The following is a 144,179-nucleotide window of genomic DNA, read 5'->3' on the forward strand; positions in this document are numbered from 1 at the left end:
GGTTGGACTTTTCTATATTGGACTGACTAGTACTGCTTAAGCGTCCAATTATAATTGTAGCTATATCTAGGTCTCTGTAGGAAGACTCAATTTGTTTGTTTTTTTGCAGTTCTGTTGTTTGGGGCATACACATTTAAGAATGGTATGCTTTCGTGGTAAGTTGATTCTTCGTGAATTAATGTTTTCTCTGTATCTACTAAGCTTTTAAAAATTGTTTTGAAATTTTTCTATTAATATAGCCAGTCCAGTGCCCGCCTTATTTTATACATCGTGTTATCTGTCATTTTAAACTCCACCTACACGTGTGGTAATGCAATGGTGGTGTAGTGGTTATGAATTGGACTGCAAAAGCACCAGCAACTCCCCGGGAAAAAGCCTGGGTTTTCTATTCCCATAGTCAGTCTCAGAAACCCACAGGAGGCTGCGATTAGTCAGCATTGACCAGACTGATGGAAGCTTTTTAATACTGTAATCTACAAAGTGACTTTCTTATAGGCAGCAAATACTTAGGCCATGTCTCTGCTTAAAACTCTGTCAATGTCTGTATTTGATTAAAATTAGATGCTTTTCATGTAATAATTGATACATTATTGTTTAAGTCTGACAGTTTAGGTTTGCTTTCCCTTCTCCATTCGGTTTCTTTCTCCTGCCTTCCTGTGGGCATCACTGTTTTATTGCATTTTAGACAGTCTCTGCATGACTCTTGGCATATAGCCTTTCAGTGGTCTAGACATCAAATAACGTATCACGATCTATCAGTGTAAAGTTTTACCAGTTCAAGCAAAGTGTAGAAACCTCCTCTGCAGGTTGTCATTTAATAATCATCTTATTTATTTCCTCTGTGTCTGACTGGTTCTGTAGAGTTGATTTTTAACTGAGAGCAACCCCGTGAGACAGAGCAGAACTGTCCCGTAGGGTTTTCTTGGCTGTGATCTTGATGGAAGCAGATTGCTACATTTTTTTGCTTCTCCCTAGAGGAGCTGAGGGGTTCCAACCACACAGTTCAGGTCAGCAGCTGAAAGCTTAACTATTTCACTCCTGGAGAGACTTTTAACTTTCTCGACATGCACAGAAACCATATAAATTTTGCACTAACTACTAACACAGTTTAAGGAAATTTAAAGAAGCAGGAAAACCTACTGCAATGAGCCAGATTTTTGTTGCTGGATTTTGCCGTTACAGCCCCCCCCCCCCCTCCATCTCTCTGAGGTTCTGTTCACATATTGGCCAATTTGCATTGCTCACTATCTTCAAGCTGTCTGTATCATTCTTTGTCCTCTTCATTCTGCTGTTTAATGCATCCACAGATTTATTTCCATTTAATTCACTTTTATTTTTTTAAAGAAGATTTTGGTTTTCCTGTTTCCAGGGTATTTGTAAATTGCCAACTGGAGCATTTTTGTGATGGCTCTTAAAAATCCTTCTCAGATAATTGTGTCACCTTGGTGCTGGCATCTGTTGACTGACTTCTCGCATTTTGAGTCTTGATTCTTGGAATGTGAGTGAATTTTCAGCAAGTCCTGATCATTTTGGGTGATCACCCTTAAATTCTGTGTTAGCAGGCTTCCTCTAAAACCACTGTAGTTTGCGAGGGAGGTGGGGGTGGAGCCTGCCTCATTCTAAACCCACTGCCATCAAGTCCATTCCAGCTCAAAGTGACCCCACATACCAGGTTTCTGAGACTCAATCTTCACACGAACTGACACCCTTTTCTTTCTCCTGGGGAATGGCTGGTGGGTTTGAACTGCTGACCTTTATGTTAGCAGCCAATCCAGAGCACTACCAAGGTTGGGATAAAAGTCCAGGATCCCTGTTGGACCTTGACTGTTAAAACACTCTGACTGGTAGTAGTAGGAATACTATTTCATTAATGTCCCCTGTGGCCTCCAGGGGGTTGACCTTGTTAACACTGAGCAGTGAAAACCAAGTTGAAAGTTTCCAACGGGCCTTCTCTTATACCACCCTGGCAGGGAGGTTGAAGGGGCCTCATTGCTAGTGCACACAGATGAAAGTCAAGGCTGCTCTCCTGGTCTCTACCAGCACCAGGAAGGCGAGGTTACCACCCCGCAGAGATCAAAGCTCCTCTGGGCCTGCTTGGGCCACCCCAGTAGGTGGCTTGGGTCAACTGCCTGGCACATTTTTCTGTGGTATCTGGCTTGACTAGAGAGCTGTTTAAGAATTTCGTCTTGTTAAGCTCTCTCTCCTGGTACTCAGACTTGAAAGAACAGAAAGTTCTGTTAGGCTGTTTGGGTCTGAATGGACTTGATGGTTTTTTGTTTCACCCATCGGTGTTTGCTGACTGTTGGCTTCTCAAACAGCCAGTCTGGAATGCAGGAGGAAGAACATGAAAGCCCACGTTATTCCTTGGGCTCCACGGTCCCTAAACGGATCTCTGTGCCACCTTTCTGAAGCCTCGTTGGCTTTGGGTCATGTCCAGGTTACTAGCTGTACTGCGCTGTGACTGTCCATTGCCCGGCACCCCCATGCTTGTAGTGGAGGGCAGCCTCACAGGGTTCTCAAGGCGGTGACCTCCGGGAAGTAGATCCCTAGGCCGGTCTCCTTGTGGGTTCCAAGAGCCCCCCTTCCAGTCAGTAGTCAAGTAACCATGTGCACAATCTTACTCTTGTTCTTTCGTTTCCTTAAAACAGACTTCACATTACTTGGTTTAAGGGTTAAGTCCTACATCCTGGGTCTATTACCTGGCATTTGGTTTACTTTACATAAAATGTAAATCAAGTACAGGCACATAAAACTAAATAATATATCAACACAGCAACCTTTTAAAAAAAATGTTAAGGCTCGGTTTTTCCAGGTAACACAGCCTGAGAGAAAAGTAACCCTTGTTCCCCAACATGGCGGAGTTTCAAATCGGACACTCGATTTCCAAGAGAGAAGATCCTTGTATGCCAGAGAGGGGCGAGGCACGGCGGCTAACTTTCAAGGCACAGCCGTCACTGCCCTTGAGCGTGGTGGTTACTTTCAAGGGTAACGATCCCACAGAGGCAATGTAGGCCAAGTCCAGACACCACTTGCACACACGCTAGTCGAAACATGTAACACTGACACTGCTTCTTCCCCAGGAAGAAGCTGAGGATCTTCCTGATTTTCCAGTCTCTCTTCGGAGATCGAATTGAAACTCACATTGGTGGTCCAGGCAGCATTTCACCCCATGTAATTTCTGGGTTGAGAACAGAGGTCAAGCTAATGCATAGCTTAAAATCCATGAACCAGAAATGACAGCTCATTCTGTGCCAGGGCCCAGATCAAAGACACTGCCAGGGCACAAGAGGCAGCCACAATGCCACAGGCTGCTCCTTGGGGTCAGTGGGCAGGGCTCCGCATGCACATTCAGACTCGGCTCTGTAATGGATGCCTTGCATGCTATCACTGTGACTGTAACTGACACGAGAGTAGGTCTTATCCCTGCAACTGTGAACCAGTCCTTCAGTGCAGACGGCCATCATCTACCCACCCCCACCCCCGGTTCCTCTGCCAAACTCCAACCAACCAAAGTCACTGCCATCAAGTCGATGCCAACTCATAGCAACCCTATAGGACAGGGTAGAACCACCCGGTGAGTTTGAGACGCTAACTCTTTATGGGAATAGCAAGACCAGCATTCTCCCGAGGTGTGGCTGGTGGTTTCAAACTGCTGATCTTTTGGATTGCAGCCCAACATATAACCACTATGCCACCAGGGCTCCTTGTCAGACCCGCTCAATATCATTTGCCTCTAGTCCTGGGCTTCAATGTGTTTAAAGTTCACCATTTCCCTGGATGCATCCCTCCTTTATGTAGCATGAACTAGCCCCCTTCTCTTGTTCACCACTCAACAGGCAAATATTTTATAAAAGCCATGGAAGTCAAAGCAATGAAGCCCACGGTAAAATCTGATCATTAGGAAGTCCCTGTTGCTGCTTGTTGCCAGAGTTGTCTGGACTCACGGTGACTACTATACGACACAGTAAGACACTGCCCCATCCTGTGCCATGCCGAACTCTGGTGAAGAGTGGACCAATGTGATTCTGATGGTTCTCAATCTACTCTAGCAAGTAGACCGAGCACCAGGCCTTTCTTCCAACCCGACTTAGTGTGGAAGCTCAGCTGAAATCTGTTCAACAGCACAGCAACCTGCAAGCCTCCGCCAGCAGATGGGCGGTAGCTATGCACACGAGGGCACTGACTGGGAATTGAACTCGTTTCCCTCATGGAAAGCAAGAACACTTGCATGGAACCAGCATTGCCTCAGCTAGGAATTGACGTGAGAGGTGTGGAGTGGCTAGATATTCTCAAACTGCATGGGGCAAAGCCCCCAGCTCCGAATGCTTATGTCCCTGCTTCAGTGTTGGGGTCTCCTTTGTTGTTAGGTGTCATCCAGTCCGTTCCAACTCACAGTGACGCCTTGTACAACAGACGGAAACCCCGCCGGGCCTGCGCCAGCCACCGTCATCTGTGTTCAGGCCCACCATGGCAGCCACGATGGCAATCCATCTCGCCAAGAGTCTTCCTCTTCTGGACTGCCCCTCTGCTTTCCCAAGCATGATGTCCTGCTCCTGGCTCTGGTCTCTCCTGATAACGTGTCCTAAGGATGTGAGACAAAGTATTGGCCGTGCTTGCCTCTAAGGGGGATTCTGGTGGTACTTCTCCCAAGGCAGGTGTGTTGACTGTTCTGGCAGTCCACGGTCCTCACAGATAAAGGGTCTCTATCAGTAGTTCAGAAACGAACCCTTGGGTTTGTCCATGATGCTTCGTCTCCACCTCAGCAAACAGTTTGCCATTTGTGGCTTAGGCCAAAGCAATAGAAAAAAAATTAGGTGGCAACCTCGGGGGGTGGGGAGGGAGAGGCCTCTTTGGCCCAACTTCTAGAGATCCCGATTTGAAAACATGTCACATTCACTAACAACCCTAAGGTAATGTTCTGGGCCAATCTCATTTATATTGCAAAAGGTAACCAATCATTGATTACCATCCTGGAACATAGTCCTCACTGGGTCTTCCACTTCGAAACACCTCCAACATACAGACAGAACAACGGGCACCTCCTACCTTCCCATCGCCTTTCTCTCAACGTTTTCATCTACTTCACACCGAGCCAGGCTACGTGGACCACGTGCCGCCTGCACTAGTGTGCCACCCTCCCATGTACCGGGGAAAGGCAAACAGCTAAATGAACACCCACGTAACTCTCATTTAAAATGCAAGCTCTGAAGTGTCACTTAAGAGTCTGGTTCACAAATTGTTCTATGTAAGTCACACCGTACTTCTCTTTCTCCGGCCACTCTACACTGCTAGGGAAGAAACCAACCCGTTTCCAAGCCCGAGGATCTTAGATCGGAAAAGGTTTCCGTGCCACAATGAGTACCTTATGTACAGGTCCGCGCCATGTAACTTGTAAGCATGTTAAACGGCCACACATCAAATTATATTATTATATGAACTTGCTTTCAGAAAATTTTTTGCCAACTAAAGTCTCCAGGATTTCGCCCCCCCTCCGCAATCCAATGCCCCCAGCAAAGCAGAAAACCGATCTTTCAACCAACAGTCCGTAACTGGTTAAGTTTCCATATTTTATTAAAATAGCATATTCACCCACTGTTAACCGGGAATAGGTTAACCTTGTTTTCTCCCAGAACTCGCAGCACGACACAGTAGTGATTCCGACGTCCGTAACCATGACAACCAAACAGAAGTATCTGAAAAGTCAAGTGTGCGACCGAAGACTAGACCCCGGACAAGGTCTGGATCGAAAGAAACATAAAGCTCTCAAACAGGATTCTTTTATCGGCCTGAACGGTAAACGTCAGAGCACCACCCACCTGGCAACCCCGCTAAGTCTTCTCTTTCCTTTATGCATAGTATAGCGTCTCCTTTTAAGTACCCACGTTTATAAATAAAATTGGCATTTTCACCCCACTTAATGTTCCTTTTCAGCTTCACAAAGAAACTAGTAAATAAAACTGTCAGCGACAGTCACAACATATGCTCTCACGGCAAGATAAAAAACGTGAAAATATGCAAAGATGCATCTACCCTATTTTACACGTAAAAAGAGATTTAAAAAGTGCAAGGCAAAATCTGCAGTTTGTTTTTGTTTTGTTTTTTCTTTGAGGGGAGGTTTTAGGCACATCCATTTCGTTAAAGCAAGCTTCAGAATGAAATTCCAGTTTTGTTCTTCATGACACCTGTTTTCAGTTTTTCTTCGAAAAATAAAAATAGTAAAAAGGAAAAGAAACAAAAACACATCCCATCAAGTGTGAAACAGAAGGCTCCTGCCCGCGGAAGTGAGGCGCCCTCAGTCATGGTGTGGCCGTCCTTTTTTGATTCTGGCCGGCTTGGGTTTGGGGATGTACTGGTTATTTGCCTGGTACTCGAGTTCTTTGCGGAAGTAGTGGATGGCTTTATTTAGGCCTTCTTCCAGGGGCACCTGTTTAACGAGGAAAGCAAGAGTGAGAGATCGGGTCACAATAACCTAAAGTCTTCTCGAAAGGAGCTGGCAGATTATCTCCGGAACATCATGGCAAAAGGAAATGGTTACAGATTCAACGTGTCCCTAAACTATAGGTGTTGTTAACCCTCACCCCACTGGGAACAGGGCTTTCGCTGCTCTGGCAAGAGGCCTCTCAGTGCAGGGCGGGCTCTAAAGCAGTCCCTTTAGAGAGCTATGGGGCAAGTTTGGCGGAGAAGCAAGCAGACACAGCGGGGAAGCCAGGCTACCTGAAGAACTTCATTCACAGGCTGGAGGAGGGAGGGGGCAGGATGGGGATGAAGCAGGAAGCCGGTCAAGAGGGCAGGACCAATCCTGGCTGAGGAGCAGAGGGCTCAGCAGTCACATCTCAGTGTCTTACAGGCCGCTGGCACCGCGTTCGATTCAACAGCCACAGGAGGGCATGAAGAACAGGTCACATTTCTGTCAGCCCCTCCCTCACGTTTAAGATGGCGTGCCAATTGCATGACTCAAAGCACAGTTATCAGTGGCTCTGAGGAACTTGCCCCAATCACTCCACCTCGCCTAGCCGAAGTCTTGCTGGGTTAACGGCAGACAGACAGGTCCAACAGATGCAGTGAGCCATGCCATGCGGGGGGTCGCTGCATGAAGACAGGGCCCTCTGTGGGCCGGAGCCACCTCCCCAAAGAAATGAGAACAAGTGGCAAATGATACACTGAAACTCGGATGCCTGGGCCCAAGTCCCTTCACAGTGGTTACCCCACAAGGGGCCACGACATGATTTCACAGAGCCGCACGTACCACGGGCTCCCATCCCAGCATCAGCTTCGCTTTCTTGATGTCTGGCTTTCTTTTCTGGGGGTCATCCTGGGCTTCGGAGAGAAACTGGATTTCGCTCCCACTACCTGAGTTGATTAATACAACAAAAACAAAAATGTTAAGCGACAGCACATGCCATTTGGGATTTAAAATTTCCCCACCTCCTAGGAAAATGGAAATTGTTGTCCGGGAGTGAGAGAGGGTGTAGATGTCACATGTGCACCACCTCTCAGGAGGCCACTTAACCGCCCACGGGGTCACTCACCAGAGAAGGGCATTGGTCATGACAGTGCTGAGTCTCACTGACGAGCAGGAACCTAAGCTTACATGTACCCCCTGAGAGTTTGGCAAAAGGGTTGCTCCTTCTGCTTCTAGAAGTCTGAGTTTACCTGGTTGTAAAATGAGAAGACCTGCCCGGCACCGTGGCCTTGGTGAGAGGGGCAACTACAGTCAGCTAACCGATACAGGAGAGCCAGCCGGGTCCAATCCCAAAGGAAAGGAAAATGGCTATGTGCAGCAGTCACACCGATAGCCCCCAGTATCCGCACCTCCGGTGGGGCTGCTCTTGTGAAGTGCCCTCCCGGAGTCTGGGCTGACCTGTAACTGGGTTAACCAGCAGAATGTGTGTTGGGGGGAACCACCCCAGGGTCAGTCCTGGGCCTCCATTGTGTACACCCCAGGCACTTAGGCTTCAGTGCCCGTGCGAGATTTGAGTCAAAGGGTCATATGTCCCGCTCCCCTGCTGGAAAGACCACGTGGACACTGAGGGACAAGTTTGCTTGTCCCATATCCTAGCTGAGCTCAGACCCTGGATGGCCAGCCAGCCGAATGAAGTCATCACCAGTGACCGACAGTAAGACCTGCAGAGAGTTGACGTCTCGAGCAAATGCAATGATTTTAAGTCAGTGGTTCAAAGACGGGTCCCAGTGGTGGAGGCTACGTGTTGGGCTGCTAACCACAAGGTCCGCAGTTCAAAACCACCATTCGCTTGGTGGGAGAATGTCATGGCTTTCAGTGCCCATAAAGAGTTCCGGTCTCAGAAACTCTCAGGAGCAGTTCTACCCTGTCTCAGAGGGTCGCCACGAGTCGGCATCGTCTCGGAGGCTGTGAGTTTGGTTTGGTGGTCTGAGGAGGTTTGTTGTGTAGCCTAAGCAGAAACATTCTGATTATCTTGTGTTCCATTTAGTGTCGCACATTCCTCACCCACAGCCATCGAGTCCAGCTGCTCGCTGGGTTGTGTCCGAAGCTGTAAATCTTTCAGGAAGCGACAGTTTCGTCTTTCTCCCATGGAGTAAGGGATAGATTCGAACAGCTGACATTGCTAGCAGCCCAACCCTTAACCAACCCTGGCACCAGGGCTCCTTGAATTTTTGATTACCCCAAATCGATTGCCACTGAATCAATGCCAACTTAGAAAGAGCCCACAAAGGGTTTCTGAGGCTGTCCATCTTTACAGGAGCAGACAGGCTCATCTTTCTCCTGGGGAGCAGCTGGTTTGAATGACGGACCTTGCACCAGGGATTCCTAAAACGAAACTCACTGCCAGAGTCGGTTCTGTGAGTGACCCTACAGGACAAGTAGAAATGCCCCTGTAGGTTTCGGAGACTGCAGACTCTTCAGGGGCAAAGCGTCTCATCTTTCTTGCATGGAGTGACAACCACTTAGTGGTTTTAAACGGCTGACCTGGTGGTTAGCAGTCCGATTCGTAATCACACTGCCACCTGGGCTCCTGTATTTTGGATTCCCATTTCACAAATGGATCCTTTAGATGTGGTACATATGGACCACCCGAGGAGCTGGACAACTGGCAGATTCTAAGTCCAGAGGTCTGAGGTGGGTCCAAGACCTGCCTTTCTAACCGGCTGCCCACAGTGATGCTGTCAGTCCTCGGGCTTCATTCTGGGGAAAGCCAGGTGGTGCCGCCCCGCCCCGTCCCCCTGAAATTCTATGCTCTGTACTCACACACCAAGCAAGGCAGTGGCCGGAGTTCAAACGAGCTCACCCAGTCCCATCTCACACACCAGGAGTGTATCCACTCCTTGTCACTCGCTGGAGACCTATAATTATCACCACGAACAAAACCGACCCCCCCCCCACCCCTCCCGGTGCCATTATCTCGCTATTACTTAATTAAAGAATCAGAAAACAATTAAATGTCCCTGATAGAAAGTTCTGCTTTCCTACGATTCAATTAGCTTATATTAATTACACGTCTCCTAGTCCAGGTGCTGTCAGCTGACAGGGTGCGAGCAGGCTGACCTCACTCAGGAAGTGATGCATTCCACTTACCCACAAGGTTTTTAATTAACTGAGCAAATTCTAGGATCGTGTGTTCTTCAGGGTTCCCCTAAGGAAGAAAGGTTTCTGGTTATCAGTGTGATGAGAACAACCGCCGCACCACCCACGGCCGTGCCCAACGATGCCTGTGGGCGGAGGCCCCCCCCCTCCCCCCTCCTCCCCCCCCAGCGCCCTGGTCCTTGCGCTACAGACTCTCTCTGAGCTCCGACTTCTTCAGGAGGGTACTCGCTCAACCTGCGCCTTTACCTTCGGCCTTTTAGACTGCATTTGACATCTGGCAAGCCCCCCTTTCTGATACGGTGATATCTAAGGGGCACATGTATATTCACTGGTCTCGCCGCCTGATGATTGCTCTGTGTAACGGTTACTCCAGTGGCACTTTACATAAAAGTGTGGGTGTGCAAAATCAGCTCTCCGAAGAAACGCACCGCGCTAATCATGTGATTGCATGCAAGCGTGCCAACCCTGTACATGGAAGGGAGTCACCGCAGGAATGAAGCGCAGTTCCCAACGGCTGCGAGATGGACAACTCAGACCAATGAGGAAGGTGGACAGAGTAAGATTTTAGTTCAACAGAAGGGAGGAGATTCTCTTGATCGGAACTGACCACAGTTTGAGGCGAGTGGTCTGAGGAGATGCAAGTTCATCAGCACTGAGGGTGGTCAGCGCTGAAGGAGACTGGGCCCACCCACTCGAAGGTCCCCTCCAGCATGCAGGGAGGTGCTCTGTGACACGCCGGTGGTCAGGAAGGCAATCTGTACATTTGAATTACAGCTGTGGTCACTAAGCAGAAAGCTTTCTTCTGAACGATGTCCATCTGCTAAAAACTCCTTGACTCAGCTCCTGAGAAGCTTATCCGCTCTATGGCTGTCACGTGAAAGGCTCACAAGAAACGTCCGCCCACTACCACAGATGGACTTAGGACTTTTTGGATGTGGATCCTTTAGGAGGAGACTCACAGCTATCGAGTTGATGCCGAATCACAGTGACCCTGGGGGACAGGGTCCAACTGCCCCTGCGGGTTTCTAAGGCTGTAACTCTTGATGGGAGTAGACAGCCTCATCTTTCTCCCGCGGAGTGGCTGGTGGTTTCGAACGGCTGGCCTTGTGGTCAGCAGCCCAACTCATAACCCACTGCACCACAGGGCTCCTCTAGGCGGAGGGCGGAAGCTCCGTGTTCCCAAGGTTTTGCAGACGTTTTGTTATTTTCCTGTAGCAGCCCTGTGCTTTCTTTCCCTCCAGCATCCAGCAAAGCAGCAGATGCGCACGTGCTGACGGTGCTGAGGCGGACGAAGAAGAGCCTGGTGTTCACCGCGTGAGGGTATAAAAGGGCCACAGGGGCTGCCGGGGTCCGGGGAGGGTGAGCGGAGAGAAGGTACTCACCAGGTTGACGGGGCTGCTGACGTTGCTGTTCATCAGCGCCACAAGCCCGTTCACGAGATCACTGGAGAAAGGAGGAAAGGACCGCTCTAGCGCCGTCTGCTCTGCTTGTGGACACGTGAGGGCCGAGGGCCAAACGCCCATGGTCAGTCACCCACTCTCCCAGGATGCAACAGAGGAGAACCCAAACCCAATGGCCACACGCAGCCCTATGCACTCAGGGGGCGCATGTTCAGCTGAAGCCTCTACGGATGACATGGTCTGATGGCTGGATTTGCTTTCAGGGAGCGGGGAGATGGGTGTCCATAGAGCCAGGTTGATCTCTCATCTTTGTATATTTCTGAAATTAACAACCCAAATGGGAAAAGCCCACTAAAGTATGCATTCACCCAAAGAGATGGGAGTCCATATGAGGGGCCGATGAAAATCTCTGGTTTGATGTGCAGCCAGGCATCTGGCCTAGATGAGAGCAGGTGATTAAAACAAGACCCACCGCGATGAAAGAACTCAGGCTGTAATCCGCAAACTGGCACACCACAAACACAGCCCACTCCCAAGCTGGTGGAAATAAACTGGAGCATCTCTCTACTCCCCTAACCGGCCCAGGACCCCCCTCCCACGAAGCGCTCTGGGGTATCTGAATGCTTCAGATGGACCGTGACTGGGCCTCCAGGTGAGGATAGGTAAGCAAATGTTCGCGTACCAAAAGGTTGGTTCTTATTTTCAGAAGCCTTAAAGTGTGGCTCTGTTAAGGAAAAGTTACTCTAAAAATGACACCTCACGGCGACTCACACACTTGCTCTTAAGACTATTATAACTTGGCTCTATTTTATTAAAAAAAAAAAAAAGGACTCTTTTACGTTTCTGTCCTGGTAATCCTACTGGAATCTGTTTCCAAATGTCTCCTTCCTCTTCCGATCACTGTTACCAGAGAGGTCCTTATGGGTTAGTTAGCGTCAACGTTCAAATCGTAACCGGGTGGGGGCTTCTGCTTTCGTTTCCACGAAAACACACAAAACCAAACCAATTGGGGAGAGGGAAGCTTGAGGGGGGAGGGGTAGATGTGATCAAGTATTTCTGCCTCGTTATGGAGACCACGGGAGAACCGTAAGCACACATTCCCAGCATGCTCTGCTCGCGGGGCAAGCAGATGCACAGGACCGCTGGCCTCTGAGGAATCTTCTGGACTAGAAACTGGCAAAAAGTCACTTCATCACGATGGCAGTGATCATGACGTCACCAACATGCCTTGGTGACACGTGGTGGGTGACACGTGTCTGAGCATTGTTCATCAAGCAGACATTAAAAGCTGCCACTCAGTAGCATTCATTTTTTAAATATTGAAACACGGGGGGCGGGTGGGAGGGGGAATGAACATTTAAACTTCAAGATGGCTAGACTCGTAGGCAGTCTGTCGTCACCGGGAGGGAAGAAGAGTGGGCAGGCCAGCCTTTTAAAAAAATAAAGAAAAAGCTGGCAACTTTTAAGATCAAAAATTGTATCGAGCACTCATTTAACCTGAAGCTCTTGAAAAGTGTCATTTTGACAAAGTGACTTTTTAAGGAAACAAAAACGGCATGCCTTTCTTAAATGTGAATGAGGGCGTAGGAGGGCCACAAAAACGTCAGTCAAGCTGAAATGTCCACGCAGCCCCAGAAACCCAGCAGTGCCTGCCCCAGGTGAGCGTGGATTTGGGGAATATTTCACTGTGCAGTCGGGGAGCCACAAACTCAGATGTATGTGTGCATTTTTATATGGAGCAAGCAAATCGGTTTCTCTTAAAATATGTAAATAAAGGGTTATTTAAACACACACACACACACACCCCCAAAACTGTGGTGATTAAGACAGTTAACTCTGACTAATTCTCCCAGCATAAGCTGTATGCTGGGAAACTCAATGCCTGGAGTTTGGCTAAAGATTGAAGCCTCTCAATCTATTCATTGTGGGGGGCGGGGTGGGAATAGAACATACTTCCGCAGCATTTATGAATAAAATGTTAATTAATACCTCTAGTGACTCAGGCTCTCGCCCCACATGGGTCAGTGTGTGTGTGTGTGCGTGCTAGAGAGAGAGCTGTCCCTGTGAGAGAGAGAGAGAGAGAGGGAGCGGCTGTCCCTGTTACCTGTGTCCACAGACCCAGGCCCTTTTGTACTGTGGGTGTCTCTGGTCCTGAGCTGCAAGAGCACTGGGCAAATGCATCAGTGAAGTTTTAAAATATTTTATTCTCTAGCGATTAAAAAAAAAGAGTTTGTATGTGATGCCTTTGGAATAGGAGTAGTAAGAATTAGTTTGCACCAGCCCCATTGTATTGCCCAAAATCTCACTCGCACGTTGGAGGGGTTAAAGCTGGGGAGGGGGTGGGGTGGACAAGATAAGGAAGGGGAAAGCAACTCAACAGAACTGAAGAACATGTGAAGCAGCTTCTCAGAACAGCAGTTTGCAGATGGGTGGAGTTGGGCGGGCGGCAAGATACTATCATGAGCAGACGGTACTGCAGTCCACAGAGGTGCAACGAACGCGGCCCCAGTACAGAGATGCACCGCAACCGTCACTCTCTCAGCTGCGCTAAGAACTCCGAAGGGAAAGTGAGGTCTCCCTCACAGACACCAAACCCCCGAGGGGCCGGTGACCGTGTCCTGGTTCCACGGTTCTTTGAACACGGTTCACCTCCTTGGGCAGCAGTGTGGATGGGTCATTTTACACTGGGGGGCTTTTTCCTCCCTTCACAAACACTGGACGTTTTATAGGTCATATCACACCTTTCTTTGGGACGGACAGTGAAGTTTCGGGACATGCCAACAACTGTCATTTTAAGGCTTCTTCGTGATTAATTTCCACCCAGAGTCCTCGCACATCAGGGGGGAGGATCGATGGCTGCTCTGGTGGAAGGGGCTTTGCAAAGGGAAGCAGAGGGTCGTCCTAGACCCGCCCGCCTACCCACCCCCTCACCCTTGCTCCAGGCACCCTGCAGTCCCGGAGGCAACAGCTTCCAGTTCCTTCCCAGTGGACGGGGCTCCCAGGCCATCCGCACTGCGGGGTGAAAATCGGGCGTGGAAGCGCAGGCGCACTGTGCAACGATAGAGCATCCTCAACACAGTCACACGGTTTACAGCGACCAGGGATGCTAGAAAGCACATTAGCCTGGGCAACTCCTTATCTGCCACCTTTCTCGGGACCCAAACCCATCTTTCCAAACTAGTTCCCAACAAAACACTAGAGTGGTAAGTATTTCTAAGAAAATAACAAAAACCGTACAACTCTAAAATCACTCAAGTATATCCTTTACCTGCGCTTAGTTCCACCCCGAAGTTTTACAACTACAAACAGTCTAACTTATCCTGTGTCCTTCATGAGGGTAATCTCACCCACCCGGAAAGCCACATTTAAAGTGGATGGGGTTCAGCAATGTGGAGGCTTGTTGGATAATTCTGGTCATTCTCTTTGGTCTGCTTGTATGGAAATCACGTAAGTCACTCTCAAAGCTGAGCATGCTGACCTGACAAACACTCAACCTGACTGCCATCCAGTCCCTCCTGACGCATAAGGAGCGCTACAGGACAAGGTAGCATTCCTGAGGGCGCCCAGGACTGCAGCACTTTACGCACCTCATCGTTCTCCCCTAACGAAGCACTAGGTGGCAGTAAAAGCTTAGACTACAAGTCACTGGATGCGGGCCCATGAACTGCTTGCTACAGCAAACCAAACTTTAGTATATGGATACGCATGTAATGCTGCATGGTTACGCAGATAATTGCCAAGGGTTTTCCCACTGTAGGACTCAAATGAACTTTTAAGCAGCCACGATAATGGATTGAAACTGATCCTGGGCTACTTGGTCTGCAGACTTCTGACTCCCAATCAGCACTCAGGTTAAGCTAGCCTCCAGTAAGCCCGTGCTTCCTGCCATGCAGAGCGAGCGTGTCTTACCTCACGTACTGGAATGCCCTCGTCTGAGATCCAGATCCATACACCTACAAGAAACGGAAAGTCAGTCTTCCTGGAAAAACAAAAACAAACTGAGCTCCACCAAGGCCCTGATGCTGACCTTGATCTGTTCACTCAGACTCCCGACTTCAGAAAGTATGTTCCCAGTGACGAGAAGGTGGTAGACCTCCCTAGCAAATGTGTACACACAAGGTTAAGTCATCCCTGGGGGCCGGGGTTCAGAATAGAATCTTATCAAGTGTCAGGCACTGCATTAGTTCCTGGGGACTCTGGTTTCAGTCTCCTTAGGGTGACAGCCCCATATATACACAGCACCCATGAAGACACGAACCAGTAGTTCTCAACTCTCGCTGCCCAGAACCAGCTGGGTCCTCAGCTCTCGACAATTCCACACAACCTCTGTGCAGGTGGGCCAGGCATCCCTATGCTTCAATCTAGCAAGCCGAGTGGTTCTACCAGCCAAGGCTAAGAGCTACCACGGGAGCCTCTAGCGCTAACAGAAAGAGGGCTAGCCACACGGGCCATTCTGTGCCCACTCTGTGTCCATACCTCCGTGCTCACCACACTAATTTAAGATCAGGCTTCCGCACGGCAGCCCGGGGCTTAGAGCTAACTTGTCAGGCTATGTTCTCCGGGGGAGGGGGAGGGGCAAGGCCACACAGTGAGAAAAGAAAAGCTGGGCAACAGATGCACGGTGGTTTCTGTCAACAAGACAGAGACGTCGACCCGCCTCTCCTTCCACATTCTGCGTTACGGACCTGTCATTCTTGAGTTTGTTCGGTCAGCGGTGATGGGGTGCAGACACACTTCCACCTACTTCCTTTGCATCTTCCAACCACCTTACGTCAGGGCCTGCTGGCAACAGTGGGCTCCGCGGGTCTTCTGGCGTGTTCCGCAACAGTCACAGAAAACTCACTGCGTGTGCAGTCTCGGGGGTGGGGGGGTGGGCGCGGGGCCGTGGTTGGGATGGCTTGCACAGGCATCAGCCCCGTGGTTGGGATGGCTTGCACAGGCATCAGCCCCGTGGTTGGGATGGCTTGCATAGGCATCGTTCAGAGCCGAGTCCACACACAGAAAGCCAAGGTCAGCTCTCAGGCCCATCCAGAGCTGCCTCTCTCCGAGTGCTGGAAGGACAGGAAGCAGGGCACTGCCAGGGGTTTGCTGCACTGGTCAAACGTCACTGCCAAGAATCATGGCGAACACGGCTCCATGACAGGAAAAGGGGAATTGGAACGGAGACCCTGCTCTTCATTTCACAGGATGGGAGAGATGCAGGGAGATGTAGGTGGAGGAGTGGAAGTTGGTCCAGAGTCCTGAGTAACTGCGGGCTCTCCGCAGGCCACAGCGGCTAGGTGACTGACACGCTTCCGCTGGAGGAGGGAGCGAGGCAGGCCGGGGAAGGGGTGCGCAGGCGGCAGCAGGATCAGACAGGCCGGGGACCTCCTCCCAAGTGAACAGCATGCTCACTCCTGGCTCGGAGTAGCTACGGCCCTAGCCCTCTTCTCCATGAATAAAGGCCCAATGCCAGGAAGCACGTAAGACACAACAAGGCTGCTAAGAACACTGTCGCGCTGGTGTTGAATCGGTGTCCAAAGAATGGTTTCTTGAAAATCCCCCCTTGGAAGACAGCACGGGTTCCGAGAGGAGAGCGAGACCAGGACTGGGCCCAGTGGGGCTGCCTCTGGCCGGTCCCTGGCGCCTTTGCCACCTCGTCTCGCAACTGGAGGTAAATCACAGTCACGTGGCACGCCGATCTCAAACTCCACAGGGAATGCACGTGTGTGTGTGCGTGTGTTCCCCGAATGTGTCTCCCCCAAAGGGAAGTCGGTACCAAGCTGGCTTCTCCTGAACCGTACGCATCTGCTTTCCACACCTACTAAACGGCGACAAGACCTTTCTGCAGTTTCCCTTTCAGACATTGAGCGACACTTCGGAGTACGAGCTACTGAGCTCCGGAGCCACGAGCTCCATCCCCCGTGGGTGATCCTAACAGGAACCTGGATGGCAGGGACTCAGGACTCGAAGCTGCGCCAAACGAGCGACTTCTGCCAACGGGCTCCTACAGGGAGCAGAGGGAAGGGAAGCGGCAAGGGCCCGCTTTGGAGGAGGGGGATCACATGCCGAAGGGCCCACCACGAAGAGCTCTTCAGAGTTTGAAACCATGTTGGAAAGGCGGCAGAGCCAAGAGGAAAGACAAGACAGGGCCCCTCCTCTCCCCCGCTGCCCTCGGCCTTGTACGATAAACAGTCTTCTGCGAGGTGGGCAGGGCGGCGAGTCACGAGGCACGTGATCCTTCCCAGAACCGTCTGGCAAAATGCTTGGAAAAGCCAGCAAGGGTCATTCCACGGGGAGGGCAGAAAAGGACGGGACGGCTAGTGCTTTCATCAACTTACTCACGGGCAATAGTCCTCGTGACAGAAGCAAAAGGAACACACTTTCTGCGTGGTCCTCCCCAGGGACTCGAGCCTCCTTCCACCAGAGGGGTGGGTTTCCGAGCAAACGAACAGGCTCCGCCACAGCACGCTCCGGAACGTCTCGAGGGCACCAGCCAGCTCCTTTTCTTCCATCACTGGCATAGAAGCTCGCTTGGCACGAGGACAACCCATAAATTACGACCGTCTGCCAACAATGCATTTATTCTTGTGGCAGGCCCGGAGACTTGCTCTCCTACTTAGCACAGGGGCCCTGGCGGCTGCCAGGACTGCGATAAATCAAGAAGTTGTTTCTTGGAAGGCTTCGAGGCGGTTACTCTACAAACACCGCAGCTCTGATCTCATGATGTAAGGAAGCGCTGCGGAGTGCCGCGGCTGGTCGGCAAAGATGAGAAATCATTTACATGGGAACCGGCCTGAGGGGGATCGCGCTCTCTAGAACCTGCTGCCAAGCCCCGCTCCCAGCACCCCGGAGGATAGAGTGGAACTGCTCCCCACTAAGGGTTTCTCCGAGACTTAACACCTTACCAGCCGATACCTTTCTTCTTCTTCTGTAGGGTGACTGATGGATTTGAACTGCTGACTTTGTGGGCACTATGCTACCAGTGGTCTCTGGAACTCCAAAAAGCAGGTAAAAGGGAAACATGGAAATGAGAACCAACTTCCCCTGAGAAGCAATCAGTGCTTTTCTGAGCAAACATCGTGGAGTCGATTGTGCAGGGGAACGTGGCCACCCAGAACCCAAGGATGAGTTCATCCAACATTTACTGCAGGCCTCGAGGCTGGGCACGCTTCTGGAGAGCGTGGGCAGATCACTGACATCAAACCCTTGCATCACAGGAGCAGGGATGATTCCTCCTTTTGCTGTGAGAAGCCTCAGTCATGTGGGTGGCAGCTCTGAGGGCGTTCTGAATCCTTCTCACCTTTTAGTGAACCTAAGGATGGCCTTGGGGACTCCCCAACTTGCAACTAGAGCCAGAAGTGAGGGAAACTTTGCGGGCAGCTCCCTCTACTTTCACAGAAGACCATGGCAATTAACCGAGAGGGGCTGGGATCCAGGTAGAAGGATGAGCAGGGGCCGGGTCCTGGAACTACTGAGAGTGCAGGTCCATTTGGAGGATCGGACATGTGTTGTGTATGTGGAAAAGTAGGGAGCCACATTTGATAAGGCATGGGTCTTAAGGCGCTGAAGGAAGAGAGTTACCATTTACTGAGGGGTGAAGGACAAAAGGTGCTGGTTTAAGGAACAGACCAAGCTGTGCGCCAGGAGAGCCAGAGCAGCCTGGGACTAAGCTTTGGTTCTAACTGGTTATGGCTGCACATACAAGAACCGGTAACAGTGGGCACTGTGGGGAGCCCTTTCAGAACTGAAAGGTGTTTGCTGATTTTTGGCTGGTGTCACGAGTCTTCAGTAACAGAAGGCATGCTACTTTTTTAAGGGAATAGGAACTCTGGCACCGTATGGGCGGTGGTACATGGATCGCAGGTAAAGTCTGGTGCTAAGGCTGGTGGGTGGGTGCCGTCTGTTTCCTCGGATTGACACAGTTACACAGCAGCAGCAGCATGTTCTACACGTGGGACGGCACCTGTGCCAGGAGCTGAAGAGACTGCAAGTACTGGTGGCTGATATGTGTCTCGTGGGTCATAGGGGGATTCTAAGACTGTGGGCTCTGGGGCCATCCTCCAGGGTTCAAAATGCGTGGGCAATTTATTTATGTTCTTTGTGCTTCAGTGTTCTTATGTGGGAAACAAAAACAACACCACCTCCCTGGGTTTAGAGGTCATGTCAAGACCATACTGATCCGCTGAACACCAGTGATAGAAGACTTGACCGGTTGATAATACCAAGAACATAAAGAAAGCAAAAGGCCCTTAAAAAGGCAGGAAAGGGACAAAAGAAAGGACGCGGATGCCAGGAGAGACTGCAATTCGCTCTTGAGGGTAGAGAAGCCCAAGTGAGTGGAAGGAATGAGGAGGGCAAAGAGCTGCAGGGGAAATCCCAGAGGGAGCTTGCGGAGACAGAGCACCACCAGGATCTGCACGAAGATTCACTCGGAGAGAACAAACTCAGCGGGTTACGCGATGTAGGGCGCATCGCAAGAAAATGGAAATAATACCATCTAAATATACATATAAAAAACTGGTCAGTATGCAATGATTTCAAAAGGCACTGTGTTATCCATAAACGATGGCTTTGAAGGAAGGAAGAAGTCCAGGCGGCACTGAGAGCGCGTTAGAGAAAACCAAGGCTCTAGGAAAGGACGCAAGACCAACTGAAGTGCTTTAGCACGACAGAGCAGCACTCACTCGTCTATATGCCAAGACATTTGGAAGACAGCTACCAGGCCACCCGACGGAAAGATCCATCTGTGTCCACGCCAAAGAAAAGCGCCCCCAGAGCGTGGGAATTAGCCTAACGAACGACAGCAGTAGTACCGCACGCAAGTAGAACTCTGCTGAATATAATTCAACAGCAGTACAGCACACGGGGAGCTGCCAGCAACTCAAGCTGGATTCAGAAGTGAACAAGGGACGAGAATGGGGGGACAGTGGAGTGTGTCACTCTCTAGTACCCGGGTCGCTATGAGTCAGAATCTACTCGCTGGCACCACCACGACCTACACTCCACAGGTCCGTTAAAGGATTAAATGAGCTAATAAATGTAAAGGGTCTAGAGCGGTCCCGGGTACTTAGGAAATGCATCTTTGTCTAGATGGATGATGGACGGGTCAATGAAAGAGGGGACAAGAAAGAAAACAGTCGCTCTCATTGATTTCCACTCATGGGGAAGCCACGTGTCAGAGCAGAACTGGGAGCTGCAGAGATTTCAGGGGTTGTTTGGGACAGAGAGCTGCAGGCCTTGCTTCTGAGGAGTATGTGGGTAGATCTGCATCTCCAACCTTTCTGTTAACAGCTGGGCGTGTGCACCATTTGTACCACGCTGGAACTACAAAGAGATGCGCCGATAAAGACCAACGGACAGCCGAGTCAACAGAGAGGAGCAGATGTGATTTCCAGCATCCCTGGAATAATCTTGGCTGCCAAGCAACCCTTCTGCAGAAACCCCGAGTGCTTTCCCACTCAGGGTACCCACCAACAACGAGTGTATGGTAGAAGACTTCAGGAGCTATAGATGGAGAGAGCAGAGATGCCCAGGCAGACAGGCAGGAGCAGAGAATGAGCACGCGGTGAAAGCCGAGAAAACCAGTCACAGTTTATCAGGAACCCCACCCTGGAGGCACTCATCCCAGAGGGAGTTCAAAGAGGACTGGTCTGTCCCACAGGCACAGGGGGAGGTGGGCACACGTGTGGGGCAGACAGCCCCGCCTATGGCCCCACAGACAGTAGAGGGCCCGTCAGGTACTGTGAGGCTCTAAAGGCAAGTGTTAAGCACTGGTTACATGTCCTCACTGCTTACCCTGTATTTGAACCACTGACCCCAGACCACCAGCATTAAAATCTCCATTTGGGGGTCCAGCAGCTTCCCTGGATTGAGACACACTGGCCAGAGAAGGTGAGCTTGGCCCAGGTAAGTGTCAAGAACCGACCCCCAATCATCTCTATTTCTCCTGACGTGGTAATACTGCTCAGCAATGTGAGCAACAGAGTACACACACGGCCCTGGGCCTGGCAAGACAGAGCGTAGGAACCGATGACACGGATGAAGCCTGCAGCCCACTCCCTCGGGGCATCACTGGGCTCTGCAGAGCACAGGTGGCCCAGGATCTCCTCTGGAGGACATCGGTACACCTGTTCTGGAGCAGCCCACATCCCCCGCTTCCTCCCCTCTGTTCAAGAAGCTAATCAAAGGTGGCTGCATACATATGACTACATCTGCCCAAAGTGGCGGGCACCCATCAGAAACGCTGCGGGCCGAGCCGGATGTTCTCGTCTTTCATCCTGTGCCAGGCTGAGCCTGCACGTGGTTGCCCTGCAGACGTAGGTGAAGGGTGCCAGTGAGGCAGGCACAGGTACACACCGTGAGTGGCTCCCCCTGGAGGGCCTGCAGGATGAAGTTGCTGACCACCCGCCCGTCGTTCATGTGCATGCGCGGCCCGAAGGTGTTGAATATTCTCGCCACCCGCACTTCCACTCCTTCCTGCAGTGAGAGGGGGAGAGAGAGGGAAACGTGCTTCGTTATACCATCTGCACCCGTCCTTGGTCCGGTGCCCTGCAGGTAAAATGCTCTTTCATGTCAAAATAACAAACTTTATTATTTCGGTTCTCGTTTGGATTCTGTGAACAGCTCAGTGCAAACCAGTTTAGACACTCAACTTGACCCCCAGCTGGCGGGCGGATTCTGGCTCGCGGAGACCAGTGTGCTTTAGAGAAGTGCACCCACTGACTTTCTGCAGCAGTGAGCTTACTTAAAGGAGCCTCGCCCTAGTGGCAGAGGGGATCAAGTAAGTGCTTGGCTGCTAACCGAAAGGTTTCATGGTTCCAGCCACCAGTTGCTCCATGGGAGATGTGTGCTCCAGTAAAGATTCCACACAGCTTGTAGACCCGGGGGCGGGGGTGGGGGGAACAGACCTATTTTGCCCTAAAGGGTCACCAGGAGTGGGAGTGGATTCAGCAGCAAGGGGTTTGGTTACAAAAGTGAACGCCAGGCCTTTTCTCCTGCATCGCCACTGGCTGGGTGTGAATCATTGGTAGCTCAGTGTAGACGTTTGCCCCACCACCGCAAGCTATCCCAAAGAAAGCACGACGCGTCCCATCTCAACCCTGAGAGGTTCCCACCATGAACACTCCCACAGGAAACTCTGGAGGTGCTGAAATGGGACAAGGGAAAAAAGCCACGCGGCATGCATACCATTCCATCATCTTTTTAACATATTAGGGTGTGCAAACTTGCCACTCAAAAGAGATTTTTACACATCAACGAATGTATTACAGGTGACCAGGAAAAAACAAAGTGTGATGGACATAAAACAAAGGTTATTCCCCTACCCAGACAGTCTTATTGGCACGTAATTCACACATCATACAATCCAGGAGATGAATCGCACCCAGAAGAGTTGTACAATCACCCCCACAATCCGTTTGGAATAGTTTCTTCATTCTTGTCCTCCTCGTGATTAGCCCCCCATTTCCCCTCCACCCCACCACCACCCTCGCCATACCCGCAGAGCCACAACTGAAGCTTCTTGTACGTGGCCATCAAATCAGTCCCCAAATCAAAGAGAGCGCACACACAATGAAGTGTGGCACTGCGTGGTTCTGAGCCACAACCCCCCCACACCCCCCACAATTGATTATGGATTGGGTCTCGTGAGCCAAGGCGGTTTTCACTGGCAGATGCTCAGATGTCAATCCCCGCGCCGCGCTGCCTAGTCTGAGTCTGTGAGTCTGGAAGCTCAACTGAACCCTGTTCCATATCATGGCAACCCAGGAGCCTCCACTGACAAACTGAGATTACTGTGCTAGAGGACATTGGCTCCACTTACACCAGTTTCCTGCATAGAGAGCAAGACGTGTGCCATTCTTACTGAACCCACTGCTGTGCCCTCTCTCCTGACTGCACAGCCTGGCAGGGCACAGGTGCAGTGCCTCAGAAGGCTTCCAACGCTATTTATCTTGTGACACAAGCAGATGGTCACATCGTTTTTTTCTCTCCGGAAGCTATCGTGTTACAGTTACTGTTACTAATTGTGGTTAAAAGTAGCAGCAATGTTTGTAAACAACTTGAGAGAGAGAACAGATTCGAGGACTTCCTGTACTTCACCCCCTCTAAGCTGTATGTTAAGTCAAAACCACACCGGAGGGCGTGGCCCCAACACATGAGCCCTGGGAGGGTTGGGACCTGTAGCTTTCCCAGCCCTGTCTGATCTTCTCCAGGTTCCGGTTCGGTAATCAACAGGTGCTGTGGACACAAAAGATGTCATGTCTACAATATATCCTGTTTGAAAATTTTTTAAAAGCCTCATTTTAGAAATCCACTCCATAAAAAGTACTCAAAATAAGAATGAAGTTTACAGCAAATCTATGCTCATTCAGCACAATATGTATTGGTGAAAATGGTAAGACTTAAGAACGGAGTACAGACAATTCATTATCTAGCCTGGAAAATAGAGACACTAATAGCCCTCTCTTTACGTCATGGGATTCAGATAACTCATTTTTTTTAATCTTATGTTTTCACTTTTCTTCTTCTTTTTGTAAACCAACACACCTGTCTCATTGTTTTGAATAGGCAGGGGAAAGCCCATTTTTTAATACAGAATCGGAGCAGTGAATGTGTGTTGTAAATTCACTTCTTCGAGCAATCCTATGCAACTAATTTCACAGGCTACTTTTTGTGGATAAAGATGCTGACTCACTCTTCTGAAATGGTGAGCTTTTCTTAGGCATGGGTCTGCGCTGTCTGTTCTGCCATTCGCTCAGAGAATCTGGCCAGGTAGGAAGGTGTGCTGTGAGAGCCTTGGGTCCTTGCATCTCACTACCGTGAGGTACCCTCCAGATCCACACCACTTACCCTGTTTGGTTCTCAAGTAAAGTCGAGAGAGGACTAGCATATACTTTGTAACAGGCTGCATGCACAGGCCTGATAAAAAACTGCGGTGTGCGCGGTGAATTTGAGTTTTTTGAGGACTGCTGTCAGAAGGAGCCATGGTGGTGCTCACCTTAACCTTGGTGAAGGTGCTCGGCTGCCAACAGGTTCAAGTCCAACCTGAGGAAGGGGTGGTGTTCAATTTCTGAAAAGCCACTCGCTGGCACCGCTACAGAGCTGAGTCTCTGCCACATGCTGGTTTACCGCGAGTCAGGAGTCCATGAGACAGCCCCTTGCGGTCCTCTTAGTCTAAAGATGGATCATTTCTAAAATATTTGCTGAGTCCTGCCCTCCCTCTCGTCAGTGGAATGGCAATGGGTAAAACATACATGACACACATGTGCACAGTAAAACCTCTCCATTGATAATTTGTAATAAAGGCTTAGCTGTTAAAAAATTAATGAAAAAAAGTGTGAAATTAATCATAGACTTGATTATAAATAAATAGTTTGTAGAAGGTACTAATTTTTTTAGATTGCTATTACGTATAGTCAAACAGTTACTCTTTTCTAACTCTACCACCTTGGATCTGGCAAGGGTTAGGAGTCAACAGGACTCTCCCTAAGCTAGTGGGCTTATGCAACACAGTATTTTTCAAACAGCATAGTGATTACATGATGGGCTGCTAACTGAAAGGTTAGCAATCCGAGGCCACTAGTGCCTTATGGGAGAAAGACGAGGCTTTCTACTCCCACAAAGTTAGTCTCGGAAACCCACGGTTCTACTCGGTCCTATAATGTGGCTAGGAGTCAGAAACGGCTGGATGTTGGGGAGTTTGGGTTACAGTGAGTTAAAGGGGGCTAGCGCTAGTGGCACCCGGGGTAAGCCTGCTCAGCTAGCTGGAAGGTGGGCAGTTTGCACTACAGCACAAAGACGTGGCTGGCTGCTTCGCTACACGGCAGTCTTGGGGACTGCCCGGGGCCGCAGTTCTACTTTGCCCAACAGGGTTGCCCCAGTCAGAATCAGCTTGACAGGGATGGGCTTATAGAGTTGAAAGGAATGAGCTGCACATGCCCCCAGGTCCCCACACTGGCTCTCCCTGCGACTGGAGCCTCCCAGCTGGCCACCCCTGGCCGCAGCAGCCTCCTCGACTTCCAGCACGCAGCTCTCTCTGGGCGCCGTGATACGAGAAGGGTCTAGTGGGAGCTCGCGGCTAGAAACTTGTAGCTGCTTCCTCCCAGAAATCTAGTATAATGCTCGCATTTCTTAGGACAAAGACGTAAGCTATTGACTCAAAGTCCAGGAATAAATCGATCCCTTTCTTTACTGAGAATATTCATGGTGGGGGCACAGGGGAGGCTAAAAACATTGATCTCAGATAGAAAGTAACTCAGATGTCCAAGCCAGGAGAGACTACCAAGGAGAAGAATATAGTTTTATTTTAAGGAAAAGATTAGAAAACCACCAGCAAACTTAACAATAACTGAACCGTGGAGCCTGGGGAGGGGGAAGCTCATTCATTGGGCCTATATGTTTGCAACAAAGTAAATACTTACTAATCTCCATGACCACCTTTCCTCCCAACAACGCCCCAGCACAGCACCTCACTCAAAACTGAGGTGTGCAGGCAGGGATCAGCCAACACCTAAAGGAGGTGCTTTCGGTTTTATTCCTATTTGGATCTGGAACCCAAACCCACTGTCGTCCAGTTGAATTCCAACTGTCCAGTATGAAGCCACGGCACCCCCTCGTCTGACGTCTGAGTTCCCCGAGGGGACGTGCTGGAGGAGAACGCAGAGGCCTGCATAGGGAGAGGCTGCACCCGTCAGAGAAAGGAGACAGGCGGCTCAGAAGGGACACCCTGTTCACCACTGTGCGCGTACAGGTGCTGAAGGAGCTAAGCAAGAAATAAAAATGCCACCGAAGCATTTCTGACCCTGTGTTCCACCATCTCCCACACCCCAGAAAGGGGCAGTCACACCCCCTTCACTTCTGCCAGTTCGAAACCACCAACCGCTCCGTGGGAGAAAGAGGAGACCTTCTACACTTGGACATTGAGTCTTCAGTTGTACTCTTTCTGCAGGGTCGCGGTGAGTCGGAATTCACTCCAGGGCAGTGTGTTTGGTTTCTGAATCACTTCCGAGAAAGGCTGAAGCAATCTGATCAGGACAAGAAGGCTGAGCCACTTAATTCCCCTGCGGCCACTAATAAAGGCCTCTGGTCCGGTTCTGGTCCCTGCCCCCAGATCAGGCACAGCATGCTTTGTTGAAGCAGGGGTCTCGGGAGCTCCTGGGTGATGACTGCACAGGGAGAAGGTCACAGAAGGTCAGGAGACGGAATACCTGGAGGAGTCCCGCCTCAGCTCTGTCACTCCCCAGCTCTCCGAGAAAGCTTCGGACATTTTCTTGGTAAACGGCTTCTTCAAGATAAGCTCCTAATCTGAAACATGGGAGCAAGGGCTACTCTATCTCCATCACGAGACCCAAGAATGTACATGAAATGCCTTTGATAACAGGTATGTATTTTCTTGGCAATCTCTTGAGAAAGTTTTGCCTTAATTTTAACCATTAAGACAACACCCCTCCTGCCATAAGGACTCGGGAATGCAACGGCAGTGCAAACGTTTACCCTTGCGTGTCCGGGAAGTGTTATTCTGATTCGGCATTTGACTGTGTTTCAGGTGACTTGGCACAGCCAACTAGGTGCCTAATTACCAATTTTAATTACAAATGGTGAACATTTGGTTGCAGTCTGCACCATGTGTCAACACTCCTGCTATTTCCATTTTCCACTGGCCTACTGCCCCCTTCCCTGCCCTTCCCCGCGTGCCTTCCATTCTTCGTAAATGCTGACTCTGGTCAGTGGACGGATTTAAAGGAGCACGGTTCTCAGGAGTTGGTTTGATTTTTTGTTGTTGTTGTTGTTGTTATCGAAGGAATTTGTCTTTAGTCATTCTTTTTTAAAATCATTTTACTGGGGGCTCATACCACTCATCACAATCCATGCATACAATTGTGTAAAGCACATTTGTACATTCATTGACCTCATCATTTTCAAACATTTGTTTTCCACCTAAGCCCTTGGTATCAGCTCATTTTTCCTCCTCCCTCCCCCTTCCCTCATGAACCCTTGATAATTTATAAATTGTTATTTTGTCATATCTTGCACTGTCTGATGTCTCCCTTCACCCACTTTACTGTTGTCCATCCCCCAGGGAAGAGGTTACATGTAAATCCTTGCAATCAGTTCCCCCTTTCTACCCCACCTTCCCTCCACCCTCCCGGTATCGCTACTCTCACCACTGGTCCTGAAGGGATCATCCGCCCTGGATTCCCTGTGTTTCCAGTTCCTATTTGTGCCAGTGTACATCCTCTGGTCTAGCCCGATTTGTAAGGTAGAACTGGGATCATGATAGTGAGTGGGTGGGGAGGGGGTAAGCATTTAGGAACTAGAGGAAAGTTGTATGTTTCATCGTTGCTACACTGCCCTCTGACTGGCTCGTCTTCTCCCCATGACCCTTCTGTAAGGGGATGTCAAGTTGCCTACAGATGGGTCCTGGGTCCCCACTCCGCACTCCCTCTCATTCACGATGATTTGACTTTTTGTTCTTTGATGCCTGATAACTGATCCCTTCAGCACCGCATGATCACGCGGGCTGGTGTGCTTCTTCCAGGTGGGCTTTGTTGCTGCTGAGCTAGCTGGCCGCTTGTTTACCTTCAAGCCTTTAAGTCAGTTTGATTTTTGTTACCTCACCAATGGGCTAACATCCCTGAGTGTTGGTCACACAGTATGTAGCTAAGCTTGTCCCTCACAGTTAGGCTAGAGCACAAAACCCAAACCCAAGTTGGTTTTGAGGCACAGTCACCCGACAGACTGAGCAGAACTGCCCATGTGGGTTCCTCAGACTGTACATTTTCAAAAACTTCATCTTTCTTCCTCGGAGCAGTTGGTGATCTCGAACCGCTGACTGTGAGGTTAGCAGCCGAATGTTTAATCCATTCCCTCGCTGGGAGGGAGGCCAGGAGGGAGCATATACTACTCTCACCAACTTGTGGCCGGGAGAGAGGACAAAGGGGGGGAGCGGCAGAGGCAGGACACAGCCAGGGCCGAGCCACAGCCTGCAATCTCTTGAGATAGTGACTCACACCCACCGGACTCGCTGTTATCCAAAGGTCAGCAGATCAAACCAAACCAGTGGCTTCGCTGCAGAAAAGACCCGGCTCTCTGCTCCCATGCCCACTGCCACAGAGCTGATTCCGAGGCTGTCAATCGTCAGGAGAGCAGACAGGCTCATCGTTCCCTCGTGCGCAGCAACGCGTGGGTCTGAACCACTCGCTGTGAGGTTAGCAGCCCAACTCCTAATCTACCTCTTGGGCCACCAGGGTCTTATCAAAACAGATGCTGAGTATTTTAGTTGTACACCACCCCCCCCCCACCCCCCGAAACTCCCTGTCCCTGAGCAGATTCCAACTCAGAGCTGCAATCTATCAGTCAGGGTGGAACTGCCCTTTGGGTTTCTGAGACCACCGGTGCTTTGCGGGAACATAAAACCCCGTGTTTGTCCGAGGAGCGGCTGTTTTCAAATGGCATACCTTGTGGTTAACAGCCCAACGGGTAACCCTTGAGTCCACCAGGGCTCTATTATTTAGATACAGCACATTAAAAAAAAAAAGTGCCGTTTCAACCAGTCTTGAGTGCACAACGCAGTGAAATTGAGCATATTGCTGAATTTTTCAAAAGCTAAATTATAGATCAACTATTATAAAAATGATGTTGATTCCGAAAAATAAAATACAAGTATACCTTTAAAACCGCCACATGAAACGACCTCTGAGTTATTCTTTCCCTTCTGCTGCGCCACGCTGTGGTTTTATGGATTGTGGTCTGTTCTGCAGACCCAACCCAGTGAGCGGGTCCCTGGGCCTGGTGAGTCACTTCTCAAGACGGGGCCGTGAACGCAACGCACACCAAGTGCAGACCAGAGGGCTCCACACTCCCCAAACCACCGTGTCCAGATGCATGGCAAGCAGCCGTTAGTTCAGCTCTGAAAAGTTCAAGCTATTCACGAAACACACTTTGCTCTTTGATCCTAATACCAATCTCATCCTATCCATTGGAAGGACATGTAAGAGGGCTTTTTAAAAAATGTAAGGAACGTTGGGTTTGTTTATGTACTTAAAACAGATTTTCCTAGGTTATCAAATTCTCCATATGTGGTTTCATTTGTTAAAGAAAAACAGAAAGGAGGGAGAGGAGACTTTTATAAACAGATTATTCACATTAAACTGAGTTGTGGATCTGTTCAATTTTTAGATGTTGCTTCATGTAGAATATGGTAATGTTGTGGTTCTGCGTTGGGCTGCTAGCCGCAGGGTCAGCAGTTCTCAACCACCAGCTGCTCCACCAGAGGAAAACGAGGCTCCTTCCACGTGAGGAGTTATGGGCTCGGAAGCCCACGAGGGTAGTTCTACTCCATCCTACAGAGTCACTGTGTATCAACTCGATAGTTGTGAGTTTGAGACAGGGTCCGGACAATAAAATGTGGATTTACACTTAGGAGGTAGGTGTCACTATATAATAAAAATATGAATTCTTTACTAAATCAACACCTTAAAACTAGACCAAAGGCATACAGACTCTTCTTTCTGATAATTTCTCCCCCTTTTTTGCCTCCAGAGATCATAAGTAGAAGCACCTCAAGTTTGGATGTTCTCCTAAAACACGTAATGCTGAAAAAGCCGGGCACTCAGAACTCTTAGATCAGTGATGACTCTCACTGCTCTAGGTGCAACTGATAGTTCCAGAGCATCTCCACCAAGGACGGCACGTGCACAAGAAAACAAGCACCACCGACACACGCAGGCAAACACACACACACACACACACACGTGTCCACTAAACACCATTCACAATAAAAAAAGTGGAAACACCATCCATAGATGTACAGAAAGAGTAACTATGGTGTACACACACACACACACACACACACACACACACATACACACAGAATACTCTGTACAGGCATAAAGAATGATAATGAGCCCTGGTGTCACAGCCCAAGGTCAGCAGTTCAAAACCACCAGTATGTCCGGCAGGAGAAAGAGCCAGGTTTTCCACTCGCATAAACAGTTACAGTCTTGGAAAACGCACAGGGCAGCCGTCCCTGTGAGCCGGAATGTCACTGTGGGTTGGAATCCACAGGATGGCAATGGGTTTGGTGTTTTGGTGTTCTCAAAATCTAATCTGAATCTAGAGGGCATCAGACTGTGCGACATCAGTCAGGGACAAGGGGACAATTACAGTATGATCCGACCATAATAAAGAGACCAGACATAAGTTTACAAATGGCAAGAGACACTCTCTGCTGGTCCCCAATGGGAGAGGGGGAATCACTTTCCAAATAGTGGACACTTGGTAGTGCTGGTGATGGGTCAGGCAGTTCTGGACAGAGGTAATGTCAGCCCAATTTGACCAAGGACAAAGCTGGCACTAAGAAGTGCACAACAGTGAGGGCCTTTGTGTCCAAAGCCACGTGTACAGCTTGGCAACAGCTTTAATAACAACCAAAAAGCAAGTGTGTGGGTATGTAGGAAGATACGCATGCTTGCGCAGGTAAGCACTTATGAATAAACAGGTATGTGTGCACAGGTGTTTCTGTTTGCAAATGTAGATATCCATGTTTGTGTGTGTGTTGCATATTTTTTCTTAGGTACTATAACATATTTTGAAAAGCACATTATGGACACTTCCTACATTTCACCAGGCACATTGCAGGATTGGGTTACTGGTGTAAGGGCTTAGGACAATCGTGTCAGGTGCGGGGAACAACTTGGTCCGCTGGCCTAACGTAGCTCATTCAGATAATGCTCTGTGGATCTTAGTTGGTGAGCAGCAACCCCCGAGGTTGCGAACACTTCTGAACGCCATCTAAGCCACAGAGCTACCAGTCTCTAGGCTTCAGCGGCAAAAGAGCAAAGAAAAACAAACACCAGACTCGAAAGCAAAAACTGCTCTAGCAGGACTGAGTCCACACAAACGATGACCTCACCCACATGGAGACTAGGGAGGATGGGTCAAAAAACAAAGAATAAAACCCAAATTTCAAGAGAGGGCAGACTTAGTGGACTGGTAGAACACAGACGAAAGAGGCTATCCAAGATTTTCACTGAGATAGGGTTGAAGCTTGGGACCCAAACCCCTCGCAGAGATCACCCACCAGCCAAAGGCAAGTGGCTCCTAAAATGTATGCCATCACCCTAAGGACCGTCCTCTCCCTCATCCCCCTCTTCCTCCTCCTTTTTCTCCTCCTCCCCGTCCTCGCAACACCACCCCGAGTCCTTAGGGCCAACTTTTCCTCTCCCAGCGTGCTCAACCTGTGGGCCGCGACCCCTTTGGAGGTCAAACGACCCTTTCACAGGGGTCGCCCAATTCATGACAGTAGCAAAATAAGTTATGAAGTAGCAAGGAAAATAATTTTATGGTTGGGGGGGTGGGGTCACCACAACATGAGGAACTGCATGAGCAAGGTTGAGAAGCGCTACTAAACCAAACACAGAAGGTCGGGGAGAACAAGGGCACTAGCTGAACCGCACCCACCACAATGCTACCACACTGAGAAAGGAACCACGCCCTTGAGCGAGAGATGTAGAAACTACTCAAATGAGAACCTAGTTTCCCACCAAAGTTTCTCCTAAAACTCAAGGACATGTTTAGAAAAACAACAAAGTAGCAGTCGTGAATTCTATTACTCCTGAAACTTTGTATGAAACCAACACAACTGTTTGTCCCTTGTGCCTTCCCGCCTGTGCTTTTGTAAGCAAGTGCAAGGGTGCACAACGCTGGTTCTCCGCACCACCGGGGACACCACCTCGAACTGTGGGCGACGCTCTCCTGGACTCAAAACTCAACCAACAGTTCTTTGAAACAAGAGCCGATCTATGCCAGGTTTCTACAGTAGCCTAGTACGAGCTTTGTTTCTGGCCAAGAAATAGAGCAAAAGGGTTTAGACGCTTTCACCACCACAGGGCTCTTTTAAATGTTGGTATTTCATTAAGAATTAGAGAGAGTCTCCACAATCTTCTTCAAGAGAAAGGGGGTGGGGGTGGGGGGCCCTGTGCGTGGGTTGATGCGGCCTATTATTTCCTGTGCTATGGAAATGCCTGGAGCAGGACTACTTGGCATCCTGGTGGCCAAGCAGTACCGGGCTCCTTTAGGATTCAAGACAGACACACTCCGGGGACGATGCCGCCGGCCCCAGCCATACACTACTCAGGGATCAACCCACAGGAACCACCCTCCCCATGCGCATAGCCATCAACTGTCTGACACCAGAACCAGGCGCATGCGCTGAGTTTATCAACAAGAAGCCCCCCACGCCCACCCCCTGAACCCTGGAAGTACCTGCTTCATATAGGCATAGCACATGGTCTCTGCCACACGTTTGCCTTCATCGTAACAGGCTCGGGGTCCTATTGGATTCACGTGGCCCCAGTAGTCCTCACTTTGAGGGTGGACTTCAGGATCTATTGATGAGAGGGAAAATGAGACTTGGCTTTCTCGCTCTGCGAGGGCGCTGATGACAGGCAGATCTGTGCTGTGACAATGAGCACGGTCGGTGTTTACAAATGGTGAGACATATATGGAAAGGGGACATTCAACGCTTTAAAACCAAGTCTACGTTCCAGCCAGACATGGCGGTTTTACATCTGGCGGTAAGGAATAACAGTAGCTGTGTATGTGACAGAAAACAAAGATTAATTGGAAGATCGGGTCTGTCAATTTCAAATCTTCTGCTTGCTCCCATAAATTGGGATTAACTTTTATGCTGTCTGGAAAATCAATAAAAACAGACTTACTGCCATCGAGTCAAATCCAACTCATAGCATCCCTATATGATGAGGGTTTCCAAAGCTCTCAATCTTCATGGGAGTAGACAGCCAGCCTCATCTTTCTTTTGAGGAGTGACTGGTAGGTTCAAACTGCTGGCCTTGTGGTTAGTAGTCCAACACAAAGCCCAGGACTCCTTTTAGATAGTCTATACACAGTTGTTAACAATCATCTCCACAAAGAGGCAGATGGTTTACATCTTATACTTACAAAGAACAGAAGAAAAAATACAAAAACATGTACTTTGAATTAACTAGGAATTTCAAAATGAAAATCTCTGTGGAACACCAGGACTTTCAGATATGCCACCACCAAAACAAATCTGGGGACACCAGCAGGCCAGGCCTGGTGCGGGCAGAGGCACAGAACGGTCCAATGGCCGATGAACACTTCTTCCTTTCACACTTATTTTATAGTTCCCAGTTCCTGTGTTTTTAGTGCACAAAATCAGGTCTCATTTTAAAATGTTCCAGGGGAACAGCCTATTTAAGGAAACTTAGCCATAAATTCTTTTTTAACACAAGTGTATTTTTGGAATGTGAGTTAATACCCAATTTCCCTGATAGACTAGGAATGTATCCACACTCGGAATATGGCTATGCTGTACAGTATACACATCTTTGCCAAGAAATCTAGGAAAACAAGACACAAGAAATCTACTCCCTTCATTCTTGCTCTTGTCCCTGAAGTTGGACTACTGGCTCATTTGTGAAGTGGCAACGTGAGGGCGGGGCCTGGGTCGACAGACAACCTCTCAGGTCAAGTGGTTTTGCATCTTTTTGTAAGTGCGGTTGAGCACAGGTCTCTATCTGCTGCCATGATGTAAAATCCCCCGCGATGAGAAAACACCCAAGGCAACTACTGTGTGGGAGAAGAAAAGCAAGGGCTTGAATGGGCACGGATGTAACAGATGATGGATAGCAGACCTTACTCTGGGGGTTTCTGACCAGGGCCGGGCAAGTTAGACCCAAGTACACAGACGGTCACAGATGAGACAAAGGATGAGAGAAAAAATCTCGTACAACCAAACGCTTCCCGTTCACTGGTCACTGTTGAACTGAAATGCCCACAGTACTATTGCTTGTGACAGAGTTCCCTTACAGAATCATGCCATTACTTCACAAAACCATTAATTTAGAATTTAAAAAATGACCTCTTATCAGTCTTCCCTTTCCAGCATTTTGCCAGGCCAATACACAGCTGTATATATCAATATAGAGCAAGCACGTCCAGACTTGAGCTTTGTATTTCATTGATCAAATTCAGACTAAAGCAATGGGTGAATGCTACGGATTTCCCTGAAAGGAATGCACAACCCTAAGGAAAACACACTCATCTGTCTTTTCAGAAGTTTTCATCCCCGTTGTTTCTCCACTCCTCAGTCCCTTTGCCACACTGGTACAATGCTAGAAGCTAAGCCACCAGTATTTCAAATTCCAGCCAGCCTGACTGGTCTCTCCTGATACCACGTTCAATGTCATGTAAGATGAAGTCTTGCTGTCCTGGCCTCGAAGGAGCACTCTGGCCATGCTTCTTCCAACACAGGTTTGTTTGTCCTTTTACCAGACCACAGACTTTTGATCTTCATCTAAAGCACCCCAATTCAAATGCAATGATTCTTTAGCATTCCTAATTCAATGTCCAGCTTCCATAAGCATATAAGGCAATGGAGAATACCATAGCTTGGGTCGGGCGCACTTTAGACCTCAAAGTAACATCCTTGCTCTTCAATACTTTAAAGGGGTCCTGTGCGGTAGATTTCCCTGCTCCCAGGAGCATTGATTGTGGATCCAAGAAAGACAAAATCCTTGACAACAGCCACCTTCTCTCCGTTTATCATGTTGTCTATTGGTCCAGTTTTGAGGATTTGGGTCTTGTTTACATTGAGTCATAATTCATCCTGAAGCTGAAAGCCTTTTCATCAGCAATGTGCTTCAAATCTCCCTTATTTTCAACACGCAAGGTTGTGTCTACTGCGTATCGCAGGTTGCTAATATGCCTGTCTTCAATCCCGATGCCACACTCTTTCATATAAGCCAACTTCTCTGATCATTTGCACACAAATTGAGCAAGTATGTTAAGAGGACACAACCTTGAAGCACACCTCTCTTGACTGTAAACCACGCAGTGGGCCCCTTGTACGACATTCACATGACCGCCTCTTGATCCATGTACAAGTTTCGAACGAGCACAATGAAATGGTCTGGACATTCCCGTTCTTGTCAAGGGTAGGCACAGGGTATTAGGGTCCGCACGGTCAAATGCCTTTGTGCAGTCAATAAAGCACAAGTCGTCATCTTTCTGCTAGTCTGATCCATCTGACAGCAGCACTGAAATCCCTTGTTCCAAGTCCTCTTCTGAATTTGGCCTGAACCTCTGGCAGTTCTCTGTCGATGCAGTGCCGTAACCGTTCCTGGATGATCTTCAGCAAAAATTTGCTTGCATGTGATTTCAATGACACTCTTCTATCATTTGAGCATTTGTGTGCCACCTTTCTTTGGAAGGGGCACAGCTATGGATGTCTTCCAGTCAGTCGGCCAAGTGGCTGTCCTGGCCCAGACAAGTCAGTGGATCAGTGGGGCTGGAGAGAAAGAAGACCTCGAGGTGCTGGGCTGACACACGGCCGTAACAATGGACCCCAGCAGCAGTCTCTGAGGGTGGCAGAGGACCAGGCAACGTTTCCTTCAGCTGGATGAGTCAGCGCTAACTCGAAGCCACCCAACAACCACAAAGAAACATGCTGGACAGATAGTAAAATCAGGTGCACGGAGGAAGGTGCATAAAGAAGAGATGTCGTGTCTCTTTGGACATGTGACACAGATACCTTCATATTTTAAATATTGTAAAAGACTCCGCCCTTTGTACTACGCCAAAACCCTTCCTCTGGTGGTATGTGAAGCCACTCAAAGGTACTGAAAGGATTCCACACAGGGCCGTGGGCACTGCCCCCTGTAAGAAGTGTTTTGTTGAAGAACTCTTCCCCTACGACGCACAGGGAGTGGGAAAGGCAGGAGCGCACTCACCTGCTTATTCCCAAAGGAACCGAGGCAGGGCAGGCAGCCCCCTCCTAATTCCCAAAGGTTTCAAAAGAGAAGCGGAGACTACTCTTCTGCTTTACAGGACTTACAAAGACCTAACTGTATTGTGCAGTAAATCCGTTTTGCTCATCCCTGTCTATTTGGCTCCTTCAATGTCAATTCCATTGAGAGCAACAACAGCAACAAAGGCTCTCCTGAGGTTACCTATTTCCTTATTGATTTTCTGTCCCCATGATAAGGTGAAGTCCCCACTGCCACCTGGGCTTCCGGGGTATCAACCAAGCCTGCACTCACACTGGGGTGGGGTCTGAACCGAGCTCCACGGGCCCCTGTCGTGCTTACTCCTCACACCCACTGAGGTGCATCTGGGCAGGGTGGTGAGATGGCTGCGGTTGGGAACACAGGTTCATTTTTCCGGCATAACTCGTTTGTGCTGTTTCCTGAAATCACCATAGGTTTAGAGCGAGTTTATCTCAGGCTCTGAATGCAAGTGTCTTCACCAACTGCAAGTCCTCAGGAAGTCAGACGTGCACTGTTTCCACGGAAGAGTAAGGAAGACTTGCTACACCATTTTAAAACATGAATTCGGGGATACTTTCAGTGCAGGTTAAAAAAAAAAAAAACCTTTCGTAGCCTCCTAAGTGGCAATCCTGAATTTTCAAAGCTATTGACAATACTCTTCAGGAGCGCTTCAGCAGCAGTCATAATAATACACCTTTGTTGCCATTATTCAAGGGACGGGAAGCTCAGGCTTGCCCTTCCTGGAAATGAAATAATCCTTTCCGGGAGACAGAATGACAAGGGGGTACGGAGGCCCACTGCCCAGGGGGAGCCGCGCCGCGCCCCTCACTCACCTCCGTACACCTCCGAGGTGGAGGCCAGGAGAAGGCGAGCCCCGACCCGCTTCGCCAGCCCTGCAGAAAGCAAACGCACGGTGAGGAGCGGTGGGTGCCGGGAGAGACACGGTCCTGCACACATGTTGGCGAGCTGATGAAATCGTTTGGTATTAAAGAATTCTGCTTGTCCATACATCTTCAATTACCCACACTTATCGTGACTGCTTTGAAACCAAAATAAACTCTCAACAGATACGAATCCCCGAGGCAGTAATTCACTGGATACTTGCAGCTGTAAGCAGGGCCAATTGTAAATACCATATAAAATTGAGTGGAAGTCAAGGCACCTAATTGTACCACAAAAAAACTGCGGGGCTTCTTCAGCATTAAAAATGTTTTAGAAAAAACTAAGCTTATACTGGAATATATGGTAAATGTTGAGTCCGCAGGTTTGATAGAGGCAGGACTTAGGAGTTTCACAAAGACACATTTGTTTCAAATCATCACCCATTGAACCCACCCTCCCACCACCACCACCACCACCAAACGAGAACAGCCATGGGCAAAGATTAGTGGGCTCGGACTCACGGTGATCTAACAGGACAGGAGGGGCTGCCCCACAAGGTTTGCTTCAGAGACTGTCCGTCTCCACGGAGCAGACTGACGGTTCACTGCAAGGTTTGCGGGCGTGGAAGCACCCTCTCCGCGGGTAGCGGAGCTCACTCACTGTACAACCATGCCTCCGCTCAGCCTTTCATCAGGCAGAAAGCAAGGTCCTTCTCACCTGACTTCTACTCTTGCCTACTTCCTGCAACGTGGACACCTGGCAACTTCTGTGTTCCTGCCTCTCTCCTCATCCGGACAATATCCCCTTTAACGCTTTCCTTCAGGGCTCAATTCGAACAATAGCACTTTCTTCAAAGCATCTTGTCACATTTCTTCAGTCCTACTCCGACATTACCTTTCCAGCGTTTACCACTGACACTTGAGTAATAAAATAAGACGGCAAAACCAACTTGCCAAGATGATTCCCAACATGGCGCCCCCCACAGGTGCTGAGTGGAACTGCTCCCTTACCACCAGGTCTTCCTTCTGAGGTACCTAACCTTTTGGTTAGCAGCGACCACGGTACTGTGTGACCCTGCTCAACTCCATCACTATCTATCCTTTCAATCTAGTAGTAGATACAGATGGAAAGCAGTCCAAAGGCTCCCTACAGTAATTCTCCAGAGGCTCTGTGAAGTTGGGCACAAAGGAAGTCACCTCCCTGTGCCTACCACCTCAGGTTTCCCTCCCGACGCTTTCTGTACAGCAGCAGCATCACAAGAAGGTGCGGTGTCCCACAGCTCCTCAGCAGCAAGCTCTCCCACAGGGTGACAGCCCTGGTGTTCTAGGAGGGAGCAAAGAGTATGCCAGACACCATTTGTGTGCACCTCTGGGGAGGCCAGGTGACCCTCATGAGGACACATGAATGTGAGAGCACCCAGGAACATCCGGGAGAGAGAACCACGGGGAGGTGGTGCTTGAGTGAAGAACAGAGTTTGCTTTAAAAAGAAAAAAAAAAGAGGTGAGGTTTGGGAGATAAATTGTGCAAACCCCACAATTTGCTCAAGGCAGAGAATGTTCAAAGGATTCAATATAAAGCAAAATGCATAGGCTGCCAGCACAAAGGCAGTTCTAATTTTACCCTAGAGGAGTCTGGGAGATAGACCTCTAGCCCATATTATTAAGGGGAAACAATGAAGTAGCTTCAAAAGAAGAATCCACTTGGCCTTTTTTTTTTTCATGAGACTTTTTATGACAAGATCATTGTCGATTTAAACACAGAAGACATAGTACAGAAGCGCTGAGCTCTACATGTTAAAAATGATGAGCCGGCAAATGCATTATACCTGTGTGGGGTGGAAACCTCCCAGAGGAGGAAAACGCAAATATTTCCCACTAACAGAAAAGTGGCAATACTATGTATGCAGTGCTAGAGGCCGAACACCTGCGAGACCTGGAAGCCGAGGTGTCTAGTTGCTTCCCGGCTCTCACCGAGGAAGCCTGGTGGTGCAGCCCTTACCTGCTGGGTTGCAAACCATGAAAGGTCAATAGTTCAAATCCACCAACGCTCCAAGGGAGAGTGACAGAGCCTTTTACTTCTGTAAAGAGTTAGTCTCTGCCCCCAGGAGCAGTTCCACCTTGTCCTATAGGATCGCCGAGTCGGCACCAACTGGATAGCAATGAGTTTGGTTTTAGATTACGATCAAACAAAACAGATGAAAACTCTGGTGCAGTATCACAGGCAGCTCACCAATACGCACACAGTCAAGATACAGTCCAGTCTCCCTCCCTCCTTAACCGCTGGTAGGCACTCATTTTCCCCCATTTCTATAGTCTCGTTTCAAATATGATACACAAGTGGAATCAAAGAGCATCTATCTGTATACAAACTTGGGGGCCTGGATTTCCTCACTTGACATAACTCCCTCTGAGAATCGTCCACGTCACTTAGGCACCAACAGTGCGGGCCTCTTCTTCACTGGTACTCAGTACTCGGGTGCTCTATGGCACTGGGGCTGCTCCCAGTTCGGGGCTATTGTGAATGAAGCCGCTACAAACATTCGTGCCAGCTTTTCATGTTGTTGCTGTAAGGAGCCAGTTCTTACCCGGTGACCCTACGCACAACGTAACAAAACACAACCCGGGCCTGAGCCATCCTACAGTTGGTCCTGTGCTTGAGCACACTGGGATAGCCCCTGTGCAATCCACCTCCTCGAGAGCCTTCCTCTCCATCGCTGCCCCTCTACTTTCCCAAGCATAAGGTCCTTTCCCAGGGGCTGGCCTCTTCTGACAACAAGTGCAAAATAGGTAAGACAGTCTCGTCATCCTTGATGCTAAGGATCAAACCTGCTTTTCCAAGGCAGCTCGGTCTGTGTGCACCTAAGTTGTCACTTTTCTGGGATGAATAGCCAAGAGGGCCATTACTAAGTCAGAGGCCAGTGGCATTTTTATTTTTTTAAGGAACTGCCAGGCTAGCTGGACCATTCATTTTACATCCCACCACTAAACGCGTTGCGTTTCCTCTGAAATTAGATGCATTTACATATGCAACGTGCTGAAGCTCAAGAGAGGAGCCCGGCTGGAGCAGCGGTTACACGCCGTGCTGCGATCTGCAGATCGAAATCACCGGCAGCTCCTCGGGAGGAAGGCTGGACTTTACAGTGCTGTTAATGGTACCATCTCGGAAACCCACAGGGCTCGCTCGGAGTCAGCACGGACTCCATGGCAAGGAGTGAGTGGTTCAAGACCAACTGAGTTGGAGATTTCAAAACCAAGACGGAGTCTGCACCATTTTGGGGGGAGGAAGTAAGATTCACAAAGGAGTCAGTCCTGTGACTCTGGACAAAGGCCTCGTCAGATTGAAGCCATCAAGCACTGCACTGGGGACGTGGTGAACTGCAGACAGGGGCCAAACCAAGAGAGCCAGGCAGCAATCAATCCATCTTGTTTGCCGTAGCTGCTCTCAGTTTAGAGAGCAAAGGCTCATTCAGGTCATGGGTTTGGGGTTGGTTTTTTGTAGACAGACCACTCGCACTGCTGCCTTTGTCCCTGCTGCTCCTGGAAGGCAGCAGTCACTCCTCCTAGACCTGCAAGTCCAGGTGTTAAGTGGAGTGCAAAGCCCCACCTCCAGTCACTTTCTCCATTCACTCTACTCACATTCCCCTGGTGGCTCCCTTTGGGAACTTCAATATGACACCCAAATATATCGCCTCCCCTGACGGTGCTAACTCTCTCAGGACAAGGACACGAGCAGAGTCCTTACCTGTATCCCCAACCATAGGGCACTTCGCTCTATTAATACGCATGCTACCTTCTCAAGTGACGTGTGCTTAAGGTGACTTTCGTGCACTGTGTGCCGTTTGGGTTGAGGGTCGGTGGTAGGGGAGGGCGGAGAGAAAGACTGTGGAGCAGGGAAAGACGGGCAGCGTTTGCTGGTGGCAAGGGCAGGAGCAGCAGCCCCAACCTTGCCACACTGGTCAGCAGAGGCAGGGACACTGTCCTGTGTACAGACCAAAGCAGATGATCACAGGAGCAGTAATGTCCTTCCTAACTAGAAGTGACCACCTGACTTCATGCGGAGCTTGATACCTCCTAATGTGTTGTCTAAGAAACTTAAACCCCACCTCTGACTGCCCTTGTCTCGCTGCTGTGTTCAAATTAAAAGTTAGGATTAATTATTCCCTCCAAAATCCATGTAGATCACCTGGTTTAGATAATTCCTAAAATTATGGCATTTTTTCACTTGGAATTTTAAAAAGGAGTTCCTCTCTTCCACTTCCAGGAGGAAGCTGAGCCTGTTGGTTCCTTTAAAGATTTATAGTGTAACTGTTTCCCAAAGTGGATAATCACCAGCGGTGATTAAATCTGACAGCACTGGGAATGCTAGGAGCAGTTCCACTCTGCCCTGTGGCATCGCTGGGCATTGGGATGAACTCAATAGCGGTGGGTTCTTCCACCTGGCAGCCCATCCAGGTCATATATATATCAAATCACACATATACATATAAACATTTGTCCATTCAGCGTTTTCACAAGTACTAGTCACGGACAACCCTCAGTGCTATGTTTCCAAATGACTCCGTCATCGGGCAAGAAGCCCAGCACCCAGTCTAGAACCTACTCCTACATGGGTCTCTCTGTTTACTGTCTACTTCATGAGTGAAACAACTACAGTGCTTTACACTTGTGCCAAACTTAAGCATGCCTCCAACTTTAAACCCTCACACGTGCGCTTGAGTCGCAGCTGTGTATCTCAGACCTGGTGTGTGAAGACAGACATCTCTCCAAAACTCAGGTCAACGCTCTGAAAGAATTTCAGACATGAAGGCCTTAATCCTAGGGCAGACTAAATCACTAGGATGCGTGAGATGTCTACTTTGTGCACGGCAAAGTAAGTCATGCTGAAATAACACCACAGACCTGACATTACCAGCAGGGGGAGGGGAGAGGAGACTAAAGCTACACTCAGTTACCTACAGTCAAGTCTGGTAAAACATGGCCCGCAAGGGCACCCAACTGAGAAAACGACAACTTACCCAACATATTTAACGTCCCGATTGTATTGGTCTTTAGTGTCTTGATGGGATTGTACATGTAGTTTGGAGGGGAGGCTGGAGAAGCCAAATGATAGATCTGGTCAACTGAAAGAGACGAAATGGAAGCATATTATTTCCAAGAACAAGCAGCAAAATCTGAGTGGTTAGAAATCGCACTGCCATGGGCTCTAGTTCTGACCGCCGAGCCTCCGCTGAGCAACTTTCCCGGAAAGCGGTGTACTGCAGTTTATTCCAAATAAGGTGTCCCTGTCGCCAGCGGAGAGCTGTGCATATGTTCTCTTAGTAATACATTTAGGGTGTCTAAAATAAAAAAGTTCAAGCAAAACATGAACTGCTAAGGAGATCTGCTGGGCCAGTTAAATTCAAGGCAGAGAGGTCAGGTTAGAAGATACGACTATTGCTTTTATTTTTGTCGGGGAGGGATGTGGGGGATCCCAAAGGAGCCATCTTAAAAGTTTTCTCAAAGACTACAGGGCCTTGTTAGGAAGAAGTTCTGACAAAGTGAAATTGCATTGGTGAGAAAGAAGACAGAGAAACTTGCATCACGCACCCCATCCCACACCCACCCGTTATGACCATGTGCCTGGCTCTTTCTTGTAGGGTATCCAGGGCTCTCCTATGAGACTTCTGTGGGATAACGTCCCCCCATCTGCCCTACAGCCCCTGTCCTGCCCCGTTTAGATGCCTTTCTGATTGCCCAGCCCAACAAACATTTACAAGGAAGAGGGTCTGAGTCCCCTGAGGATGTGTAACTGTGGTTTGACAAGGTATAAACGGAGACGGGCACAGTGCTTCTGGGAAGGACCAGAGAGATGGAATCATCATCTACAGAAGCGGAACAAACTCGATGAAGTATGTTGATACCATGGTTTGCATTTTGACACTTTTACATAATGAAGGTTGCTGATTGCATGGTAATACTCCGACTTCCCCTAAGGTATTATTACGACAGCTTCCCCCAAATTCAAATCAACATGTAAGTATCGACGGAAACGAAACTGCAGTTTATCATTAGAAGAACTTTAATCCAAAATAGGAAGTCTAATTATTTGGAACCAAAACATGTGCTGGGCCAATTACTTGAGTCTTGTTTTGCTCATACTAGAGTCAATGTGATTACAAATTGTTGTTTTTTTTTTAACTCTCATGAAGATCTATCTCAGAAAAAGCATTCAAAAACAGGAGAGATCTTAGATCTTTCTGACTCAGACATTTTTTTAATTTGTGAAGTAAATCTGCCGTAAAAGCAAAACAAAGTAGAACATAGCTTTTCCCCTCATTTTACATATATCCTGTAATAAAAAATAAATTATATATATATATATATAGTAACAGTTAAGAAAGGTGGCTTTTAATGTCATGGGAACAGCTTTTAAAGCTGGGCTTTGCAAAACTCCACAGTAAACAGGCATTAACTTTAAGAACCCAAAGCAAACCCTCTGCCATCAAGCAGAGTCCCACCCATAGACAGTACGGGACGGAGCACACTGGTCCCATCAGGCTCCAAAGGTGAAGTGTTTTCAGGAGGGTGCACATCTTCTCCCACTGAGCGGCCAGTGCCTTCAGACGGCTGGCCTCCATTCCCCAGGGTTTCTCTACTTTAAGATCACCGTCCGCGAACCGTCTACACCAATCACTCATCAGGGAGCTTCTGCGGGCTCATCAGCTTCCTGTGGAATAGCAGTGGCGGACAGATGTATGGTGAAGGACGTTTCTGGTCTGTGGACGTTTTTTGGTCTGTTTCTTTTGATTTCAGCTATGAGGGAAAGCAGACACACCCACTGTCCACTAGGGAGCTGAGAAGTGGGGATTTTTAAATGCCTGTCAAAAGTGAGCCTCCCCTGGATACAGCGTCTGCCCGTACACAACAGAGAGCAACATGCACCTTTCTTTGCCCTCCCCCCTGCCGCCAGCTCCCTGGTTCCTACCCATGGTCAGTATCACCCCTCTGCCCACCCCGTGAGGAACTGCTCTGCTTCAAGGATGGTGGACAAAAGGGGAAATCTGACGACAGACAGACAAAAATGTGTTCTCGTGAATTCTGCTAAAACTTTCCCCGAAAATCCCCCCAACCCCAACACCCCGTCTTTCTGATAATCTCCCTGACAGCCTGCCCTACTCCCCGCCTAGTGGAGAGGGCTCCAGGGCAAGTGTTTATCTTCAGACAAAGGGGGCAGAAGGCAGCTTCCCACAGAGAGCACAGCGCTCTATGACCCAGGTGTCCGCTCCTTTTTACGCATTCTGCTGAGCGCATGTCAGGGAGCTCAGAGTGCAGACCCTTTAAGACAAGAGTTCCCTAGTGGCTGGCCCTCCAGCAAACACTGGGTGATTCTATGGAGATAATATACTCGGTGTTAGGCGGGTTTGTCTAGAGAAGCAAATCCAGTGATACTCGTGTATGTATAAGAGCGAGCTTTATCTCAAGAAGTAATTATCAAAAAGGCATCCCCAATCAGTCCAACTCAAGTCCATAACTCTCTCTTCAGACTCAGACGGCCACATGCAAACCTGCATGTGGCATGGAGGTGACGGTCAGTGGGTGACGGAGCTCCCACCTCGGTCGGTGTCCACACGGCAGGGCTCCGGCAGCTCTCAGCGTCAGGTCGAGTCCCAGGAAGCATGAGGGTGATGGGGGAGTGTGAGGATGCGCCGACACTTTCAGATATCTGCAAGCTGGCATTGTATCATCTCATGACCGCATTTGGGAAGAGGTTTCAGGTACTGCCCAGTCCAAGAAATTGCTATTTTTCCTGTACCAGGAATACCTCCGTGGGGAAGGAGCCAGCAATAGCATGAGCAAAACTACAGGCTCCACCTTCTGCGTAACTGCAAAGGCTCTCTGCCACGAAGATCCCAGTGAATGTGTGAGGTAATGAGAGCGAGCTCTCCATTTAAAATATTCAATCCACCTGGCTCCCAATCATTTCTAAAGGAAAGCAGAAAAAGAAAACAAAAACAAGTAATGTGCTCTCTCGGGCAAGTCTGCTGCAAAGGGTCTCTCCAGAGTCAAAAAGCCAAGACTGACCGCTGAAGACAAGGCATGTTCAATGGCCTCATCGGCAAGCACAAGACGAGCAATAAGTCATGAAGACCGGAGAAGGGTGCATGCTTTTGAGGTACGGCGCTGGTGGAGAATGCTGACTGATCACCCCACGGGCTGCCAGGAGGATGAGCAAATCCATCACGCAAGATCTGTTCAAGGTTTTATTCCTCGGCACGGTTCATCTGTTCAGCTTCTGCGCTCTTCTCTCAAGCATCACTTGAAAATCGTGGTTAGGTACCCGCGAGTCGGTACGGCTGCAACGTTCTTCAGAAGCAAGGATGGCGAGCCTTCCTCTCCCGTACTTGGGACACGCGATCAAGAAGGAAACCCTCAATGAGACGGCACTGAGCCGGCGGCAGCTACAGGGGCTCGAGCAAAGCAAGGAGAGTGAGGATGGCGCAGGCCCAGGCCTGCCAGGTGTTTCGTTCTGTGCTACTCAGAATCGCTGGGCGTCAGGACTAACCCGATGGCACCGAACGACAAGATTTCAAAGAGACATTCATGAAAAGCGGGAACAGAAGATGGGACAAACTGTGAACAAGCTGAGGTCAGAAGGGAATGATCTGGGCGTGTGTAATGGTTCCCCTTCGCTCTCCCGGCAGGGTGCACATGGCTTCTCCTCCGGAGCCACTGGATCAGTCCAGCCATCTCCACACTGGCTCTCCACTGGTCACCCAGAGTCCCCAAAAGAAAGCGCCCGGGCACTCCCCTACAGCCTGACCCAGCTTCTCCAGGTGGGCAGATGCGGGAGCTTTTCATGTGCACAACAAACACATGTTCTAAAGGGTCGAGTTTGAAAGTTACTGAGCTAATGAAAAACAATACAAAACACACGGAACCGACGCTACAAGGGAAAGAGATATCTTTAAGAGAACTGAGCAAATCGGATCGTAGGGAAAAGTGCCAACCGAGACTATGAATTACCAGGAAGGGTCTCTCCAAAGAAAAGGCAAGTAAATCCTTTAACTACCCCCCATTCCCATGTGCTAATTCTAACAGCTAGAGGCAACAGGCAGGTCTTTATTCTACAAACTGTCAGTTAGCACGGTAGGATTTGTTTTTAAAATAAATTCTCACAAAACTCCCAGAAACGCTGAGGCTATTTCATTGTTTCAGGTTTTCCATCCAATGGCTAGGCACGACCAGTGTGAAAAATGGATCGGTTCTTACCAGTGCTGCTTAAGATTAAGTTCAGGGACTTGTTTCATCGGCAGACCGTGAACTCAGCTGCACGGGCTGGGCTTGGCTTCCCTGGGGCAGCCATGACAGAGCACCCCAAAGCAGAGGCTCCAGAGCGGGTACTTATCTCCCCAGTGCTGGAGAGCAGCAGTATTCCCGCCAGGTAGCAGCAGGGTCATCTTCCCCGGAAGAACTTGGGGCAGGCCCTTTCTTGTCTCTCGGCTTTTGCTTGGCCAGCAAACCCAGCGTAGCTTTGTTGCCACCTAGTGTCTTCTCTCCAGAGCTGTCAATCTCTTGGGTCTCCTCTTCTCTTTTCTGAGGACCCGTCATTTAGGATTAAAACCCACCCCACTCCAATATGGCCTGATGGAAAATGGGGAACATCTCCCAAGGCTATTTCCAAACAGTCACGTTCATGGGTACCAGGGGTTAGGACTTCCACGTGTCTTTGGGGCTAGGGGCTGGGTGACACAGACAATACCATCTATAACAGGCACTGGGTTTCCTTCTTTCAAGGAGCCTCCGCCTGCCTGATGCTCTCTTCAGTGGGACTCAGCCAGATTCAAACCAGAATCAATCCAGAGACAACTTCAGCACTTGATGCCATACCTCCGAGCCGTACTGGGCTATACCTGCACTGTGTGATCGCTTCCCACCTGATTTGCAAACCACTGGCATTTCTGCTCACAGAAGACGGGGCTGCCCCACGTAGCCCAAAGACAGCATATAGCAATGTATACGGTTGCGTTCACAGCAAACAAACCCAGCACGTATTTTCACTCTGGAGGTAATGATCTACGCAGGGCACGGAAGAAAACGGAGTAGATGGTTAAGAGGAAAACAAATTTGTCTCAAAGGTAACGCGATTCTAAGATGAAGCGGCTCACGTTATCTCCTAAACTCAAGTTCCAGCTTCCTTCCTCCAGGCTCACTTCAATTTGTCAGTTGATGTGGGAAGCCTCCCCCTGGGCAGGAACAAGTCGGTCACTCCTGCAACCTGCCTCCACCTCTAGTCAACAGTTACCAAATTCTGCCTTGTGTTCTCTCTCTCACAGGGGGAGGGTAGTGCTCTTCCCCGGGCGGGCCTGCCTCAGTTTCCTCGAAGCGTGTACAGATGTGACTCGGGGGGCCCTGCTACAGGTCTGCTGCGTCGGAATCCCTAAATGAGCCTGGAAACCTGCACTTCAAAGTAAATCCCGTTCTAAGTGCTTCAGCATGGCCCAGCCTGGGAAGAGTGCTCAATTAACACTTAGCCAAGGGAAGAGGTGGACCTTAAACCGGGACTCACATTAATTTTTTTTATCCAAAAGGCAATTCCTCTCCCCTCTGCACCCCTTTTTTCAAAACCATTTTGTCACTTTAACCTTACACTGGCTCCAGACCCATCTTCACGGAAGAGACTAGGGGACCAAACGTCTGGATGGTTACTGAAGCAGCAACTCGGATGCGTTCATTTCAGATGCCCTTGTTAATACCCCGAACGGCCAGGTCTTCATCAGCCCCATTTCTCCTACCACCGTGTGTCCTGCCTGTCACATTACCAAGCAAGCAGCAGGTCATCTTGACAGCTAGCTCAGCTCTACCCTAAAAAAGGACACTGCCCACCCACCCCCCAACTCCACTCCCTGTGCGTTTCATTCATCTGGTAAGGAATTCTGAACGGGAAAGAAGGGGGAAACTTCGACAGGGGTAGGAATTAATCAGCAGCGAAAGGTGTTATGTAAATACTAAGCAATCCCAAGTACAAGCAGCTCTGGAATGTAAACCTTCACTGCCCAGAAACGGCTCCCCAGTTCAAAAGTACGCTGGAAAAAAGCGCACTGCTGAAACATTCTTAAGTTGTGGGTGGAGGGAGAGGCAGGCATGGCCATTCATCTGCTGGCCGTGTGCCTTCAGATGCTGACCGCCCAGTCAACCGCCGTGACCTTTTCACGTTGACAAGGGGCCCTGTGCTCAGCTAGCAAAATGGGAACCTTATGAAACGAGGCTTAAAGAATTCATGTTAATTATCAAGGAAACGATAAATTAAACAGTGAAACAAGCTAGTTCTGCACTCCCCACCTCCCACATACATACACACACGTGAGTCTCTAAAAATAGATGCACAACCGTCTACCTCCCAGAGGGCAGACAGGCTATTTTGGGATGACAAATTCTCCCAAGGGGGAAACCCAACTAGCCTAACCACAAGTGAACTTCCTATGTTCCCACCCCCTGCCCCTCCTTTAAGGCCCTGAGTGGCTGGGGGGTAAGAGATGGGCTGATCAGAAGGTCAGAGGTTCAAGCCCACCAACCACTTCTCGGGAGTGGAACTATCTGCTGCCATAAAGATGGACGGCCTCAGACATCCTATGTGAGGTTGCTATGAATCAGAATTGGCTACAAGTCCGTGGATTTGTTTGTTTAGATGGATGGCCCCCGACGGTCATCACATTTAGGATCTACCAGGAAGGCTGGCATCTGGCGTCCCAACTAGAGGCGCCTCCCTTGGACCGGTCAGACGCTGAAGGTCCTACAGTACTCAGTCTGGACACGCGTAGGGTCTCCGTGAGTTGGAATCCACTTGACAATAATTATGTTGTATGTGTGCATGTTTTCAGGACGAACTTCACTGTGCCTGAAATCCATGTAAATGAGACACTAATATGGAAGGAAAAACATGTAGAAATTGAACACCTCTCAGAATAACCTATATCTACAGTTCAGAATGTATCAAGAGCGCGCGCGCACACACACACACACACACACACAAATTCAGTGTTATCTTCTACCAAGGGGAAAATTCACGTCAAAATACATCCGGATTTTTGTTTTACTGCAAGTTCTTAACATGCCCTGATTCGTAACTTCCTGCTTGTCCCATACCCCATCCTATGGGATGGCCACCCCAGTAAGGTCTAGTTAAGGACCGTCACCTTGAAATGAAGATAGAAATACATTAAACAAACTTTAAGTTGTTTCTGTGCACTGGCATCTCATTTCACACAGAGTGAAAGGCCAATCATAGAGATAGTCGCTACAGAAAATTCTGTTTTTCCACCGGGACCTGGCACATACACTTTGAACGAGATTTCACGTTCTCCAGTATAATGCCACAGCACCACCCCCAAACCAAGATCCTTTCCTCCACACCACTCCTTCTGATGGGAAGCAGGATGTAAGAAGCTGCAGATTTTTTCAAAGTGTAAAGACCAAACTTCTCTTGGCAGAAAGAGTAGTGAGAGTGGGATTTTGCCCTGACTTCCTATCAAATAATATTTGCTTAATGCAAAGGCAAGACTGAACATGCCAGAGGCCTGGCTTGGTCCCCAGGGACTACGTGTGTCTTTGTAGTGTTGCCAGCGTGTCGATTTCCTCCACACCAGTAGCCAAACCCACAGCAATTCCTACAAACACTGGCGGGTTCGCCGCCATAGCACCTCAGCAAGAGGCGTTTACAGCGCCCCAGTTGCACTCTGGAAAGCTCTGTCTTAAAGAGGCGGGCTCTATGCTGTGCAGCCTCGGCTCCTGAGGCTTGTACATGTCCTGTTAGGTATGCAATTTCTGTATGGTAATCCCACCAAAATATTGTCATCAGAGCAAGCACCTCAAATGTCTACACATATAGGGACGCGGTCCCTCTCGCTGACATCAAGTCTGCCCCACCTCACCTGGTCAACCCCCTGGTGCTAATCGCCAGTCTCTCCTTTGGTCCCTCTCTGCTACCTGTGCCTCTCTGGCTCCACACAGGATTGAAGCACCTGTGTTGAAGGCAGGTAACGTGTCGTAGTTTCTTCACCTGTGAATCAAGGGTAAGAATGCCCTACTTCACACGGTCTTGAGAACCAAATTGGTTCATCCTATAACGAGAACCGTGTCTGGAATATAGTAAGTGTTCACGGCACAGGCAGTAAGTTGGTGGCTATCATATTTTATGTCATTTTCCTATAAGGTTTCTCCACAGTTACCACAAGTGCCTGATACCTGGCTTTCTCTGAGGAGCCCAGCTCTGGAACCTGGTCTCGGATGCCAATTGGGGCAGTTTTTGCGGGGGGGGGGGGCGGTTATGAGCTCGATGTATGTATCAGGGGTTACATGGGAATCCTAACTGGTGATGACAGGGAGAGCAGATAGGATACACAGTGAGTGGCTTACGATGGACCCAAAGAGGGGGGAATGTCCAACAAGAGGGGCAATGAAATACGTTATCCTATGGTGGGGATTTCCTGAGAAAATAATGTTGAGGAAAATGTGTATCTGTATACAGAATCTAATACAGCCACCCAATAGAATACTAGGCAGCTGTCAAAAATACAATGAAGAAACTCTGTGCATAACATAGAAGGCGCATTGGGATACAATGGGTGGGAAAAGTTAAGATGCAGAGTAATGTAAAATGTGCTGCTTTTTCTGTATAAAGAGAAAATTATGAGTGCCTACCTGTATTAGCTGGCAGACACATCAAAATGCCAGAAGAATAGAAATACTTTCCTCTGGGGCAATTGGGGACAGTGGGAAGTAGGAAAACGGGGCAGGAGAGCGACTTTCTATATACATTGCTTTTAACATTTTTTTTAAGTTGAATATTAACTCTATGAAGAAAAGTCATAAAGTATTGCTACGTGTGTGTGTGTGTCCTAGTTCATACAATGTTTGAATTTATTCCAAACAAAACATGCTTAATGAAGACTGTGATCAGTGGATGGCTGTAGACAAGCTCTCTCAGTCACACACACCTGTCTCAGTCTCATCAGCATTGGGGGGAAAAAAAGAAAGAGAGAAAAGGATCCAATCAAAACAGTGGCTTTTGAAGGGGTCTATTGGGCCAATGAAATCCAGAACAGAAAGACCAGTGGATGGCGACTGCTTTGGGGAGCCCAGAGACATCATTTTGATGGAGCTTCAAAGGACACAGGAGTGGAGTCTGACAAGGTGGATGTGTTAAGAAATGACTAACAGTCCTGGCAAGAGAAGGCCAGGAAAGAGGTCCTGTGAGGATTCTTGGTTTTGTTTTTCCACCACGGCAAGGGCACCTGCTCGTACTTCAAGGGTACCAAGGGCTGTGCTAGGAGACTTTCACCGGGAAGCCTTTACCTGATCCATCCTGCTGCCCGGATCTCGCCCCGAAGACTTCCTTTTGCTCCCCAAATCCACAAACATTGAAAAGGACACAATCGGCCTCCTTTCCTTCAAGGATGTCCCAAGTGCCCTTCTGCTATGGTGCACACAGCAGAGCGCAGGCCTCTTCCAGGAAGGGCTGCAGAAATGTAACGCTCTTTGCTACCGAGTCAGTTCCGACCCGGGGCGACATGGATGGAGGACAGTTTCTGCAGAGCAAAGGCTTCTAAGAGTTTGTCCCAGTACTTAACCTGCCCTCACACTGCCTCTGAAGTACACGTTTCATCTCTTTAGAAAGAGATCACTCCCTATGAAGCACGTTTCTCGTGTCCTTAGAAAGAAACCACATTTAGGAAAATGTCTGGACACTGATAGCCACAAGTTACAGGTGAAGAAGAAAATGTTTCCATTAAAAAGAACAAAACAAAAAACATTTCTCAATTTCTTCAACCCGTATGTACTGTTATCGTTACAGTATTTCCTGAAGAACGTAAGATTCCCACCACCTCATTCTTCATCAAACAAACAGGAAATTGAATGCTTTCTTTCTCTTTACCAGTTGTCCATTCGACCCGTGTTAGGAGGGACTGGGTTCCCTGGGGCTCCACACAAAGATCCCGGGCCGAGCAGAACAGAGTCCCGGTTGTAAAGGTTTCCTCCCTTCCTATTATCCTGTATCTAGTAGGCTTCCTACTGGAGGAGTACCTTACTTAGCTTGAGTGCTGAAAGGCCTTCCAAGAACCCCTGCGCAATATGCTGTGCGTCCCAAGGCTCTTCCTTCAGACATCCTGGCTTCTCAGCAGAGCCCTCTCATGGCCAAACATCCGTCCTCCAGTGCACCGTCAGGGCGGCAGCTCACTCACAGAACCCACACCTGCAGTCCCAGAGCCTGGCTTCTCAGAAACATCATCACGCCCCAAACAGATGGTGGAAGGATAATTAACTTTACTCTTTCCAGGGCTGAATATGTCTCAGGGTGAGTTCAATATCTCACTCGGAAATGCTCTGGATGCTTATATCCAGAGTTCTTTTGGCTATATTTCAATGAATCCAGAGTGTCTTCCCATGCAGTACTTCTCCACACTTTACCCCCCACACTACAAACCTTCCAGGGAACTCCTATGGGTCTCCCCTCCACCCCCAATAATGACTCCTCTAGTTTTAATAGTTTTAAAAATTCCTCACTACGTGACAGGCCTGCATGCTACAATGCCCGATGGTTGATCCTGAGCCTCAAGACCGAGCAGCCCCCCTCTTCCATTTGAATTCTACCCCTTTCTGAGTCCAAACACGAGTGGTTGCCCATTAGAAACGTGAGTCAGAACGATGTGGCTGCTACCTCTGCTTACAGAACACAATGGCTGTATGGTGTCGACAAAAGCAGATAATCTATGAAAGAAAATTAATGAAGCTTCCGAATGAATGCCACCGTTGTTGCTGCATTCATCCAGTTTGTGAGGCAACGAGAGGTAAGCCAAAAGAAGTCCCACAAAGTATTTGTCAGCGCTTCAGAGCGCCCCTGCGACAGCGAACACGAGATCAAGTGTCTTTTATTAGGAAAAAATGACATTAAGAAATAAAGGTATTTGGAAAACATGCAGGTGTAGGTACTTTGTTAAATACTTCAAAGAAAAAGAAAAACAAAACAAAACAATACTTCGAGGGGGATATTTTCCCGTTAGGCAGGAAGAGGAGCAAACAACTTCATCGCGTAAACAGGACACATCACGGTGCTCACGGCTGCATATGGCAGCCTCATCCTGCTCAAGCACAGGCTGTCAGCCGACGCCAGGGACACCGTTCAAGTGCACTGTCATGACCACCACGCGGAGCAGACTGGACACTAAACGACGCCACTTTTGTGAGACATCTCATTAGGCACACCTTTTTGTCTTACTCTAAGAAGGAATATAGCTCATCTGCACTGCCATGGAGAATCAAATGACACACCTGTCCGCTGAGGAAGTGCAGTCGCCTGCCCAAGGAGAGGGCAGAATGAGCAAACGGATGGGAGGACTGGGCACAGGGAGAAGGGAGAGTATCAGTACGCGGAAGAACTCACCCCTACGGCAGAGAACCCCACTGAAGGAGACAGCTGATGAGAGACGAACTTTCAACTGCGCAGACGGAGGACTGTCTTATGCTTTCCGGGGTGAATGCTATTGTGGCTACGTACCACTCCGAGCTGAGGCCCCGACATGAGCGGCATGCCTGACTTCCTCCAGCTACACAATGGAGAAGGAGAAGCCAATGCCACACGGACCCAAGACCAACTGCCACAAGGCAAAGGTCAGACAGGCATGCCTCCCTTCACCTTCCATCCTTCTGTGCCCTATCCTGGCACCAACCATCCCCCCTCCCCCCCCACAGCGCTCCACGCCTCTGCTGGGTTAGGTAACTGGTTCCATGGCCGCAGAGAACTCACAGACAACCCTGCCGATTATTGGGGTTCCCTAGGGAAGTTAACATATTCCAAAAGGGTAAGGAGGCAGTTCTTCTGCCCTCAGCACCTCTTCTCAGCCATCCTGGCAAAAAAACAGAACTCTGGTTCTCGGCCACGTGGTGCTTGGCTTCAGCATCTGTGGACCAGGAAGAAGTCTGTAGCTCTGCCTCGTGAGCTCCGTGCAGCTCCTCTGCTCCGTCTGTCTCACCATCTCTGAGCCGCAGCCTCTGGTGCCTCGGCCCCTTCGGTCAGGCCTCTCCAAAGCACTGGTAGCTCTTCTTTCTTGATGGCCATGGGGTTCTCGCGCTGCTCCTGAGATTACTCTTATACGAAGTGGAATGGCCAAGCTGATCAATCCCTTCTATTCGTGTTTCACATACCGTTTCCATGGTCCTACCCACTCATTTGGTGGGTGTTGCAGAGAGCTGGCTAGAAGAGCTATAAAGTACTGCTCCTTCACCACATGCGCCAACAGAAAAAGTGCTCACCGTTTACCACCTGACTGCATCCAGCGTATGTTCTGGGTGTACCTGTGAGAAAGATGCCCACCCGATCTCCAGCCAGGAGCAATGGTCACGGTCTACCGCAGCTCCTGTCAAAGCTCATCGCCAAAGCAGGCAATTCTCTTACCAAGAGTCCAATGTTGGTAGCTTTTGATTTCTCTATGCTACTTATAGAATAGCTTCACACAACACACGCGTACTGCCACGTGCAAAACAGACAGTGACAGTAGCTCTCTCCAGGGCGGACTCCCTCTTCCGTGTAGCTTGGCACTGGGCGGAGCTCTGGTATTCGTTCCCGAGGGCCGTCCTCACGTGTCACCACAGATGTTGAGAGTGAAATGCCATTCGACTGTTAGCTCACCGCTCAGTAGATGAGAAGTTCAGGTTCAGTACAGTACCCTGCAAAATTTTTCTCCTGCGAAGTCTCACGAGGCTGGAATCTAATCACCGGTGGGATTGCACTCTCTTCATGTAGAGGTGAGTCCCTTACCAAGCCCTAGAGGAGCAGGCAGAATTCAGTGGCGTGAAGCTGTCGCACCGAGGTCCCTATGTCCTTGCTGGCTGGCTATCATCTGGGAGGCGTGCTCCGAGTCTCGGGGTGCCTGCCATCTCTAGCTCATGGCCTCCTTTAACAGACACACAGAGAAAGTTCTTCTCTCGTTCCGATCCACCAAGCTGTCCCCTCTCACCTCTTCTCTCCATCTCCTGGGGTATCTCCAGACACTCCTCCACCGGGGCTCGAGAAGGCCCCAGAGACTGCGTGCAGCCATCCTAGAGCATCTCTGCCCTGTAAGTTCTGCTGATTCCCAACCTTAATTCCATCAGCCAACACACAGCAGGACCGACATTAGTCTTTGACTAATAACTGGGTGAGGGGGGTCTGGGGGACACAGCTGTAGAATCAAGAGCAAGTTGATTCGGATCTGAACATTTCGCTTCAACTTACAAGAGCACCTTACAAAAATTGCAACCTAATCCCAAAACAGGGGTCTTGGTAGCACTGCTGGGTAAACACTGGACTATTAATCACAAGGTCAGTGGTTCAAGCCCATCAGCTGTTCCACAGGAGAAAGATGAGGCTGCCTGCTCCACAAAGATTTCAGGTTCCAGAGACGCAATGGAACAGTTCTACTCTGTTCCACAGGGTCTCCATCAGTCGGAAGTGGCTTGACAGCAGTGAGAAAGTGAACTTCAGGTAGATTAAATATTTAAATGTTAAAAAAAACAATCCAGAAAGAACAAAAGACACTGGCTGAATACATATCTACACTTGGGAAGATGATGGCACAAAAGAACAGCATCAGCAGGAAAATGAACAGATCTGACTATATAAGAAAATAATAATAATTTCTAATTTATCGAGGGGTTACGAGGCGGAAGTGGGGTGGGGAGGAACTAATACCAAGGGCTCATATAGAAAGTGTTTAGAAAACGATGCTGGCAACATCTGTACAAATATACTTGATATAATTGATGTATGGAATGTTATAAGGGCTATAAGAGCCCCCAATAAAATGATTTTAAAAAATAAATTTTAAAACTATACAAAAATTATTAAACTTTAATGAAATTCAAAGGATAATAGTAGATGAGGGGGCATGCTAAGCAGATGCCAAATGATTAACATGCTATTATAAAAAAACTCACATCAAAAGCAAATTTTAAAATTTTTTCGTAAAGAAACTCAATGAATTGGATTTCTTTTGTAACTAAAGGTGTTAGGAAATCAAACATTTTTTAGTAACGGTGGGGAAGTGCATTACAACACTGGTTTTCTATCATACAGGCACAGTGTTTTCATGAGTTTTTAAGGATAATGATGACAAAGTGAAATAGAAATTACCAAACAGTGAAGTAAACATATTAGTATCTGGCTCCTAATTGAACCTCTTTTACAAAGGAAATCAAATCCACACAGAGACATTTATATTAAAACTACAAAATTTAAAATAAGGATGATTAAATAAACTATGGCACATCTTCATACAATAAGTTATCACCATTAAATTGGTTCTTTCTGACATCTTTCAAATGACAGAGGAAAACATTCACCACGTGATAATAATGGGGAGAGGCTGAATACAGGACGAGAGGTCAGTATATTATAAGAGCATGGAAGTCTAAAAAGCTAAGACTGTGTTCTACTTGGACACTAAACAGCACTGTAACTAGGCAGTGTAACTTTAGCCACTTGCCTCTCAGGGCTATGGTCGGGTTTAAACAGAAATAAATGCAAAATCTGTGTAAGCCTAATTCCAGCTCATAATGGCCCTGCCTGATAAGGCAACCCGAGCCACGGTGGTGCAGTCGTTACATGTTGGTGGGTAACAGAAGGGTCAGCACTTTGAAAGCACCAGATGCTCCACGGGAGAAAGAGGAGGCTTTCTACTCCCGTAAAGAGTTACAGTCTCAGGAACCCACAAGGGCAGCTCTGCCCTGTCCTATAGGATTGTTACACATAGGAAGTGACTCCGCGGCAGCAGCAGCGAGTGATGATAAAGCGGGTCTGCCCCGCGGGGTAGCCAGACTGCCACACCTTTCTCTCTCCTTCCCATCCGGAGCAGATTTGCAGCCCACGGCTGCTATCACTGTGACATTGGGGACCCTTGTGTGACCCTAGGCAACTCACTAACCTGGCAGTAGTTCCCACGGGTGCACTTTCCACAATCTAAGGAGAAATAAGAGCATTTACAGGGCAGGACCTTCCATTTGTAATTGCTTCAAAGTGAGAACACTTTTACGAGACTTTTCAAATTTTGATGTGAAATCCCACGACAAGCTCTGCCCTTACATCGGCTACGGGACCTGCGGGGCTTGCTCTCACTGCTGGTGAGTCAATGCTGACTCTTAGCAACTCCCTATGGGATTCGGAGGCTGTCACTGTTTACAGGAGTAGAAAGTCCTTTATTTTTCCTGAGGAGCTGCTGGTGGTTCCAAACTGCCAACCATGCAGATCGCAGCCCAGCCACTACCCCACAGGGCTCCTGTGGGAAGGGAAACAGTTCCACTCAGCTTAGGCTGTCATCCCTATGGAAACCGACTACCACAGCTTCCTCTCGGGGAGCTGCAAGTGGGCAGGCTACAGATGAGCGCGGCCTCGATGGATCCACAGATTTCAAATTCAGAGGTGCCATGTTAATGGTGAAGGTAAAACATTTACCAAAAACATACAAACTCACCGCTGTCAAGTCAATTCTGACTCACAGCAACTCTGTAAGGCATAGAACTGCCCCTGTGGGTTTCCAAGGCTGTAAATCTTTCCAGCAGTGGAAAACCCCACCTCTCTCCATGGAGCCACTGGTGGTTCTGAACAGCTGATCCTGTGGTTATAAGCCCACTATGCAGCCCACCATGCCTCCAGAGCTCCTGTTAGACTTTGGAGCCATTATTTCTTCCAGAAACCAGGAGAGTGAATTGACTACAGTAAGACCATTTCAAAAATAAGACACAGCGTGACAGTGCATGTGGCTGATTCAAACCGCTTACCTCTGCGGGCCCAGCTGCTCCGGCAGGCCACCCAGCGAGGTTCAAAATCATCATAATGCGCCATTCTGGAAACACAGCAGGCGTGTCCACTCACCTTCAATGTACAGAGGCTCTACGACGTCGTGGTTAATGAGCTCAAAATTTTCATGGCCGATCCAGTGCTCCACGTTCCTCTTCCTGCCCGTGAAGAAGTTGTCCACCACCGTCACCTCGTGGCCGTCCATCATGAGTTTGTCAGTCAGATGGGAACCCACAAACCCTGCACCTCCGGTGATCTGCAGTGGGCCAGTGTGTGCGAAACATTCCGAGAGAGAAAAACAACACACGGGGGTGAGATGAAGGCTGGCTTCAGTTACAGCTTGGGTGCAGCTACACTGAAATTTGAGGGGTAGCTAAAGAAAGAAAGCCAGTTAGGATTTAAAAAACAACAAGAGTGCATTTATTCTTATTCCAGAGCAAGTTATAGCATCTCCAAACTTCTAATACAACCACCAAAATAAACCCGCTGGTATCACGGCGATTTCTACTCACTCAGACCCCCGGGACAGAGTAGCACTGATCCATAAAGGGTTCCCAGAACTTAATATTCACGGAAGCAGACGGCCACCTTGTTCTCCCCCAGAGCAACAACCCTACGGAAGTGCTTTTGGGGGAAGGGCAGTGGGGTTAGGAGAGAGAATAATTCCCACAGGAAACACCATTTTGCAAAGTGAGCCTTTATTGTCTTTCCAATCCCACTGTCCACTGTGGCTTCTTCACATCATCAAAATCTGTTACACCCCATGCTTCAGACTAAGGAGCCTTCGGGGCGCTCGCTATAGGTTCGGTGTTGAACAGGTAACTGAAAGGGCAGCAGTTCAAAACCACCAGTCACTCCTCAGGAGAAAGAGGAGGGTCTCTGCTCCCATAGAGATCTGCCGACTCTGAAACCCTATTAAGGGTCCCCTATGAAGTGGGGTCAATTTGATGACAGTGAGCGTGGCTTGGTTTTGATGAACGTCTGAATGTCATGACTTAGAATGTGACGGGCTGAGAAAGCAGGTCCTGCTGATCTTCACTGTGCTTGGGTCATCCATCTAGTCGTTACTGAAACGGTGCAGAAGTTAAGACAGACATGTGGCTGCTGACTGCAAGCTCAACGATTCAAAGCTACCTGCGAGCCAACTCCACAGGAGAAAGAGCCGCTGCCGCTTTCATAATGATGCGCTGGGTTGAGCACCCTCTGGGGCCATTCACTCTGTCCCGTAGGGTTGCTATGAATTGCAATAACCTTGACAGAAGTGGGTTCTAGGGTTTTCAAATGCCTTTTGCTTTAGAGATACAAGAGCTCCCCAATGAGTTTGTGGGAAAATTCCATTACTGTCTCATTGCACTTGGCGACAAGCTTTTTGAAGCCTCTGACACCCAATAAAGCTGGGCTTTCTTAACAGGATCCCCCTGATGACTCCTAATGATAGAATAAACCTACTACAATTTTCCTAATTATATATTCTCCTCACTGCCTGTCAATTTGCTAGTTCGTGTTTAGTGTTGGACTCCTACACTTTATCTGTATACTGAACAATAACTATGAAAAAAAAGAATTTCCACAAAAATAACTGATTTCAATTTTAACTTACTATGAGATCTTAACTTGGGGGAGGTGGGCAATATTTTATTTTACCCTTCATGTAACTGCTTTCTTACAACTGCTCTGGTTTTTTAATCAGAAAGCTTATCTTTTTAACTAGACATTTAACCACTTTTCATGTAACCCTATAGCGATATGCAAATGCTTCTTAAAATAAGATGTTCTGGGGCACTTTATCACTATCCCCGAAACACCTAGCTGACAGCTCAGAGCCAGCAGAAGTGCGGGAGCTAAATTATATATGATTGCTGCCAACAGCTCGCTAGTTTTAGTAGCAGCATAAAATTGTTGGGAGCACACCTTCATCTTGATTAAAATGCACTGAATTGTTTTTGTTGAGTAATTCCCTTCTATAAGAAATACTTGGGAGATTTATGTAACATAGCTGGATGGCTATAAAATTTTTCTTCTAATCAATTTCAGGCCATTAGGCAAGCATTGTCAAGCATTATAAATGCAAGTCAGAGGCAAAACTAAAGGAAGCGTAACACTTACAAACCCTTAGAAAATCAAGTCACCCAATGCACACAGACCCTCTGGTGGCGCTGCTGGTTAAGTGCTGGACTGCTAACAAGGCAAGGTGGGTGGCTCGAACTCACCTTGGCTTTCAGGTGTGGAGTTTCATGCCAGAAGAACAAACAAATCTCTCTAGATGGAGACACTTCATCTTATGTACTTTGGGCATCTGATCAAGGGAGCCCCAAACAAAAACCCTCACTGCCATCTAGTCCGTCGATACTGACTCACGACAACCCTAGAGGGCAGGGCAGAGCTTAATTCCTTACAGGAGCATAAAGCCCTGTCATTCTTCCGTGGATGGGCTGGAGGTCTAGAACTGCTGTCCTTGCAGATGGCAGCCCAGCAAGTGGCCATGACGCCACCAAGGCTTCTCAGGGGAGACTGAGTCCCTGGGAAAGGCCCTGCTGCTCGGCAGAATCGGGGCTGTTGGGAAGAATAAAGCTCTCAGGAGAGGGATAGGCAAGAGTGGCTGCAACAGTGGGCTCAAGCACAACCACAATCGTGAGGCTGGGCAGGGCCAGGAGGGGTCTCCTTAGGTTGTTTCTGGGCCACTGAGTCCGAGCTGCTAGACGGCATCTAACAACAATGCCTGCAACATCCTAGAAGAGAAGACTTAACCATGGCGTAGAAGAATTTGCACAAACCTGCAAGAGTTCACTACACTGAGAGTTTTACTTCTTGCTCCTGTGTGAGCTAACGGGCAGCTAACGTGGTGTAAACTGGTGGCTGCTCAGCAAATGAGGGAAAAGAACCATATTTTCTAACAAGCCCCTTTATGTGGAGGCTCCAACAACTACTGACAAAGCTCTAAGCTTTAGCAATAACTTATTCATCTGCCAGAGGCAGGCACCAAGTGACTGCAGTGTGGCTTAAATTCTGAGCCATCAGGTGACTGAAAAACACCAAGTCCAATTGCAACCAAACAAACAACCGAACCTCACTGGCATAATCCCCACTCATAGCAGCCCCATCGGACTGCCCCGTGGGTTCCTCAGCTTGTACAGCTTTACAGGAGCAGACAGTCTCCTCTGTCTCCCGCAGAGCAGCTGATGGATTCAAACTGCTGACCTTGTCGTTAGTGGTCTCAGGTGTAACCCACTATGCCACCAGGACTCCTTAGTCATGGGTAAAGTGAAATAAAATTCCGTAGCACTCAGACTCAGTAGGACTACCATCGCTCAAGAAATTATAAAATAACAAGAGCCCTCATAAGACTCTGCAAAGTTCACGTACCTGTACAGCTCATCAAAAGCCATCTGACACATGGCAGCAAAACAACTGAAAAAAATGAACTTTTCTCTGCTGCTGGCGACATCAATGTATTTCCCAATTACGCCCCAGTGCATACATATTGAGGAGGTGGAAATAACCCCTAAATTGGGATATACTTGTGCAAACAACAGACTTCTGAGTCCACTCAGGGTGAGATTAATGCAAGCCATCTCAAAACTGCAGTCTGTGCCACTGTGCTACCCAGCAGTTAACTGGTGAACTTACCCTGACATTTAACAAGACAGGCTATTAACAAATGCAGTGTGTTCATCCGAAGTGTTGTGTGAAGCAGGAAAGTTTGCATACCCTTGCTCTGAAAAATGAACTCTTCTCTGCTGCTAGCGACAACAGTATATTTCCCAATAATGGCCAAGTGCATAAATTATAGAAGAAAGGGAAGACTGTGTGGAGAAATCAACCATTATACCACAAAAAAGCAATATTATGGTCTTAAAGCTGGGACGAAGAGAATGATGAGGATGCAAAGAAACAAGCAAACCAAAGAACCACCTTGTATACTGATCATTCAGACAAGTCTATCACGGACGCTGACAAACACATTTCTTGTGGAATGGCAGTATGAGTTGCTCCACAACCCTGTTCTCCAAGCAAAACATCTAGGATTCGTGGCAAATATTTAAAAATGAAACAAAAAACAAACAAACAAGGTTAAGTCTCCGCATGTATCAAATGAGGGAAAGTTTACTCAAGAAAGTCACTAACTCAAACAACACAGAAAAAGCATTCAATAAAACTGAACAGCCCTTCATGAAAACAACACTCAACAAACCAGGAATATAAGAGAACTTCCTTTACCTGATGAAGAGCAACTACGCAGAAACCCCAGCGACCCCCGTATTTAATGTTCACAGTGGTTTCCCCCTAAGGTTAGGAACTAGAACCAGGATGTCTCCTCGTGTCCCTTCTACTCAATATTGGACATAAAGCACCTCTGTGTGCAAATGACTCAAAAAATCCCTAAGAAACTATTACAGCCGGCCAGTGTGTTCACCGGGGTTGTAACAAAACAAGATTAATACAATCTACTTCTTTACAAGTGTTGACAAAGAATACCGGAAGTACCATAGCCTGCAAGAACCATCGAATATCTACTGGAAAACGTACAGATTCCGTAGAATGAAGGCTAGCGAGACTTTGGATTCACTCCCCTCTACTACCAGAGGCCCGTGGTCAGACCTCCTGATCAAGGGTCCATGAGCCCCTGACACGGCTGGAGTCAAACCTGACCCATGGACTTGGAACTTGCTGTGCGACACTTCCTTGATAGTACCTTCTGAACATATACACACAAACGCACGCTTTACTGGCGTGCTGCTCTGAAGAACTCAGCTTTTGACATATGTTTACATGGGAAATTACCAAAGAATATTGCTGAAACGAAATAGAAGATAAAAATAAATGAAAAGCTATCTCACACTCCTGGATTGGAAGCTGTTAGGATAGCGATACTCTCCAGATCAATCTACAAGCAAATACACCATTGTCCTGATCAAACACCCTCTTGACTTTTGCAACGATTTACAAACTCATCTAACATTCACATGCAAATGCACGGGGTAACAGTAGGGCCAAAAGGATCTTGAAAGAGTAATTTAGACACATACTAAGAAGTCACAGCGATCAAGACTATGTGAGGCTGACATAAGGGTACACATATAGGCCCGGGAAATAGCAAGTCTAGAAAATATCTACACTTGCGACCAACTGATTTTGGCAAAATTGTGAATTCAGTTCCATGGGGAAATGATTAGTCTTTTCAACAAAGGAGTCTAGAACTGGGTATTCAAGTGGAAATGAATTAGGTTTGAATGAATCATATAAAACACTAACTAAAAAATGGACTGTACATCTAAATATAAGAATAAAACCTAAGAGCTCCCAACAAAATGATTATTTTTAAAAAACCATAAAATTCTTAGAAGAAAATATTGACACTCATCTCTGTGGCCTTGGATCAGGCAATGATCTCTTAACTATAATACCAAACATAAAGAACGGAGAAGGAGACTTTCTTAACATTAAAAATGCCTCTGCTTCAAGGGTCACTATCAAGAAATTGAAAGGACAACAAAGAGAATGAAAGGAAATATAAGCCAACCATTAAAAGCATATAAAGAACACTTACAATTCAATATAAGAAAAGGGAAGCAATTAAAAAGTGGATTAAATATTGGAACAAACATTTTCCCACATAAGAGATAGAAAGAGTCGATAAGTACATAGGTGACAGCATTAGCCACCAAGGAAACGGAAATCAAATGGAGATACCAATCACACCTGCCAAAAAGGCTGGAACTTAAAAGATAGGTAAGTGTTGGTGAAGCTATGGAGAAATTGGTGATCATGTAAAATCATGTTGTTGCTCTAACGAAAGCCTGGCAATTCCTCCGGAGATTAGACCTACAGTTACTAACCACTGTCACTGAGTGGACTCTTGACCACAGCCATCCACAGCACAGAGTACAACTGCGCCACAGGGTTTCCGAGGCTGTGCAGCTTCGGAAGAGAGCAGGCCGGCTCACCTCTCTCCCAAAGAGCAGCAGGTGGGCTTCCACTGCCAACCAAGCAGCTAGCAGCGCGACATGCAGCCCACATCATCTGGGATCCTTCAGACTTACTGTATGACCTTGTTGACAAATGGATAAAATGTGACAAAGGAAAATACAATGGGGCATTATTTTGGAATTAAAAGGTATTAATGTGGACAAAGCTTGAAAACTTGCGAAAGGAAAGGAGTCGATTACCAGCCTCCATCTCTGTAGGACCCGCGCTCTATGACAGATGTGAAACAGCGACTCTGCACAGACCAAAGCAGATGTGTGCTTCCCTGTGACTGGGGGTGTAACAGGTGTGGGGCAAGTGAAGACTGATTGCTTATGTGTTTGGGTCTTTTGTTTGCTTTTTTCCCAGAGTGATGAAAATGTTCCAAAATTGGTTGTGGTAATGGTCACCAACTCTGTAAACATCAAAACAAAAACAACCTATCGCATATTTTAGATGGGCGAGTTGTATGGTGTGTGAGTTACGTCTCAATAGAGCCATCGGTAAAAAGAAAAGAACCAACGGGGTCAATGTCTGCGCACACTTTGCTGCCCAGCAGTTAAATGGTGAACTTACCCTGATCTTTAACAAGAAAGACTATTAACAAATGTAGTGTGCTCATCCAAAGTGTTGTGTGAAGCAGAAAAGTTTGCATACCCTTGCTCTGAATGAGTTTCACACGTCCCCAAGGAATGAAACACATGGTTACCATAGGATGCAGTATTTCCAATCTGAGGTACATACTCCTCCTCGCTCCCGCCAAAATGAGAACATACATCTACATTCAAACGTGTACAGAGCCCAAACACAGAAACCACCCCAATTGCCCACCGATTCAAAATTACACCAGACGTGGGCCATATCCGAGTGAGGAAGTCTTAGTCATGACAAAGGAGTGAAGAACGGATGCATGCTGACGCAGACGAACCCTAGAAACATGATGCAGAGTAAAGGAAGTCAGGCAGACCCAAGGACAACTGTCAGGAGGGTGAGGAAAGGAAGCCGAATGGGGAGGAAGGGGCATCCGTGATGGGTGCACGGAGCAGCTGCCAGGAATGAGATGAAACGAAAACTGTAGAGAAAACGGATGATCTGCGCTCTAAACCTTCACCTACTTAACAAAAATTAGAAAAAGAAAGGAGCCAGCCGCAAAAGGCCACCTTTTATGACTTTATTTCCATGAGGTAGCTGGAGTAGAAAAGTCCGGAGGTCAAAGGCCATCTGTGGTTCTAAGAGCTGGGCAGCAGACAGGAAGAAGTGAGACTGTTAAGGGGGAGGAAAATGTTCAGGTATCCGATTGTAGTGCTATTGTACCATTTTGTAAAAACCACTACAGAGAGGTGAATGTTGCGGTATGTGAATTGCATTCAATACCAAAAAAAGATAATTTCTTGAACAATAAAAATCTAATCAGATGCGTATACTTACCAAAATTCGCTTACGATCCTTTTCTGATAAAAATTTCACTGGAGGGTATTTCTGGGTGAAGCTGTGTAAATAACATAAAGAGAATTTTTAAAAATCAGACATCTCATGTGAGTACAATCTTGACCAACCATCAAAACCAAAGCCAGAGAGCAAAGGGTTATTTCTCATTCCTTCTACTACACACGAGTGCCCTCGTGGCTAGCCTGAATGCAAGGCATAGTGAGCCAACTCCTGGTTCAGGTTACCACCTGAGATTCTACCCAGGAAAAGCTGAGGCGGTAGAAACCCCACCAGTTCAGTCCACAGGCCACAATGAAAGAGGAAGGCGAGTCTCCAGAGGCTATTTTGGGGAAGTTACATGGCGTCTCAGCTCCAACGCTGGACTGTATCTCTTGCAAGAGCAAGGCAGGAAACCAGGAACCGGCCACGTCTCACATTCCATCACACCCTGCCCCCTCCTGAACCATGTGCCTGCGCCTGCTGTGTCTCATGGTCTTCTCTGAACCGACCCGATGCTCTCTGAGGCCCTCTAAAAGGATCGAAGGTCCCCGGTCCACTGGTATTCCAGAAGCAGGATGTTGTAACTAAGCAGAAACGAATTTTTTAAACTCTTTGTCATCGAGTCAATGGTGACGCAGAAAGACCCTCTGGGTGGAGTTAAACCACTTGGCCTGTGGATCCTTGAGACCATAAATCTTTACGGGGGGTAGAAAGCCTCATCTTCCTCACAACAAGCATCTACGATGATAAATGAGCATATAATGGAACACTGGAAACAGCCATCCCTAACTTGGTCTGCTCAGAAGCAAAAACCCTTGAACATCAGAGGGCTCTGTTTAATCGGTATGATTTTATCTAGATTAAGCGCTGGGCCAGGCGGCACCCGGTCTCTGCCTTCACCTTGTTCCCACCCTTAACACAATGCAAGGACACTGAGGCGTTCCCTTTCAGTCGGCTGAACTGGACACGGTGGAACACAGAGAAGACCCTCCAGCAGTACTCTTCCCTCATCTGAAAGACTGGAAGCATGGAATGGTTGGGTCGGGGAGGAAGCGTTTTCTTTGGCTAGGTGTTAATTCCTCTGTTAAGCACTTCCACATTCTTACAAGATCCAGTCACCCCCGCAGACTAGAAAAACAGGTAGGCATGTGGGAGAGTCTGAGGGAATGGGTGAGAGAGACTGGAGGCCTCCCGCTTGTTTGCTCTGTGACCCTTGGGCAAGACACCTAACAGGTCTATAAACCTCACAACTTCCTTCTCTGTGAAGGGAGCCAGGAGAACATCTACTTGATCGTAGGCTGGTGGGGATGTCTTCCCCCGGGAACTTGCTGACCGGACGTGACCAGTGTACTGTGAAGTAGGTGCAGCCTTTGTGCCTGGGAGGCTGGTGGCCTGGAGGGAGACTGGCAGATCTCTGTGTGCAAAGCAGCACTGTTCTTGTCAACTCCATCCACTTGTGCCGCCGGGAGATGGTTTCCTGCACGGGTCCCTAACACTTGTTCCAGTTGTCGGCTTGCCGGTCTGAGCCCACCGCAGCAGCCACGAACCCAGCCTGCACTCCAGACGTTTCACACCGAGACGCATTATACCGCTAAAATGTCTCTTTCCTCCTAGTCCAGCCCCTCGTCCGAATGAGCTGCTCCTGCTCATGAGCATAATTATGCTTCCAGAGTCATCGCCTTTTTTTCATTCACCGGGGAAGTTCGAGAGAAACAACATTTCCTATAACCACAGCACTACTTCACCAAGGCGGGCAATGCCGACCGCTCCTGGGTGGCCCCTGGAGTAATTGGGGAGGGGGAGGGAGAGGTAGTAGTATCCTTGGGGGCAAGTGAGGGGCATGGAAGAGAAGAAAAATCTAAAAAACCATTTGTACACATTTCATCTACTTTCTCAAAAGACCAAATAAATTTAAGAGTCGCTCATCTATAGTATAGCTTAAATTATATAGTGTATTATATAGGAGCCCTGGTAGCAAGGTGGTTACACACTGGGCTGCCAACCACAAGGTCAGCAGTTCGAAACTCCCAGCCATCCCAAAGGAGACAGCGGAGACTTTCTACTCCCGTGGACAGTTCTAGCCTCAGAAACCCACAGGGGCAGTTCTACTCTGTCCTATAAGGTCGCTGTGAGTCAGCATCAACTCCGTGTCAGTGAGATGCGATTTTACACGTCCCCAAAGAAAACAAGCTGCTGCTCCTGCTGCTGCTGCTGCTTTAAGTGTCCTTAAAGGAAAAGCGTGAGCAAAAGCACACCCCTGGCACTCATGGTTCCGGAGTGGGGGGGTTGATAATTAACCGCACGCTAAAGCTTTCCACGTAGACAAAGTAACCTCTGGCTTATGGCTTTGTTTACCTGTAAAGTGCAGCATCCGTTAAAGAAGGTTTCATAGGTATTATTAAACACTTAAAAAATCCTCATTCTTCTGTTACAACTAAACGCACAGCCCCACAGAGAGCTGTAGGTGCCTTAGCAAGCAAAACGCCTGCGGCTCCCCTCAGTATTCAGTGCAAACCGCTGCCCTCCTAGCACTCGCAGAGGACAGAGCCCAGGAATTCGGTAACATGGTCTTGGCCACTCGGAGTTACTGAGCATCCCCTGCACACATCCACAGGGCCAGGCCCTGTGAGGCAACCAAGAGGCCTATTTTAACACCGAAAGGAGCTTAAAACTCTTACCTGACTCGTGGGCTCGCCCAATCCTTCAATAATTAAAGAACATTCTGCTGAGCAAATATTCTATGTGAGGAGTCCCCGGTTGGTGCCAAGGTGCTCAACGGCTAGTCCAAAGGTTGGTGGTCTCTAGCCACCAGCAGCGCCACATTGGAAAGGCCTGGCAATCTATTTCCAAAAGGGCACAGCCTTTAAGACCCCCAGGGAGCACTTCTACCTCTGTACACTTGGGGTCACCAGGATTCGGAATCAACTCAAAATAACTGGCAATAAATAGCCTTCCAGGGCAGCAGTGAGGATACAGCGTCAGGAGCGCGAGAAGCAGAAAGAAGGGTGAAATTAATCATGAATCTTTCATACCAGCACCCCCAAAAGTTCATCCTTTGTGAATTACTTCATGCAACTACAGACTGTCCTCTTACCGTTCTGTAGGACAGGTAGGAAACACTTTCACTTAAGAGGATCACTATCACGTGTCTACTGAAAGGCCATTTTAAGATACAGAGCTGAGGGAAGGCTGACATGTAATTAAAGTAGTAAGAAATGGGGGGTGGAATAAGAAAGGGGAAAGGCCCACATGTAAAATCTACTTACATGCTTCCTAGGGGGTGCTCCTTTCTAGGGGACGCTGTCCCTCATTTCTTTCCATGTAAATTTTTTTTTACATATATATCTTTGAGCTATGCCAGACACTACAAAATTTTCTATTTAAGAAGAAATGTATGCCCTCCACTGGTTTGTCGTATATTTATTGTATTAAGTAACTATCCCCACTAATTCCAGAACAACCGCATCACTTACAACAGACAAAAACCTATACCCAGTGAAAGTTAGCTCCTACTCACGTTTCCCCTCCCTCTCTGGGAGTCTTCACTTCTCAAAAATATCATGATTTACTGAAAAGAAGCCGTGTTGCTCAAGCTGACAAGTACATCAAGGAAACAGCATTTCAGTTTCAGTCTTGTCCCGCTCGTGTTAAGATGACTGTCTGATCATTATCACACAATCAGATGGAAAAATAAAATGAGGGTTCTAATTTCTCCTCCCCCTGCCCCTCTCCCCCCCCCCCACCCCCCGCCAAAAAAAGGACTTTTTCAGCATGTCGTACTCGAGGTTCTAGCTAGATCCTTTAGCTCTGCCTCATCAGTCACCAGATGGTGGAAAGCGACAGCCACCCAACAAAGAACTGCCTGAGGAGACGCCATAGGCAAATGCCTCCTCTCCGGTGTTAAAGGCAGTTCCCACAGCATGTCAAGAGCAAATTACTGGTAAATTCTTCTAGGTTTAATTTGCTTGTTTTTCTCTTTCTGCTTTAAAAACAAGAGCACAAAAAGATCAATGGGAATCACCTAACATTATGTACGCCATCTACTTAGAGTAGGTACCTGATTCACTATTCTTTTCCTAAACAAACGAGTATCATGCTCTATAGAAAAGTATTACAGGTGAACAGATATTTTTGACCAACATAAAATCTATACAGGGCATTTTTTATATTGAAATGCATTTATATCTATAGCTCCACCTACCTCAAGTTTCCATTGAAATCTTTCAAATGCCAGTCTTAGTGTAGGCTCTTGGCCAATGAAATGTAAGCTTCACTTGTGTCAAAAACCCACTGCCATCAAGTAGATTCTGACTCATAGCAACCGTGTAGGGCAGAGTGTTTATTAACTGCTCCTGTGGGTTTCTTAGCGGAGCAGACAGTCTCATCGATCCTCCTCAGAGGCCTCATGAGTCTGAAAGGCTGACCGCGACGGCATCAGCTGTACCCCCTGAGCCACAAGGATACCTCACCAGGATTAAAAGCAGCATCATTTCAGTATCATATTATGACAGAAAACTCTACAGCACAAAACACAGCCTTGTGCTACCCAGTCTGCTAACCTTCACTCCCATGCAAACTGAAACTAATAGCCTGCCAGCTCACTCCATTGAGGACAGGGAGAAACTGAGTAAACCCGTTCTGTTCGATGAAATCCTCTCCATTCTATTCTCCCCTTGGAGGGTTGAAAGAAAATGCCAAAATTAAAAGAAGAAAAACTGCTTTGCTTTTATCCTATTATCTGACCCTCAATAGAGACTCGTACCATGCTAACATGGAGTACCTGATCTCATCAAAGCCAAGGGGGAGAAAATGACATAGACTTCAACAAACACTACTGTTTGCCTTTCTTAAAACGTCTGAAGACCCAACTGTTACTCTGGCCATACAAGGTTCCCATAGGTTCTCAAAGGAAATAACTCCCAGGGCCACAAGTGACTGAGATTTTTTGGGCCCACAAGTGACTGAGAAAGAATGACCACAGAGCCTGTGAGTCTGAGGTTTCTCCACGAACGACAAAGCAAAAACCAGAAAAATCAGGTCTAAGAACATGGGAACCCAGTTTCCACAGGAAACATTTCTCTCTCCATGGAAAAGTCCTTTGTCTCGAGGGTGACAAATCTTTCTGATTACAGGACTCGCTGCCCCAATGGTCAGCTTAGATATTGACCTTTCTAGGTTGCATATTTTATATTTAATACACTAAATACTTAACCCCCCCCCAACCAAGATATAAGCATTTCCCTAAACTCAGAACAGAAAGACCACATACCTTTTTTCCAAGTCTCTGATTTTCTCTCTTAATGGCTCAACAATCTAAAATAACAAGTAAAATTAGTCTTAGAGCAAAAATAGAGTCCTCTTGCCACTCCCACCCAACACTGATGTTTCAAACTGAAGTGACATAATGCAGAAAGAGAGCTTAGTTTCTTCAAGAGCTCATTTCCAGTTGGAACTAAGATATACCACATGAACTGAAATTCTAAAATATAGATGATACAAATTACAGGTTTGAACTCTAACTCAATTGATATCTACTTGGGTCTTTGAGAAGTAATTATAATTAACCTGCCTCCTCTTCTTCCTAGGACTCATGCAAGAGGTGTCTCGGGCTCATAAACACACACACAGATCAACACCACCTATTTCTTTTCAGGAACAAAAGAATCCCCTAAGTGTTGACCACAAGAGCTTAACATCTTGTTTCTACAATTGTATCCCCATTATCAGCTCTCCCACATAAACACCGGCTATGAATCAAGCCACAGCAGTGTGTGCTAACTCCCCTGAATGTGCGAGAACAAGAACAATACAAGGTCTGCCCTACAACTCCACATTTGACTTCAAATTAAAACATCAGTAAGTGAAGATTTTAATTTAGAATCTGGCGTTGAGCTCTTCCCGACTCCCTCCAACTCTCCACTCTGCATTAAAATAGTTGTTGACATGTCTGTATTGACTGACCAAGATGAGGGTGAGTCATGAAGTACTGCCTCTAAGGCTTCAGTTCAGACACACAGAAGTATTCCCAACAAAAGGTGTCTGTGCGATCAGTGGGTGCTCTCTCAGTAATACATTTGCCTTCGTGTGGAAGTTACATCATATCCTGTCAACTTGTGAAGGGGAGGAGTCTGGCCGGTCAATCAGTTCGCAGCTTGATGACCTCATTTAAAAGCTTGTCTCCCTGGGAGACATTCCTATTGACAAGCTGCATGGAGCCACACTGATGGAGCCAGAGCCCTGGGGCTGGAGGAGCCACATGGAGACCCATGCTAGTGCTGAGATGCCTCCACCACCCCTGGATCCACAAGTCTTTCCACTCACTGGCCTGTGATCTTCCTGCATTGAGTGTCATTGCATGTGCTGTGTGCGTCTGAAGAGGAATTTAGAGACTGGTATCCGTCATAGGGGCTAATATTGGTCTTCTGGACTGGATTTGGGCTGAGATGTTTTCTCAATATTCAACTACTCTTTTATATAAAACTTTCTCATCCACATGATTTGTTTCTCAACCTCTCGATTTGTTTCTCTAGTCAACCCAGGCTAACACACTTAGTCCCCTCAGAATGCCTTCCTACAAAAGCCCCACCAGTGGCTCTCAGGTGTGCTGCCGGCCCGTTCAATTCAAGATTAAAAAGTCAGCTTCCATAGGTTAAGGCGACACTTTCTGAGATACCAAAGGGCTAATTTTGATTCCTTGAAGGACACAGCGATCGCAGGTTTATTTGGAAGAGGTCTTTAAGAAAATTAAAACTGTACGGGCAAGCAAAATGCCAGCGAAGTTGCACTGAGAAGGGTCCTCACCCCCCACCCTCAACACAAGGTATTTGCTGATTTGTTGAGGGGAGCAAGGACAGTCTTAAAAGGATTTCTTCTGGAAAACTCACTTGCCCTATCTACCCTACAGCCCTGATCTCGCCCCTTCAAGTCTCTTTTTGTTCTCAATACTCAACCACCGTTTGAAAGGCACATGGTTTGAGTACTTTGCGATGTGAAAATTGCCTGTTGACACGGCAGATTTCTTCAGGGAAGGGTGACAGAGATAGTAACAACACCCTCAGAAGTACACACACTGAGTGGAAAACACGCTGAGAATCAATAGCTTCACGGTTTGTTTTTGCATGTGTGTAATAGAGGGAATCTATGGTTTGATAGCAATACTTTTGGACCTACTCCAGTATAAGTGAATATTTTAAAATACAAGATGAAGACACAGATGCAGCTGTCAATCAGTTCTGACTCATGCCAACCTCACGTACGTTAGAACAGAGCTGTGCTTGGCCGGGTTCCCGCACGCTTTTTGGAGCTGGATAGCCAGACCTTTATTCCACAGTGCCACTAGGTGGACTCATTGCCAACCTTTTAAGTAGCAGCCATGCCCATTAACCATCTTCAGCAACCACAGGGACTAGTTTTCACTGGGGTAAGTATGACATCCCCACATGCAGTGATGGATAGATGCTCTTCCTGATTCTCAAGGTCAAAGGCATTTTGCCTTTCATCATCTGCTCAGGTGAGTGGGTGTTGGCAGTTTAGGTACCTCCCTCCCTGGTAAAGGCTCATCCGAAAAGTCATGTTAAAGTTTAAATCCATGTTACCTTTACGGTAGAACTTGCTTTGCTATGCCACGACTCTATCAACTGTTCAAACACCGACTCACTCAGGAGACTGCTTCTACTGGATAACAAACCGCCTACTCTGAACAGGGGAATACTTTTTTCCTCAAGAGATGGTCTCAATATCTTCCCACAGCATCAAGCTGTCACAATACAGACACCAACACCCGCCAAGCAAGTAAAAGTGACCAACAATTTTGAGAAACAGAAGCAAAATATGGAAAACAGAACTCACCTCTTCGATCCTGCTTTCAATTTTCAGTTCGCCATTTTCCTGGATGGACCTGTTGAGTAGAAAACTACAAACTGAGATGGGTTGAAAGGGTCCCTGACATCACGCCCGATTTCTGAGCCAAGGGCCACCGTTAACGTGGCAGAACATCTCCCTCTCCTCCCAAGCATCAGCCACTGTCCCAATGCCCTGCAGTAGGCCCAGGGAAAATACAGGCCAATTGGGTGACAGCCCTCCCCTGAAACGAATAAATCTAACACTATGTTCTATCGTCCCTAGTGCACTGCTTCTCGTGAGCTAAAATAACCCCACTACTACCTTGCATCTACCACAGAAATTTACATTAAAGTCAGGAAGGGTGGCCATTGGTGTTTTCTGGGGATTTCGTGCAAAATGGAATTCTTCCAAGTGAACAAAACAAAGCAAAACAGAGCTCTTTTACATTTCATCTCAGCATCCCACCTGGCCACCCACAGAATTGGCTTCAGCAAGAAGACACTCGCACAGGCCCCCGTGGTAGAGATGGATCAGCACTGCTCTACTCACCTTGCAAAACCGAGGTGGCCTGAAATGCTTGGTGGGGCCACAGTAACCTTAAGTTACAAAGCAATGTGAGTTTTCCCTCCAAAAGTGCCACTGTACGGCACTAAATGCAAGACTGTTCTACCAGCTCCCAATGTGTTTATACAATGAATGCTTATTACTTGCTGACTGATTAAAATGAAAAGATGGAATTTTGTTTGCTTCATAAAAAGAAAGTTAACCCTAGACTTTAACAAGTGGCACTCCTGACCTATTTAGAAGCCAGAATGTAAGTGCACCAATAACGCACGTCGGAGCCAGAAGGCTTCCTGGGGCTGAGACAGGTCGTCGCTCATACCTACTTGCCTGCTGCTCTGGGTTCACGGACCATTCTCTTTTCCTAAAACAGCACTTCTCTGTCTTGTTAGGACTTATCACATCTCCCATAGACTCTAATTTCTGAAAAGGCTTTGGGAAAGCCCCTGTATGCTTGCTTGCTGCAGCTAGTCAGAAATGGGAGACGACACATCTTAGACGTGAAAGTTAGATTCTCTGTTATCGAGTCCAGGAGGGAAAAGTATGGTAGGGGCAATACAGAGTTGGTCATCGCTGCACGAGGAGGCCTGTGGCTTGCTGTCGGTATCGACTGCCTCATTAGGGGGGCTAGAGGATGGGGGAACAGCCCGGGTGTGCACTGGGTATCAGAAAGGGCCAGTTTCAGTTAACAGCTTCTTCTCCCAGCCCAGGACGTCAATGGTAGCTTATGTAACAACAGAAATCTGTCGACACAATCCAACTGCATTATCCAACTATTCAAAAAAAGAGAAGAAAATTACCTCATATTAACGATGTTGCCCCACACAGCTGTAAGGGGGAAAGGAAGAGAACAAAGGCGAGATTTAAGTTTACAACCTCCAGAAAATGCCCGCCGATCGACTCTGCATCTTTAGAATTTTAAACAGTCTTTTAAAAACGCCGTGAGAGAGCGAGACGATCGCACATCCCGACCATAAAGTGCACGCTTGGCATTCCAAAGAACCCCATCTGGCTGAAAGCAACAACCGAGGGCAGGATCGCATCTACCTTTCTCTCTAGCTTTAGAATTCTTCTTTTGCAGTGCAGGAGGCTGCTGGGAGTCCAGCTGGACTCGACGGGGTTTTCTTGGCTACGATCGCTACAGAAGACTACCAGGCCTTTCTTCCACAGGGCGGCTGAGCGAATTCCCAAAGTGCCAGCAGTCACACTGGAACCATTTGCACCACACAGGACCTCTTTTTTTGGTGAGCTCTGATCACATCTGCCACATAGCATCATGTCTATGGGCCTTGCTTGCCTTGCTGACACCGGGAAGGCAGGTAATTACGTGCCCCTGTGAACACTGACCTTCCTCCAATGCGTGTTCCATCCGACCAGCTCCAGTAGTGATAGTTTACTGTCAATAACATGAAAAGCATAGCACCTTCCAAAGAATAGCAATTACCGAGCCGAGCATTATTTCCAGACTTGAAATGCCAAAGCAATGCCATTAACCTTTACCATGATCCAACGATCCTAATATTCTTGTACACTGTCTTTTGGTCACTCCTCAAAACACTGAACACCTCGGGAAGTGCCAGGGATGCTTCTAAGGACTAGGCTTAGATAGAAAGCAGTGAGAAACGCCCTGTCCCCACAGGACTTGCCGGCTTCAGGAGCTCCTGAAGGCCCTTCCCACTGCGACTGCCTGGCATACAGCAGGGGTTTCATGAATATTTACTGGAGAGAACTGGCTCCAAAGCTACGCTCCTGGAAGAAGTGTCCTTTGTCAAAAAGGGAAAGGCTGGTGACCCCCACAAAGCACATCCCCCTTTCGACAGCAGTACTGATTTTAATAAAACAGGTGTCCCTTTCCCCCTACCCTCCAAAAACAGTGAAAATGGCATGAGATAAGTGGGAGAAGTGAAAATAAACCTATACCATATTCACTATTGATTTTTTTTTTTTATGTCTTTGAGCCATGAGACTTTACATGACTCTCCCTGGAGTTCCAGGTACGGAAGCCGAGGCTTTCTGCTCCCATAGAGTGACAGCCGTGGAAGCCCGAAGGGGCAGTTCTACTCTGCCCAGCGGGGCCTCTGACTCAGAACCGACTCGATGGCAGTAAGCTTGATTTTATGCACTGCAGGGCACAAGGCTTACCAATGAACCCTCTAAATGAACATTGCATTTACCTGCTAGAGGTCACCCCACCCACCTTACACTGCCCACCCCCCAGGGACAGCTGGGAATTACTAATTACTAATAGATGATGTACTTTAGACTGCCTTGAACTGAATTCAATCTATCACATATAATACAAAGGTTCAATATGATGAAAAGCTTTTGTAAACAAAAAAAATTACTTGCTACAAAGGCTTTAAACCCCATTTGGGTTTTAACACATTTCTCACAATATTTCTAATTTTTAATTAAAAATACTTGTTTAAAGACTTGTACGCAAACTGGCACACCTGAACCTAGACTGTATAGCACGTGTTAAAACTCGGCTGAATAAAATACATTCCTTATAAAAGTCTGCTGGGGCAAAGAACTGACTAGCGTAGCATTAAGGGTAAAATTAAATGTAAACATCCTTTGTCAATAAAGAAAAATCCCAGAATACTAAAATGACATCAAATACTGTCTAGGCCGAACCCACTGCCATCAAGTTAGTTCTGACTCAAAGAAAACCTACAGGGGCTTCAGTGAGGGAGTCTTTGCAGGAGCCGGCAGCCCCAAAGGCCTCTCGTGGAGCAGTCCAGACCCCACAGCAGCTCCGTGGGACAGAGATGGGCCCTTGGCTCCTATAAAGATCTATAGCCTGGGAACCCTCTCTAGGCTCTGCATGAGTCAGAATCGACGCGATGGCGGTGAGCTCTGTCATTTCATTTGAGAGGAATTCTTTTATGACTTAACGTCTCAATCTGGGGTCTGTGGGCCCCCGAGAGTCATGGCAGCTTGGGCTCCAATGCTCGCCTCAAGTTGGGGGCTCTATGAGGGAGAGAGCTGTGTGGGTCAACTTATGTAAAGATCGCAGTTTTGGAAACATGAAGGGGCAGTTCTATTCGGTTCTTTGGTGTCTCTCTGAGCCAGCGTTGACTCAAGAGCCATGGGTTATGGTTCGTTTATTTATATATTTATTCTGTTGTTTGGATTGGTTCTTTTGGTATAGATCCGTGAAGATGCTTCAGCAAGTCTGGGAGGCTGAGGGGTGTGGCGGGAGACACACACAGGGCACCACCCATGAAGATGGACAAACTATGTGTCCAAAGCGTTTTTGAAATTCCAGAATGAGTTCAAGACCCCATACAAATGTGGACTTGCTGACTGAGAAGCCAATAAAAGCCCGGAATTGGAAGAGGTGCTTTTGTTTTAGAAAAGGGCGACTTTCAAGAGCCCTTGACCAGCCAGACCACACAGAAAAGGGTGAAGTTCTCACAGGAGAAGCCAGGGCTGGGGCAGCAATTCAATGTCAGCTAGCTGGACCCATCAGACAAAATTTCACAGCCATTCCAACCAGCACATTGCAAATGGCTGGACCGAGCAAGCTTGTTTCCAGGGGGGATGCTGGTTCTTTCTATTTAGGACTGGAGAGTGCGCATGCTTTGGCAGGAAGTCTTAAGAAGCATATCTTGTGGAAGGCTGCTCTCCTGCCCCTCCACAGGAACACACTCCTAAACAACTCGGCAGAGGATGGCAGGCTGCCAGGCAGGCGCAGGACCCCAAGACATCTTTATAACCAGGCTGCAAAATGCTCACCAGCTCTGCCCCGTGGGGTCAGGCAGCACCCACGCCATTGGTGCACAAGTGTTAAGCCCTGGCTCATTCCCTAGCTCTCCCTCCAACGAGCTGGGGCTCAGGCCCGCAGAAGGTAAGCAAGCCCCACCACTTCAGGGCTCAGAGGGCAGCATCCACATAGCAGGAGGAGGGCCATGAATGAAGCGCAGCATGAGGTGCAGAGTGAAGCCCAAGATTAGGTCTAGAGGTCAGGGAGGGCAGACCAGACACAACAGGAGTCTGCCTCACAGACTCTAGGAACGCATGACTTCATTCACATTCACAAGATAGCAGGTCAAGTAGCAGCCAAGGGCAAGACAAAGGCTCGGAGGAATTGACCCAGATACTCAAGTGCCCGTTGGTGCCTCGGGACTCGGCCTATCCAAAGAGAAATGACTAGGCTGAAAAATAACAGTACCATGAGGAGGACTTCAAAATAACCACGAAAAAATTCTATTTCTTTTCACTCTGTTTTTCCACGATTTTTGAAGCCCTTTCATAGAGGCTGGGGGGATGGGTGCTAGAGCACATGCCTTTCCAACACATAAGTCCAAAATATACTATTGAATACTCCCCAGCTAGGAGTGCTGGGGGCGTGCTGAGTTAGGCACGGGGCAGTTAACCACAAGGTCAGCAATTCGAAACCACCAGCTCCTCTACAGGAGAAAGATGAGGCTTTCTACTCCTGCAATGAGTTACCCTCTCGGAAACCTTCAGGAGCTGTGTAACTCTGTCTTACAGGGTGCTACGAGTCAGAACTGACTCAGCAGTGAGTGAGTTGGCTAGGAGCCAATGCGTGAGGTCTTGCAGCAGTAGTTCCTAAGTCAGGCTGACATTTAGCGTTGACAATGACAGAATACCAGCAGTCCCTCCCACAGCACCGTCTACTTCTCGGCTGGGTTCAACAATGCACTGCAAGGGTCACATAGATGCAGACAACATCTCCCAAAGATGGGGACATGAACAGGTGACAATTCAGAATCAGAAATGTTCAGGATACACAGACAGGTCTCTCTCCCGTTGCTCAGCCCCTACCACAGCCTCTTGGACTCTGCTGTGTGAGGACAAAGCAACCAAGCTCTTGTAGCACCGCCAATGAATGCTCAAAGGGCCCATCCTTCAGCCACAAGCCTGCGATGGAAGGAAGGCATCAGCTCTAGTTCCCTGGGCCGGCAAACCGAGCTTCCCTGGCTAAGGACCTGGGGCTCCACAAGCAAGCCTCCTGCCCGAAGACACTCCGCTTCACCAGCCAGCTGGGCTACCGGGCCACCTTTCTGTCTCGAGCTCTGGCTCGGCTGCTGCTCCTCTGGTGTCACAGCTTTCAGTCTCCTGGATCTAGGAGGCTCACCGCACAGGGCTCTCAGGGTCTGAAGGACACACTCCACTTCTGAATCTTTCCTGCTCGTGAGGATGGCTCATCTTAGACCCAGGAGGATGGCAAAACCGACTAATCCCTGCATCAGAATTCCACTCATCTGATCCTACCAGCACCTTCCCTTCCACAGCAGCATCAGGAAAAAGGCACTGGGTGGGAGTTACAAAGGCTTGTGGCTAGAAGAGCCAAAATGAGTAACTCACTGCACCATCTGTCTCGCCCAGTCACATGTGAGCTCCAAGGTGAAAGAGCAAACACGCCCTCGGTCTAGTTTGCTGCTGTTTATCTTTGGCACCAAACTACATACACGTAACACGGGTTCGCTAAACATGCCCTGAAATAAAGAATGAACAGAATTCCGATTCACGAGGCTGGAGATCCCAGCTCTCAGGCCAGGGTCTGGAAACTTTCCCAGTGAAGACTCAGAGAAGACATCGGTTAGTCTTTGTGTCCCACTTCATCTCTTTCAAGGCTACACGGACCTGTCACCGCAGGGTGAGCACTCACTCCCTGCCATCAGGGCAACCCAGGGAGTGTCTGAGAAAATCTCACGGGTCAGGAAAGAATCCTCTTCCAGTAACTCTTGGCTCAGGGGTGGCCTTACCAAAACTAGCAGCAGGCTGCTCTGGCCAGTGCGCTGGCCCCAGCTCTAAGGGATGCTAGAAAGAACAGGTGTGATTAATCCAGGGACTTCTTGACCTTGATAGAATGTAGGTCAGAGATGTACTGGCTGCTGCCACCCAGGGTCCTGTGGGAGCAGAGAGGAGGAGGAGGAGGCAGGTCACTCAACTGTGAAGATGGCCGTGAGCCCCACAGCACAGCAGGGGGATGCTCAGGCTGGACGCTGAGGGAGACACTGGAGAGGAGAAGGGCAGGGCAGAAGGCTGAACTCCAGTGAGGCCTTTGCTGGGAGGGGAAGAGGAGGCTGAACTGTCAATCTGGGCCAAGGTAAATTGTCAAACAAGCAAACACAATCACGCCCCAAGAGAGCCTATTAATGCAGCAAGGAGGCACAGCAGCTTTACCACTGACAGCATCCAAGAGGGCCCGGCTCTCGTTTACGGACAATGAGCAGGCATTTAGCGCGTGATGAAGGGCAGTGAGATGTGCCAGGCTGTGTTGTCCCAAACAAAAAGCAGCGGTGTGAGGGACAGATGGGCACGGGCAAAGTCAGCCAAACCAAACGGCAATCTATGGCCGTCACCTGCCAGGGTGACGCGTGGAGTCAACACACAGAGGGTACACGGCCCTTGTTGTCACTGCTGTGAACAGACAGGCTGCACACCTGCAGGAAAGTTAACCGCCAAAGGATGTGACAGCCTTTACAATGACACACACACACACATAACTGGCATCACTGCTGGGGCTGGTTAAGTGCAATCAAACGCCTCCAGGGATGCGGGGCCTTGGTTTAGACAGAAGTTTAGGGCCACGGTCTCATGAGACATTCCAGTTCATGGACTAAGAGAGTACCTCTGCTCCACCGCTTGCGCTTGAGTTACACTTGAAGATGTCTCCGTGGGAGGCAGGCAGACATGCAGGGCTGGCGGCTGGGAGGCAGCACCAGTCAGAAATGCAGATAGGAGAGCTGCGTCGAGCTAACAGGGGAGCTTCAGCCCAACTTGGCATTGCATCCATCTGGCTGGTACCCAGGGCCAGGGAGGGATCATGACATCGCCACTGTACACATTCTGGTCCCGGTAACTCGGTCATCACCACTGCCATTATCAGCACCTACTCCAAGCCAGATCCTTCCTCACACAGGAGTCATGCCGTTAACCCCCAGTACAGTGGGAAGACTAGAGCCAGCGGCATTCCATGCCTTCTGCAGCACAAGCTCGTGGTGGCCTTCCAGATGTCCACACTGACACGTCCCAGTGTGAGCTCTTCACTCCAAACCCTGTGGCTGGTTAGGAGGCTCCAGAGGAGTTCATTTCTCCTTTTAAAAAAATGACCTCTTACGAATATCCAAGTTTGTCAAGAATGGTTTCCCTCTAGCTTTTATGCTATTTCTTACCCCAGACACCATGTAGTATGTGCTCCTCCCCACAAAAAAAGAAATAGAGTGGTATTCATCCCATTGCTCTGAAATCCTTGTGTGGCGGGGGAAGGAAGGGAGGTGTGTGTGGGGGGGCGGGGAGGGGGGGCTTTGTAGAAAAGCATACCCGGATGTTGCAGATGCTCCTCATTCAAGATATTGGTTCGAAAATTCCACATGCTCAGGTCTAAACACCAAAGCACCGAGAACCAAAATCCCAGAAAAGCAAAGGGTACCCTGAGCTCTTTTTAGCTGAGCATCATTTACGGAGCAAGTTCCAGGAACGCTTACTGAATTATGACACAGCTGTCTACATTCCAACGATCCTTTCTGTTTACTGTTCTCCTCAAGGCTTTCTGAGTGTTAATGGCAAGAAAACGCTTCACCTAAGTGCCGCCCTTTTTGACTGCTAAATGCTAACCAAAAGCTGTCCAGTCCGTTACACTGTGTCATTTTACATCAGAGAAGAGTCCCACGGCGGTACTTCCAAGCGATGACTCCAAAGCGCCTGGGCATTTCTCCCATCAGAAGCAGCATTAATTATCCTTTAGTATTACTATTACTTGTTTGCCATAACTTACAATATCCCATGTACCCATTCTCCTTAAATTCTGATATCTCTTCCCTTAGAGTGGGGTTATACAGTCTTCATAGCTCAGGGAGCTGATATCCAGGAGTTCAAGAAGAAAAGAAAGTGTATTGAAAATGATGATGGCAGCAATTGTACAATTATGCTTGATCTAACGGAGCTTTGGATTGTAATAATATCTGTAAGAGCTCCTGATAAAATGTTTTCTTTTTTAAAAAAGCAGCAGCAGCGTTTAAGGGGAGGCTGAAGGGAAAAAAGGCCCGAACAACAGTGAAAATGAGAAAATGTTCAGAAATTAATTGTGGGGATGACTGTACAACCCTTCTTCATATGAGTGAATTACTGGATGGTATGATACGTAAATTATATGGTAATAAAACTATATTTTTAAAGGGGAGGGGAGTTTATGTGCCCCCCTTGAATGGAGAGGACTTGGGGCAGCAGACATCATGTGACTTCTGAAGCTACGTCATGAAGGTCCAGGCCTTTGCCCCATGGGAGCATTCACTCTAGTGCAGTGGTTCTCCACCTTCCTCATGCTGCGACCCTTTCACACAGTTCCTCGTGTGGTGGTGGCCCTCCCAACCATACAATTATTTTCGTTGCTACTTCCTGTCATTTTACTACTGTTGTGAATAGGGCCACCCCTGTGAAAGGGTCGTTGGACCCCCCCAAAGGGGTCACGACCCCTGGGCCATCATGCAACAAGTCTGCCTAACCCAAGACTAGAAGCCAGGTGCATGCTCTCAGTCCTAGCTGAGTGGTCTGTCAGGCGGCACACCTGTGTGAGAAGAAGCCATGTGCAGGTGGATTCTCCAGCCCCAGAAGTTTAAGTCATCCCACCTGAGATCCCAGAGCTCATGAAGCACAGAACCGGCCCCAACTCAAAATAGTGACCCAAGTCTCAACCAGCATGATGGTGGTTTTATAGCACTATGACCGCAAGTAGCTGGTTAAGCAGCAAATACAGCATCAGCCTCAGCTCAATGTCTCCCGCAGAGACTCAGGGCATCCCTAGCCCTTCCTCATGCCAAGGGAGCAGTTTTGCACAGACTCACTGCCTGGGCCAGTACAAAACTCTGGATTTTGCCCAGCCTATCAAAGCCGCATGGCGCCAGCATCAAGTCTGACTTCTCTTGGGCCCTGGCCCTGCTCCAAGCCCTCCTGAAGTTCCAGGAGGCGTCCTGGAGTCACGCAAGACTTCAGGCTTTCTGGCGCACCTCTTTGCACTCACCTGGAGTTAAAGCCGCTAGTCCTGAAAGTTGGCAAACATTCCCTAAGCAGTGCATGCCTTTGCAAAGACTTGCCTCGTGAAACTGCACTGACCTTCCCACAGGGCAAGAAGGAAAAAAAAGACATGGTTGTTGCACCAAGATGTTTCCTTAAAAAAAAAAAGATCAGGTATCAGGCATCATCAGAACAAAAAAAAAAATCATACCATTGTGAATGAGCAGGGGAGTGCAGACTGGAGACCCAAAGCCCAATTGTAGGACACTGGACATCCCCTTACAGAAGGGTCTCGGGAAGGAGATGAGCCAGTCAGGGTACGATGTTGCAACTATGAAAAATACAACTTTCTGGAGAGCAAATGCATTGAGAATGATTGGGGCAGGGAATGTATGGATGTGCTTTTTACAATTGATGTATGTATATGTATGGATTGTGATAAGAGTTGTATGAGTCCCTAATAAAATGTAAAAAAAGAAAAATACAACTTTCCTCTAGTTCCTAAATGCTTCCTCCCCAACCACTGTCATGATCCCAATTCTGCCTTACAAATCTGGCTAGACCAGAGGATGTACGCTGATACAGATAAAAAGAAAAAACAGAAAGAAATAAAAATTGAAAGAAATTTACACTTATAAAATGTCAAAGTGAAATCAAGCCAGGCAAAGTACAGACTAATGCATACAGCAAAATCAATGTTTTGCTTTTTCAAAAGATACACATTTTTAAGGTTACACACATACGCATTTACTTTGTCATCAATAAACTCTAGGGGGTATAGTGAAAACCACATACGATTGTATTATTTTAATTTCTGTACTATTTTAATTTCTACAACTCATAGGCAGAAAGTTTGGTTTTTTTAAAAAATCATTTTATTGGGGGCTCTTACAGCTTTTATCACAATCCATACATACATCCATTGTGTCAAACACTTTTAAAAAATATATTTTTTGTCAAACACTTTTGTACATATATTGCCATCATCATTTTCAAAACATATTCTTTCTACTTGAGCCCTTGGTATTTCCCCCCATTTCCCCCCTCTCCCTCCCTCATAAACCCTTGATAATTTATATACATATTTTTTCATGTCTTCATACCAACTGCTGTCTCCCTTCACCCACTTTTCTGTTGTTCATCCCCCTGGGAGGGGGTTATATGTCAATCATTGTGATCGGTTCCTCCTTTCTCCCCCCACCTTCCCCTTTGGTATTGAAGTTTTTACATCTGTCAAAGATGCTCTCCTGTCTGGTTCAAGACATTATCACAACTTTCTAAGGGGAGGGTGATCCATCAAACCCCCGTAACATCTAAGTTAGAAGAAAGCAGGAGCTCAAGACCCTCGTTTATCACCAGGAGCGCACGGCAATGGGCTCCTTGTGCCTGCTGAACAGTACCTCCCCTCCCCCCATCCACATCCACCTGGAACGCCGGGGAATGTAACCTTATTTGGAAACAGGGTGGTTTGTTTTGTTTTTGCCAAGGTAACCAGTTAAGATGAGGTCATACTGAATTAGGGTGGCCCCGAGGCCAATGACTGATGCCTTTATAAGAAGAGGTAAATTTAGACACAACCATGTGAAGATGGAGGTAGAGATAGGAGTTTGCTGACAAAAGCCAAGTGTCTTAGTTTCACAGCCTGGCATGGCTGGCCTTAACACAAACACCATCAGTGGGTGGCTGTAAACAATGGGAACATTGTCTCACACTTGGGGAGACAGAGAAGCCCAAATCAGGGCACGGGCTCTAAGAGGAGGGAGTCTGGGGCCGTCTGTACGCAGCCCAGGGCATTCTGGTTATTCCTTGGCTTATGGAGAAGGAACTCCACATCCGCCTGACCAACTACTCTGTTCTGCCCCTGTGTGTGTCTGCACCTATTCTACTCTTTTTATTAAAAAGCAAACAAACAAAACACCCCGAGAAGGGATGAGATTGGGGCCTCGCCTACTCCCACATGGCCTCATTAACACAGCAGGAGGAGCCCCCTGTTTCCAAACAGCAGCCAATGTCCAGGAGGTCAAGGAACTCACCCTACTCTGAGGGACCCAGTTCAGTCCCAAACAGGGAGGTATGCCAGTGATGGCTGACAACTACCAGGAAGTAGAAAGAGTAAGGGCCTTTGAAGGAAGCCCGGCCATGCCCAAACCTTGCCTTCCGGCCTTCCGGTCTCCAGAACTGTGGGAGTAACTTTCTGAGGCACCAGGTCCGTGCTGTTTGGAGACAGTGTCCCCAGAAAGCTAACACACCTGCTTTTAAAAGCAGAGCTCTCACGGCGGTGGCAGAACTATGTGATGCTTCATTCCATGGTGCATGGTGCTGCCCTGATTTGGGGGAGCTGGGGGGGGAGTGACTACACTGACGAGAAGTCCCTGTAACATTTGAAAGGCAGCTTCTCAGACCTCCAGAAGCAGAAACTGAGATGGGGGCCAGCCATCTGCGGTTCAGGGAGTGCTCCCAGGGATGCTGACACCCCCTTATGTGTGCAGAACTCTGCTGTACAACGCCCAACATGCTCAAAGCCTCTTCAAGGTCACTTTCTGTGGTACTCCCTTCGATGGTGGGGGTCAGGCTAATTCTGGTTAGGGTCGGCATATGGTCCAGTCTCTTTGTGAATTCCTCCGCACTTTATGTTGTCCTCCTGGTTCGGCATGTCATGGTGGGGTCCGTATGCATGTTCCAGTTCTGTGGGGATACAACCAACACTCTCCCCCGGGTGGGTTAGTGCCCTGTCCCCCCCATGCCCCACTTCCCCTTCTTTACAATCTAAGGGAGTACCACAGAAAATGAAAATAGATCACCTGGTGTGGGAAAGGAACTGACCTACCACACCACACCTAGAAGGAAGCTGAAGCAAAGGAAGGAGGAAGGACGGAATGGACCGGAGCACACCTGGGCTCAGCAAGCTCAGAGGACGATAGCCCGGCTCGAAGGGCCCAATGTACAGAGAAGACCATACAGCTGGCCCCACGGCGAGATGTGACATCATGCACTGGCCCATAGCCCTACACGGGTCAGCACCTGAGACACAGTGTGGGATGTGTGGCTGAGCTGACCCCACCACACTGAGCAGCAGGGGAAGCAGAGCAAGGAGTTCCCGAGGGAGTATAAAGGATGGACTTTGGGGCCAGGACATGGCACCCCATCAGACTCATCTGGAAAACACTCCTAAAGGTCAACAAACAGACCTCGAACTACCAACATGTTTGTTTGTTTGTTTTTTGCTTTTTGTTTTGTTTTTTTTCTTTTTTCTCTCTTCTTTTAAATTTTGTATGTCCGTGGCTTTTTTTGTCTGTTAGCTTGTCGGTGTTGCTGCCGTTGACACCATGTTCTTATGTGCCACTTTGGTGCTGTCAAAGCTATCTGCATTTTTATGCACATATTACTATATCTGCAGGTCCACCTAGACAAGATAGGCTGGACAAACAACGTGAGAAGAAAATAACGGGACCAACGGTCCCGGAAGGACATGAAAGTGTGGGAGGGAGGGGAAGGGAGGAGGTGTTGGCCAACACAGGGACAAGGGAACAACGAGTGCTTCAAACTACTGGAGGGAGGGGATGGGAGGACTGGTAGGGAGTGACAAAGGGCAAGGTAACTGAGAGGAATTACTGAAACCAGAATGAAGGCTGAACATGGTAGTGGGACAGGAGGAAAGCATAGGAAATAGAGGAAAGGAGTAGGAGGCAAAGGGTATACATACAAGCCTAAATACAGACATGTACATATGTAAATATATTTATGATTATGGGGGAAATAGAATTAAGTGCATATATTTATAGCTTCAGTAGTAGGGTAGCAGGTGGACATTGGGCCTCCTCGCACACACTCCCTCAATACAATAGCACCTTGCTCAGCTAAACGGTCATTCCATGTTACCCACCTTCCCAACATGATCACTGAAGATAGACGTGTGCATAAGCAAATGTGGTGAAGAAAGCTGGTGGTGCCCGGATATCAAAAGATATAATGTGTGGGATCTTAAAGACTTGAAGGCAAACAAGCGGCCAATCTAGCTCGGAAGCAACAAAGCCCACAGAGAAGAAGCACACAAGCCTAAGTGAACACAAGGTGTTGAAGGGATCAGGTAGCAGACACCAAAGAACAAAAACCATCATTGTGTGATCACCTTCCCTACATAAATGATCATTGTGAATGAGGGGAGTGCATGATGGGGACCCAATGCCCATCTGTAGACAACTGGACATCCCTTGCAGAGGGGTAGTGGGGAGGAGATGAGTCATTCAGGGTTCAGTGTAGCAATAATGAAACTCACAACCTTCCTCTAGTTCTTAAACGATTCTTCCCTCCAACTATCATGATCCCAATTCTACCTTGCCAACCTGGTTAGACCAGAGGATGCACAGCGGTGCAGTAGGGATCTGGAAACACAGGGAATCCAGGACAGATGAACCCCTCAGGACCAACGGTGAGAGTGGCGACACCGGAAGGGAAGTGGGTGTAGAAAGGGGAGACTGATCTCGGGGATCTACATATAACCTCCTCTCTGGAGGATGGGCAACAGGAAAGTGGGTGAAGGGAGATGCCGGGCAGTGTAAAATAAGATAAAATAATAATTTATAAATTATTATGGGTTCATGAGGGAGAGGGGAGCAGGGAGGGAGGGGAAGGAGGAAAAAGGAAAATGAGCTGATTCCAGGAACCCAAGTGGAAGGCGAATTTTGAGAATGACGAGGGCAACAAATGTGTAAGGGTGCTTTACTCAATTGATGTACGTATGGATTGTGATAAGAGTTGTATGAGCCCCAATAAAATGATTTTTAAAATACCAACAGATCATCCATGTTTTACTATGCAAACCAAACCCAACCCACTGCCATCGGTTGATTCTAAGTCGCAGTGACCCTGTAAGGACGGAAAGAACTAACCGCCCCTGTGGGTTGCCAAGGCCGTGAATCTTTACGTGAGTAGAGTCTCATCTTTCTCCCACAGATCGGCTACTGATTTCAAACTGCTGGTGGCTTTGAGCTGCTGGCTTTGCAGTTAGCAGCCCAATGCTAGCTCGCTGTGCCACCAGGGCCCCCGTGTGCCAGGAGGGAGCTGCCCACGGGATTTTCCTGGTTGTAATCGTTAATGGAAGCAGACCTCCAGCCAGTCTTTCCTTCTTCTGCAAAGCCACAGGGTGGGTTTGAACCACCAACCTCTCCCATAGCAGCTGCTTAAACCACCCCACCACCAACTGTAAGCGTAGGTGAGATACCTATCAACAAAACAACAGTTCAAGAATGGTCAGAATCAGCCCTCTCCCATACTGCCCCTTCTACGAGGCTAGCCACAAGCTTGATGGCTCAAACCTTCCGGCCACTCCACAGACGAGCAAGAAGGTTGTCGTGCCTTGGAAGCCCTCTGCTGGGCTGTGATTCGTTGGAATGGGCTCAATGGCAGTGGGACTGTAGGGACAGGAGCCCTGGTGGCTTGGTGGCTAAGCGACTGCTATCTGAGAGGCTTGTGATTAGGATCCGACCTGCTTCCACGATGACCGATGCTGTTGCTTGTTGTTAGGTGCTGTGGAGTCAGTTCCGATGTACAGAGCCCGTGTGGACAGCGGAATGGAACACCCCCTGTCCGGTGCCATCCTCGCATGCGTTCTTATGCTTGAACCCATAGCTGCAGGCCCTGGGTCAATCCATCTCCTTGAGGGCTGCTCCTCCCTTTGCCAAGCATGATGGCGAACTCAGGGACAGGTGTCTCCTGACGACGGTACCCCTAAATAGCATGCTGCCTGTACTTCTTCCGTGACAGATTTGTTTGTTCTTTTGGCAGGGCATGGTAATTCCAATCTTCTTTGTCAACACCACGTTCAAGCGCCTTGGATCGTCCTGCTGAAACGTCCAGCTTTCTCACACACCTGTGAGGCAAATGTCAACAGCATGGCGTGGCCCGGGTGCACAGGAGCCCTTCAACCCTTTGAAGAGGGCTTGTGCCGGAGATTCGCGTAATAAATTGCACTGTTTGATCGCTTGACTGATTGTGGGCCAATGCCCTATAAAGATTACAACCAGGAAAACGCTCTAGGACCGTTCCCAGTCACATGGCATCACTCTGAGACAGGACTGAGTCAGCAACATCTCATACTAACTGTAGGCCCACTAGGCGGCTTCTTCCTAGCCTTTCCTTCTCCAACCTGATTGCTCCTTTCTCCACCTCCTCCTAACGTGTATCTCCCATCTCCATCTCTGTGCCAGCTCCTGACCTCCATACCCCTAGAACTGCACTTCACCACCTGACCAGATGAGACCACATCAAAAAGCCAGACCGGCTGCTATCCAGTCGATTCCAACCCACAGGGGCTACATAGAGTTTTGAGACTGTAACTCTCAACGGGGCCAACAGCCTCATCTTTCTCCAGTGGAGCGGCTGGTGGATTTGAACTGCAGAGACCCTGTAATGAGCCACCGGACACATAACCCACATCCTAAAAATTGGTATTTGGGTTTTGTCGTCATTTTCCTGCTCAAGAATCCAGAACAGCTCTGAACTTCCAAGTTCTCCAAACCATTCTGACTACTCATTCTTATTATCAAAAAATCTTGAACATGGTCCCCTATACATGTTTGTTTATACAATGTATTATGTACCGCCGTATTAAGTTTATTACATACAAGGAAACTTTGGAAAGTTCGCATACACACACACACACACACACACACACACACAAATGGAATGAAAAAATAATGGAATTTTTCCACAAACTTTCTAAAGCCCTCTTGTATGTTCATAACACATCTAAAAAACACACATAAAAAGTAACAAAATGAGTGAAATTTTTATATAAGGAGACATTTCAACATTTCTTCCCATAATACTCCAATGCCCTGGCTGTTTCTAAATACTAACTCCCTCACACTGTGTTACCCGCCCAAGACAGACACACACACACACACACACACACACACACACAGTAAAGTCCACCAACAGGATGCTGGGTTTTCTGGGCTAGCCACGTGTCCACTGGCCCTCATCCCACCCCTGGCTCCCACTGTTCCATCCCTGTCTGCGGTGATCAGGGTAGTCTGAGTACCCAGCACACAGCACACATATCTCTCGCCAGTTGGTTCCCCCTTCGCCCCCTTAAGAGAAGGCCTTCTGGCTTCTTACTGCCTATTGGCACTTGCCCATTCTGAGATAGTCAGCACGGGATTATAAACAGGTCCCAGTGTGAATGGACAGCACAAGGGCCCTGCAATGGTAAACCATGCCCCCGTGACAGCTTTTTCTTCCCCAGCCAGACTAAATGGCCTTGGGGGCAAGGATTCTGTTACATTTCCTCCACAGGCCTCAACACCCCAGCATAATCATGGGTGGGTCCAACTGTCTCCCCACCCAGGGATCCCCAGGCTCTCGACCCTTGGCTACTCCAATACACACAGCACATAACAGAGCCCCCTCCCCCTCTACACCCCAGATCAATTCCAGGGCTCCCCCTCCCCATACTCCTTGGCATGACCTGGTAGACCCCTTCAACCCTCCCACCCATGTCAACCTGGAGCCTCTGCAGCTGAGGGCACCATGCCTGCCCTGACGCTCAAGCCCAGCCCATTTTTCTGCCTCCCACCAGTTCCCTGCCCTTGCTCAGCTCTCTGCCTGTCTGCAGCCAGTTCCTCTTTCCATCCCATGTGAGTCTCATCGCCCCCTCAGACATCTGCTCCAACGTCTCCTTAGAACCACTCCAACACCTGACACCCTGTCTGTCACCCTTCGTGTAGACATCAGCCCCATCACGCAGAGAACAGGGACCATGTCTCACTCCGCCTTGTATATGACTCTCTGCAAGGTGCACGGGTACAAGGAAGACAATTACAGAATGAAAGCCTTTCTTCACAACATTGCACAACGGATCTGGAGAACTCTCAGTCGGTGGTGGTGGGTGGGTGTTGCGGAGTTAGGGTTCGGCTCAGAGCGAGACCCCATGCGGATGAGACCTACCCCATTGGGTTACCTAGTCTCTAAGCAGCATTTACAGGAGCAGATTGCCAGCCAGGTTTTCCTGCCACAGAGCCAGGGGGTGGATTCGAACAGCCAGCATCTTGATTAGCAGCCGAGTAGTTAACAGTTACACCAGTGACCCTAATATTGTCAATATTAGCTATGTTCTTTAGAGCCTCTGCTCTTAGCTAGAAAGCTTCAGGAAACGCAGTTTGAAGGAAAGCACTCTCCCTGCAGAAGCCCCAGCTTTGCAAAATCCCGCTTTGTACTGGAAGGGGATACGCAGGGCCTGGCACCCACCTACCTACCTCTGAGTCCCCTGAATTTAAGGGTTAAGTGGAAGACCTCTTATGTATGACATGAAAGCATTTCCGTTTTAAAAGCACGACATGTATTTTACAACTGTACAAAGGAATGCTCCCACACACGGTACTAAACTATCAGCTTGTAACCTCCAGGGATGAAACAGTTGGAAAGGGCAGGAGAAAGATCTCCATATGCTTCTATATTCTTTTAAAATTTATTTTAATAAGTGGAGAGCAAATGCCTTGAGAATGATTGGGGCAGGGAATGTATGGATGTGCTTTATACAATTGATGTATGTATATGTATGGATTGTGATAAGAGTTGTATGAGTCCCTAATAAAATGTAAAAAAAGAAAAGAGGAGAAAAAATGATTAGGGCAAAGACTGTACAGATGTGCTTTATACAATTGATGTATGTATATGTATGAACTGTGATAAGAATTGTATGAGCCCCAATAAATTGTTAAAAAAAATTATTTTAATTGTGAATTAAAACTAAGAAAGCCCCCTTTCCCTCCACCCCCCCCCACCCACCTCTCTCTCACACACACACACACACACACACACACACACACACACACACACTTAAGAAAACCAAACTCATGGCTGTCTGGGTAACTGTGACCCACAGCAATGCTACAGAGTAGGCTAGAACTGGCCCCTGGGGTTGCTACCGCTGTCATCTCTACAGAAGTTGGCTGACACATCTTTCTCCCTCAAAGGCCCGGGTGGGTTCAAACTTCAGAGCTGAGTGTTTAACCACTGAGCCACTAGGGCCCCTTAATTAAAACTAAGTAACCCCTAAATATATAAAGTACCCCAAACTGTAAAGTACTATTAATCATCAAATATCTTAGTGCCTAGCTTCCCAATTCAACAGAGTGCTTGTCAGCAACAGTCTCACAGATAGGGGAGTCCTCCAGGTTGCATGGTATCCACCCAAACATGCATTAAGAGCAACAGTTCTCAACCTGTGGCTCAGGACCCTTTAGGGGTTGAACGACCCTTTCACAGGGGTCATTCAATACATAACAGTAACAAAATTACAGTTACAAAGCCACAATGAAAATGATTTTATGTTGGGGGGGGGGGTCACCACAACATGAGGAACTCTATTGAAGGGTTGGGACATTAGGAAGGTTGAAAACCACTGGCTAAGAGTCTTAACCCCTAGACATCTGGATGTAGGTGATGCAATGTAGGCTGGGTCTGAGAGCTACTCACTTCTGAGGCAAACGAAGAGCAAATGCAACAGACAAGCACATTCCTCCAGGTAAGACAGATGCTGCCTGAGGAGCCTCCACAGGATCCTGCAGCAGGAATTCCACGCTGCAGACCAAAAAGGAACCCAAGTGGCCCAGATCCTGATTTGGACACTTCCCCCCGAAAACCAATCTCTAACCCTTAAGAGTCCTGCTGATGCAGTGGGTTAAGCATTGGGCTGCAAACGGCCAGCTCAGCAGCTGGAACGCACCCAGCTGCTCCGAGGGAGAACGAGGCTGTCTGCTCCTGTGGATTTATGGAGACCCCAAGGAGCTGCTCTACCCTCCTCCCCTCTAGGGTCTGTCTATGTCTCGTGAGTTAGAACCGACTCGATGGCAGTGGGTTGTAGTATCTGTGCTATGGCAGAGCTAGGTGGCTGCAAAAGCTACCTGTACCTAAAGGTCACTATTAAGAGTTAAGTGACTAATTCCTAGAGCTGCAATCTTCATCAGAGAAAATCGTTATTTGTCAAGTTACAGCAAGACACCAAGAAATGATACGCACACGCCATTCACAGTTATTATTTAATGAGCCAGGTCTGACCCATGGTGATCCTGTAGGTAGACACTTGCGCCGACCTCCTAATCTGAAATGCTACATGATCCCATCACACTCGGGAACAGTGCAATCAAGCAGAGAAGGAAAAGTGCCAGACCCTAACTGGCACCTAGAAAACAAAAATATGCTTTCATTCTTCAAATGACAGCAAACAAGTGACAGGAAGCGGGCGAGGCCTCTTTGTGCCAGCCTGACTTCACACGTGCCAAGGGCAGGGAATGTTGCTGTGTTCCTCCTAGCTTTTCCCCCACCTAAACTATGTCGGCTCAACCCAAGGAAAGATGGCATTGTTTCCTCTCGTATTAGGGGAAATGAAATATATTTCCCCTGGAGCTACTGGTGAATGCATCCCCTTAGTGTTCTGATGAAAAGAAAGGACGGGTTCGTTAAGGAAAGTAGAACAACAAAGACGAACGATAAACCTCCCTAACCCATCACAGCTGCAGACGAGGAGACTCAGGGCAAGGGCAATCTCCCAGTAACGTATCAAATCACATTACAGACCTCCTGTTTCCTCGGGCGGTCTGAAATTAACCCCGTGAGCTTCCCCTGGGCCTAATGTAATCACTTATCTGTGGAATACAAGGAATGAAAAAGGCAGCACCCTGAGCACCAGCAGGCCACGCTCGGCAAACATTTGTTGCCAAGAAGATGCCGGCTGCCTCGGTCAGTAAGTTGCGGCTCCACAGAAATATGGCTTTAACGGTCAGAAATTAATTTTCTCATAGTTCAGGCTAGCAAGCAATCTGAATCAGTGCAACAGTGCTAGGGGAAGACTGGCCTCTCTGGGGAAAATCTTTGTCTGGGTTTCTCTGGGGCTCTAGTTGGCTTTCTTGGACACCTACCTGTGGCATGTTTCCCCCTAAATGTTCAAAACCATCAGCTGCCGCAAGAGAGAAAGATGAGGCTTTCTACTTCCCGTGAAGATGTACAGCCCCGGAAACACACAGGTGCAGTTCTACCCTGTGCCCTATAGGGCCCCTGAGTGCAAGGTGACTTAACGGCAGTGAATTTGGGGGGGGTGTGTTTGGGGGATGAGGGTTGCTTCTGTGACTAGTCTGCTCGTGTCCCGTCACAAAAGTCTTAAAATACACCGCACAGATATGGCCTTGTTAACTAACATAGACGTAACAAAAACCCTCTTCCCAAAGAGAATGACAAACACTGGCACACCCCTGGCCCCGCCCCGATGCTGTAACCCCATTCAGTGGCTGGTGACTTTGTAGGGCAGAGTATGTTTTTTGAAACTCCAGGTCAGGCAGTCTGAGCTGTCTCCTGGGGAGCAAGAAGTGGGTCCCAGTTTCTGACTTTGCAGTTAGCCGGCCAATGCCTAACCCCCAGCACCCCAGCGCTCCTTTCAGCAGGTGCAGTGGTTAGGGTGTGCCGTGTACACTTGGGAAGGGGCGGGGGCCCACAGGAGCACAGGATTAAGTCCATAGCCCTTTCCCTGAAAACTGATAAAACACAACAGCCCTGCTATCAAACTTTTTCAATGTCCTTTAAATGAACACCAGCCATTCAGCTTGGTAATAAAAAGTCGTTGATGAATCTGTTTTTGGAATGCCTAAGGCAAAAAGTCAGCAAGGAGCAGAGTTAAGAAAATAGCACATTAATTAGGAAGAGAAAAAACATCCCAGGCATCTCACCACAATTTCTAGAGCAGTGGTTTTCAACCTTCCTAATGCCGCGCCCCTTTCATATAGTTCATGATGTGGTGGACCGCCCCCCCAACCATAAAATGATTTTTGTTGCTATTTCATCACTGTCATGTATTGGGCGACCCCTGTGAAAGGGTCGTTTGACCCCAGAAGGGGTCGCGACCCACAGATTGAGAACTGCCGTTCTAAAGGGAGGGGACAGCTATGACTGTGGGACACAGGAGTGGGGAGGGAGACCTGCTGGTGGGGGGGGGGGGGTCTGGGGTGGTGAGACCAGTCAGGGTGGGAACAGCAGAAGCAGGGAGTCTCAAAGCCTTCACTCCTGAAGCATCTCCAGGGTCCCTACATGACCCAAAGGAACAAGCTTTCCAAAGGCTTCAAAGGGGGAAACTGGGGCTTTGAGGGCTGCCAGGAGCCACCTGGGACCAAGCTATCCCTGCACGAAGCAATCACAGATGGACAGGAAAAGGAGGAGCCCCAATGCAGAGGTCAGAGCACCTGGAAGTTCACTAATAAGACAAATGGGGGGCACTGCTAAAAAAGCCTCCTGCCTTCGTCCACCTTTGCAGGCACCAAAGAGCTGCCTTGTCCCAGGGCACGGATTCTTCCAGCGTATGGTCATTACAGCCTGCCCCCAGAAAGCGCAAGAGCAGCAGCCTGGGGGTCCTTCCAGGCCCCTCAATGCCTCCAAGGAACCCCTGTGGTCAGACAGGGCTGCAGGGCTGCCCCCGGGCTGCCCCCCCCCCCCTTACTTCTCTGTCTGTGCCTGTTTTCTGGCCTATGAAATGGACAGACTGCCTCCCCGTCACCAGGTGTGGAGAGAAACACAGGTGACGGGAGCTGCCAGGGAGGGACTGGACGGGGTGTGAACCTTCCCCTCTATTAAGAACCTTCTTTTAAATAATTAAGATGCACGGGGAATGTGGAGGCCAGAACATCAAAAGAAAGTGAGGAAAAGGAGGAAAACCGCCTATTTACAGATGTCCTGAGGTCCACCATTGAGCAAGGCCCCTGTGTGGCTTACAACTAATGACCATTTCCACCCTTTCGCTGGTGCCCTTGGCAACAAGGTAACTGTCTTACACCTTTGGTTTTCCGCAGCTGATGTAACACGGCTATCTGTTCACATCTTTAAAATAACCAGGCAGATAAACACCAGGCCATACACAAAATGCTCTGAGCAGTTCCCCAGAATTTGGAAACCCAGACTTGCTATCAGCATGCTTATTTTTACCATTTCCAAAATTACAGGGAGACCTTGGTTGTGGAACCCAATTCGTTCCAACGTCGTGTTCGAACAACAGAACAGTTTGAATGGTTTTTCATAGGAGATAATGGGAAACCAAATAATTGAAGCCCCCCCAATTACATTTATAATCTCACTTTTCTAGGACTTCAACACCTAAAGTGGGCAGCTCTAGGTTGTGGAAATACTCCACCCCTAAGACATCTAAACCCAACACATGAAATAAATTTTTGACATTCTACACGAATAAAGCACAAAGTACAAGGGTGGACGTTTTAACGCACTAGCAGCATTGTATGTTGTCTGCGAGCGGCGCTCACATGGAAGCATCCTCGGCGAGATGCGATCGGGGCAGGTCAGAGTTTCAGGTGACCCTCTAGCACAGGTACCAACAGCGAGCAGATCTTTGTTGGGCTTCACTGTCGGAGGAAAGTTCGAGCGTGGACCTGAGGTATCACTGTCCTATGAAAGTAATCACGTGCAGCAGCCCTGTAACCACAAGCTCTCACAGCCCTGAATACCACTGCTTTCCTTTCCGAGGACACTGAAACGCTCTTTTCAAGGGGAACTGATCACAATGATCTACATATACCCCCCTCCCTGGGGGATGGACAACAGAGAAGTGGGCAAAGGGAGACGCTGGTCAGTGGAAGTCATAAAAAATAGTAATTTATAAATGATCAAGGGTTTGTAGAAGAAGGAAACGTTGGAGAGGGAGGGGGGAAATGAGGAGCTGATACCAAGGGCTCAAGTAGAAAGGCAAATGTTTTGAGAATGATGATGGCAACAAATGTACACATGTGCTTCACACAATGGATGGATGGATGGATTGTGATACGAGCTGTATGAGCCCCCAATAAAATGATTTAGAAAAAAAACTTTCTGAAAAAGACTACTTTCAGGAGGGAGAAGGGGTTGTAACTTCAAGTGTGTTGTTTGATTATCTCATCTGTGTGGTCAGAACAAATACAAAGCTGGATTTGAGACTTAAAACAGATTCACCCAAAATTCACCCCTTGCCCTTGTAAATGGGGAAGGGGGAGCCCCACTGCCATCCACTCAATTCTGCAGTCTTAGCAAGGCTATATAGGGCTTCCAAAACAATAACCTCTATGGGAGCACCCAGCCACATCTTTCTCTTAAGGAGCAGCTGATGGGTTTGAACCGCTGTCCTTGGAGTTAGCAGGCCAATGCCTAGCCCACAGCGATATAAAGAACGCTTGGCCATCCTCTGAGAAAGGCCTGCTTGTCTTCTGTTAATGACTTTTCTTGGCGGGATCGTCTCCTCCCTCACATGACAGGAGAACCTCCTGCTGCTTCTGCTCCTGTGGTCAGAAGAAGAAAATCTTCACCTTGGTCTTCAACAAGACTATCCACATCCTTCTAGAACACTGGACGTACTACACGCTGCTCCAAGGACAAGCAGATCTGTCTTGGAAGTCCAGCCAGAGGGCTCCGTGGAGGCAAGGGTGGGGAGAGCTCATCTTACGTACTTCGGACATGTTGGCAGGAGAGAGCAGTCCCTGGAGAAGGGCACATCGTAGTAAAGCAGAGGGGGCTGTGAAGAAGGAGAAACACGGGCTGACGCTGTGGCTGCAGCCCTGCGGGCCCAAGCATGGGAACCATTGTGAGGACGGCCCAGCTCCGGGCGGGGTTTCCTTCTTTGTGCACCGGGGCGCTATGGGTGGGAACTGACTCCTAGGAACAACCGCTACCAAATCGTGCCATGGGTAGGCAGTTTCCAGGGTTCGAATGAGAGAAGAATTTGTAGTAAACGGACATCAAACTAGGTTGGGCAGTCCCAGGTACTGATGTGATCTCACCTATCATCAAGTAACAGAAAAGATCAACAACAGCCTTCTGTTTGCAGGCCCGGTGGGGGTCATGGATATTGACAAGAACTTAGAGTCAGTCAGAGGCTCCCAACAGGGCAACGCAGGACTCTAGCTTCTACTGAAACACTGTTTTGTTTAAAGAGGTGGGGAAAAAATAAAGGAACGATGTGACAGTAAAACCAGTATGTAGTGTGTGACATGTGTTTTAGAAACAACCTATTAAGTATACATTTGGAGAAACTGAACTCTTTTTAAAGTGGTAGGTAAGTTGGAACAGGTGCATACCGTTAATTGATTTCGCTTGGTTCAGGAGCCCTGGTGGGTTACAAGCTGCACTGCTAATCGCAAGGTCAGCAGTTCGAAATCACCAGCCGCGCCACAAGGGAAAGATGACTCTTTTTTCCTACTCCTGTAAAGGTTTACAGTCTCAGAAGAAACCGACAGGGCAGTTCTGCCCTGTCCTATACCTATAGGGCTCCTGTGAGTCAGAGTCACATGATGGCAGCGAGTTTGGGTTTGAGTTGGACTGGGTTGGGTTGGGTTGGGTTGGGTTGGATTGGGTTGATTTGGATTGGGTTTGGAAGAGTGCAGAGAAAGTTGTTTGCAGCTGCCTTTTCATATTTAAAAGCTTTCCATGCACCAAGTGAATGTGATTGTGAGTAAGCCGTTCAAAGTGAAGGCAAATTCACATAACACAGAACAGGTAGGAGTTGTCCTTGGAATTCTTTCTAACTGGGTGAACCCTGAATCCACCCTCCAAATGGCAACTCTGCCCCACTCCCTCCCCGATGGGATCCTTGTTCTTTCCCAGTCCACGGACCCTTTCTCTTGTGGTCCTTGAGCACTTTACCAAAACCAGAGGTGCTTGGAAACTCGGTGGGCAGATGGGGAAAGCTAGCTCCCAGGCTCCAGACAACACTTGCAATTTGCACAGCAAGGGGCCGCATAGCTGTTATTGCTGCCATCGAGTTGATTTTGGACCCAGTGCTCCCACATGACGGCACAGGGTCTGTTCTGGCTCCTAACCACTCCACAGAACAAAGCAGAACTGCACTGGAGGGTGTTCCAGGCTGTAATATTTATGAAAGATTCCCCCACTCTTTCTCCAGCAGAGCCTCTGGGTGGGTTCAAACCGCTGACCTTTCATTGCTGCGACGCCAGGGCTTCTTAAAGGGCAGCTAACATGTGAAACAGAGAGAGAGCGCGCACGCTTAAGGAAGAAAGGGAAACAAAGGATCAATAGAAAAGCGGATGGAAACATGAACAGCTCACACAAAAAGCAGTAGAAGGTCAGAGGGAGGGATGGGGGGGCGCCCCTCTCAACGAGATGGGCTGACACAGTGTCTGCAACAATGGGCTCAATCATAGTGGCTCGATCATAGTTGTGAGGGTAGCCCAGGCCTGGGCAGTGTTCTGTTCTGCTGTACACAAGATCACTGTGAGTCAGAACCCCCCGCAACAGCACTGAAAAACAGCAACCCCCAAACAACCCAAACCTACTGCCTTAGAAATGTGTACTCCTTATGTTAAAACAGAGACCTGCTCCAGAGTACTCTGGGCTGTCATCTTTGTGGGCCATGCTTCGTAAAGGAGGATCTGAAACCAAAAGGCAGAACTTCAATACGATGGCATGACTCAGTGGCTGCAGCAAGGGGCATATCGACCAGGGCAAGGACTGGCGTGGGGCGGTTGTGTTGTGCATAGGGACACAGAGTCACTATACAGGGAGGTCGATTCAGTAGCACCTAAGGGAGTCACACACTTTTAGTTTGGCCTCAAAACCACGCTCACTGCCAATGAGTTGATTCTAACTCATAATGACCCTCTAGTACAGGGTCGAACTGTTTCTGTGGGTGTCTGAGACTGTAACTCTTTACAGGAGTAGAAAGCCTGGTCTTTCTCCCTCTGAGCCACTGGCGGTTTCGAACTACACACCTTGAGGTTAGCAGCCCAACGTGTTACCATCCCCCCCACCGGGTTGGGTGCAAGCTGCCTGCATTTAATGACCCCCAACACATGTTTAGAGATCCCTTGCTTCACTCATAACCTGTGGTCACCAAGTCACCTCCCTTCCAAGAGAAATACAAAATAAAGGTATACGGCGAGACCACTGTTCCTGCAGTTAGACTGGTGACAACTCACACGCTGGTCAACATCCTTTGGGCAAGGCTATGAGGAAAAAGCCACCCTCACGAACGGCTGGTGGGGACCTACGTAAAGCATTTGTTTATTCACTGCATCCATATACGTAACAGCAACGTATCAGAAATCACGCCGATGTCCTTGCTTGTGAAACTGGCTGTACACTTGCAAGACGCACTGTTGTGGCTCGGGGCCGTCACGTCCCTGCTGCACAGCAGAACAAAACGCGCCACGTCCTGCGGTGCGTCCTCACCATCACGGCCGCGTTTGGGCTCTTTGTGTGCTCACTGTCCACAGCGTGGCACAGAACGAAGGCAAGCTCTATGAACAGGTAGAACATGGACAAGTTCCGTCATCGGTTGCAGATGGTTACGGGAATTCCATTTTTCCCCCAACTTTTTGAAGCCCCCTCATACCTGCCAGGAACTACCGAAAGGGGGGAGGGAAGATATGAAAGAGTCTATATAATGTTATCTTTGAGGTAAAAACAAATTGTAAATTAGAATATATATATGCAATCTGCATAATAAATATTTATGCATGTATAAAAATGGCTACTTATGAGGGACCCTGGGCTGTTAACTCTAAGGTCAGCAGTTTGAAACCACCAGCAGTTCCTTGTGAGAAAGATGAGGCTTTCTATTCTCACAAAGAGTTACAGTCTCAGAAATCCACAAAGCCAGTTCTACCCTGTCATATAGTATACCTATGCGCTGGAATCAACTCAATGGCATTACGGGTTAAATGCTGGCTTGCCAACCAAAAGAGCAGCAGTTCGAGCCGTCACCTGCTCCATGAAGTAAGGTGTGGATGGCACTCTGTTCCTGACAAGACGTGCCTTCTCTCTGTCCTGCAGGGTCCCTGGGAGTTGGGATCAACTCCATAGGCGTGCCTTATGGACTTGGATGGAGGAGCTAGGGATCACAGCAAAATGTCAAACTAGAACTTATATCTAAATGGTTACCTATTTTAAATAATCAGAAAGACTTAGAATTGAACACCAGGAGGAGGGACGGCTAAAGAAGAACCTCATTATCAAACACAGACAAACAGTATTTCGAGTAACCAGTGACACAGTAGCCACATGTCCTCAGCGATTTACGTCCTGTGAACAGAAAGGGCTGCAAAGGTCTCCTGGCCTTCCTTGGGTGTGATGTTGGTAGTGGTGATCCGTACTCAAGTGCTGCGTCTGCCTGGTCGTACAGAGCAAATGAGTAAACACAGGAGCACTGGGACAAAGCTCTCCTGGTAGCAAAAGGGGGCTGCATTGGGCAGGTGGGCGGGTTACACAGGAAAACCTGTGGGTATGAATACTAACTCCTAATTTTGAAAACAATGGCACCCTAGTAGCGATGGGCACAACTAGTGCTCAGATGTTGGTTTCTAAAGAAGATTCTCCATAAGAGGAGCCTTGGAGAAATGACTGGTTCTGAGCTTGGGGCAGGGAGAGGACAAGGTGGCCCACAGAGCCTGGCCCACCTGGAAATCAAGGACGAGTTCCAAGATGAAAGGTGTCCGGAGAGCACAGTGAGCTGAGGGGTAGTCCCCAACAGGGAATGTCCCCAGAACCTGTGACTGTACATGGAAAACGGGTCTTTGCAGCTGTAATGGCGGACCTGGAAATGGAGTTTGTCCTGACTAACGTGGATGAAGTGTCCACAGCAGAGAGATCTGACAGAAGTGGAGATGGCAGTGTGACCCTGAACAGAGTTTAGCGGTACAGTCTCAAGCCCAGAAGAGCCTTAGAAGGGTGCACGGCCCTGTGGACATCTCTATTTTGGACTTCAGGCTCTGGAACGGTGGGAGAGCAAGCATCTGTTGCTTTAAGGGACCCAGCTTGTTACAGAGGACTCAGGAAATTAATAAAGAATAAGAGGAGAAAGAGGGAAATACGTCCTCCTTTTCCTTTCAGACATTTGTAAATGTAGAAGGATTCCGAGAATTAGGACATCACTATTTTGTGGGAGCCAATGTAAACACTGATTTGGGCGAGAATCGTGTGTGGAAATGCACAGGAAGAACCAGCTGGCGAGCAGGAGGCTCACAGAGTCTCCAAGCATCAGCTCTGAGCTTGTGTCCTAGAGAAGGGTCACTTTGGAACAGACAGCAGTGGTGGCCAGCTCTCCCTGGGGCCCAGACTTTGCATCACTGAAGGTGGGCCAACCCTGGTGTGAGGCAGCTCCTGGTGGATCAAAATGCATCGTTGTCTACAATGTATCGCCAATATAAATAGATGTACATAGGCCAATGCTTCTATTTTTATGAATTAATGTATTTAAATATGTACCCACCTATGTTTATACTTCTATCCATAGCTTTGCTTCCTAGATCTTTCCTGTTCCCTTTTACCTTCCGCCTGGTCCCACAACACAAGAACACTTTGTTCTAACAACCTGGCATTCTGTGATACTCACCCTCCCGACACCATCACTGAAAACAAAACGGATGCACAAGCAAATGTGGAGAAAGCTGATGGTGCCTGGCTATCAAAAGATATAGCGCCTGTGGCCTTAAAAGCTAGAAGTTAAACAAGCGGCCATCTAGCTGAAAAGCAACAAGCCCACATGGAAGAAGCATATCAGCTTGTGCGATCATGAGGTGTTGACAGGGAACAGGAAACAGGCTTCAGAAGACCCCAAACAAAAAAACATGTTAAGAACTAGGGGGGGGGGCGGTCAGAGCAGAGACCCCAAACCCATCTGTAGGCAATGGGACATCCCCTCACAGAAGGGTCCCAAGGAAAGGATGAGTCAACCAGGACGGTACAATATAGCACCGATGAAACACGCCCTATTCTTCTGGTTCATTGAGGCGTCCTCACCCCCCACTATCAATGGGTGATATGGCCACATGCCTTCCACTTTGGGCTAGACTGGAGCCTGTACACTGGTAGAGATAAGAGCTCACGACACATGAAATCCAGGTCAATAAACCCCTCAGGAACAGAAATGGGAGTATCGAAACCAGGAGAGTAGGGGTAAGGGAGAGGAGGGTAGGAAAGGGGAATCAATCGCAATGATCAACACGTACCACCACCACCCCTCAGGGGGACAAACAACAGAAACCACGAGGGACAGGAGACAGCAGTCCATGTTAAGATATGCAAATAATTTATAATGTATCAAGGGGTCACGAGAGGGGGGTGTAAAAAAGAGGAGCTGATATCAAGGGCTCAATGGAAAGTAAATGTCTAGAAAAGAATGATGGCAACATATGTACAAATATGCTTAATACAATTGATAAATAGATTGTTATAAGAGCTGTAAGAGTCCCCAATAAAATGATCTTTAACAAAAAGGGAGGGGGGAGATGCATTGCTGTCCAAACCGTGCAACCTGAATTCAATCCCATGGAAGCAATCAGAGGACAGCCCGAATGTGGGACATTTTACAGGCCAATTGGCTGGACAGATTTTTGTGTGTCTTATAAAAGTAGACGTCATGAGAAAACAAGATCAGGTGACAATGATAACTTAAAGCACCTATCCACTCACTACCATGGAGCTGATCCCACTGGACAGCAATCCCATAGAGTCTGTAAGGCTGTGAATCTTCATAGGAACAAACAATCTCATCCTGCTCCTGCTCCTGCACGGCGGCGTTCAAGTTTGAACCACCCACCATGCAGCTGGAAGCTCCACATTTACCCAGCAGCGCCACCACGGATGCTTTCAGGGACTTACCCCCAAACCCAAACTCCCTGCCATCGAGTTCATCACACCTCAGGGAGACGCTGTGGGGGAGGGCAGACCTGCCCTGTGGGTTTCTGAGACTCTAGCTCTTTACAGGGGTAGAAAGCCTTGCCTTTCTCCTGCAGAGTGGCTGCCCTTGCAGTTGGCTGCCCAGTGCCTAACTACTACACCACCAAGGATCTGAAAATTAAATGCAATATTTAAGTGACAGAATTATGAGTGACCCTATATGGCAGGGGAGAAATGCCCTTGTGGCTTTCTGAGACTAATTCTTTACGGGAGTAGAAGGGCTTTTCTTTCTCCCTATAAAATATGAGGGTATTAAAATATAGACGATCAGTGAGATGGTATTACATGTGAATTTTGGGCTATGCTATTGATAATGAGATTCCACAGTGGAACTCCCTAGGAGACAGTGACCACATGTGTGTCTGAGTAGCACGTTCTTCACATGACTTTTGATAGCCGGTTTTCCAGAAGCAGACCACCAGGCCTCTCTTCTAAGGTGCCTCTGGGTGGACTCAAATTTCCAGCCTATCAGTTAGCAGCCAAGTAGGTTAACTATTTGTACCACTAGGGTCGCCTCACTAGATCAAAGACTCTCTTTATTCTTTGGAGAAATATATCAAAGTATTGAAAGAAGAAATATTATATCTGTAACTTTTTACAACCAAAATAGTACACAGAAAAAGAACACGGAAGCAAATGTGGCAAATGTTTAAAAGGGGAGGGGTGGATCTAGGAGGAGGGTGTGTGCTGAATTCATCTTTCTACAGGTATGAGAAATCTGAGTGGTGTAGTGAGTTACGCATGGGGTTGCTAAACCCAGGGTCAGCAGTTTGAAACTACCAGCCATTTCATGGAAGAAAGACCAGGCTTTCCACTTCTTCCAAGATTTACCATCTGGGAAACCCACAGGCGAAGTTCTCCCCTGTCCTCCGGGGGCTCTGAGTTGGAATCTACTCGATGGCAGCAGGTAAGTGAGAGTAGGTAAGAAAACTTTTGAAATGAAAAGTTCAAGGGGTCATAACAACTGCCACACTGTGCTGCCTTCCTGCAAATTACAAAGGCAGATTTCTTTTCCCAAGTCAGCATACTTATTATGGAGGGTTCCGAAAATCTTCATTCAACAAGCTGTATCCGGTTCTCCTAAGCTGGAAAGGGTCGCTGGGCCACTTAAACCACAGTGTGCTTACATCTATCAGCCTTGGTTCCCTAGCATCCCCTGGCTCCAGAATGATGCCCAACTCACTTAGCATCCACCCAGGAAACAGGCCAGTGAATGTTGACTGAGTGAATGCATGCGGGTGATTTTCAATCAAGTGGGAGGCTAATTATATTAAGGACAGAGCTGCACTCTCATGAAAGCCCCAGCCTTATAAAGGCTTGGGGTCTGTTCCCCTAAATGCAAAGCTAGCAAATATAAGACACTTTCGTATGGTCATGGGGTTTAATGGAGTTAGTGCTTTTGCAGGAAATAACAGTGCCAGGAAAGGCAAGCAAACAGAAAGGTGCCTCAAATAAATTTTCATTACAACCAAACCCACAATGCATCAAAAATTAAAGAGACAAATGCTAGATGTCACAATTCTAGTTTTCAGGAGATGAAGGTGAAAAGATAATGGCCTGAAGCCCACTGAAAGGTCAGAGAAGAGATTTCTTTTTATTCTTGTGGTTTAAAGGTTTAAACCGACATGAAGGGCAAAGAAGAAATGTAGACCAGCAAAGGCATTTGATTGGAAGTGAGAGAGACAATGGATGGAGGTGGGGAGAGTGAGAGAAAACTGAATCTGAAGGCAGCAGTGGAAAAGGTCATGAACCAAAATGCCCAACAATAGAACCATGACGGTCAAAATCAGTAACCCTGGTGCACATCAAGGAACGGGTGAGGAGGCAACTAAGAGTTTTCTTTCCAGTTTCCTTAAGAAGCAGAAAGACTAACAATCCCATCCTGGAAGAAGACTGGGCTTTCATTACTGGACAGGTTTAAATAGAGGGTCTCAGAACTGGAGAGCCCCAAATTCAATTAAGACAATTAAATTATTAAGACTTGCCATCCTCTCCCCCTTGTGTTAGTTTGGGTACTTTAAGGAAACAAATCCACAGAAACTCATGTATAAGAGAGAGTTTTATATAAAGATTAAGTGCACATCAAAGAAACATCCTAACCCAGTGCTGCCCAAGCCCACAAGTCCAACATTAGCCCTTATGTCCGACACCAAGCCACAAAGTCCTCTTCCACCTCACAAAACACACACTATGATGCCGACTGCAGGAGGAAAGCAGGATCAGTGTATGTGTAAGCATCTCAGCACCCAGAGCTGTATGGGGCTAGGTCCATGTGGCTTCTCCTCAGGGATATCTTGCAGGAAGTGAGCCTTGCCAGCTGAAGCAGAGAACTGGCCAAGGCAATTACAACCTGGTCCTACCATCACAAAGCAAGAGACCAGAGAACGAGAAAGGCAAGGCTCACTGAGCCATTATCTCTCCGCCCTTCAATTAACCCCACATGTGTTTATTGGCCATATTGGCACAATAAACCAACTACCTCACCCCTCCTCCACTGCGTCCTAGAGAATACGGACTGCCAGGCCCTTGCCCCCTGGGGGCAGTAGTCCCCTGAAGCCAAGCAAGGAACCTCCACTCCATCCCTGGGCAGAGCAGTCACACGATCATTCAGTGACAAAGTGAGGAAGGGCAACCCATGATTATTTTTTGCACCTTTCTGAAGATCACCAGGTCTTTCTTCCAAGATAGATTTGGGTGAATTCAACCTGCTAACCTTCTGATTAGTGGTTGAGTGTTTAACTATTTGTGCCACTCAGGAACTTAATATATATTTTTAAAAGAAATAAATTACGGAGGCAAAGCACTGGGGGAGTGCAGCGGAGCCGCAAGGTCTCCAGGGAATGCTGAAAGTGGACTTTGGGGCCAGGGCGTGGTGCCCCAACAGACTGGACTGGAAAACACTCCTAAAGGCCAACAAACGATCCTTGAACTAACTACAAGCTTTTCTTTCTTGTTGTGTTTTGTTTTGTTCTTTGTCAGTGGTTTGTTGTTGTTGTTTTGTTGTATACTGTTGCTTGGTTTTGCTCTGTCTTGTTTTTGTGTATGTTATTATCTCCGAAGGTCTGTCTAAATAAGATAGGCTGGATGAACTATCTGAAGGAAAAACAATGGGACCGGCAGTTCCGGGGAGACATGGGATGGGGGGAAGTGGGGGGTAAGGAAGTGGTGTTAACAAACCCAGGGACAAGGGAACAGCAAGTGATCCAAATTGGTGGTGAGGTGGGTGTGGCAAGCCTGGTAGGGAATGATCAAGAGTAATGTAACGAAGAGGTATAGCTGAAACCTAGGTGGGGACAGAGCATGATGGTGGGACAGGAGGAAAGTCAAGGGAAATAGAGGAAAGAGCTAGGAGGCACAGGGCATTTATAAGTCTACACAAAGACATGTACATATGCAAATATATATATGAGGATGGGGAAATAGATCTATGTGCCTATATTTATAGGTTTAGTATTAAGGTGGCAGAAGGACATTGGGCCTCCACTCAAGTACTCCCTCAATGCAAGAATACTTTCTTCTATTAAATTGGCATTCTATGATGCTCCCCCTCCCCACACAACCGCTGAAGACAAAGCGGGTGAACAAGTAAATGTGGTGAAGAAAGCTAAAGGTGCCCGGCTATCAAAAGATATAGCATCTGGGGTCTTAAAGGCTTGGAGATAAACAAGCGGCCATCTAGCTCAAAAGCAACAAAGCCCACATGGAAGAACACACCAGCCTGTGTGATCACATGGTTCCGAAGGGATCAGTTATCAGGCATCAAAGAACAAAAAATCATATCATTGGGTGCCTACCTCCATGATACAATCGCCGAGGACAAGCGGGTACATACGCAAATGTGGCGTAGAAAGCTGATGGTGTCTGGCAATCAAAAGAGATAGTGTCTGGGGTCTTAAAGGCTTGAAGGTGAACAAGCAGCCATCTAGCTCAGAAGCAACAAAGCCCACATGGAAGAACACACCAGCCTGTGTGATCACGAGGTGTCAAAGGGATCAGGTATAAGGCATCATCGGGGGGGGGTGGGGGGGGGGAGGGGGAATCTTACCACAGTGAATGAAGGGGGAAGTGTAGAGTGGAGACCCAAAGCCCATTTGTCGGCCACTGGAGATCCCCTTGCATAGGGGTCTAGGGGAGGAGATGAGTCAGTCAGGGTGCAATGTAGCACCGATGAAGAATATAGCTTTCCTCCAGTTTCTAAATGCTTCCCACGCCCCCCACCCCCAACTACCATGATCCAAATTCTACCTAGCAAGTCTGGTTAGACCAGAGGATGTACACTGGTGCAGATAGGAGCTGGAAGCACAGGGAATCCAGGGCAGATGATCCCTTCAAGACCGTCACAACCCACAGGTTGCGAACTGCTGAAAGCACTTGGCCCTGGGTATGAGGCAAAGGGAAGGAGGCAGGCTGTTTCTCTTAGCAAACTTTGCACCAACAAAACAAAAAACACAATTTCATTTTTTAAACAGTGTATTTTGACACTACTAATTCACATGCTTCACCAGAAAATGTTTTCCCAACCTTGCTATGCCAGAACTCTGCACTTGATACATATGGGTGTCGTCATGAAGACCCTGTCTGTGTCTCTGTATGTGTGTGGTAGTTATATAATCTGATGTCAATCAGGTCGTAGCTTGATGACCTCATTTGGAAGCCTGAAGGACATAAATAGCTCACTGGAGGTCGGATACACACTCACTCCCTGCAAGACGTCCCTGTTGATAAGGGACATGGAGCTATGCTGATGGCAGCCAGAGTGTTGGAGCTGGAAGAGCCTCAAGGAGACCCAAGCCAGCAATGAGATGCTTCCACCGCCACTGGATCCACAAGACTTTCCACCCACTGGCCTGTGATCTTCCTACACTCAGTGTCACTGCAAGTGTTGTGTGAGTCAGAAGAGAAATTTACAAACTGCTATCGGACATATGGACTTGATCTGGACTGGGATCTGTTCTTAATATACAATTACTCTTTATATAACATAAAACTCTTTCTTACACACGAGTTATCTATGAATTTGTTTTCTGGTCAACCTAGACTAACACAATGTGCAACTTTATTAATGAATGAATGAATGGCTAGATAAATAAATCACCCTAAAGGTAACTTAAGCTCAAGTCCTGCCTAGTAGGTTGGCGCTATTTTCAATCCAACCCAGCAAGAAGACACTGGGTATCTCTGATGAGCTAAAAGCAATGCCAGAAGAGCTACAGATACAAACACACCAGAGACACAATCAGCAAACATATGCAGGAAAAGAAGTCCAGCGTAATGCAGTGTGTGTGGCCCAGAGTTGTGTGATAACAAAACAGGGAGACCTCCCACCGTCAGCAGCAAGGATTTCTTTTAAAAAATAGTTTTACTGAGATACACTTCACATAGCAGACAATTCGATGATTTAAATATATTTCAAAGTTGTGCCGGTATCACTGCAATGGGTTTCAGAACCTTTTCTTCATTGTTATTCGCTCCGCATCCTACTCCAACTCCCCTGCTCTAAGCCTAGGAAATTATTAATCTAGTTACTGATTTACCGATCCTGGATTTTCTGCAGGGAACCTTACAAAGAAAAGCCCCAAGAAGGACAACCAAATAAAACACAGAAAAACCTCAATCTAGAAGAAAGCAGAAAATCAAATAAACTGTGACATGAGAAAGACTAATATTACTTGAAAGGAAACCCGTTTCTGGAACTCGCTAACGAGCCTATGTCTAATTTGCAAGCACGGACCCCTAAATTGTTTTCTTTTCCCAAAGAAGTGATATTTTACTCATAAGCAACAGAAGTGGGGTGGAGGGTAGGGGCAAGATTGTTGAAAAGAAAAAAGCAGGGACTAGAAAATGCAAAGACAAGAAGCCTGCGACCATTGTCTGCACTTGATCAAATGTAGCACCCCTTGCTCATGTCGCCATCTGAGTCCCAAGTCATCCTCCTCAATGGCGGGAACAAGGCCTCCCCAGCCAGCTGCCCTGACTCCTAACTACCTGAGCAGCCTGCGGGCTGTGTGCAACATTGTGTTCACATTCCGACACCAAGAGCCTCCTCTGCATTCCAAGAACACTCCCTGCTTTTAGAGGCCCCAGGAACTGGGCACAGACTATGCCTTCTACCCTTCCTGTTTAACTCCTACATACCCTTCAATTCTCAGCTCCACCTTCAGTCAGGAAAACAAATATCCCGAATTGTTCTGCACTCAAGAATTTGTCATAAACTCCGATGCATGCCTTCCTTATAGGCCAGTTTAAAAATTCTAACTTGGGTGATTCTCCTATCCACAGCCACTTCAACATTTAGACTAGTGGATACTAGAATCAGCGTCACCCTAGAACTTGACTAGAAATGCAAATACCCAGGCAGCACCCCAACCTACCTAATCAGAAACTCTTGGCTGGGGACAAGGGCAGCAATTTATGTTGTGGAAAACCACCTCCAGACAATCAGCGCACACTTAAGTTTAGTGCAAACTTTATAAACTCCACGAAGGCTCGATTCTAGTGCTTGTTCTACACCCTAGGACGTCCCTAGTACTAAACACACTGCCAGACAATGGTAATAAGGACTTAGTAAAATGACCTGAGAGTGAATGACTGAATTTTGGATTGGTGAAAATGTTTCCACAGCTCCCTGTATCACCTGCTTCATTCATTCTAAATCCCTGTCACTTTAAAAGCCACTCGTAATCTACAAGGACCAGTTATCAACAGATCTGGACTTACCTCAGCTTCCTTGACTCAAATCTTCTGCCTCCATAGTTTTACCATCTATGTGATTCCCCCCAAAAAACTGCAATCTCAAACACAAGGGCAGGTCCATCCTGTTCCTACAGGGTCCCTCTGAGTCAGCATCAACTCCAGGGGGTTGAGTATGGTCTTTGTTTGGTGACCATCCATAAATCATTTAATCTCTCTTGGCTTTAATTTCCTCATCCCTGAAGTTGTCCTAATCATAGTACCTATTTCCTGGGGCTATTCAGCTAATTAAGGGCCCCAGTGAAGTGGTGAATTATGTACCGAGTTGTTAAGAGCACAGGTTGGTAGTTCCCCAACCACCAGCCACTCTGTGGGAGGGTGAAAGATGAGGCTTTCTGAGCCTTTGTTCTACAACTCTGTCCTACAGGTTCCTAGGAGTTGAAATGGACCTGATGGAGATGAATTTGATTTGGTTTCAGATGATTAAATGAGACTATGGGAATTACACATGGTAAGCATTTAACAAATGTACCCAAATCCACTCCCAGTGAGTCACTTTCAGCTCAACCAAGAAGACAGAGAAGAAATAATCCTTTGAGTTTCTGTGTCCTGTGGGTGTCTGTCAACAAGTTTCCAAACCAAACTCTCTGCCATCAAGTTGATTCTAACTCATAGCAACCCTATAGGGCAGGACAGAACTGCCTCCATGACCAGCCCAATGCATGACCCCACTGCACCAAGTTCAGGAATTAGTATGAGAGTAATAATCTATTAAGTTCACTGAGCAAAATGATTACTACTAATTATCAGTGTAGTTGTTCAGTTGGCCCTGCCTCAATGACCCAGGGACACACAATGCACCAAAATGCTGCCCAGCCCCATACCATTCCCATCATCAGTTGCAGATCAGGCCATTAGGATCCACAGGGTCTGCTGTAGCTGGTTTGGGGAAGGAGATTACCAAACCTTTCTTCCTGCTTTCAAACCATTTGGATCACTCGGGAAACTATTTGTGACCACAGCTTTCATTTATTGAGGGCTTGCTGTGTGCCCAGGACTGTTCTAAGCACCTCACTTCCTGGTCTTCATCCTCACAACGGGTCCTCAAGATAGAGGCAGGATTTGAACCCAGATCTGCTCGACTCCAGCATGTACTATATAAATGGGTCTGTTTCTCAGCATGTTGGCTTCCTTGGTTTACCATTTTGAACCAGGTGGTTCGACTTTACTCAAGAGTGACCACACTCACTTCAGACACAGTTCTTCCTCTCTGCCCAGTGAGTCACCCCTGAAAACATTACTTTTGGGTCCTGCCCTTTCAACCAGATGTCCTCCTTGAACTTGCCCTGCACCACCTTCAGCAGTAGCCAGGCTGTACCTAACAAACTGGTCTTATTTTGTTAACTTTCCAAACCAAACTCACTACCAGCAAGTTGATTCTGACTCTTCGCAACCCTACAGGACAGGGCAGAACAGCCTCCATGGTCAGCCCAATGCATGACCCCACTGCACCACCAAGTTCAGGAATTATTATGACGATAATAATCTATTCAGTTCACTGAGCAAAAAAGATTACTAATAACCAGTAATTTTCCAATCTACTTAGAATCCCAACAGTGCCTCTGCCGAGCCCCAAAACTCACTTTGATAATCAAGTCCTAGCTCAAGCTAGCAGGTGGCTTCTGTTTAGAGGCGGAGCGTTCAAACAGGCACCAAGAGCGATTTCCAGTGCAATTTTGGTACGTGATACAGTATGAATAGCTGCAATTAAAATACAGACCCACCGAATGGATCGTTAGCATTGCTGCCTCCTCTTAAGAAGGAAGATGTAAGGTCCACCACTTGCTTTCAAAGTTCCCCCTTCGTGCTCTGCCTCCAGGCAGCAGCAGCCTGGAAAGCGCAGGCAGGAAGGAGAAGCACCTCCGCAGAACACCAAAAGCCACAGGAGCTCACGCTCCGCCCCGGTGCCTCCCACTGCACGCCTCCTTGCTGGGACAACCAGCACATCAGGCAGCCCCCGGTCTCTCCACGGTCAGCTTCGCCACGAGCACCTCGGCTTCCGTGGGAGCCGGCCCTGGGCTCCCCACCGGGGACCACGGCGCCCCCCACCCCGCCCGGCGGCCCAACCCTCAGTCCCGAAGTGCCGCTGCCCCCACTGCTTGTGACCAATGGGGTACTCCACCGGGGAGGCACCGTCCGTGCTGGTACCATTTCGTACCAGAAGAGTTAAATGCTGAGTAATTTTCCTGCGGAGCAAACAGTGTGTGTGTGTGGTGGGGGGGGGGGTTGTCTGCCAACAGCAAAGTATTTTTATCTTATTTGATCTAGTAGGCGGCGTGGCTGCAGGAGTCCCCGCGGGCTGCTGCGCTCCGGTGGGAGGAACAACCCCGGAATCGCTGAGCCGGGAACCCTGCTCGGTTCCCCAGGGCGACGTGGCCGGCACCAGGGAGCCAGACGGAGGCTCCGCGCCTCCCGTGCGCACACACACACACACCGGACCCCGAGCCCCTCGGTGACAGCCGGGCCGCCGCGCACACCCGCGGGAACGGCCACCCAGTCACACGCGAACGAGGCGGGGAGGCAATTTCGGGGCAACAGGCTGAAGCCACCGTGCACACAAGGTTTGCCCGCAGACGGCGGATGCCTCGGAGCCCCCGGAGTCGCGGTCACGGTGTCCCAAGTTCATGGCTAACTCAGCGCGGGTCCCTCGGTTTCGGCGCCGGGGCCTAAAAGGTACCGAGGGTCGGAGCCGAAGTTTCTCGATTGGGTCTGGTGTGCAAAAGTGAAAAGGTGCCCAGGGGAGCGAAGTCTCCCGGAAAGGGGTGGGGGAGTGGGGGGGTAGGACAGGCAGGTACAGCCTGGGGCGCTGGAGATGGCTCCGGCAGCCTGAGAGGAGACCCGGAGGCGGAAGGCTCGGAGAGTACACTCACGGCCGGGGGCGCGGGCGCCCGCAACCTCGCCACCGGCCGCCGACCCCGGCCCCGCCGCCAGGAATGAATGGGGGCTACCCGGACGGCCCCTCGGGCTCGCACTCACAGGCAACGTAGGCGACCAGAGCGATGCCCAGCAGCAGCTTCATCCTCCTGCGGTTGATGGCAGACACCAGGCGCCCCAGCGCCTTGCTCACCATCCCCGGGGGCAGCGCCAGTCGAGGACCCTGCCGCGCGCCCGGGCCAGCCTGCTGCACAAAGCGCGCGGCGGCGGCGGCAGGGGCAGCGGTAGCGGCGGCCGTGTGTAAGCCCCGCCCCCCGGCTGCCCCGCGCCGGCCCCGCCCCCGCGCGTCCGGCTTCCTGCCGGTAGGAGCACTGCGCAAGCGCGGCTCCGCCCCCGCCGCCGCCATTCCCCCTCCACGCCGCCCCGCCCCAGCGCTTCCTTTCCCCGCAGGCGCAGTTGCTGCAGCTTGCGCTCCGGGTTTCGAAGAATGTAGCTGGGAGGGGTGGCGTCGGCGTGGGCGTCGCACATGCGCCGCTCGGAGCTCGCCGCATGGTCAGGGCTTATTTTCTCTCCAACGCGGCGCGGCGCCAGGTGGGTCCTGCAAAGAAATCCATGTGCTTCGCAGGCAAGACCAAGGTCCCGGTACTTTCCGATCCCGCCTACTAAGTGGGATGCAGCAGGCACTTAAGTGTTGCTATGAAGCGGGATACTGTATTTATCTACAATGTATTTCGATCTTTGTATAAAAAGCACACGATTCAATTGGCATTATAAAGTGTTTTAAACGCCTCTCGAAGAAAGTTGACCGTCCTCCTCTTATCTGCTTGGCTGGCTTCTTTAGTTCCGTTACTTTTTTCCACAATTCTGACCAACTTTCTAAAAATGCAGAATTTTAAAAGGTACTATTTTTAAAGTAGTGCTGGTTGCACAGATGTATTTAGGTTAAATCGATCAAATGAAGCAGGAAGATAAAATCATGCTTTGTGCCTAGAGAGAAATACCGAACATTGGTTTTATAGCAATCTTTATGTTGTATGAACTTCGCTGTGAAAGTGGGTTGACTCTCTTTGTGGCGGTGTGATAAGTGCCTCGGCGGGACCAGCATCTATTTCTTTGATAAGCATTCACGGAATGCTTATTGTCAACAGAGAAGGGTACACAGATCATAGGAACTCATCGAAAACACAGGGAACACTTGCCGCATTAGAGAGAAGATCCCTGTCACTCCAGGAGGGATGAAAGAGGACCTGATGCAAGGAGCTTAAGTGGAGAGCAAATCCCTTGAGAATGATTGGGGCAGGGAATGTATGGATGTGCTTTATACAATTGATGTATGTATATGTATGGATTGTGGTAAGAGTTGTTTGAGTCCCTAATAAAATGTAAAAGAAGAAAAGAGAAAAAAAATGATTAGGGCAAAGACTGTACAGATGTGCTTTATACAATAGATGTATGTATATGTATGAACTGTGAAAAGAATTGTATCAGCCCCAATAAATTGTTAAAATAAAATTTAAAAAAAGTGCCCTGCCAGCTACAGGCATTGGTTCCAGGCCCTACAACAAAGCAAGACACAGTGTTTGTCTGTCGTTTCCCTGTGCGTGTAAAAGTTTTGTTTAATAGCACTGAATTATTTTGAAATGTGGGAAATACCAAAATATGACAGACATGAAGTGAGCACGTATTGTTGGGAGACTTCTTCCACACAGCGTTGCCACGTATTTTACTAAACAAGCAGTATCTGTGAGCACAGCGGAGCCTTGATGGCGAAGACTGCAAGTTGGACTGTTAGCTATAAAGCTGATGATTAGACCCACCTGTAGCTCCGTGGGCGAAGGATGAGGCTTGAGAAAACTCCCCTAGAGATAGAGGATTGCTATGAGTTGGAATTGACTTGATGGCAGTGAGGTTTTCTTTGTTTTTGTTTTAAGATTGACGATCTTGTATAGGATCACTGTGAGTCAGAATCCATCTACTCAGATGGTGTGAAGAATAAAATGAAGCCTATTAAAAGGAGATATGCTTGTACAAGCTTGTGATGACCTGCTTATTGGGCAATCCAGCATTGGAGCCTGCAAGATAAGTGCTGATCTTCAGCCAAAGGTAGAAAAAACCAAAATGTTAAGCAATGCCTCTGAACTCTTGGAACCCGAGAGCCTTTTACTAAACATGACAATTCCCTTCTAACTTTTGCTAAACATGACAATTCCCTTGTAAGCGTCCTGGTGAAATATTGTGTGAGTCTGGGTAGACTAGAGAAACAAATCCATGGACACACCTATGTGTATAAGAAAGAGATTTATGTACAAGGGGAACTGTACATTAAGAAAACAGTCTAGTCCAAGGCCATAAGTCTGTCTTCCGCCTCCTAGGAGGAAGTACCAGATTTCCCAGAATTCTCAGAAGACTGTGCCCACACAGAAGTCTTATTGGCTATCTCCAGATTGACAGCCTAGACTCCACCCCTACACTCTTAATCCTTAAATTGACATCAGATTAGTTGACTACCACACATATGAAGTTACATTTTAGGCTGCTAACCACAAGGTCAGCAGTTTGAACCCACCAGCCTCTCTGAGAGAGAAAGGTGAGGCTTTCTGGTCCCTTAAAGATTTACAGTCTCAGAAAACTCAGAGTCAGTTCTACTCTGCCCTATTGATTCTATAGCAGTGAATGAATACATTTTATTAGAAACTCCCAATCCCATACTGTATTCGACTGGGTTGTTAGAGAAACTAGCCCAGTGACACTCATCTGCGTGAAGAAAGAGGTTTATATCAAGAAGGCATCTTATATCTTGAAGCCTAAAGGGGCAGAGGGAGAAGTGAGGGGCCCTAGTTTCTCTCTTACAAAAGGCCACAGCTCCCAGGCAGCTTCCTCAGCCTGTGTCTTTATTGAAAGTTGGACTCCACCCCTACACAAGTACAAGTTGACATAAAACCTAACTGCACAGACTGCCCCTTGTCAAATAGATACATGTACACACACTAACCATACATCACTTTTAAACAAAGGCAATAACAAAATCATATTTATGCCCAACTGGATAAAATTAAAATGCACACAAGCAATAATGCACCAGCCCCATTGACATCTTATATTCTATAAGTAAACAAAACAAAAATCTTCTTTGCCTATTTCAGTTTTGTAAACACTACATCTTAGTCCTATAATCCTATCAATGTCTTCCCCCACCTAGGAAAGTTTGTAAGCCAGCTCCTTCATGCCTATATCTCCCCCCATTTTGGGTATCCCGTATCTAAGCTACCCATTTCTATCAACCCAGTGCTCCAGGGAGACAAGCCCTTAGTTCTGTAGCCATAAGCAAGGTCAAATCTAGAGCAGGCTATCCATCAAGTCAGCAGGAAATATGAACCAGCACCTAGGGTCAGACATTTTCCTCTTCATCCTGTCAGGTTGTGTTCAACTCAGTCCTAGCCATTGGATACCATAGCAAGCTAGGAGTTCCACACAGGACCCACTCCATTTCAGACTACCAGCCCCTTCAGATTGTAACAACCCAGTCCCTTTGGCTGGGTCATATCATAGGTTCAGGTTCTTCACGACTCTAAACTTCAGACCAGCCAGGCCACTTTTGTTTCTCCTCTAGTCCCTGTGAACCAGGTCTAGGGGTGTCAGGGCCCAGACTCAATCCATCTCTGCATTGCTGCATTTCCCCACTATAACAGGCAGGAAGCTTAGGGAAAATAAAATTAGCCTCTGCCGAATGCCTGTGCTAAACAAAAATTAGCCAGCCATGACACAGATAAAGGGGTTCCTTTGGAAACTAATCAAGTACACGTCAAAAGCCTCTGGGGGGAGGCTTAGGCAGTGAAAGACCCAAGGCTTGGACATGGTCTATAAAAGACACACGTTTGGACATGCACAGGTTATAGCCACCTGAGCCTGTGCACTAGGAATCAGCAAAACCACGTCACACACACACACACACACACACACACACACACACACACCTAAAACACATCCACTGAAAATCCACAGACACCCGCAATCACACCCTCCATGAAGGGGTCAGAAGGGATAAAAGCAGAAGTGGGTCTCAGCTCTGCTTCTGGTTCGACTGCCCCTCCTTTCCAGGCATCTCAAGAAGTGACTCATTTTTGGTCAAGGTCTTGTGTCCCCACTGTCTACATGCTTTCCAGAGGTAGCATGTACTATCTGAGACTGTAACTTCCTTTCCACCCATAAAAGTTTGCTTGGACTTAAACTCATGCTTCTGCCTTGTGAATTCTTCCAGTGGAGAAGCAAGAACAGGGGAAACCATCAATAAGTGGATCCAGGAGATCTCCTAAGGGGCATTTCAGTTTGCCCCCAGGCTCTCTAACCCTCAGTCCTGGGGGAGGGGTCCTGATGGGACCTGGGGGAGAGGTCCTGATGCTCAGGAGTCAAAAAGCCAGTATTACAGTAGAACCCCGGTACTCAACCGCTTCAGTACTCGACTTGAATGTCGAGAAAATGTTGCATCAGAGCGTGGACAAAACATCGGAATCCGACCCGATGTTCATGCTTCCGCTACTCCACAGTAGTTGGCGCTCTGGGTGCGTTGTTTAAACTGTTTACAGCTGTGTTCCAAGCGTTTTGCTATAATTTTCTTAGTTTTTATGCTGTTTTTAGATAAACATGGGTCCTAAGGAAGAGTTTTTTCAAAATAATCATCATGATAAGGATCTGGCTATCCGTGTTATCAATAATGATGATAATTTAGTAAAGCCTTTTAGAAAACAGTTAAGGAAATGCCAACAGCAGACCACACGAGACAGTTTTTTTATTTTTGTTTTTGTTTTTTAAGTGAAAGCCAGCCAGGTCCTTGGGAAAAAGGGCAAAGAAGGAAAAAAAAAAAAACTCCTGAGAAACAGCTCCCAGTTGATTTTACGGAAGAGATCCCCTTCCAACCAATGACTCTCTCCATGCCTGCTCTCCACATCCGTGCCCACATGGAAAAATTGATTCAGCATCCGACTGCCTCAAATCTGGGTGCTCCTTCTAGAACAGGTTAGCATCCAGGTACAGGGTCCTGCTGCACCTTGGTTTTTTTTTATTCCCCCTCAGTCTCCTGACAGTTCTTTTCAAATGCAAATTCATGTATTTTCCAATTCAGATATTCTGTCTTTCAAGGCACTGTGTGGGCTTACCTATCTAACCCTTGTACCTGGGCTTCAAACAAAAAACTATGTCCTCCAGTGGATTCCTCATGTCCTTTTTAACATCTAATTTTAAAGACTGACAATGGGGCTTACAAATTCTCCCCCAAAATAATTCCCAATATTCATTTCTATCACATTCTGTCACTAACAGTTGGTAGGAGAAATCAGTATAATCCTAGGATAGCCAGATCCTATAAACACGATTCTTTTTAAAATAACTCAAATGCAATCCTTTATTATCTAGACTCTCCTATTCTGATGCACTATAGCCTCCGGTCCCAGGCATGATCCCTCCTGGCTTTCTAGCTACCAGTTTTACTAAACAGCATAGCTGTTGCCTCAGGAGAGCTCTGCAACTTACTGTCTTTCGTTTTTTCCTATTTCAGGTAGGAATAACCAAACGCAGATTCTAAGAATGAAAAGATTCACTTCCCATACCCTTTCCATAAACTACCCGAGTCAACTGCACGGCCATATCTGACCTCTTGGGGGCTATCCAAAGAAGGAAATCCAACTCCACCCAGCTGCCATAAATCAGACCAATCATCTTCATGATGTGTTTCTCTAGAATCCCTCCCTTTGCTACCAGATTGTATCAGGCCGGGCTGTCTACAGAAACAAAACCAATGGCACCCATAAACCTACAGGTTCAGGAGAGGGGTCAGCCTGTCATGCTCACACAGATGCAAACCAAGAAGGAAAAAGAGAGCGTGAGGGCCCAGACCCCATAATGGCACGCTAATCCCCGAGGACATCCCTGTTAGGAACTGCTAAGGCACAGAGAGGACTGTAGGGCCAACAACAGCTCAAGCCATGATGTCCCTTCATTGGAGCCTACCAAGACAGAGGACAATGCTAGGGACACAAGGTGGGGAGTCAGTCCAGTCTGAACCCCCTACAGTGAGGTGAACCAAGAAGGGAACACAACAGATCAGCAATGGGAGCAAAGCCAAGCCACAAAGTCCCTGAGGAGCCCCAAAATAGACTACAGGCTAGGAGCGGCAATTCCTGAAATTCCACCAGGACCAGTGGGGAGTTAGTCATAAAGGTCAGTGGACATTAGTATGCTGGAATTAGTATGCTTTTTTTTGGTTGGTTGGTTTCCTAGTTATTGATATCTTCTTTTATCTCTCTTTTTAGTCAATCTTTTATTTTCTTGTTCTGTTTCTGTTATTGTTGGTATTGCCTACCTATATAAGAGTGGCATGGGAAGCAATCTCAAGGAGAAAGCAACAGGACTGGCAGTTCCGGAGGGACTTGGGTGGAGGAGGAAGTTGGGGGAAGGGAGCAGTGAGCAAATACCGTCAAATACAGGGGAACAACTAGGGAATTAAAGTCAACAGCGAGGAGGTAAAGATCCTGGGGGTGATGGGAGCAATAGCAGTCTTCATGAGAGGCGTGACTAAGAGGAAGAATAAGGGTGAGCGTGATGGTGGAGTGGGAGGAAGGTAAAAGGAAACAGGGGAAAGATCTAGAAAGCAAAGTTATTAATAGAGGTATAAACATAGGTGTGTGCATATGTAAATACATTAATTCACAACAATAGAGGTATTAGAGATGTGTACATATATTTATATGTCAATACACTGAGGTAGTGGGTGGACATTGGGCCTCTGCTCAAGCCCTGCCTCAACAAAAGAACACTTTGTTCAAACAACCAGGCATTCTGTGATCTTCACCTTCCTGGCAAGATTGCTGAAGACAAAGCGGGTGCATAAGCAAATGTGGTGAAGAAAGCTGATGGTGCCCGGCTATTAAAAGATGTAGCATCTGGGATCTTAAAGGCTTGAAGTTAAACAAGTGGCCATCTAGCAGAGAAGCAACAAGCCCACATGGAAGAAGCACACCAGCCTATGCGATCATGAGGTGTCAAAGGGATCAGGTAAGAGACATCAGAAGACCTAAAACAAACGAACAAAATATATTGTTGAGAACAAGGAGAGGGTCAGAGCAGAGACCTAAAACCCATCTGTAGACAATGGGACATCCCCTTACAGAAGGGTCACAAGGAAGGGATAAGTTAACCAGGGTGCAGTATAGCACCAGTGAAATACACAATATTAATTCCTTGAGGGTTCCACACCCCTCACTATCAATGAACCCAGCCCTGCCTTTCACTGTGGGCTATACTGGAACATGTACACAAGTACAGATAAGAGATAAAAGCTCACGACACACAGAATCCAGGAACAGAAATGGTAGTAGGGCTATCAGAAGGGTAGTGGGATGGTGAGGAAAGGAGGGGTAGAAGGGGGAATCTATCACAATGATTGACACATAACCAACCAACCACCCTGGAGACGAACAACAGAAACCATGGGGGAAGGGAGACAGTAGTCAGTTGTAAGATATGAAAATAATGCATGGCCGTCCTTCACAGATAGAGCCCAGGAGCCAGCCTGCCCGTGCTTTGCCCAGGGCTCCGACTTTAATGTTTTTTTTCAGACCCCTTTTGTAAATAAAGCCTGTTTCCCAAGGGGAAAAAAAATAATTTATGTCCTTCCCTCCAACTATCATGATCCGAATTCTACCTTGCAAGTCTGGATAGAGCAGAGGATGTACACTGGTGCAGATAGGAGCTGGAGGCACAGGGAATCCAGGACGTATGATACCTTCAGAACCAGGGGTGTGAGGGGCAATACTGGGAGGGTAGAGGGTGAGTGGGTTGGAAAGACAGAACCAATTACAAGGATCTACATGTGACCTCCTCCCTGGGGGATGGACAACAGAAAAGGGGGTGAAGGGAGACATCAGACAGGGCAAGATATGACAAAATAATAATTTATAAATTATCAAGGGCTCATGGGGGAGGAAGTGGGGAGGAAGGGGGGAAAAAGAGGACTTGATGCAAAGGGCTTAAGTGGAGAGCAAATGCTTTGAAAATGATGAGGGCAAAGAATGTACAAATGTGCTTTATACAATTGATGTATGTATGGATTGTGATAAGAGTTGTATGAGTCCCTAATAAAATGTTTTAAAAAAAGAAAGAAAATAATTTATGAAGGGGGGCGGGAGGGAAAAAGGGGAAAAGGAGACACTGATACCAAGGGCTCAAATAGAAAGCAAATGTTTAGAAAATAATGATGCCAACATACGTTCAAATATGCTTGATACATTTAATGTATGGATTGTTATAAGAGTCCACAATATAATGATCTTTTAATTACTAAAAATGAAAGAAAGAGCTTTAAATCAAGAAATTGTCTTATGTCAGGAAGGCATCGCAGCCCTGGATCTCGTGCTAGCTCAGGCCCTTGTCAGGCTCACACCGCTGCAGGCTGTTGGCATAGAAGGGTAAAGCAGGATGCAGGACAATCACGTGCCTGTGGGTAGAGTCACATGGATCCAAGGTCAGTGACATCATGGCAGAGCAGCGACAGCTCTCAGGGTTGGGCGTTCTACATGGCGGTGCCCCTAGAGTCAGATACATAGTCCCAACAAGCAAGAAGGCAGAGGGGCAGAGGGAAGAGCGGGGTACCCAGTGTCTCCTAAAAGGGCCACACCTCCAAGGAGGCATCATCAGGCTTTGACAGGTTGGATTCAAATCTAAGTTGACATAAATTCTAACTGTCACACATGCTCCACAATGTATCAAAAATGATTCTGTTGTATATATCACACACAGCACCACACACATGTACAAGATTCTGATGTGGCCTCTCCTCATCCCTCTCTCCCACGAACACACTAAGAATCATTGGACTGAAGGACATAGACTCCAGGACTTTTCTAAGGAAGGCCATCCGCACTCTCCAAAAGAGTCCAATCTCCCCGTCTCTCAAGTATCTGGGGAAGTTGCCAGATAATAAAGTGAAAACCAAAAGTCCAGAGGGCTTATGCCAACTTTTTTTTTTTTTTTTTGTAAGTTCTACTTCAGTTTCCTCACCATTAAAATGTTGGGGCTTGGAGCGGGGGAATGGCGACACCGGGAGGGAAGCGGGTGTAGAAAGGGAGAACCGATCTTGGGGATCTATATGTAACCTCCTCTCTGGGAGATGGGCAATGGAAAGGTGGGTGAGGAGAGACGCCGGGCAGTGTAAGATAAGATAAAATAATTATTTATAAACTATTAAGGGACCAGGGGGAAGTGGGGAGTGCGGAGGGAGGTGGAGGGAGAAAAAAAGAAATTGAGCTGATTCCAGGAACCCAAGTGGAAAGCGAATTTTGCGAATGACGAGTGCAGCGAATGTATAAGGGTGCTTTGCTCAATTGATGCATGTATGGATTGTGATAAGAGTTGTATGAGCCCCAATAAAAAGATCTATTAATAAAAAAAATTTGGGCTTGGTGGTTGTTAGCTGTCACCAAATCAACTTAGAACTCATGGTGTGAGCCCTTGAATTAAGAAATAGTTTACTTGGTTGTACTCTATACGACCTTGAGTCTCACTCGCCTGAATTTTGAGAAAATCTCAAGAACAAATTTGACATGTTGTTAGAGGCATCAGGACCATCATTTGTGAAGAAGGCAAAAGGTCATTAAAAAGACAGGAAAGAAACAAAAATTCAAAATGAATGTCAGAAGAGACTCTGAAGCTTGCTTTTAATTGTAGACTAGCTAAAGCAAAAGGAAGAAAGGATGACGTCAAATAACTGAATAGAAAATGTCAAAGGGCAGCTCAAGATGACAAAGCCAAATATTATAATGAAATGTGAAGAGACCTAGAATTAGAAAATCAGAAGTAAAGAACACACTCAGCATTTCTTGAACTGAAAAATAATTTTTAAAAATTCAAGCCTTGAGTTACAATCTTCAGAGATGCTATGGACAAAGTATTGAATGATGCTGGAAGCATCAAAAGAAGATGGAAAGAACACAGAGTCACTGTACCAAAAAGAACTAGTTTACATTCCACTATTTCAGGACGTATCATGTGAGCAATGGTCCTGAAGGAAGAAGTTCAAACTGCACTGAATGAATTAGGCAAAAGCAAGGCTCCAGGAATTGATGGAATGCCAATTGAAATGTGTCAACAAGCTGATGAAACACTGGAAGCACTCACTGGTCTATGCCAGCAAATTTGGAAGACAGCTACTTACTTAGCCAGCTGACTGGAAACCATCCGTATTTATACCCATTCCAAAGAAAGGTGACCCAACAGAATACTCAAATTGGAGAACAATATCACGGACATCACATGAAAAAATACTTTGCTGAAGACCATCCAACAGTTGCAGCAGTACATTGACAAGGAGTTTCCAGAGATTAGGGCCAGATTCAGAAGAGGATGTGGAACAAGGGATATCATTGCTGATGTCAGGTGGATCTTGGCTCAAAGTATAGAATACTAGAAAGATGTTTACTTGTGTTGTATTGTCCATGCAAAGGCATTCGACTGTGTGGACCCTGAAAAACCATGGATAGTTTTGAGAAGAATGAAAATTCCAGAACACTTCATTGTGCTCACGAGGACCTTGTACATGGATCAAGAGGTAGTCGTGAGGATAGAGCAGGGAATATGACATAATTTAAAATCATGAAAGGTTTGCATAATGGTTGTATCCTCTCACCAAACCTATTCAATCTCCATGTTGAGCAAATCATCTGAGAAGCTTATAGGAAGAAGAATGTGGCATCAGAATTGGAGAAAGGCTTATTAATAACCTGAAATATGCAGATGACACAACCTTGCTTGCTGAAAATGAGGAGGACTTGACGCACTTGCTAATGAAGATCAAGGATTGTAGCCTTCAAATAAGGGTTACAATTCGATGTTACTAAACCGCTAATCCTCACAACTGGATTCAGAGGTAACATCACTAATCAGTAACACCAAAGATCAAAGTAGTCAAGGATTTTTTCTACTTTGGATCCACAATCAGTGCTCATGGCAGAAGTTGTCAAGATATCCAACAACATATTTTGTGGGATAAATCTGCTGCAGAAGACCTCTTCAGAGTATTGAAAAGTCAGGTGGTTACTCTGAAGACTAAGGTGTGCCTCACTCAAGGCATGGTGTTTTCAATGGCCTCAAATGCATATGAAAGTTGAACATTGAATAAGGAAGATAGAAGGGAAAAAATATGCGTTTGAATTATGGTGCTGGAGAAGAATATTGAAAGTATTATGGACTGCTGAAAGGAAAGATCAATCTGTGTTGGAAGAGTGCTCCTTAGAGACAAGGATGGCAAGACTTCGCCTTCCATACTTTGGACATACTGTCAAAAGAAACCAGTCCCTGGAGAAGGACATCTGTTTGGTAAGTTGGCAGGGCAGTGAAAAAGGGGGAGTCCTCAATGAGATGCATTGACACAGTGGCAGCAACAAGGGCCCCAAAGGAGCAATTGTAAGGATGGCACAGGACCAAACGGTGTTTGCTTCTGTGTGTATAGGGCGCCTACGGTCGCTACAGAATGGAGTCATTTCAATAGCACCTAACAACAACAACAATCTGTCTGGAAGCATATCTCCAGGGCTTTCTTCTGCGGCACCACTGGGTGGGTGGGTTCAGACCACTGACCTTTTAGTTATCAGCCAATCGCCAACCTGTGCCACCAAGTCTCCTTGTGATTGAGTTAGATCTGGGTTTTTTAAAAATAGAGGAGACTAGAGCAGGCAGAGCTCTGAGTCCCTTCTATTTTATGATTCCATGGTTTTTAGGTTAAAATAGGGAGGCAGAGATGTGGGAGTCGGTTTTGGTTTTAAGGTTTACCTTACAATGCTAAGAAGATTTCAAGTGTATTAAGTGATAGTAGGTATTGTTCCCTCACCTGTGATCAGTTCAAGCAGATATGTGGGATATTATGGGATATGGACCATTTCTGTACACTTGGGTTCCAAGCTGAATTTCTTTTTCCTGCTGCTACCAGACACTGTTGCCAATTTGCTCCCATTGGAATAAGTTAATGGAAATACCATCAGCAACTGCAGTTAAAGTGCCACCCTGAAGGCTGCTGCTTAAAACTAATGTCCAGCTCACCCAAAGGCAAAATTGAAGCATAGGTCATCATGTGTGCCCAGGGAGGGGGAGGCAGCATGGAGAAGGCCTGAGGGCAAGGCAGTATCACAGAGGCCCCTCATGTTCATTAGGGAGATGTTGGCTTGGGCAACATCACTTTCCATGTTCCTCTCCTCCCCTTTGTCTTCCCTTCTTCCAACTCTCCTGCCCATCATCCCCTGCTTCCCCACACAGGCATTGAGTCGCATTCCCCACTTCCACCTTGCCCTTTTGATCAACCCTTTCATTCTTTCAATGGATATGTTAACAACAATATTTTTTGAGCAATTACTATTTACAAGTGTTCTTGCCACTTGGGGTAATTAAAAAATGAATCATAATATGGCACGTCTCCGACCGTGTAAAAGGGCTAAGGAGGGGAGAACACTACCATGCTCTGGGGACAGTTGGACTGGATGCAGATAGCCTTGCCACAGCCTCGTGGTTCACCTCTTGTGGCCTTGGGGTTGATTCCATCTCCTCATGTGGAACAGAACAGAACACTGCCTAGCTCTACGGTATCCTCACGATTGTTATGTTTGACTCTGCTATTGCTTCAGGTGTCCATCTGTCTCATGGAAGGTTTCCCTCATTTTACCGATCCTCTACCAAACATGATGATTTTCTTCAGCCATTGGCCCCATCTGGTGATGCGACCAAACTAAGTAAAATAAGGCTTCGCTATCCACTTCTCAATGGAGCACTCTGGCTATAATTCCTCTGTGATCGGTCGTGTCTTCTTCTGGAAATCCATACTCAATATTCTTCAACAATGCCATGATTCAAGTGCATCCATTCTACCCCGGGCTTCCTTAGTTCAGCTTTTGCACCCGTAGGAGGTGATTGAAGGTACCTTACCTTGGGTCAGGAACACCTTAGTCTTTTAACTGACATCATTGCTTTTGGACACTACTGAGGTCTTCTGCCCAATGCGGCACAGCATTTTATTTCTGGACTGCTTGCTTGTATGGGTGTTGACTGTGGTTCCATGCAAAATGAAATCCTTGCCAACTTCAGTCTTTCCTCGTGCTGCTGCTTCTTGGTCCACCTGTGAGGGTGTTATTTCCTTTAGACTGAGCTGTGGTCCACACTGAAGGCCGTAGTCTTTCATGTTCATCAGCAAGTGCTTCAAGTCCTCCTCACTTTTAAGAAGCAACATTGCATCATCTGCATACCACAGAACTACCCTCCAATCCTGATGCCAAGTTCTTCTTCCTGTAGTCCAGATTCTCAGATGATCTGCTCAGCGTACAGATTCAATAAAATATGGTGAAAAGCTACAACCCTGATTCACACCTTTTCCAGTTTTAAATCATGCATCCTTTGTTCTGTTTACAGAACTGCCTCTTGGTCCGGCCCGACATAAGTGCAATGAATGATTCTGGAATTCCCATTCTTTGCACTGTGTGTTAGTCTGGGTAGACTAGAGAAACAAATTCATAGACACTTGTGTACAGGAAAGAGATTTGTATACAAGAGCAATTGAATATTCAGAAAACATCCCAACCCAGTCCAGATCAAGTCCATAAGTCTAATATTAGCCCATATGTCCAATAACAATCTATAAAGTACTCTCCATACTCATGAAATACATGAACGGATTGCAAGAAGATCACAGGCCGGTGGGTGGGAAGTCTTGTGGATCCAATGGTGGTATAAGCATCTCAGCACTAGCAGGGGTCTCCACATGGCTTCTCCAGCTTGGGGTGCTACGATAGTGCCGTGTGTCTTGTCAGCTGCAATGTCTCCCAGGAGTGAGCAGAGAGAGACTGTGTTTCCCACCTCCAAGGAGGAACACAGGAATTCCCAGAATCCTCAGGAAAGACCTCATTGGCTATGACCTGATTGATTGGCTACACTCTAACCCTTCACTCTTAATCCTCTCAAATTGACAAATGATTATATAACTACCATGCACTGTTATCCATAATTTGTTTGAATCATGATCCACACAGTCAAATGCCTTTATGTCATTATTTCTTTACCTCAAGAGTGCATGCTATCAACATGATTCTTGGCTATTGACATTCACCTGATTGTGTGACTGAGTAATGTCTGTCTTGTTCCTCCACTGCAGAGTTACTCTCCCTGGACAGACTCTACTCTCTCCATACTGAACTTTGTGGAAGAAAATCTCTATGTGCAGCCTACTTAAGGAGTGAGGGGTTATGTTGCACCCCTTGAGGGTAGAGTGTCTATATAAATTATGCCTGTGTGTGGAAGACTTATCTATTGTACCCTATTTTTTAAGTTATTGAATCATTTATTTATATCAGTATAAGGACCCTCGTGGTCTTCCACTACTAACCAAAGACCTCAGTTTGAATATACCAGTGACAGATTTTTTTAAGCTGATCACCTGACCTTTTTTCCAAGGCACTTCAGTGGTCTTGAACACCAACTTTTGGGTTGACCGTTGTCTTGGATTGGATTCTCTAGAGAAGTAAAACCAATAATGCTTATATATGTATACATAGAGAAAAATTCATGTCAAGAAAATGGCTCCCATCGTTGTTGAAGTGGGCAAGTCCAGTTCGAGTCATGTGTATGGGTCAGATGTTAAGTTGGAGGCTTCTTCTAACTTGAGTAACTTCCAGAAATAATGCCTCCCAAATCAGCAAGATGACCACAGGCTGGTGGAAGGTTAATCCAAAGTCAACAAGTCAGAAAGCAATCCCAGGGTAGGCTCTTGATGGCTCCCAGGATTGGTAGGTATTACGGCAGGCTATTGGCTTACGTGCAAAGAACCAGAAGTTCACAGAGGCTGACATAGAATCCAGAGCTAGCAAAAAGTGTTTCCACAGTATCTGCTTATATAGAAAGTAGGTCTCAAGAAATTTTCCTTTCAATTGCATCATGGCTGTGACCTGAGTAAGGGGTTGTTTCCACCTGAATGTTATCACATCTGATTAAGTGCTAGCAGCACCTCCCTGTATGGAGTTGCTGATATTGTGATTCGGTGAGATCAATGTTGTTTGTTAGGTGCCATCAAGTCTGTTCCAACCCATGCCACCTATGCACAAAAGGATGAAGCACTGCCAACTCCTGGGCCATTATCATGATTGTTCCTAGGCTTTAGCCCATTGTCACAGCCACTGGGTCAATCCATCTTGCCAAGGACCTTCCTCTTTTTTTGCTGCCTCTCTACCAAACATGATGTCCTTTTCCAGGGACTCGTCTCTCATGATAACATGTCCAAAGAATGTGAGACGAAGTCTAGTCATCCTGGCCTCAAAGGAGCATTCTGGCTGTACTTCCTGTAAGACAGATTTGTTTGTTCTTTGACAGCCCTTGGGATTTAGAATATTCTTTGTCAAATGCATTGATTTTTCTTCTGTCTTCCTTATACAGGGTTCCACTTTCATATGCATCTGAGGCAATGACCATGCCTTGGGTCAAGCACATCTTAGTCCTCAAAGTCACCCTCTAGTTTTTCAACATTCCAAAGAGGTTTTATGGACCAGATTTATCTCTTGACTGCTTCTTCCATGAGCATAGATTGTGGATCCACGCAAGACCAAATCCTTGACAACTTTGATCTTTGACATTACCTATCATTAATGACGTTACCTATTGGTCCAATTATGAGGATTTGGGTCTTTGTTACACTGATTTGTGATCCATACTGTAGGTGACAATCCTTGATCTTCATTAGCAAGTGCTTCAAGTCCTCCTAGCTTTCAGCAAGTAAGGTTGTGTCCTCTGCATATTTCAGGTTATTAATAAACCTTTCTCCAATCGTGATGTCACATTCTTCTTCATATATGTCAGCCTCTCTGATTTGCTTGATATACAGATAGAATAAGTATGGTGACAGGATACAACCTTGACACGCACTTTTACTGATTTTAAACCATGCACGATTCCCTTATTCTGTTCGCACAACTGCCTCTTGATCCATGTACAAGTTCCTCATGGGCACAGTGAAACGTTCTTAACTCCCATCCTTCTCATGGCTATCCATGCATAGTTTTGTAGGGTCCACACAGTCAAATGCCTTTGCCTAGTTAAATAAAACACAAATAAACATTTTTCTGCTATTCTGTTTTGAGCCAAGAAACATCTAACATCAGCAACGATATCCTTTGTCTCCTGTCCTTTTCTGAATCTGGCCTTAACCTCTCGCAGCTCCCTGGTCAATTTACTGCTGCAAACAGTGTTGGATAATCTTCAGCAAAATTTTACTTATCTGTGACATTAATTGCATTGGTCTATAATTTGAGTATTCTGTTGGGTCACCTTTCTCTGAAATGAGGACAAACACAGATATCTTCCAGTCAATCAAGTAACTGTCTCTCAAATTTCCTGGATTAGATGACTAAGTGCTCCCAGTGCTTCATCAACCTGTGGACACATTTCATTTGGTGTTTCAGCAGCTCCTGGAATTTTCAGTGCAGTTTGAACTTCTTCCTTGGTTCTAGCTCATGTGCTACCTCCTGAATTGGTGGAATGCAGAGTATCCCTTTTCAATGCAGTGATTCGGTGTATTCTTTCCATCTTCTTTTGATGATGCTACCCGCATCATTCAATATTGCCCTTAATTTCAAAACCACTGAGAATCATAGTCCATCCCACATGACACAAAAATTAACTATCACTGTAGCCAATAACATTAACTATCTGCACCCACCAAGGGATTCATGTACCAAATCCTATAATCAGCCATTTCTCCAAAGAGCACTTGATTCCGTGCATTTGAAAATGGTCTTTAAACCATGATCTGGTCATTAGATGTCCTCATTGCTACTGAATGTTGCTGCTTCTAGACTCTCTCAGCAGACAGAACAGGGAAATACATAAGCAGGTACTAATCTGTGTCTAAGGAGCCCTGGCAGTATTGCGGGTAAAGCACTCAGCTGCCAATCAAAAAGTCAGTGGTTGGTATTCATCAGCTGATCCCAAGAAGAAAGATGTGGCTATCTACTCTGGAAAGATTACAGCATTGGGAATTCTTCGGGAACAATTCTACTCTGTCCATCAAGATCACAATGTATTGGAATGAAGTCAATAGCATTGAGTGTCCTAGATGGTGTATAAGGATCACTGGTAGTGCAATGGTTAGGTACTACTGACTAACTTTAAGGTCAGTGGTTCAAACCCACTAGCAGCTCTGCTGGAGAAATGACTTGACTTGTAATCTATAAAGATTACAGCCCAGGATGCCCTATGAAGCATTGTACCCTCTCATATAGTGTTGCTGTAGGTTAGAATCAATTCCACAACTTGCAGCAACAACCTGTGTACAAACATTTATAGAAATAATGATTTGCATCCAGGTAGCCTGAGTAGTACAAACACTTTAAACATGTGGATATTCATTGAAAGGTTGTCTGTTTGAATCCACCCAGTGGCTCCTCTGAAAACAGATTGCTTGAAGAATATTACACCTTGGAAACCCTAGGGCAGTGGTCCTCAACCTTCCTAATATCGCTACCCTTTCATACACTTCCTCATGGTGTGGTGACCCCAACCATAAAATTATTTCTGCTGCTACTTCATAACTGTAATTTTACTACTGTTATGAATTGGGCGACCCCTGAAAAGGGTTATTTGACCCCCAAATGGGTCCAGCTTCACAGGCTGAGAACCACTGCCCTATGGAGATGGCTTAGGGTGATCACAAGTAGCAACTAACAACCTACATCTGTGTCTATTAACTGAGCATGAGGTATCACCGATGTCCCCAACTCAAATTCGTCACCACAGGGATCATTCCGTCCTTCTCCTCTTGTTTATATCTGAACTCTCACTCGAGCAAGAGGACACCTAACTCCCATTTCCCCAAACCCAGCAGCCACCGAGTGGATTCAGATTCATTATGACCCCACAGGACAGGCTCAACCTGCCCCTGAAAGTTTCAGAGACTGTATTCCGAAACCCACTATCCATTTATTTAGCTACTCTATTACGTTCTGCATATAGATGGGATACATGTCTGTACAGTCTATTCCATTCTACATATAGATGGGATACATGTCTGTACAGTCTTTTGACCGTCCCACCACTGGGAATGGCCGTCTCTGCAGGCTCCAGTCTCTCTTCAGTCCCTTCACTCTCAACCTACACCCCTTCCCTCTCCTCTGCTCTCCCACCGCTGCCACCAGGGTTTCCTATATACACCCACGTGGTACTCAGTATAGTCCATATGTCCCCTTAGAGCGTCCATCTTCCTCACCTAAAACTGCTAATAAAAATGCCTTCATAAGCAAATATCATTCTCTATCAAAGAAGTACTCCAGTGTCACCCTTAAATTAATTTCTTAAGCCTAATCCAGACTAAAAAGACCAAAACCCAAACACATTGTCCTCAAGTGGGTTCCAACTGATGGGGACCTCCTGTGTGTGAAGTAGAACTGTACCCAATAGGGGTGTCAAGCTTTGGAAAGCCCTTCTTCACAACGTTTTGTTAACAGCACCTAAGCCATCTGCCTCACCCAGGGACTCCTTTGGGATTAAAAAGTCTGGTCCTTGTTTTGTAGCGTGGGATATGATGTCCATTATTGGGCAGGTGGCCCCTATTGCTCAGGCAGATTGTTCTCACAGCACTGAATGGAGGTTAGTGAGCAAACAAACTCCTGAAAAGGACGTGACTCAGAAGGCTCCCAAACCATCCAGTTGAATAGAAATAATAGTCCTGGTAGACAGAATCAGGACTATGCTAGTAGTACTGGTTGTGCAAGGGAATGTAAATAACATTGAAGAAGTAGAACAACAGAAATTGGCAACGAGTTGGTTGTGGAGATCAAAGGGGAGAAAAGATGAAACAAGTATGACTGTCATGCGGTATGCCAGTGACAAGCCCCCCTGGGGTGTTACTAGATACATACAGAAGGTATTTTCCCTCCCAGTGTTTGCATTTTGATGAGACTCCTCTGCTAGAAATCAACGTTGGCAAATAAGTTTCAGGTGCCTGTCAACCACCATGGAAACGTAGTGGTTGCCTTGAAAGGCGCTCTGGAGGTGTGGTGATTAAGTGCTGGCCTGCGAACCCAAAGGTCTGCAGTTGGAACCCAAGAGCCGCTCTGCGGGAGAAAGGTGTGAGCACAGCCTTCGCAACCCCCCAGTGCAGGTCTACCCTGTGCTAGCAATTGAAATCGGCAATGAGTTTTTGATTGCTTGCCACAAGCTCTGAGTGGGCAAGGGCTCCCGCACTTAGACTTCCAGGAGAATGTGCTGTAGTCTGTTAGAAATGTCTGTAGGGGAGAGGGGGAGAGGGCAGAGAGCTAGAGATGTATGACTTTTTCTTTGCATTTCTCTCTTCCAGTTCAGAACTATTATGGCAGATTTCAGGTACTATAAATGAATGCCGGGGGTAATTTTGAGCCAGTGCATCTACATCATATCACATAAGCAATATCCTTTCTTGTATAGTCCTGCATTCCAGATAGAAATAACCAAGAGGTTCAACAGTGCCTGGCAATACTTTTTCTTAGAAACGGACCTAGTGCTTCACCCAGAATGATGTGTGAAGGGCCAAAGAGTTAATAAACGGATTGAGATAAGGGTCAACCACTATTCAGTCATACATTATAGAGCTCCTGATACCTGAAAGGTTACAGATGGAAACTTACAGTGACACAGAGGCCAGTCAAACTTCCCGGGCACAGAGACCAGTCAAGGGGAATCGCTCTGTTCCGATGTATGTGTGTGCAAATTCATCTGCTCTAAATGCCTTAGCAAACTAACTGGTTATGCAGCAGAAAACACGCCCGGAGGCGGGGGGTGGGGTGGGGTGTCTAATTGCGGCACAAGTGACACATGCTGCAAAAATACTCGTTGTGACTTTGCAGTTGAGACAATAAGAAAGTGACTCGCCAGGAGAAATGTGATAGTAACTCTCCTCAACCTTTCCTCAATGTTTCATCAAATGATAAAGCAGCTCTCCTGCCTGATGTTGTTGACGATGTCTCCTCTTAGTAGCTGACAAGCAAACGTTTCCACCTGATTCAAGGTTCCTGACAACTGATATGCTCAGTTGTCCTGTTAGGATTTTCACAATTGCAAATAACAACTACCAACTGAATATGGAATACTGAGAAACCGCACAGAGTCAAAGGTAGGGCCATCAAAACGGAGGCAGTGGCTAGAACTGAGAGTTTAATAATTGTCCGTCATCTTTTCCAGATGTGTCCCCCTTCTCTTTATCTCTTGCTCTCTGTCCCACTCATGCGCACACACCCTTCCACTTCTCCTTGAAGGTTAGTTGATTCACTTCAGCTAGATAAAATTTCCTCTCAAGCTGGAAAACATGGTCCCAGGGAGTTTTAGAATTACATCATTCAAACTTGAAGACCCAAGAAGACAGGTTGATACATCGGACAGAGCCTGTGGGCCTCCAGCTTTTGTATGACCTACGACACAGGACAGCACTTGTCTGCCAGTTTGTTGCACTGCGGTGACTTACATGTCGCTGTGAAGCTGGAGGCTATGTCACTGGTATTTTTAAACCAGCAGGGTCAGCCAAGGTGAATAGGCTTCAGCAGAGCTGGCGGATTACAAGCAGACTACAGAGAAGGGACAGTCTGCCCCTCCATACTGTATGAGTAGGAGCAAAATATCATCAGATCCCGTTTCGGATGGCATGCCCCTACGTCGGAAAACACTCAAAGCGGGACTAGGGAAAAACCGTCTGCTCCAAGCAGCATTAGCCATGACGATGTGGATGGAGGAGAGCTTCTGGGGCCTTCATTTGCCGATGGGACCGGACTCAAAGTGAGAAGAAACAGCGGCAGCCACCCGTCACCGCCAGACTTGCCATGGCATCTCACATTTCAGCTCCAGGGTACGTGGAAGTCATCCGAACTGAAATGGAATGGGGAAAGAGCGAGGTCCTCGGCGCTGGGGTTGTTGTGGTTCGGTGCCATCAGGCGAGTTCCAACTTGTAACGGCCCTCGGTGCAAGAGAACGCAGCGCTGCCTGGTCCTGTGCCAGCCTGGGCATTAGTGAGCGAACATGGACCCATAGCGGCACGTTTCAATGACACAATCCTTTGGTTTACGATGCCATGCATGATCAATGCAAGAGGAATGGTGGCACTTCAACATGTCAAGATCTGTCTTGAAGTACAATGCTGTCCGTGAGAGGATGGTATCTATATGCTACAAGGTAGCCCAGTTAATACAAATATTATTCAAACTTGGGGCCAACGGCTGAAGGCAGTGATGAAGAAATTGAAGACTCTACCAACTTCTTCAGTCCAAAATTGATCAACCATGCAACAAGAAGCCCTGACAGGCCTGGTGACGGGATGTGAGCGTTGGAAACAAAGAGGAAGGGGCAATACTGGTCTTGGTGATAGAACAGCAGCTGGGGCTCTGATGACAGACCGTGTGTGTGGCTGCTTATCTCTCCAGGACAAATGCCCTTTTCAGCAACGTGCACGAGAACAACATACACCAAATTGTGGGTCTTGCCAGTCAGGATACACGGGACCCAAACTGACAACATCTGCGGAAAGAGATGATAGAGAAGCTTAGTGACACCAGGCAAAGCTAGGCCAGACCTGGTTTTGTCTTCTTTTTGCTAAGCTTAAAATCCATAAAAAGTTTTCATACATTTGAAAAACAATTTATAGGTTAGTCTCTTCTCACTTCTCAAGATTTTTTTATTTTTATAAATCATTTTAATGGGCCTCTTACAGCTCTTATAACAATCCATACATCAATTGTACCAAGTACATTTGTACATATATATTTCCATCATCATTTTTAAAACATTTTCTTTCTACTTGAGCCCTTGGTATCAACTCCTCTTTTTCCGATCCCTCCCCCACTCTTTCACCCTTGTGATCCCTTGATAAGTTATAAATTATGATTATTTTCATATCTTACACCATCCCGTCTCCCTTCACCCACGTTCCTGTTGTTTGAATTATATGTTGATCATTGCAATCAGTTCCCCCTTTCTCTCCCTTCTCCTCCACCTTCCCCCTACCCTCATGGTATTGCTACTCCCATTATTGTTCCTGAGGGGTTTATGTGTCCTGGATTCTGTGTGTTTAGAGCGCTTATCTGTACCCGTGCACACGTTCCGGTATAGCCAGATTTGTAAGGTAGAACTGGGGTCATGATAGTGGGGGTGGAAGTGAGGGGGAAGCATTAAAGAGCTAGAGGAAGGTTGTGTGTTTCTTCAGTGCTATATTGTGCCCTGGCTGGCTCATCCCTTCCTTGTGACCCTTCTGTGAGGGAATGTCCAATTGTCTACAGATGGACTTTGGGTCTCCACTTTGACCCCCTCATTTGCATCGATATAACTGTTTGGGGGCCAGATCTAGTTTTGAAAAGACCATATGTAAGTTCAAGTTGAAGTTAAAGAAAATTATAACTTACCCATGAGGGCCAAATATGACCTTGAGTATATCCCAACTGAATTCCAAGAACATCTCTAGAACAGATTTGAAGCATGAAACACTAATGACAAGAAGTTTGGACAAGCTGTGGGATGACTTCAAGAACAGCATATCTGAAGAAAGCAGAAGGTCATTAAAATAACAGCAGAAAAATAAAATCTCAAAGTGGGTGTCAGAAAAGACTGAAACTTGCTCTTGAAGGTAAGTAGCAAAAATCATTGAAATGAAGAAGTACCTGAATAGACCATTTCAAAGGTCAGATTGAGAAGACAAAATAAAGTATAAAATTTGTAAAGACTTGAAGTTAGGAAGCCAAAAGGAAAGAAAACGCTCAGCAGACTTCAAGCTGAAAGAACTGAAGGGGAAAAAAATCAAGCCTTGAATTGAAATGTTCAAGGATTCTATTGGCAAAATGGCAAGCGTTAAAAGAAGATGGATGGAATACACAGAGTCACTGTACTCTAAAGAACTGGTTGACAGTCAACCATTTCAAGAGTTAGCGTATGGTCAAGAACCAGTGGTGCTGAAAGTCTATGCTGTACTGAAAGCATTGGCTACAAATAATTTCCAGGAATAGACTGACTATCCATTGAAATGTTTCAACAAACTGATGAAGTGCTGAAACATTCACTGCTCTATCCCAAGATATTTGGAAGACACGTACCTGGCGAACTGTCTAGAAGATTTCCATATTTGTACTCATTCCAATGAAAGACGACACGACATAATGTGTACATTATCAAACAATATCATTAAAATCACATACAAGTAAAATTTTGCTGAAGATCCAGCAATAATGGTTGTAGCAGTCCGTGGACACTCACTGCCATCGATTCAAGCCCGGCTCATAGCGACCCTCTTGTGTATTTCTGAGACTGTAACTGTTTACTGGGTAAAAAGCCCAGTCTTTCTCCTATGGACCTATTGGTGGTTTTGAACTGCCAATGATGTGGATCACAGCCTAACATGTAACCATTACACCAAGCCCCACTCAAAGGGGACATTGAATGACGATGTCCTTGCTGAAGTTAGATGGATCTTGGCTCAAATAGAGGATACCAGAAAGGTGTTTACTTAATGTTTTATCGACTATGCAAAGGCATTCATCTGTGTGGACCATAACTAACTGTGGATAGCAATTGAGAATAATAGCAATTCCAGGACTCTCCATTGTGTTCATGTGGAACCCGCACAGGGACAGAGACAGTTGTAGGAACAGAACAAGGGAACACTGCATGGTTTAAAATCAGGAAAAGTGTGCCTCCAGGTCATATCCTTTCAACATGCTTATTCAATATGTATGCTAAGCAGATAATCTGAGCATCTTGACTTTAGAAAGAGGATTCTGGCATCAGGTTTGCAGGAAGGCTTCTTAGCAACCTGTGATATGCAGATGACACAACCCAGCGTGCTGAAACTGAGGAGGACTTGAGGCACTTGCTTCAGACAGAGACCCAGGACGCAGCCTTCAACATGGATCACAACTCAATGTAAATAAAGCTAAAATCCTCACAAGTGGACCAGTAAACTGCACGATGCTAACCAGAGAAAAGATGGACGTTGTCAAGGATTTCCTTGGGGTGGAACCACAGTCAGTGCTCGTGGAAGCAGCATTCAAGAAACCAAATGTTCGATTGCACTGGGCGAATCTACTGCACAAGGCCTCCTTGGAGTGCAGAAGGGTAAAAATATAGACCACTTTGAAGACTAAGGTGTGCCCGACTTAGACCATGGCATTTTCAATGGTCTCAAATGCACGTGAAACTTGGACCACGAATGCCAGCCACAGAAGGGTTGCTGCCTCTGAGTGGCGGGGCTGGTGGAGACGCGAAGCCACCGCAGACTGCCAGAAGAACAAGCAGACTCATCCTGGAAGAACTGCACCCAGCATGCTTTTTAGAAGGGAGCTCGGTGAGGCTTCGTCTCATGTACTTTGGGCATGTTGTCAGAAGGGACATGGGCCCAGGAGCTGCAACAATGACCTGGCAGCACTTGGGAGGACGGCCCAGGACCGGACAGCGTTTTCTTCTGCTGTGTGCGAGGTTTCTATGAAGTCAGAGCCAGCTGGGGGACACCTAAACAAGACCCATAACCAGCGAGAAAAAGGGTTTTATATTTTAAGTGGACAAAAATAAAGAACATTTTTTTAAAGAGTATTTCCTGTTAAGTGGGAGTTACAGGAAATTCACATTTCACTGCCCATAAAAATGTGACTGGCACCGAATCACGCCCATTCCTTTGCCTCTTTCTGCGTCACAAAGGCAGGGCTGCTGCGTGGAGGTGATGGAGCCCGACTGCATGCGGCACTCGCGTTGCTTTGCATGGCTGTGCAGCATACCACCGCTGCGGGTCAGTAGCATCTCAGTTGCCATGTGCATCACTGTGCAGACTCCTTTGCGGGCCTTCCGCAGCCGGTGCATACTTAGCACGCCCAGTCGTGAAAGCACCTTTCCCATGTTAACTCCTGTATAGCCCAGTGGCGTGTGAGATCCTTTTGTTACGTAATTAGATGTCAAAGCACCCTGTTTGGAATGCAAGGGCAGCGCAGTTACACTCAGTGTCGCATTCATATAATTCCGTTATGTGAATCGACATGACCGGACTAACTACTCATGACAATATCTTCCATTTACAAAATCAAAAACGAAACACAACAGTCAGGAAAAATAGAAAATTTCAAACAGCCTATCTCATTCCAGTCAAGTCTCTTCACGAAACTGCCAAACAAAAATGAGTCTGTAAAAGAAGCGTCCAGATGACTCACTTGTTAGTTAAGCAAGGGTGGCATTCTACCACGTGTGAGCTAATTAAATCACATTTTATTGTGGCAGCTAAAGTTGTATGGCCAAGGGATATTTAAAATTATTTGGTTAAAATTATTTGCCTTTTGGCAACAAACAAACAAACAAACAAAAAAAAGCTCAGTTGCTCACAGAGTTAGAGAGCATTAGGAGCAGCAGTAATAACAGTTAATATTCAAAACGAGGTAAACGATTTCAAGTGGTTTTCCTTGGCCCCCGGTGAGCCAACGAATGTTGCTGATCAGACTCATTTTTTTTGGTTTGTTTATCTAGAAGTCAATGCCAAGTTTAAAGTAGGTGAAGATCAGCCTCTATAAATAACCTGGGTGCAACAATGGCGAATGCTTTTTTTTTTTAATGTTCAGAAAACAAATTAAGAATAAGCGGAAGTGGAAGCTGGTAAGATTTGTGACATCTGATAATAGTAACAATGTGGGGTGGTAAGATGAAAAAGCTTAGTGGAACAAATGTAAAATTTATGAAGATGTAAACTGTTCAAATTCGAAATCTGCTTATTGTATGATTTACTAGGAGGTATATGGTAAAAAAATTTGCATATTATTCAAGTACTTTAAAAAGTTCCGTTATCTTTTAGTTCTACTGATCCGTGAACTTCATGAAGCCTCCTTATATGTGAGACTGAGCTAGCAGTGTCAGCCAGGGGCTCCATTCACTCCCTTGAGCTTAACCATTGTTAGTTCCTTGACCTGTTGTCAGAGATAAAAACGGAGTCTCTTCACTTTCACCATCTCTGAGCAGCTCGATGGCTCAGCAATGGAGAAATTCCTGGCACATTTTAAAGCTCAGAGGTGAGATTGCACTTGGGAGCAGGAAGAAATGAACTCGACCATATTGATTAACCTTGAATAGCATTGGAAATTAACTTTGCTTCAGACTCCATAATACGTCTTGATGAATTTCATCTGCAATTACAAAGCAAAATAGTGCAAAACTGATACTGTGGTAAAGCTATTTCAACAAGTAATGTTTAAATCACGTATAATATCAAGTTGTGTTATGCATTTTTTGGTCGTCAAAAGTTAAAATAAGAAATGATGTCTCCATTCCCATACATTCACAACAGATATATTTTCTGAACTCAGACTATATATAGTTTCAGAGATGTGTTTCAGTTCTTGATTCAAATGAAAAGAAAACGTCAATATCTCAACATGTAATGTTCCCCAAAAGAAAAAAAATGTTACCATCTAGTATGGAAAGGAGTATATTAATTTTTAAAAACATGGGAAAGGGAAAATTTGGACCATGATACAAATGCTGTCATGTCATGACAATTCCCAACCACCACAGATATTTTAGGAAAAAATGTGATATAAAAATAATTTAAAAGTACTCATTGGATTTTAAGTTAATGAGAGCTAGATTTGAGAATATAAAATATGTGGTACAGAAATATGAAAAATATGAAATAGAAGATAAAGCACATGAAATAAAGAATAAGAAAAATCCAACATATGGCTCTAAGTAGCTCATCAGCCGGTGTGATCCCAAGACAGTAAATAACAAAATCCGAGAGAGGGAATGGCAGCAGAGCTTCACTTGTGAACACGGCGTTTGCAGAAAGCTAGAGAGACCAGGCTTTCTCCTCCCTAAACAGTGACAGTCTCGGAAACCCCCAGGAGCGGTTCTCTCTCCTACAGTGTCCCTGAGTTGGCATCGGCTCCATGAAGAGTCCGGTTTGGTTTTGGAAGTATGACAGGGAAGTCCAGAAATGCACTTGGAATCTGGATGAAGCCTCCGGTGAAGAGCGTCTCATCACAGTCGAGGGGTAAACAGCCAGCCCTCAGACAGCGAGCACCGTCAAGTAGATGATGACTGACGTAGTGAGGTCAAAATGTGCCTTTTAATATTACCGGTATTTCCCTTTTGACTCATTTTATAATTATTTCAGTTTAATATCTTTTATTTTGGAATGAGGATTTTCTGTGTTTGCTTAGTCATTCTTGTTGAGCTTTGGTTTTTTTTATTATTTATTTGTTTCCTGTTGGTAGTACTATGATTTTCTGTATAAGAAACCCAGGTTGGGGGGAAGGGAGGGAATCCATATCAGCGGTTCTCAACCTGTGGGTCATGACCCCTTTGGAGGTTAAACGACCCTTTCACAGGGGTCACCCAATTCATAACTAGCAAAATTACAGTTATGAAGTAGAAATAAAAACTATTTTATGCTTGGGGGGGTGTCCCCACAACATGAGGAGCTGTATTAAAGGGTGGCAACATTAGGAAGGCTGAGAACCACTGCTCTATCTAGAAGTAACTGGGTGATGATCACCTAGGGGCTTGGCATGGGGAAGGGGGATGGGGGAAAATAGAGGGCTAAGGATGATGAGAATGGGAAGAAGATGTTCTGAAATTGATGGTGGTGATGATTGCAAAACTCTTCTTCATGTAACTCAACAATGAAATTGTATGCTATATGAAGTATGTCCCAATAAAAGTATTTTTTAAAAGAGTTCATAAAAGAGGGAATAATTAAAAATGGGTGGAAGCAATAGTCATAAAATTATATAGAATGGGGAAAATGTGGGTCCGGTAATAATTTTAAAATGTATATATATTAAGATATTTCTTGCTAAGGAACTGAAAAACAGCAAATACAAAGAGAAACTTGTCTAAACTACCAAAAGTAAATGGCATATCAGCTTTAAAAGAATAACATTTAGATTAAGGTAGTCATCATAACCACCAAATAGAAGCTAAAATACAGCTTCAAAGTACTAAGGGGAAAAAAGAACCATTCCTACTTACTTACGTTGTTATCCACGAGGGAAAGTAAAATGAAGATATTTCCTAACATACAAATGCAGAATTGGCTATGCATAGACCGCACCTAGACTGACTGAAAAAGGAGGGAAAACAAGTTGGTGAGAAGAAAGAATGAATTTTATTTGGGACAATGAGTGTGGGATGTGAATGTATGTGGAGATATTGATACCCAGTCAACTGATAAAAACTTGAATCTAGTATCCAGTAAAACTATCAGAGGGAAGCATAGATTTGATATTGGATTGAATTTAATCATATCGGAGCCATATCACCACATTCAATTTCCCAGGGAGACAGACTAGAATGGGGCTAAAGAGGGCCATTGGGGATGAAGGGAGGGTGGGATTATAGAAACCAAGAGAAGCGTGAGCAGCCAGAAGACAAGCCTGGTCAGCAATATCGGATGCTGTGCAGACGTCAGAGAGGCAGGATGAGAAGAAGCTTATAGATTTGGTCATTAAGTCTGTATTGACACTCTAAAATAGGACTCCTCTCTTATGTCCTATGTTTAAAAACATCAGTGTTTTGTCCATGCTACTGGCAATGGTGGTTCCCCCTCCACCCCAACCCCCAACAAATATTTGATTCAGTTGGAGCCAACCAAAGAAACAAAAATTACTCAGAATATTTTAAATACAGAGAACTTATTATGTAGGGAATGGCTGGGGTGATCAAGCGACCCAGTGACAGGCTTACGCAGAAAGTCTTTGCCCCCTCTTGTTGCGAAGGAGAGTTACCAAAGCACAGGGTCCAGAGTCAGCAGCTGATGCGCAGGGCGAGGGGAGCGGGAGCTGGAGCTGAGGACGAACAGCTGCTGCTGGAGCTGTGACCGAAGCAGAGCGCGGAGTGTAGACAGCCTTGGCTTCTCGCCCTCCTGCCCATCTCCTGCCAGTGTCTATTCCCATGGGCAAGCCCAGCTACTGGCCAGCTGAGTCAGGAGCTTGCAAGAGAACTGCCCATGGGACATGGAAGAGAGCTGGGGCGTGGTAAGAAATGGATCGGAACAAAGAGGGCCAGGTCTGAAACTCTTGGCTACTTTATCTGTTTCTATCTTTATTTTGTTTATAACCTAAACCCCAAACCAAACTCGTTGTTAAGGCAATTCCAATTCACAGTGACCCTATTATAGGGCAGAGCAGAACTGGGTTTCCAAGACTGCATATCTTTGGGGGAAGAGACCGCCTCATCTTTCGTCTGCAGAGCAGCTGGTACATCCACACTGCTGACTTTTGTTTGCAGTCTAATGGGTAGCCGCTACGCCACCAGGATTCTTAAGGCCAACCCAAATAAACCACAGGTCTCAGAGGAGATACCCGAGTCTCTGAGTATAATTCTTGTCTTTGGTCCATGGGGTCCCGCATTATCTGCGATGTCCAACTCAAATGCCAGCTTTTCCCTTCTTTATTATTCTTTCTTTTCCCACCGGTGAGAAACCATGCCTCTCTGGTTTGAATTGCCTTAGCGTTTTGCTGCTGATTCTGTTTCCACCTAGTCAAAGTATGTGGTGCATATTTGAAAGGTCACTGAGCCTACAGTTTCCAAAGCTGTAAATCTTTACAGGAAAGAGAATGAAGTCCCAATACATGCTTCAACACAGATGGAGCTTGAAGACATGGCGAATGAGATAAGTCAATTACAAAAGGACATTATACTGTGAGACCGCCTTTATTGGAAAAGACAACAGGCAAATGTATACAGACCAATGTTCATTAGTGGTTACCAGGAGCACGAGGGATAAGAAAGGGGAGCAGGGGGTTACTGTCTAGGGAACACAGAGTTTCCATGTATGGTGAAGGAAATTTTCATTTTTAAAAATCACTTTATTGGGGCACCACTCCCTGGCCCCAAAGTCCACTTTCAGCATTCCCTGGGGACCTTGCCACTCCATTCCCTTGCTGTTCCGCTGCACTCCCCCAGTGATTTGCCTCGGTGTGGTGGGATCAGGTCAGGTGCAATTCCCACACTGTGTCTCCGGTGCTGTCCCCTGTATCGCCCTTAGTCACTGAGGGGCATCATGTCTCATAGTAGGGCCAGCCATGTTGTTCTCTCTGTGGACTGGCTGCTCTACTCAGAAACATCATCATCACGGCCTGGTGGGCCAGGCTGTGCTCCACTCTCTCCTCCTGCCCCTTCATCTGCTCCCGTGTGCTCTGATCAGATATGTCCATCTCCCGGAGCTGCAGAGTCAATGTCGTCATTGGGGCCAGGGCGTGGTGCCCCAACAGACTGGACTGGAAAACGCTCCTAAGGGCCAGCAAACAATCCCTGAACTAACTACAAGCTTTTCTCTTGTGAACTGTTTTGTTCTGTTCTTTGTCAGTGGTTTGTTTTTGTTGTTTTGTTGTCTGGTTGTATACTGTTGCTTTGTTTTCCTCTGTCTTGTTTTCGTGCATGTTAGTGACTCCACAGGTCTGTCCGAATAGGACAGGCTGGATGAACTATCTGGAGGAAAAACAACGGGACCGACAGTTCCGGGGGGACTTGGGGTGGGGGGGTAGGGGGGGTAAGGAAGTGGTGTTAACAAACCCAGGGACAAGGGAAAAACATGGGACCCCGAATGGTAGAGAAGGGGGAGTGGCAGGCCTGGTGGGAAATGATCAAGGGTAAGGTTGCTTAGAGAAGCGGTATACTCTAGCCAGGTGGCGATGAAGCATGGTAGTAGGGCAGGAGGAAAGTCAAGGGAGATGGAGGAAAGAGCTAGGAGTCAAAGGGCATTCATGGAGGTCTAGACAAAGACATGTACATGCAAATATATATAGGAGGATGGGGAAATAGATCTATGTGTCTATATTTATAGGTCAAGTATTAAGGTGGCGGAAGGACCTTGGGCCTCTACTCAAACACTCCCTCAATGCATGAATACCTTCTTTTATTAAATTGGAACTCTATGATGCTCACTCTCCCGACACAACGGCTGGAGCCAAAGTGGGTGAACAAGTAAATGTGGTGAAGAAAGCTGATGGTGCCCGGCTATCAAAAGAGATAGTGACTGGGGTCTTAAAGGTTTGAAGATAAACAAGCGGCCCTCTAGCTCAGAAGCAACAAAGTCCACATGGAAGAACACACCAGCCTGTGTGATCGAGTGGTCCCAAAGGGATCAGTTACCAGGCATCAAAGAACAAAAAATCATATCATTGACTGCACACCTCCATGATAGGATCGCTGAAGACAAATGGGTGCATAAGCAAATGTGGCGAAGAAAGCTGATGGTGCCCGGCTATCAAAAGAGATAGTGTCTGGGGTCTTAAAGGATTGAAGGTGAACAAGCGGCCATCTAGCTCAGAAGCAACAAAGCCCACATGGAAGAAGCACACCGGCCAGAGCGATCACGAGGTGCTAAGGGACCAGGTATAAGGCATCATGAAAAAAAAAAGATATAAGTGTGTGTATGTATGTGTATATGTGTGTATATGTATATATGTATATGTATATATGTATATATATACCATATTAAATGAAGGGGGAAGTGCAGAGTGGAGACCCAAGGCCCAAGTGTCGGCCAATGGAGATCCCCTCATAGAGGCATTTAGGAGAGGAGATGGGTTAATTAGGGTGCGAGGTAGTACCAATGAAGAACAC

The 144,179-nt window shown here is 47.3% G+C and overlaps 1 protein-coding gene across 3 annotated transcripts; it reads right to left on the reverse strand.

Moving 5' to 3' along the window:
* Positions 1 to 5,553: 5,553 nt before the first annotated feature.
* UXS1 (UDP-glucuronate decarboxylase 1) lies at positions 5,554 to 112,854 on the reverse strand. Of its 3 annotated transcripts, none has more exons than XM_075563351.1 (15): positions 112,665 to 112,854; positions 74,036 to 74,063; positions 72,681 to 72,729; positions 70,102 to 70,145; positions 64,833 to 64,893; positions 57,516 to 57,696; positions 41,650 to 41,754; positions 36,587 to 36,646; positions 32,209 to 32,330; positions 21,301 to 21,420; positions 14,872 to 14,915; positions 10,945 to 11,005; positions 9,554 to 9,611; positions 7,247 to 7,350; positions 5,554 to 6,424 (listed from the first exon to the last, which is right to left on the reverse strand). In XM_075563351.1, exons 1-15 carry the CDS (start codon positions 112,756 to 112,758, stop codon positions 6,293 to 6,295), a joined length of 1,263 nt encoding a protein of 420 aa, XP_075419466.1. In that variant the 5' UTR covers positions 112,759 to 112,854; the 3' UTR covers positions 5,554 to 6,292. The 3 variants fall into 3 exon arrangements, with proteins under 3 accessions (XP_075419466.1, XP_075419465.1, XP_075419467.1); XM_075563350.1 differs by having other exon boundaries at positions 72,681 to 72,744; XM_075563352.1 differs by lacking the exon at positions 74,036 to 74,063 and having other exon boundaries at positions 112,665 to 112,852.
* Positions 112,855 to 144,179: the final 31,325 nt, after the last annotated feature.

The sequence above is a fragment of the Tenrec ecaudatus genome, chromosome 11, assembly GCF_050624435.1.
Source record: "Tenrec ecaudatus isolate mTenEca1 chromosome 11, mTenEca1.hap1, whole genome shotgun sequence".
In the NCBI taxonomy this organism is placed as follows: Eukaryota; Metazoa; Chordata; class Mammalia; order Afrosoricida; family Tenrecidae; genus Tenrec; species Tenrec ecaudatus.

What these genes read in the sequence shown, in the direction of transcription:
- UXS1 (XM_075563350.1), bottom strand. Translation starts at nt 112,758, where the DNA reads ATGGTGAGCAAGGCGCTGGGGCGCCTGGTGTCTGCCATCAACCGCAGG. An exon ending in CACCTCGGAGGTGTACGGAG is followed by an intron (nt 32,331 to 36,586) that starts GTGAGTGAGGGG and finishes TCTCATCAATAG; the next exon opens with ATCCTGAAGTCCACCCTCAA. An exon ending in GCTATGCCTATATGAAGCAG is followed by an intron (nt 21,421 to 32,208) that starts GTACTTCCAGGG and finishes CTCTCACTGCAG; the next exon opens with GAAGGAGTGGAAGTGCGGGT.